Here is a 144,179-nt window from a genome sequence, read left to right as displayed (position 1 = left end):
GAGCGACTAGAAACCAGAAACCCACCGTTACATGTCATCATGGCAGATCACGAGAATTCTCCCATTGTTATAGTTGCCCTTCATGCTGTGGCAGAGAACAGGCACCTAGCTGTCTGCAGAGTTGTACAGTCTGATTCTCTTTGTGAATAAAGTACCTAAAATGCATCTCATGAATTGGAATCTAAGCTCATGGTCTGTGTTTATCTAATGCAAACAAGAAGCGAGCTTCTGGGAAAATAGCCCCATGGCCATACATTGATTGAAATCGGATCTTCTGTTTGTTATTGATTGTATCAATTTTGAAAATCCATGATATGCATTCACCACTGTTTATTTTTCTTGACAAAATCTATCACGTGGAAACTCTAATGTAAAATGTGAAGCAAGTATTGCAGACTGACGTACTGAGAAAGAACATGTTTTTCCTTATGCAGCATGAGCATAGATTTAGAAAGACATTTCACTTACATTTAGGAACATTATTCTGCTTCACCTCAGCCCGTACACACAGACTACATGTCTACGCCAATGATAAGCAGTATCACAATGATTAGAAATGTAAAGCACACCACCTTTTAAACAACCACACATCTAAAGAGAAAGACTAAGGCATTTTTAAAAAGACAATATTAATGAATATCTTCTTCAATAGAACTGTTGATGCAAAGGCATCAACATGCACAGTGTATCTGACAGCAGAATGTAAAGTAGCAACTTCAGATCAGTAGATTCTAGAGGCACTGAAAAGCCTTTACTTGTTCATATTCAGATTCATTTGTTTATTTAACACATGCACATCAAAACATACAGCAAAATGTACCATTTGCTTTAACAACCAACACAAGCTAAGTATGTGTTGGGTGCAGCCCGCAAGTGTTGCCACACATTCCTGTGCCAACGTAGCATGCCCACTAGACTCACAGAATGACACAAATAACAACAACAGAACACCAGCAACACAACAACAGCAACACAACAATGTCAAAACGTTCCTTCCTTTCACCTATCCGTACGCACCTGTGCACATGGAGTCCTCCCACCCCAGGACAGGCCATCTCGGGCCTGTCAGATTCATAGACTTGCAGACACTGGGCCTTCGATGTCTCCAGTGTTTCACAAACCCTGAGCTCCAGCCATTGGGCTTTGACTTCCAGTCTTCCCATCGACTTACGGCTTCAATCTTCAGTATCTCTCCCAAGACTTCCCAATGACAATGAATGAGGACTGTGGAAGAGGACCCTGAAATCCAGGCCTCAAACTCTGGAATCATGATGACAAGACCCTGAACTTCAGACATTGAACTCTGTACTCATGATGATGGGAGCCTGGACTCCAGGCTTCAAACTCCGTACTCATGATGATGGGACTCTGAACTCCAGGCTTCAAACTCTGGAATCATGCTGACCAGACCCTGAATGCCAGGCCGTGAACTGCAGACTCTCCAATGACTGAGATAATGAATTTGTTGTCCTTTACATTGGGCATATTTTTCAAATATTACCAATACTTCAAATATTAAGATGATATGTACACTTTGCTGCTTGATCTGCTCTGAGTTTTCCTAAGTAGCTTGCTTCTTGTTTTGTCATTGCCTATCTTGGCAATATTTCAAATATCAAATAAAACATACATTGTTTCCCAGTTACCCTTCTGAGAAGTCAAAAATGAGAAATATAGCCGAGTTTTACTGTTAACAAAAAGAATGGAATTTAACCAGCGGGACATTGATAGGATGCAAAACTGGGCTGAGAAGTGGCAGATGGAGTTCAACCCAGATAAGTGTGAGGTGGTTCATTTTGGTAGGTCAAATATGATGGCAGAATATAGTATTAATGGTAAGACACTTGGCAGTGTGGAGGATCAGAGGGATCTCGGGGTCCGAGTCCATAGGACACTCAAAGCAGCTGCACAGGTTGGCTCTGTGGTTAAGAAGGCGTATGGTGTATTGGCCTTCATCAATCGTGGAATTGAATTTAGGAGCCAAGAGGTAATGTTGCAGCTGTATAGGACCCTGGTCAGACCCCACTTGGAGTACTGTGCTCAGTTCTGGTCACCTCACTACAGGAAGGATGTGGAAGCCATAGAAAGGGTGCAGAGGTGATTTTCAAGGATGTTGCCTGGATTGGGGAGCATGCCTTATGAGAACAGGTTGAGTGAACTCGGCCTTTTCTCCTTGGAGTGGCGGAGGGTGAGGGGTGACCTGATAGAGGTGTATAAGATGATTAGAGGCATTGATCGTGTGGATAGTCAGAGGCTTTTTCCCAGGGTTGAAATGGTTGCCACAAGAGGACACAGGTTTAAGGTCCTGGGGAGTAGGTACAGAGGAGAAGTCAGGGGTAAGTTTTTTACTCAGAGAGTGGTGAGTGTGTGGAATGAGCTGCTGGCAACGGTGGTGGAGGTGGATACGATAAGGTCTCTTAAGAGGCTTTTAGATGGGTACATGGAGCTTCATAAAATAGAGGACTATAGGTAAGCCTAGTAATTTCTAAAGTAGCGGCATGTTTGGCACAACTTTGTGGGCCGAGGGGCCTGTATTGTGCTGTAGGTTTTCTATGTTTCTATGTAATTGTTTTTGTTATGTTCACTATTACTTTACAAAATTGAACTCCATTCTTATCGAAAAATACCAGCAAAGTGGATTGTAAATAAACTCATCATTTCCATTATCCTTATTCCACTATCTTGCTCTTATTAGCACCAACTCGCAAACTTCACTAACATGAAATACTAATTATCGTGTTATTTTAGTGCCGAAATTTTACAGGCGACACGGTAGCGTAGAGGTTAGGCCATGTTTTACAGTGCCAGTAACCCGAGTTTGGTTCCTGCCTCTGTCTGTAAGAAGTTTGTACATTCTCCCTGTGCCCGCATGGATTTCCTCTGGCTGTTCCAAAGATGGAAGGGTTAGGATTAGTAAGTTGCATGCATGCTTTGTTGGCAGCAGAAACATGGCGACACTTGCAGGCTTCCCCAGCACATTCTCGGACTGTGCTGGTCGTTATACAAACAATGCGTTTCACTGAATGCTGTGATGTTTCCATGTACATGTGACAAGTACAGCTAATCTTTATCTTGATCGCTGTCATTATATAAAACTGTTAATATTGCCATATCAACAGATAATGACTCAAGCTTTTTCTTTTCGTCCACCCACTCTGTGCCATTCTGGTCTTCCTACACTGTACTGAATGTTAAATTTCACAGTGTGATTCTCAGTTCCATGTCCAATATTTGGCATTTCATACAAAGTCATGAACCAGACATAATTAACAACCTCAGCCCATCAAACATGCTCAAAACCATTCAGTTAACCATTAATATTCAAGCATTCAGTTGGCTCCTCTGGCTATCAGACAATGGCAGCTGTTTTTTTCCCAATCTGAATGCGTATCTTGTTTGTAGAGAACAGAGTAAAAGCAAGATCCTTATGTCAGCCTCTGGAATTCATGAAAAATTCTTTGGACACTATACAGTGAGAGCTAATTTACCTCAGAATGCTTATGCTGAATAGGGGTCTCAGTAATTGAATTTGGTTACTTTGTGGTCAACTTCTTTTGAACTTCAGATTTATTTCATAAGAAAATTGTGCTTTGTTACAAATTGATTAAGCCTGATTTATATTTAAACAGTTGAAAAGATTTTCTATAAATTTGCATTAAGAAATATTAGTACTCCAAAAGTCATACCCAGAATTAATATAATGTCATTTTATTATACACTACCAAGGTCATTTCTGGAATAAGCAGGCTGGACATATTAATAAAATACAAAGATCTTCAAATTTAGGAATTGTAGCGACCGGCATGTTCAATTAGTAGCTGTAGAATGAATATACGGACAGCTTATAATGAACTGTCAGGTAAGATTCAAAGAAATACTTAAGAGGTTGAAGTGTACAACAGTCTACTTCACTCTTGCAGGCAAACATGAAATCTTGTTTTTAAATGTTTGTGCTCATATTTTTTTAAACAGAAGGGAACTGGTGCATATCATTCAAATTTTCAGCCCTTGGAAGCGAACTTTTAACTGTTTAATCTTACTGTTTTGCTTGACAGTTTTTGTCTGTTTGCAGTTAGATGATTAGTGGAGCCTCACAGAGTGAAATGATAGATGGCGATCACACTCCCTGCTGCATTCTGAAATAAACATAAGATAAATGGGGGTTTGTTATGCTTAGCTGATTTTCCAGCCAGCACTCTCCACTCAAGGCTGACCTCTTTCCTTTCAGGAAGGGGCCAAGAGTGCTTCTAAATACTCCAGTCTGAAGCAGATGTTTGCCTCATTTCTCTGGGGGACTGGGTCCAATATCAATCAATCAGGCAAAATAACGGATAATAGGTCAATAGAAGTTCCTTTTTTTAATTTGTTTAATATAATCACAGAGTTCTAAATCAAATATACTACCCCAAGATATGTTCTTATAACCAGCTGCTGAGGAATGTTAAATTATTAACCCTTAATGGTGTATTTTCATGATGAGAAAGCCTACATCTCTCTGGAGAAAAGCATGTCAGACAATATGCTGCACTCTTTCTGGCACATGTGCAAGGAAATGCCTGACATATCAAAGCACCCTGCCACTGAAACCCTCTTTGTACATTGGAAATAGACACATTTCTATAGTTAACAGTGGAATATACATTGTTTAAGAATGTTAGTATTATATATTGTATATTTTTTATTCATCTGCTTTTTTTGAATGCCACTGAAAATGTAGGATACTGCTGTTTGATATAAAATGATATTTCTTTTTGATCTTTTTAATCTTCCCCCAGGCAGTTAATATGATCAACCTTTCTAGTTAGCTCCTAATCCTCTCTGTCTATTACCCCCTTCACTACGCTGCATCGGAAACGCATTAAACCACTTTTTTTTATAATGCTGGTATATATATATTTAGCTTGCACAGTCCTGTATTTATCAATGTGGAGCGGAGAATGAGTTTGTAAATCTGGCAGGAGCAAACAACGTTGGGAATGGTGAGGGTGGAGTCCTGCAGGAGGAGTGAGGGGTAGGTGACAAAGAAAGAGAGCCAGGGGCAGGGGATGGTGGTGAGGGGTGACGTGGGTGCAGACACACCTAGTCATGAGACACCAGGCAAGGTCATTTGATTCCAAACAATTGGTTTATTGATCATTACAGAATGTCTCTCTGGTGCTTCCCGCTCCCTTCCCCTTTTCCCAAACATGATTTCCCTCCCCCTGCACCCGTCCCACTCTCAGTCTACAATAGAGACCCACATCAGAATCAGATTTATCATCATTCACATATGTCATGAAATTTCTTTTTCTTTGTGGTAGCAGTAGAGTGCAATGCCTAAAATTACTAAGTTCTGTGCAAATATCTTAGGCACCCTAGCTCTATATATGTGCCTAAGACATTTGCACTGTACTGTATTTATGCATATTTTATTCCATATCTGTACTTTAACCTCAAAGATTATTTTATATAATTCCTTATTCTTCAATATTGTTGAACGTTGCTGTTTTTGTTGTGTGTCACGCCACACATCACAGCAAATTCCTAATACATGTAATACATGGCAAATAGCATTGATCTTTGACCTTAACTTTTGTAATCAACAGGCCACTTTGATTCAATTTAAGAGGAGTATATTTCAACACAAACACTATGTTTTCATTGAAACCATGTTTCATATGAAGCACTGTCTCATGATTTAAGGCGTAAAATATGTGTAAGGTAATTAAATGGGCAGGGACGGTAGTATAGTGGTTAGCACAACGCTTTACAGTATAGGCGATGCAGGTTCAATTCCCATCAGTGCCTGTAGATATCTACAAAGAATCTACAATCTGTATCTACAATTTGAAAGGAAGAAGGGAAAATCGGAAGTGTCAGTATTACAGTTGAAACAAAGGGGACTATGGAGCCATGAGGGAGGAGCCAGCCAAAGTTGACTGGAAGGATACCCTCGCAGGGATGACAGTGGAACAACAATGGCAGGTATTTCTGGGAATAATTCAGAAGGTGCAGGATCAGTTCATTCCAAAGAGGAAGAAAGATCTTAAGGGGAGTAGGGGGCGACCATGGCTGACAAGGGAAGTTAAGGGCAGTATAAAAATAAAAGTTAAGAAGTATAACATAGCAAAGATGAGCGGGAAGCCAGAGGATTGGGAAACTTTTAAGGAGAAACAGAAGATTACTAAAAAGGCAATACGGGGAGAAAAGATGAGGTACAAAGGTAAGCTAGCCAAGAATATAAAGGAGGATAGTAAAAGCTTCTTTAGGTATGTGAAGAGGAAAAAATTAGTTAAGACCAAAGTTGGCCCCTTGAAGGCAGAAACGGGTGAATTTATTATGGGGAACAAGGAAATAGTAGACGAGTTGAACAGGTACTTTGGATCTGTCTTCACTAGGGAGGACACAGACAATTGCCCAGATGTAATAGTGGCCAGAGGACCTAGGGTAATGGAGGAACTGAAGGAAATTCACATTAGGCAGAAAATAGTGTTGGGTAGACTGATGGGACTGAAGGCTGTTAAATCCCCAGGGCCTGATGGTCTGCATCCCAGGGTACTTAAGGAGGTGGCTCTAGAAATCGTGGAAGCATTGTTAATCATTTTCCAATGTTCTATAGATTCAGGATCAGAATCATTAGCTGTCCTCCAATCCTCAGGAACTGATGAGTAGGGATTAACGAGTCCTTTTCAGAATGGCAGGCAATGACTAGTGGGGTACCGCAAGGCTCAGTGCTGGGACCGCAGCTATTTACAATATACATTAATGATTTAGATGAAGGGATTGAAAGTAACATTAGCAAATTTGCAGATGACACAAAGCTGGGTGGCAGTGTGAAATATGAGGAGGATGTTAGGAGAATGCAGGGTGACTTGGACAGGTTGGGTGAGTGAGCAGATGCATGGCAGATGCAGTTTAAAGTGGATAAATGTGAGGTTATCCACTTTGGTGGCAAGAACAGGAAGGCAGATTACTATCTGACTGGTGTCAAATTAGGAAGGGGAAGTACAATGAGATCTAGGTGTTCTTGTACATCAGTCACTGAAAGTAAGCATGCAGGTACAGCAGGCAGTGAAGAAAGCTAATGACATGTTGGCCTTCATAACAAGGGGAGTTGAGTATAGGAGCAAAGAGGTCCTTCTGCAGTTGTACAGGGCCCTGGTGAGACCACACCTGGAGTATTATGTTCAGTTTTGGTCTCCAAATTTGAGGAAGGACCTTCTTGCTATTGAGGGAGTGCAGCGTAGGTTCACGAGGTTAATGCCCAGGATGGTGGGACTGTCATATGTAGAAAGATTGAAGCGACTGGGCTTGTATACACTGGAATTTAGAAGGATGAGAGGGGATCTGATTGAAACATATAAGATTATTAAGGGATTGGACATGCTAGAAGCAGGAAAAATGTTCCTGATGTTGGGGGAGTCCAGAACCAAAGGCCACAGATTAAGAATAAGGGGTAGGCCATTTAGAAAAGAGTTGAGGAAAAACTTTTTCACCCAGAGAGTTGTGGGTCTATGGAATGCTCTGCCTCAGAAGGCAGTGGAGGCCAAGTCTCTGGATGCTTTCAAGAAAGAGTTAGATAGAGCTCTTAAAGATAGCGGAGTCAAGGGATATGGGGAGAAGGCAGGAACGGGGTACTGATTGTGGATGATCAGCCATGATCACATTGAATGGTGGTGCTGGCTCGAAGGGCCGAATGGCCTACTCCTGCACCTATTGTCTATTGTCTATTGTAAAGAGTTTATACGTTCTCCCGTGACTGCATAGGTTTCCTCCAGGTGCTCTGGTTTCCTCCCACAGTCCTAAACATACCGGTTGGTAGGTTCATTGGTCATTGTAAATTAGGCTACGATTGAATCAGAGGATTGCTGATGGTAAGGCTCGAAGGGCCAGAAGGGCCTAATCTGTGCTGTATCTGAATAAACAATAAATAAACCAATCATCGGTGGGAGAATCTTAGCTCCTAAGGTTGGATTGACCTGCTAAATTTTCAGTTACTGTGCTAAATTACCTACTATAACCTAATTTACTGCAAATAATATTACTGTAATTTAATGTCATTTTATTTTTGAAAATTAACTGTAACAGTAACACGGATTGTGTATGTGCATGTGTGTGAGGGGGACAGCAGTTTAACATGCTAATTGCCTGTTAATGAGATTTCAACAAACTTCCCGGCAAACTCAATTGTTCAACATTTCTGTGGTAGAATCAATCAGACTGAAGGTTAGTTTCCAGAGCAGGATTAGCAAACTGCTAGGCGGATGTTAAGATAAGGCGGGTTTTAGTATTCTGTTACAGAAACAATAGGTACTGGGCTGGGCAGTTCATTGTCTAAACCACAGTTAATAGGTTTGTCCTCATTTGCAGAAGGAAGGCATTGGGTTAGAGAGTATTCCCCTGTGGGAGCGAGGGGGAAGTGAAGAGAAAGAGTGAGAATTAGGTGTGTAAGAGCATTTCTTAAAGGGCTGCGATCATTTAAAGGGACACTACACTCCACGACGGTAAACCGGCAGAATAAGCCTGAAAGTTTTATTATTTTGTGCTGACGCTCAAGAGAACATAGGACACTGGAACAGACCCTTCAGAAAGGGCCAATGATACTTAAAGTTCAAAGTGAATTCATTATCAAAGTACATATATGTCACCATATATAACCCTGCAATTTGTTTTAGAGACATAGAAACATAGAAAACCTACAGCACAATACAGGCACTTCAGCCCACAAAGCTGTGCCGAACATGTCCTTACTTTAAAAATTACCTAGGGTTACCCATCGCCCTCTATTTTTCTAAGCTCCATGTACCTATCCGGGAGTCTCTTGAAAGACCCTATCGTATCTGCCTCCACCAGCATCGCCGGCAGCCCATTCCACGCACTCACCACTCTCTGTGTAAAAAAAACTTACCCCTGACATCACCTCTATACCTACTTCCAAGCACCTTAAAACTGTGCCCTCTCGTGCTAGCCATTTCAGCCCTGGAGAAAAGCCTCTGACTATCCACACAGTCAATGCCTGTCATCATCTTATACACCTCTATCAGGTCACTTCTCATCCTCTGTCACTCCAAGGAGAAAAGGCCGAGTTCACTAAATCTATTCTCATAAGGCATGCTCCCCAATCCAGGCAACATCTTTGTAAGTCTCTTCTGCACCCTTCCTAAGGTTTCCACATCCTTCCTGTAGTGAGGTGACCAGAACTGAGCACAGTACTTCAAGTGGGGTCTGATCAGGATCCTATATAGCTGCAACATTACCTCTCGGCTCTTAATCCCATGATTGATAAAGGTCAATGCATCGTATGCCTTCTTAACCACAGAGCCAACCTATGCAGCTGCTTTGAGCGTCTTATGGACTCGGACCCCAAGATCCCTCTGATCCTCCGCACTGACAAGAGTCTTATCATTAACACTATTTTCTGCCATCATATTTGACCTACCAAAATGAACCACTTCACACTTATCTGGGTTGAACTCCATCTGCCACTTCTCAGCCCAGTTTTGCATCCTATCAAAGTCCTGCTGTAACCTATGACAGCCCTCCACACTATCTACAATACCTCCAACCTTTGTGTCATCAGCAAATTTACTAACCCATCCCTCCACTTCCTCATTCAGGTCATTTATAAAAATCACAAAGAGAAGGAGTCTCAGAACAGATCCTGAGGCACACCACTGGTCACCAACCTCCATGTGGAATATGACCTGTCTACAACCACACTTTGCCTTCTGTGGGCAAGCCAGTTCTGGATCCACAAAACATGTCCCCTTGGATCCCATGCCTCCTTACTTTCTCAATAAGCCTTGCATGGGGTACCTTGTCAAATGCCTTGCTGAAATCCATATACACTACATCTACCATTATCTACCTTCATCAATGTGTTTAGTTTTCTTGCAGGCATACTCAGTAAATCCAAGAACTATAACAGAATCAATGAAATTCGGCACCCAACAGACAAACAAGCAATGTGCAAAAGACAACAAATGTCAAATGCAAAAGAGAAATGGAAATAATAATAATAAATAGGCATCTGTTAGTTTCGTGAGACCATGAATTTGCGCCTTGGAAGGTTTCCAGGGCACAGGCCTGGGCAGGGTTGTATGGGAGACCGGCAGTTGCCCATGCTGCAAGTCTCTCCTCTCCATGACACCGATGTTGTCCAAGGGAAGGGCACTAGGACCCAAGCAGCTTGGCACTGGTGTCGTCGCAGAGCAATGTGTTGTTAAGTGTCTTGCTCAAGGACAAAACGCACTGCCTCAGCTGAGGCTCGAACCAGTGACCTTCAGATCACTAGACCGATGCCTTATCCACTAGGCCATGCACCAACACTGTAATAATAAATAAGTAATAAATATTGAGAATATGAGTTGAAGAGTCCTTGAAACTGAGAACAATTCACTGATGGGTGAGTGAAGTTGGGGGAAGTTATCCACTTTGGTTCATGAGCCTGGTGATTGAGGGGTAATAACCTGGATAGAATGAATGTAGAAACGATGCTTCCTATGGTGAGGGAGTCTAAGACTGGAGGACACAGCCTCAAAACAAAGGGACATCCATTAAGATGGCCGTATTCTGCTCCTTTATCATGTCATCTTATAGTCTAACTGTTCCTGAACCTGGTGGTATGAGTCCTAAGGCTCCTGTACGTTCTTCCTGATGGCTGGCAGCAGTAAGAAGACAGCGTGACCTGGATGGCGGGGGCCCTCGATGATGGAAGCTGCTTTCCCATGACGGTGCTTCATGTAGATGTAGTTAATGGTGGAGAGGACTTTACCCAAGCTAGACTGGGCTGCATATGCTACTTTTGGTAGGATTTTTCATTCTAGGGCATTGATGTTTCCATACTACGCCATGATGCAACCAGACAATATGCTCTCCACCACACATCTATAGAAGTTAATGGAAGTTTGCACTGAACCAATTAAATTAGTAATCAAGAGGTTAACTAAAGTAATCTCTTCTGCCTACACAATGTCCATATCCTTCCATTTTCCCCACAAGCATGTGCCTATCTAAACATCTCTTAGAAGTCTCTAATGCTTCTCCTTTTACCAGCACGCCAGGCAGCGCATTCCAGGCACACACCACTCTCTTTGTAAAAAAATTTGCTCCTCATATCTGCTTTGAAATTAACCCCTCTCACCTTCAATGCATGCCCTCTGGTCTTTGATATTTCAACCCTTGAAACAAAGATATTATTTGTCTACTCTCTCTATACCTTTCATATCCTTACAAACCTCTATCAGGGCCAAAGCCTCGAGGTTCTTCATAAGATGGGGTGACCAGAACTGTATGCAATACTCCAAATACAGCCTACCCAGAGTTTTATGTAGCTGCAACATAACTTCCTGACTTTTGAACTCAGTGCCTCAACTAATAAAGGCAATCATGCCTTCTTAACCATCCTACCAAACCATGTAGCCATATTCAGGGAGCTATGAAGTTGGACCCCAAGTTCCCTCTGCTCATCAATACTGCTAAAGTTCGTGCCCTTAACAGTGTACATTTTCTTTGCATTTGACTTACCAAGATGCAACACTGATGGTGTAGCCTTGGGCACCCGCATGACCCCAGGTATGCCTGCCATTTCATTAGGTATGTGGAACAGTCCATGTTTCGAAGCTTCACTGGTAATGCTCCTCAACTCTTTCTGTGCTACATTGATGACTGCATTGGTGCTGTTTCATGCACCCATTTCATCACTTTTGCCTCTAACTTCCACCCTGCCCTTAAATTCACTTGGTCCATTTCTGACATTGCTCTCCTCTTTCTTGATCTTTCTGTCTCCATCACTGGAAACAAACTGTCTACCAATATCTTTTATAAATCCACTGATTCTCATCTCATCCCAACTTGTCTCCTGTAAAAATGCGATTCCATTTTCTCGGTTACTTTGTCTCCACTGCGTCTGTTCCCAGGATGAGACTTTCTTTTCCAGGATATCAGAGATGTCCTTCTTTTTCAAAGAATGAAGTCTCCCTTCCTCTTCCTCTATCAATGATGCTGCCCTCACCTGCATCTCTTCCATTTCCTGGGCATCCATGCTTCCCCAGGTTGGGCATCAGGCTCAAAACCCCATCCCATAAAAGCCTAGTGCTACGGAAATGCCAACAGAGGCCCCAAAGGCCTTATCCCTAGGAGAGGACGGGTCTTCACCTAGATAGGCTACATCTAGGGACAACCAAAAAACTCAATTTAAGATCTCCCCTACCTCTTTCAGCTCCATACATAGAGCTGAAGATATAGGAGCAGAATAAGGCCAATTGGCTTATCCAATATTCCTCTGATCTTCCAGAGAACCAAGTTTTTCCCTTATTTTTAATATATCTGTAAAAGCCTTTAGGATTCTCCTTCACCTTGTCTGCTAGAGCAACCTCATGTCTTCTTTTAGTCTTCCTAATTTCCTTCTTAACAAGTAGCTCATTTGTTCCTACCAGCCTATACCTGCAATGCACTGACTTCTTCTTCTTAACTAGGGCTTCAATATCTCTCAAAAATCAAGTGTTGCAAAACTGAGGGAGCTAGGAGTACAAGCAGTAGAGAAGCAGTGGAAGCTACCTCAATAAATATAATTAAGACAGGGTTGGATAGAATTTTGCATAGTAGGGGAATTAGGGTTATGGGGAAAAATGCAGGTAGGTGGAGATGAATCCATGGTCAAATCAGCCATGACCTTATTGAATGGTGGAGTAGGCTCAACGGGCCAGATGGCCTACTCCTGCTCATACTTCTTATGTTCTTATATTCTTAAGTAAATATTTTCCTGAAAGGTGAACTAAGGTGAGAGGCAGTAGTTTCAAAGGAGATATGAGGGGCAAGTTTTTTTTACACAGAGAGTGCTGGGCGTCTGAAATGTGCTATCTGGGGTGGTGGTAAAGGCAGCTACATTAGAGACTTTTCAGAGATGTTTAGATAGGCTCATGAATGTGAGGAAAATAGAGGGATATGAAGGCATGAGGTATTTAATTTATTGGCCATTTGATTATGAATTTATTTGGTTCAGCAAAACATTGGAACATTGCCTTTGACAAGGTTCTGCATGGAAGGTTAGTTAGGAAGGTTCAATCGTTAGGTATTAATATTCAAGTAGTAAAATGGATTCAACTGTGGCTGGATGGGAGATGCCAGAGAGTAGTGGTGGATAACTGTTTGTCAGGTTGGAGGCCGGTGACTATAGTGGTGTGCCTCAGGGATCTGTACTGGGTCCAATGTTGTTTGTCATATACATTAATGATCTGGAAGGTGGGGTGGTAAATTGGATTAGTAAGTATGCAGATGATACTAAGATAGGTGATGTTGTAGATAATGAAGTAGGTTTTCAAAGCTTGCAGAGAGATTTAGGCCAGTTCGAAGAGTGGGCTGAAAGATGGCAGATGGAGTTTAATGCTGATCAGTGTGAGGTGCTACATGTTGGTAGGACTAATCAAAATAGGACATACATGGTAAATGGTAGGGCATTGAGGAATGCAGTAGAACAGAATGATCTAGGAATAATGGTGCATAGTTCCCTGAAGGTGGAATCTCATATGGATAGGGCGGTGAAGAAAGCTTTTGGTATTGTGGTAAACTATGTATACCTGGCTGGACACATCCCTCTGCTGACTGCTCCTGTGGCTCCTCCCACAGACTCCTGTATAAAGGCAATTGGGGCACTGCTCCTCCCTCAGTCTTCGAGATCTCGTGCTCCCTTTTTGCTGCTAATAAAAGCCTATCGTTCACTTCCAGTCTCCGAGAGTTATTGATGGTGCATCAGGTATGCTGGCCTTTATAAATCAGAGCATTGAGTATAGGAGTTGGGATGTAATGTTAAAATTGTACAAGGCATCGGTGAGGCAAAATTTGGAGTATTGTGTACAGTTCTGGTCACTGAATTATAGGAGAGATGTCAACAAAATAGAGAGAGTGCAGAGGAGATTTACTAGAATATTACCTGGGTTTCAGCACCTAAGTCACAGGGAAAGATTGAACAAGTTAGGTCTTTATTCTTTGGAGCATAGGAGGTTGAGGGGGGACTTGATAGAGGTATTTAAAATTATGAGGGGGATAGATAGAGTTGACGTGGATAGGCTTTTTCCATTGAGAGTAGGGGAGATTCAAACAAGAGGACATGAGTTGAAAGTTAGGGGGCAAAAGTTTAAGGGTAACACGAGGGGGAATTTCTTTACTCAGAGAGTGGTAGCTGTGTGGAATTAGCTTCCAGTAGAAGTGGTAGAGGCAGGTTTGATATTGTCATTTAAAGTAAAATTGAATAGGTATATGGACAGGAAAGGAATGGAGGGTTATGGGCTGAGTGCAGGTCGGTGGGACTAGGTGAGGGTAAGCGTTCGGCACGGACTAGAAGGGCCGAGATGGCCTGTTTCCGTGCTGTAATTGTTATATGGTTATATTGTGGGCCAAAGGGCCTGTTCCAGAGCTGTACTGTTCTTTGTTCTATGGAAGTGTCATCACAGGTAGACTGGCTGATGAAAAAGGTGCATGGCATGCTGGCCATCAGTCAGGGCACAGCGTGTAGGAGTTGTAGTCGTACAAGACATTGGTTAGACCACACCTGGAGTATTGTGTGTAGTTTTGGTCACTCTATTATAGGAAAGACATCATTAAAATGGAAAGAGTACAGAGAAGATGTATGAGGATGCTGCCATGTATTTATTTATTTGAATTAGAGATATAGTACAGTATCAGGCTCTTCCAGCCCAACCAGCCCGCACTGTCCAATTACACCTATGTGACCGATTAACCTACTAATCTGCACGTCATTGTACTATGGAAGGAAACCAAAGCACCCGGAGGAAATGCACGTGGCCACTTGCTCATACATTTACAAATTTTCCTTGCAGAATTTCATCAAGATTTCTTCAACAGCACCTTAAGCACTTGAACTGCCAAGGCAGAGTAATTTATGGACCAAGTGTGGGATTAGTATATTTAGAAGTTTTATATTCTGGTTATTGATGGTTGCCATGGTTATGCTGGGCCGATGGCCTTGGCTCAGCACTGTGTGGTTCTATGCCTGTGTGATTATTATCAAAGTATGCATACCGTACACAACCTTGAAACACATTTTCTTGCAGGTACCCATAGGAAATCAAAGAAATGCTATGGAATCCACAAAAAGCCACACATAACAAAGGCTGACAAACATCCAATGATTGAAGGAAGACAAATCGAGCCAACAATAAAAAAGTAAATAAATAAAACTGAGAACTTGTACTGCAGCGTCCCTGAAAAGATGTCTATGGGCTGCGTTGTCAGTTCAGCTCTGAGGCAAGTGAAGCCAGACCTGGAGCCCGATGGCTGCAGGGTAAGAACTGTTCCCGAACCTGGCAACGTGGGACCAATGACTCCTTTCCCCCCAACTGCAGCAGTGAGAAGAGAGGGAGATGAGCCAAAGGCAAGCAAATGAGACTGGCTCAAATGGGGGACCTTGGCCTGGTAGTTCTCCCTCCCTAACTATGGGTGTATCATTGATGGCAGTGTTCACAAAAGCAGATTACCATCATCTATACAAGGGCAATTAGGTCTGGTATTGTCAGCCATGTGTATATCCCACAAAAGCATTAAAAAACACTATTATACTCATTAAGATAGTTAGTCGACATTTGTGGCTCAATTGAATGTATTTTGCATTGACCATGTTTCAAAGGGTAACTATACTATGAATATTTTCTTTCAACTACTGGAATTAATCAACCTAATTTCTAATTCTGCTGTGTAATTATTGTGTGGATTTGCATATTTCAGTTAAATCAACAATTACTTCTTTTGTCACAATGCTGTCACTTTCAATTAAATGAAAATAAGCATAACAGCAATTTAGTAAAAAATATGATAATTTTGTGACTGAAAAAACAAGAGCAAATTATTACTAATGTTTTGTATTTTCCTTCCTCAGCCCTTACCAGGGTGTGCACTGGCGATGACTGAACCCAGGTGTGGAGAAACAACAAACTGCCACGTAGAGACGGAAATGAAAGTTTGTACATAGGAACTCCACAGGACATTGGTGGCTCGACCAAGCCACACCGTGAGACAAATTCATTCTCAGAACAAGGACCCTACGATAATTGTGTGTCCATTTTTTAAAAATCACAGAACGTGGAAACCTGTGTCAGTCAAAATAAATTTGACAAAATTAAACAAAAAGCATGAGGGCTTAATGACTCTAGTCAAGACAGGTGCTCTAGAAACCTTAATGCCCGATGCTCCACAACTCGGGGCTCATGACAAAAATGTTTTGGTTTCATAAAGCACAGTGGTCTTCTGGTAAATGAGTTCCAACAAATTTATCGAGTAATGATTTTTTTCTATATTTCCTCAAGTTGTTATTATACATGAGTCACATGAAAGACCACAGATAGTAAAATTTATTTGACAAAATAACAGACAGACAATGAAGAGTCAACAGATGTTTGGAACAAGAGAAGATCTGCAGACACTGTTTTCAATAGTGGAGAGTCTAGGACCAGAGAACACAACTTCAGAATTGAAGGATGGCCCATTAGAAAAGTGACGAGAATGAATTTATTGAATTTATTTAGACTGTGGTGAACTACATATACCTGTCTGGACACGCCCCCTGCTGACTGCTCTTGTGGCCCCTCCCACTGACCGTGGCTCCTCCCACAGACCCCGGTATAAAGGCGATTAAGGCCTGAGCCCGGCCCTCAGTCTCCAGGATGTAGTAAAGTGGTCAACTACAGCTTGTTCTTTCTTCCAGTCAATAAAAGCCGATATCTCGCCTCATGTCTCACCAGTTATTGATGGTGCACCAATTTTATTGACTGGAAGTTTTAAAACATGGAAAGTATTTTACGTCCGGAAAAATTGGATTTGGACCCCCAAGCCCCTGAAGCAGCTCTTGCCTTTGAACTCTGGCTTGCATGCTTCCAATCATACTTGGAGGAGGTTAGTGCAACTGAACCCGCTGTTATGTACAGAATTCTCCTCTTGAGGGTCACCCCGAAAGTTTACTCACTTATCAGGGACCTGTCGACCTACCAAGGGGCACTGGATGCCCTCAAAAGACAGTACCTGCGGCCGGTAAACACCGTCTACGCAAGACATCGCTTAGCTACGCGACGGCAACGGCCTGCAGAGTCGAGCGCCGAGTTTCTCCGAGCCCTACAGACACTCTTGCAAACTTGCGACTGCAAAACTCTCACGGCGGAACAGCATGCGGAGCTCCTCGTATGAGACACCTTTGTTACAGGGATCAGGTCAGTGTATGTGCGCCAGTGGCTGCTGGAAAATGCCGATCTTACCTTACGCTCGGCGATCGAGACGGCCGACACGCTGGACCCTACACCGCCTTCGAGGCAGGCGGCAGGCTCTATCACTTCCTGTGCGTCCCATTCGGTGTCACAAATGGTGACTCGGTCTTCCAGAGGGAAATGGACCGGATGGTGGACCAGTGCCAACTGAAGGCCACATTTCCCTATCTGGATAATATCACCATCTGTGGTCATGACTGGTCGGATCACAATGCCAACCTCCAACGATTTTTCCAAGTGGTCAAAGCCCTGAATCTTACTTATAATAGGGACAAGTGTGTGTTCGGAACCACCCGACTCGCTATCCTTGGGTATGTCATCGAAAACGGGGTCATTGGCCCTGATCCCGACCGTATGCGCCCCCTGTTAGAACTCCCTCTTCCCACCACCCTCAAAGCCCTCAGACAGTGCCTGGGCTTCTTTTCCTATTACGCCCAATGGGTCCCCCATTACGCAGACAAGGCCCGCCCCCGGTCAAGTCTACCACTTTTCCCCTCTCTGCCGAGGCCTGCGCGGCCTTCAGCTGCATTAAAGGGGACATTGCCAAAGCAACGATGCATGCGGTGGACGAGACCATTCCCTTCCAAGTAGAGAGTGACGCCTCCGATTTTGCGCTTGCTGTTACCCTCAATCAGGCAGGCAGGCCAGTAGCATTCTTTTCTCGTACCCTTCAAGGCTCTGTAATTCGGCACTCCGCGGTGGAGAAAGAAGCCCAGGCCATAGTGGAAGCTATTGGGCACTGGAGGCACTATCTCGCCGGCAAAAGGTTCACCTTGCTGACCGACCAGCGCTCAGTTGCATTCATGTTCAGCAACCAACAGCGGGGCAAAATCAAAAATGATAATATTTTGTGGTGGAGAATAGAACTCTTCACCTACAACTATGATATCCTGTACCGGCCTGGAAGGCTCAATGAGCCCCCTGATGCCCTATCCCGCGGAGCGTGTGCCAGCGCACAGCTCGACCAGCTATACGCCCTCCATGCATATCTTTGCCACCCGGGGGTCACCCGATTTTACCATTTCGTGAAAGCCCAGAACCTGCCGTACTCCGTAGAGGACATCAGGACGATGACCAGGGACTGCCAAGTCTGCGCTGAGTGCAAACCGCACTTCTACCGTCCTGAAAAGGCGCAACTTATCAAGGCCACCCGCCCCTTTGAGCGACTGAGTGTTGACTTTAAGAGCCCCCTTCCCTCCACCGACCGCAATGTCTACTTTCTCAACATTATCGACGAGTATTCGCGGTTCCCCTTTGCCATCCCCTGCCCCGACACCACTACCACATCCGTCATAAAAGCCCTGCGCCAGCTCTTCACTCTGTTTGGATATCCCTGCTATATCCACAGTGATAGAGGGTCCTCCTTTATGAGTGACGAGCTGTGCCAGTACCTGCTGGCTAGGGGCATTGCTACTAGTCGGACCACGAGTTATAATCCCCGGGGAAATGGACAGGTGGAGAGGGAGAATGCCACAAGAGTGGAAGGCCACACTTTTAGCCCTTAAGTCAAAAGGGTTGCCGGTCTCTCGATGGCAGGAGGTCCTCCCTGAGGCACTCCACTCTAACCGCTCCCTGTTATGTACGTCCACCAATGCCACCCCTCACGAGCGCCTATTCTCTTTTCCCAGGAAGTCTGCCACTGGGACCACCCTACCAGTTTGGCTGACATCCCCAGGGCCAGTGCTGCTCCGGAAACATGTGAGGAGCAATAAATACTCCCCGCTGGTCGAGAGGGTTCACCTTCTACATGCGAACCCCCAGTATGCTTACGTGGTCTTACCTGATGGGCGGGAGGACACGGTCTCCGTCTGCGACCTGGCGCCCGCAGGAGCAGCAGACCACTACCCCGAACACTTCATGGTAACAATGAACCCTGTACCCGAGGTGTCACCACGCACACCGAGCCCTACACAGACTCCTCACGACACTCCTATACCGGGCGTCTCGTACGCGCATATACCAGGCGCCTCGCACACGCATGAGGGATCTCTGACGCCTAGTGGGCTGACACCTCCAGTTGGGCCGGAACCAGCACAACCACCGTCTCCGGTGCAATCACCACCGGCACCTGTGCAATCACTGCCGGTGCTACGTAGATCGCAGCGACAGATTCAACCACCTGATAGACTTAACCTGTAAATATACTTGTAAGAAACTTCGCCCCATGGGGACTCTCTCTTAAAACAAAGGGGGGGGGGTGAACGTGGTGAACTACATATACCTGTCTGGACACGCCCCCTGCTGACTGCTCCTGTGCCCCCTCCCACTGACCGTGGCTCCTCCCACAGACCCCGGTATAAAGGCGATTGAGACCTGAGCCCGGCCCTCAGTCTCCAGGATGTTGTATGGTGGTCAACTACTGCTTGTTCTTTCTTCTAGTCAATAAAAGCCAATATCTCGTCTTCATGTCTCAGAGACAGTTATTGATGGTGCATCAGACTGAAGAAATGTATCTGTAGAATTCATTGCCACAGATAGCTGTGGAAGCCAAGTCACTGGGTATATTTTAAATTGGAGGTTGATAGGTTCTTGATTAGTAAGGACATCAAAAGTTAGAGGGAAAATCCAGGAGAATGGCGTTGAGAGGGAAAATAAATCAGCCTTGATCAAATGGCAGAGCAGACTTGATGGGCAGAATGCCCTAATTTTACTCCTGTGTCCTATAGTCTACTTCCACTATTGACTTGGTACTATATTTACCCATGTGCTTGGTGAATCTAAAAGATTTTCCATACAAGGAGGATTGTTGGGATAGAATAGAATGCTCAGTCAAAAACGCATTGATTGTAAATGAGAAATAGTTAAATATTTGAAGTGGAAACATTTAAACAGACACAGAGAAAGAGTGAAAAGCATTTAATGAATGGCCTTTGTTTATGCTGAAACTATGGAAACTGAAACTATGTCAACTTATCTGCTTAGAAATTGAAGTGTTCCAGAGATATGGTTGAAGTACAATTTGACTTCAGGCTCCTCTCTTACCCCTTCTCTGGTCTTTGCCTGCTTATCACCTCTATCTGGTGCCCTTCCTCCTTCCTATTCTTCCATGGTGCAATGATATCTCCTATCAGATTCTATCTTCTTCAGCCCTTTACCTTTCCCACATATCTCCGCCCAGCTTCTCACTTCATCCCCTCTCCCTGAAGCACCTACCTACCTACTCACCTGACTTTGCTGTCACTTTCAGCTAACAAGCTACAAGCCCATGGTATTACAGGAAAGGCTCTAGCATGGATAAAGCAGTGGCTGATTGGCAGGAGGCAAAGGGTGGGAGCAAGTATGTATAAAGCACTTTATAAAGCACTGATGAGGCCTCACTTGGAATATTATGTGTGGTTTTTAGCCCCTTATCTTAGGAATGGCATGCTGAAACTGGAAAGGGTTCAAAGGGCATTCACGAAAATGATTCCAGGATTGAACAGCATGTCATATGAAGAGCTTTTAATGGCTCTGGGCCATTCAGTGAAATTTATAAGTATGAACATTAACCTCATTGAAACCTATTGAATGCTGAAAGGCCTTAATAGAGTGAATGTGGAAAGGATGTTTCCAAAGGTGTTAGAGTCTAAGACCAGAGGACCAGTTTCAAAATAGAGGGGCATCCTTTTAGAATGGAGATAAGAAGGAATTTCTTTAGCCATAGAGGGAGAATCTGTGGAATTCTTTGTCACTGGCAGCTGTAGAGCCTGGTCTTTGATGTAGAGCCTAGTTGTGGATGAGAGGGGTTTGGAGGGATATGGCCCAGGTGCAGGTCAGTGGGTCTAGGCAGAAAAATGGTTTGGCGCAGCCAAGAAGGGACAAAAGGCCTTTTTCTGTGCTGTAATGTTCTATGGTTCTATGGTTTATGTATATTTAAGGCAAAGGTTTGTAGATTTTTGATTGGTCATGGCATGAATGGATGTTGGGAGAAGGCAGGAGATTGGGGCAGAGATGGAAAATGGATCAGCCATGATGAAATGGCAGAGCAGACTCAACGGTCCAAATTGCCTGTTTCTGCTCCTATAACTTATGGTCTTATGGTCTTAGAGATAGATAGATAGATAGATAGATAGATAGATAGATAGATAGATAGATAGATAGATAGATAGATAGATAGATAGATAGATAGATAGATACTTTATTCATCCCCATGGGGAAATTCAACTTTTTTTCCAATGTCCCATACACTTGTTGTAGAAAAATTAATTACATACAATACTTAACTCAGTAAAAAATATGATATGCATCTAAATCACTATCTCAAAAAGCATTAATAATAGCTTTTAAAAAGTTCTTAAGTCCTGGCGGTTGAATTGTAAAGCCTAATGGCATTGGGGAGTATTGACCTCTTCATCCTGTCTGAGGAGCATTGCATCGATAGTAACCTGTCGCTGAAACTGCTTCTCTGTCTCTGGATGGTGCTATGTAGAGGATGTTCAGAGTTTTCCATAATTGACCGTAGCCTACTCAGCGCCCTTCGCTCAGCTACCGATGTTAAACCCTCCAGTACTTTGCCCACGACAGAGCCCGCCTTCCTTACCAGCTTATTAAGACATGAGGCGTCCCTCTTCTTAATGCTTCCTCCCCAACACGCCACCACAAAGAAGAGGGCGCTCTCCACAACTGACCTATAGAACATCTTCAACATCTCACTACAGACATTGAATGACGCCAACCTTCTAAGGAAGTACAGTCGACTCTGTGCCTTCCTGCACAAGGCATCTGTGTTGGCAGTCCAGTCTAGCTTCTCGTCTAACTGTACTCCCAGATATTTGTAGGTCTTAACCTGCTCCACACATTCTCCATTAATGATCACTGGCTCCATATGAGGCCTAGATCTCCTAAAGTCCACCACTATCTCCTTGGTCTTGGTGATATTGAGACGCAGGTAGTTTGAGTTGCACCATATCACAAAGTCCTGTATCACTTTCCTATACTCCTCCTCCTGTCCATTCCTGACACACCCCACTATGGCCGTGTCATCAGCGAACTTCTGCACATGAAGCATACCATTTTGCATTGCTCTTTAGAGGATACCTTCCACTTGGTATTATGACATTGATTCTGACCTTTCCACTGTACGTATGAAAAAATGGATCCGAAATCAAATGGTTTTCCATTTTCAGGTATTCTATTTAGTCAAAAGATAACCAAAACCTTTGCTTACTTATTATTTTTGAAATGAAGCAGACTATTTAGATGCTTAGCACCTTCCCCAAATAGTTGATTTGTATTTTGATCCCATTCACATGCTTTTGCCATGACCTTAGTTAAGTATTGTACCCACATCTGTCTTGGTCTTGATTAGTTTCATATGACCCAGCAGTTGGAAACTTTCATTTTCACATCACCCAACTCTTGGCCTAAGTTTCCTTAAAATCTTACAGGTGAAAGTTTGTTTTCTGGACCTTTTCTAAAAAAAATATATTAATCCTTTTAATTGGACAGCATGATAGTGTAGCAGTGAGCGCAATGCTTTTCAGTGTCAGGGGTCACCAATCAGGTTTTAATTCCCGCCACTGTCTGTAAGAAGTTGTCCGTTCTCCCCCGTGGCCACGTGGGCTCCCTCTGGGTGCTCCGTTTTCTCCCACAGTCCAAAAAACATATGGGTTAGGATTAAATTAAGCTGTGGGCATGCTATGTTGGCACATGAACCATGACGACACTTGTGGGCTGCCCCCAGCACACGCTTTGACTGTGGTGGTTGTTGATGCTTTAATGTGTTAATGTACACGTGGCAAATAAAACTAACGTTTAAATTTTATCTTTATCTCAACAAGATTATCCCTCAATTGTTTAGAAGCATCAATAAAACTGATCTGGCACTTATTTCATGTTGCACATGGAATTCAAGTGATATTTTTGGAAATTTAATCAAAAATGCAATTGTTTAGTATATCCAAATTCTTTGAATGCAAGTTGAATTGAATTGAATTGAATTTTGAATTGACTTTATTACTTACATCCTTCATGTACATGAAGAGTAAAAATCTTTACGTTACATCTGTCTAAGTGTGCAATGTGCAATTTATAGTAATTTATAATAAATAGAATGTACAACAGCACAGTCAATATAGCATAGAAATACAGTTGTGTACTATCAGCTACTTGAACAAGAAATGCAAAGGAAATCGCAGAAATTAACAGTACACTGTAAAGTTAGGACAGTGCTCACAACATGGCTGCCATACATGCTGCCATCTTGGTATCTCATGGACTGCCAGGTTTCTCCTGGATTTCTGACACATAGAGGGTATTAGTAATGATAACATATTATACACAATGCTTATTTACCTTGCATTATTCAGCCCTACAGAAATAATCTGTCCATCACTGTGAAGACAGGTTGGCAGAGTGGAGATATATCTCTACCAAAAGAGGTATAAGGTGCTCCTTCCCTCCACTAGCCTGCAGGTCACTCTTGGGCAAGAAGTAGCACCTGCTTAGCCTTCGACTAGGGTCACTTGAAGCCATGGGAGTCGGTGTGGACGGTTGTAAGAGCAGCTGGTACATATCACAAGTCCCGACCATTGACGCCAGGCAGACAATCTGCGATGAGTATTGATAATGGCTGTGGTTTAAAGTTCAAAGCAAAAGTTATTATCAGAGTAGATACGTGTCACCACACACAAACCTGAGATTCTTTTTCTGTGGGCATAATCAGTAAATCTATAGAACAGTAACTGTAAATGTTAAACATCAGGAACTTAACTGTAAACAAACTGTGTAAATGCAGATATAAATAAAAGCAACAAATAACAAGCATGAAATAACAATATAACAGAGTCCTTAAATGTGTGTAACTATCCCCTTTTGTTCAAGAGTCTGATGGTTGAGGGGTAGTAACTGTTCTTGAACCTGGTGGTGCAAGTTCTGAGGCTCTTGTACCTTCTACCTAATAGCAGCAGCAAGAAAAAATGCATGACCTGGGTGGTGAGAATCTTTGATGGTGGATGCTGCTTTTCTACAGCAGCATTTTATGTAGATGTGTTCAATGTTTGAGAGGGTCTTACCCATGATGTACTAGGCTGAATCCACTACCTTTTGTAGGATTTTCCACTCAAAGGCATTGGCATTCTCGTAGTAGGCTATAATGCAGTCAGGCAGCACACTTTCCACTGCACACTTATAGAAGTTTCCCAAGGTTTTCAATGGCATGCTGTACCTCTGCACACTCCTGAGGAATTAGAGGCACCGTCACGCTTTCCTCGCAATAATATTTAAATGATGGGTCCAGAACAGGTCCTCTAAGATAGTGACACCCAGAAATTTAAAGTTATTAACCTTCTCCACCTCTGATGATCACTAGTTCATGGACCTCTGGTTTCCCTCTCCTGAAGTCTACAATCAGTTCCTTGTTCTTATTGACATTGAGTGAGTTGTTGTTGATATTACACCACTCAGCCAAGTTTTTAATCTTCCTTCTCTATGCTGATTCATCACTCACCTTGATACAGCCCACAACAGTGGTGTCATCGGCAAACTTGTATATGTTGTTGGAGCTGAACTTAGCCACACAGTCACAGGTGTAAAGTGAGAAGAGCAGGGGGCTAAGTACACATCCCTGCAGTGCTCCTGTGCTGATGGAGATTGTGGAGGCCATGTTCTTGCCAATCCAAACTGAATGGGGTCTACAAGTGAGGAAATCCAGGATCCAATTGCAGAGGAAGATATTGAGGCCCAGCCTTGCAGTTTACTGATTAGTTTTGAGGGTATGATAGTGTTAAATGCCAAGCTGTAACGGGTAAAGAGTATCCTGATGTTTGCAGCTTTGTTAGCCAGATGTTCCAGGGATGTGTGAAGAGCCAACGAGGTAGCTTCTTCTGTAGACTTGTTACTTTGGTAATTGAATTGGAGCAGATCCAAGTCAGCATTCAGACAGGAGCTGATATGCTTCAACACCAGCCTCTCAAAACACTTAATCACTGTGGATGTAGGTTCCACTAGGACACCCATCTTGTAAAGACACTGCCCATAATAATGCAAAGGCAAACTATTTCTGTAGAAAAATGTGCCAATGACAATCATGGTCATAGGGCCAGAAGTACCTGTTTTCCATTGTATATCAATACATTAATAAAATAAATAAGTTTATAATCCAATGATTTTACAAATGTCAGGTAACACTTACTTCCTGAATTTTATCCCTTTTCCTCATTCCTTCCCGTTCATTGCTATTTGGAATCAGATTCAGGTTTAATATCACCGGCATATGTCATGAAATTTGTTAATTTAGCAGCAGCAGTTCAATGCAATACCTGATAATATAGAAAAAAGTAAATCACTTACATTCAGTATTTATATGCACATTAAATAGTTATATCAAATTAAAAACAGAGCAAAAACAGAAATAATAAAGATGAGGTAGTATTCATGGGTTCAATGTCCATTTAGGAATTGGATGGCGGAGGGGAAGAAGCTGTTCCTGAATCACTGAGTGTGTGCCTTCAGGTTTCTGTACCTCCTACCTGATGGTAACAGTGAAAAGAAGGCATGTCCTGGGTGGTGGAGGTGCTTAATGATGGACACTACCTTTCTGAGACACCGCTTCTTGAAGATGGCTTGGATACTAAGGAGGCCAGTACCCAGCATGGAGCTGAATAATTTTACAACTTTCTGTAGCTTCATTTGATCCTGTGCAGTAGGCCCACCCACATACCAGACAGTGATGCAGCCTGTCAGAATGCTCTCCATGCTACATCTGTAGAAGTACATGAGTGTCCTGGGTGACAAATCAAATCTCCTCAAACTCCTAATGAAATATAGCTACTGTCTTGCCTTCTTTATAGCTGCATTGATATATTGGGACTAGGTTAGATCCTCAGAGATCTTGACACCCAGGAACTTGAAATTTCTCACTCCATCCACTTCTGATCCCTCTATGAGGATTGATTCATAATCCCCCGCCCTACCCTTTCTGAAGTCCACAATCAGCTGTTTCTGTCTTACTAACATTGAGTGCAAAGTTGATCCTGCGACAGCACTCAACTAGCCAATATATCTCACTCCTGTACGCCCTCTCCTCTCCATCGGAGATTCTACCAACAACAGTTGTATCATCAACAAATTTATAGCTGGCTTTTGAGCTGTACCTAACCACACAGTCATGGGTACAGAGGGAGTAGAGCAGTGGGCTAAGCACACACCACTGAAGTGCGGCAGTGTTGATTGTCAGCGAGGAGCAGATTTATAATCTATCTTCACAGTTTGTGGTCTTCCGGTTAGGATGTTGCGGTAAACTATGTGTATACCTGTCTGGACATGCCCCTCTGCTGACTACTCCTGTGGCTCCTCCCACAGACCCCTGTATAAAGGCGATTGGAGGCACTGCTCCTCCCTCAGTCTCCAAGATGTTGTGGTCACGTTTGCAGCTAATAAAAGCCTATATTTTGCCTCCCATCTCTGAGAGTTATTGATGGTGCATCAGATGTCAAGGATCCAATTGAACAAGGAGGTACAAAGACCTAGGTCCTGTAGTTTATTGATCAGGACTGAAGTAGCGATGGTGTTAAAATCTGAGCAATGGCCAACGAACAGCATCCTGACATAGGTATTTGTATTAAACAACAACACACACAAAATGTCAAAATGATCTTATGTACCGGCTGGGTAGCCTCCAACCTGATGGCATGAACTTCTCTAACTTCCGTTAATGCCCCTCCTCCCCTTCTTACCCCATCCCTGACATATTTAGTTGTTTGCCTGTTCTCCATCTCCCTCTGGTGCTTCCCTCCCCCTCTCTTTCCCCTGAGGCCTCCCGTCCCATGATCCTTTCCCTTCTCCAGCTCTGTATCACTTTCGCCAATCACCTTTCCAGCTCTTAGCTTCATCCCACCCTCTCCGGTCTTCTCCTATCATTTTGCATTTCCCCTCCCCTCACTACTTTCAAATCTCTTACTATCTTTCCTTTCGATTAATCCTGACGAAGGGTCTCGGCCCGAAATGTCGACAGCGCTTCTCCCTATAGATGCTGCCTGGCCTTTTGTGTTCCACCAGCATTTTGTGTGTGTTGTTGTTTGAATTTCCAGCATCTGCAGATTTCTTCATGTTTGCTCTAGGTATTTGTATTGTCCAGGTGATCTACGACTGTGTGAAGAGGCATTGAGACTGCATCCACTGTAGACCTATTGTGGCAATAGGCAAATTGCAGTGGGTCCAGGTTCTTGCTGAGGCAGGAGATCATTCTAGACATGATCAACCTCTCAAAACAGTTCATCACCATAGATATGAGTGCTACTGAACAATAGTCATTAAAGCAGCTCACACTACGCTCCTTGGGCATTGGTATATTGTTTCCCTTTTGGAGCCCATGGGAATTTCCGACCATAGCAATGAGAGGTTGAAAACGTCCTTGGATACACCTGCCAGTTGGTTGGCACAAGTTTTCAGAGCCTTTCCACATACTCCATTGTGGCCTGCCACTTTACGAGGGTTCAGCCTGACTCTTTCCGGAGAGACTCAGCCTGACATCAGCCTCCGAGACAGAGATCACAGGGTCTCCAGGTGCAGAAAGGATCTTCACAGCTGTAGTTATATTCTCCCTTTCAAAGTGGGCATAAAAGGCGTTGAGCTCGTCTGGTAGAGACGCATCACTGCCATTCATTCATGCTATTGAGTTTTGCTTTGTAGGAAGTAATGTCCTGCAAGCCCTGCCAGAGCTGACATGCATCCGATCCCTCTGAAGATAGCCCTCTGCAATTCATACCTGGTATTTCTTGTACAGGCCTGGATTGCTAGATATAAATGCCACAGATCTAGCCCTGAGCAGATGGTAAACTTCTTGGTTCATCCATTGCTTTTGGTTTGGAAAGGTACAGAAAGTTTTTGTAGGCACACACCCATCCACACAGGTTCTAATGAAGTCTGTAACAACTGCAGCATACTCATCCAGATTCAAAGATGAATCCCTGAATACAGTCCTGTCCACCGATTCAAAGCAGTCCTGTAGGTGCTCCTGTGCTTCCCTTGTCCAAACCTTCTTGCTCCTCTCTACTGGTGCTGCAGTCTTCGGTGTCTGCCTACACTCAGGGAGTAGAAGTACAGGCAGGTGATCAGACTTTTCAAAACACAGGCATGGATTAGCACGGTAAGCACTCTTGATCTTAGTGTAACTGTGGTCCAGTCTGTTGTTTCCTCTGATACTGCAAGTGATTTGTTGTTGATAATTATTTAGTGACTTTTTCCGAGCCGGTCTGGTTAAAATCCCCCAAAGTAATGGTGAAGGCATCAGGGTGCGCTGTTTCACGCAGATTGATCACAACACTCAGATCATCTAGAGCCTGCTTGATATTGGCCTGACGTGGAATGTACACTGCTACCAAAATGATCGCAGAAATCTCCCAGTGCAGGTAAAATGGACAACACTTAATTGCAAGATATTCCAGGACTAGTGAGCAGAATTGGGCCATCACTGAAACATTTGTGCACCAAGAAGAGTTGATCATGGGGCATACACCACCACTTCTACTATTGAGAGACTTGACAGTCCACTTCTCTTCTTTTTCCCATACCTCACCCTTCAGTCCATTTCCTATCACATTGTTTTCATCCCCCTTTACACATTCTATCCTTTGGATCCCCTTTGCCATCTAGTTCCATTTGCCCTTCTCTCCCATCTCATTCCACCTCCCCAATTATAGCTTTCCTCAGTCTGATTATCAATTTGATAACCTTATCAAATCCTAACACTCAAGTCTCCACCTGAGACATCACCTGTTCATTTCCCTCCATGGATGCTGCATGACCTGTTGAGTTCCACTAGCATTTTGTTGGTGTTGCTCAAGATTTCCAGCATCTGAAGAACCTCTTGTGTCTATCAGATTTCTTTGATGGTAGTCGTTACATTCTCATTAATCACACATCTAGCTACGTCCACCTTCTGTCTTTCCACCTGTCATCTACCTGCGTCTGTTTGCAAACCCCACCCATAAGACCATAAGACATGGGAGCAGAACCAGTGCTATTCGGCCCATTGAGTCCACGCTGCCATTCCATCATGGCTGATTTATTATCCCTCTCAACCTCATTCTCTTGCCATCTCCATGTACTTTTGATGCACTTACCCATCAAGAACCTATCAACCTCTGTTTTAAATATACCCAATAATTTGGCCTCCACAGCCATTTGTGGCAATGAATTCCATAAACCCACAACCCTCTGGCTAAAAAAATCCTTCCTCGTCTCTGTTGTATAGGGAAGCCCTTCTATTCCGAGGCTGTGCCCTCTGCTCCTAAACTCCCCCACTATAGGAAACATCCTCTCCACCTCCAGCCTATCTAGGCTTTTCAATATTCGATAGACATCAACAAGATCCCCCTTCATTCTTCTAATTTGCAGAGAGTATAGGTCCAAAGCCATCAAATGCTTCTCATACATTAACTCTATTATTCTTGTGAACCTTCTCTGGACCCTCTTCTTTTTTAGATAAGCAGCTCAAAGCTGCTCACAATACTCTAAGTGGAGTTTGAGTAATGCCTTATAAAGCTGTAGCATTGTATCCTTGCTTTTATATTCTAGTCGTCTTGAAATGGATGCTCACATCACATTTGCCCTCCTTACCACTGACCAAACCTGTAAGAGAACATGTAGGGAATTCTCCCACTCATACATCACTCCTCCCGCCCTAGCCCATCCTTCAGACGTCCTCAGTCCATCAACCAACTAATGGTTTCTGTTTCACCATTGCTTCCCTGCTCTCTACACTAGCTAACTTCATAATGCAGGGTCTTGATCAGAAAAGTCAACAGTACATCCCCCCACTTTCCGACAGATAAAGCTCGAACCATTGAGTTCCTCCAGCTGTTTATACAGAATCTTTTTTTCCAGATTCCAGCATCTGCAGTCTCTTGTGTCTCCACTGTATAACTACAATTCACCTTTCAACCCACTTATCCTTTATTTAAGATGCACTGCTCATACTGAATGTAATATTACAGATGGAGTTAGATAAACATATCATCCAGTAGCGTTTTCGTCCACCGTGATGAAGTGCTTTGAGAGGTCGGTGATGAAACATATCATCTCTTGCCTGAGAAGCGACTTGGATCTGCTCCAATTTGCCTACTGTCACAACAGATTAACAGCAGGTGCCATATCCTTGACATTCACTCAACCCTGGAATATCTGGACAGTAAAGTTACATACATCAGGATGTTCTTCATTGACTAGTGCTCACCATTTAGTACTGTCATCCCTTCAAAACTAATCAAGAAGCTTCAAGGCCTTGTCCTCAATGTCTCCTTGTGCAACTGGATTCTCAACTTCCTCACTTATAGACCCCAGTCAGTATGAATTGGCAAAAACATCTCCCATCACACTCTCCATCAACAAGGCTGTGTGCCTAGCCCCTCGCTCTACTGGCTTTATACCTACAAATGTGAGGCTAATCACAGCTCCAATGCCATACTTAAAGTTTCCTGATGACACCACTGTTGTTGGCCATATCATCAGTAGTGACAAATCAGCTTAGAGGAAAAAGATTGAAAATCTGGCTGAGGGATGCCACAACAAAAAATCTCACTCAATGTCAACAAGACCAAGGAGCCAATTATTGATACAGGAGCCAGTCAGTCATAATCTGGGAATCAGAGGTGGAGAGGGACAGAAACTTTAAATTCCTTATTGTTGTCATTTTAGAGGATCAATCCTGGATCATACACATAAGTGCCATTATAAAGACAGCACAATAGTGGAATATATAGTGGAAGTTTGTAAAGATTCGGCATGTCATCTGAAACTTTATGCAACTTTGCACTTTCCATGGTTGCATCATGGTTTGGTATGGAAAAGCCTACAAGAAGTAATGGATATGGCTCAGTCCATCATGGGTAAAGCCCTGCCCACCGTTGAGCACATCTACTTGGAGAGCTGTCACAGGAAAGTAGTATCTATCAGCAACGAGCCCTACCACCCAGGTCATGCACTCTTCTTGCTGCTGACATCAGGGAAGAGGTACAGAGGACTCAAGACCCACACTACCAGCTTCAGGAGCAGCTATTACCCCTCAACCATCAGGCTCCCCTCAGAGGGGATAACCTCAGTCATCCCACCACCGAACTGTTCCCACAACCTATGGACTTACTTTCAAGGATGCTTCATCTCATGTTCTCGATTTTTATTGCTTATTTATTTCTTGTTGTTTTTTTCTCTCTTTTTTGTATTTGAACAGGTTGTTGACTTTTGCACATTGGTATTTGTCCGTCTTGTTGAGTGCAGTCTTTTTTTTGGTTTCTACTGTATTTCTTTGTATTTGCTGAGAGTCCAGACAAGAAAATGTGTATGTGACATAAGCATACTTTGATAATGATGTACTTTGAACTTTGAACTTTGAACCTATTCACTTCAGAAAATAAATCATCTTAAAATAAACAGTCAAATTTAATTTAACCACCTTTTTAAAATATATAAATATCAAAGAGCAACTCATGACCAACAATAGCAATAAATGCTCAGTTCTGGTCACCTCAGTACAGGAAGGAGGTGGAAACCATAGAAAGGGTGCGGAGGAGATTTACAAGGATGTTGCCTGGATTGGGGAGCATGCCTTTTGAGAATAGGTTGAGTGAACTCGGCCTTTTCTCCTTGGAGCGACGGAGGATGAGAGGTGACCTGATAGAGGTATATAAGATTGATCGTGTGGATAGTCAGAGGCTTTTTCCCTAGGGCTGAAATGGCTAGCACGAGAGGGCACAGTTTTAAAGTGCTTGGAAGTAAGTACAGAGGAGATGTCAGAGGTAAGTTTTTTATGCAGAGAGTGGTGAGTGTGTGGAATGGGCTGCTAGTGACGGTGGTGGAGGCAGATACGATAGGGTCTTTTAAGAGACTCCTGGACAGGTATATGGAGCTCAGAAAAGTAGAAGGCTATGGGTAACCCCAGGTTATTTCTCAGGTAAAGACATGTTCTGCACAGCTTTGTGGGCTGAAGGGCCTGTATTGTGCTGTAGGTTTTCTATGTTTCTAAAATTCAAGTGTAAATTCAGTTAAAGACCTAAACATGCTTTATTTCAGGAATCAAATATACTGATCATGGTACTACTGCATTGTCATACAAATGTGTACTGATAGAGTGTGGAATGTTGAAAATAAGAAAAAGGACATCTCAGGTCACAAAGCTCTAATCTAGCTATAAGCAATTGAAATGAGTTAATGATGAACTTTTCCTTGGTGAACTTGATGTGTTGAGATCAAATTTTAAATATCACTGTTTAAATATCCTATTACTCTTTCTTTATTCTTGGACTTACCTATTTTGTATTGGAGCATATATGGTTTCAAAACTCATTCTCCTCGTTCTCTATAAACCTAGAACACGTGGAGGAAAGTCCTTTGCATTTCTTCATGAAAGGGAATTCAATTTGCATGATACTTTGGGCCTATCACTGATGAATGGTTGGTATTAATTCAAAACCAAACATGTTAAGCATCTTAAACATACAAAAGAACACACTCAAAATGTTGGAGGAACTCGAAGAAGGGTCCTGAAGAACAGACTTAGCCTGAAACTTTGACTGTTTATTCATTTCCATAGATGCTGTCTCAGCTGTTGAGTTCTTCCAGCATCCTGAGTGTGTTCCTTTGGATTTCCAACATCTGCAGACTTTTTTGTGTTTAAACATACAAAAGCTATTGTTTGCAAACATCCATTGTTACTTTGTCCAGTTGAGTCTGAAATTTTTTTCTGGTTTCTTTCATAGAATTCCCAAGTACTGTATATCTTGGAAATAGATGTACAGTACTTGGGAATTATATGAATTAAAATATAATAATATAATCTACAATCTGTGGCCACTTTTTTAGTACCTCCTGTACCTAATGAAGTGGGTACTGAGTGTATATTTGTTGTCCTAGGCTGCTGTAGCCCATCCACTTCAAGGTTCAACGTGTTGTCCATTGAGAGGTGCTCTTCTGCACACCACTGCTGTTACACGTGGTCATTTGAGTTACTGTCAGCTTGAACCAGTCTGGCCATTCTCTTCTGACCTCTCACATTAACAAGGCCTTTTTGCCTGCAAACTGCTACTCATTCAAAGCTTTTTTTGTTTCTCGCACCATTCTCTGTAAATCTGAGGGACTGTTGTGTGTGAAAATCCCAGCAGATCAGTAATTTCCGACTCACTCAAGCCATCCCATCTGACACCAACAACCATTCCATGGTGAAAGTCACATAGATCACATTTTTCCCCGCTCTAATGCTTAAACTGAACATAACAGAACCTTTTGACCATGCCTGCATGCTTTTATGTATTGAGTTGCTGTGACACAATACAAGATCAACAAGTAGGTGTATCGGTATATTTCTCCTATTTCAACAGAAGTCTCTTTTAAGAGGTGCATAAAACTATTATGAACTTTGAAAAATAAGATTACTAAAGAGTAATGTAATTTAACTCATTGCACAGGTCAAAAAAAGATTAGTATTAACCTTAAAGGTTCCTCTTGCTAGGTCAATGTTTTAAATTTATAATTGCTATCACATGCTCTCAAAGTAGTTAAGAGTAACTGAAAGTAATGTCAAGAACTTCTTTCTTTCCAACAGCAAACATTAATTTAATCTGTTCAAGTAGCACCAGGAAACCATTCACCAATTATACTTTTATTTTCTTCAATATCTGTTGCTTTGACCTCCCCTCCCTGAATGAAATCACCACGTCAGTTTCAATTACTGGTGAAAGATGCACAATTTTCTGTTGTGGGTACAGTATGCACTTAACAAGGTTAAGTAGGAAAGCAATAAGTCAGTCTTCCTTTAACAATTTTCTGATTCGTAGTAACCTATTCATCTCCTTGGTTTTAATCTCTTTGTGAATCCTTAAAGTGCAAAGCAGATACATTGGCTATTTTGTTATTATGGTCGCAATATTTTATTGATTAGAAGCCGCTTAGTCCATCTTAAATTATCCTGCGACCTCAGTAAATTATTTCTGGAGTTCTGCATTTAGAAGTATGGGTCGATTTATATGCTCTTTTTAATTTTAGCATTAAAAGTGTTCTTTGCTTTCACTCCTTACCCAATTTTGCAGTTAAAATGTAGACAATTACACCATAAGACATAGGAGCAGACTTAGGTCATTCGGCCCATTGTGTCGGCTCACCATTCATCATGGCTGATTTATTATCCCTCTCAACCCCTTTATTCTGCCTTCTCCCCATAACCTATGACCTTCTTATTAATCAAGAACTTATCAACCTCCAATTTGAATATAATAAAGCCATAAGATCTGGGAGCTGGATTTAGCTCAACAATGATCAGCCATTTATCTCATTAAGGTTAAAATAAATTTAAGATAAAATCTTGAATTGTCAATTTTTATTTAACTTTCCAATATCTCTCAATCAAAATCAACTCTTTCTGAGGCCTCCATTGGTCAGGATCGCGATGGATGTTGTATCCTAACTGTCCAGATACATAAGCCTAGGTGGTATGATGTGGAGAACAAGCTGTACCAATGTAGCAAGTTCTCCTTCTCCAAGCATCTGATGAACCCAAAGGAAGGCCAATCATCGAAACAGTTTGGCACCAGCAGTGTCGCAGGATTGCCGGTCAGTTTTGAACTCAGCATAGGATTGCCTCAGTGACTCCAATTCTGCATTTTTCCCTCAGGGTTTACTCCAAAAGCCTTCCCCTTGCATAGATATAGCTGCAAGCTAGCGGAGGTTTGAGATAAGAGTTTCCTTTCTCCTAGAGCAACTGCCAACCATGGCTGTTGAGCCCCATTTGCCCAAAGTGACAGGTTTTAAGGCACCAGTAACCCATCTTTTCTCTTTCTCCTGTCAGTAGAAATGGTCAAACTGGGCTTAGTAGCTAAGCCACAAGTGAAGGCCGGGAGCTGGATTTGGTTGTCAGAGGCTATTTGAGGTGCACGCCATTGGGAGCATTTAATAGGTAGCAGGAGCTTATCCTCATTACCACCTCCAGCTAAAACAACATTTGGAATGAAAACCAACTTTTTAATGAGATTAATTCCAGTCTAATGAAGTTAAGTTTCCTGACTTGTCTTCATCATCTATTATATTTTTACATGGACGGTCAGGTTTTTGGATCGTCATGCTTCCAGTGCATGAAGATCTCTTTGTTTTTCCCTGGCTATTGATGCACCATCAATAACTCACGCCGAGACTTAGGAAGTGAGATATCGGCTTTTATTGACTGAAGAACAACACTACATCCTGGGGAAAATGAGGGAGAGCAGCAGGCCACAGTCGCCTTTATACAGGGGTCTGTGGGAGGAGCCACAGGGGTAGTCAGCAGGGTCTTGGGAGGAGCCACAGGAGCAGTCAGACAGGTATATCTAGTTCACCACAGCTATTGAATTGGATAGAGTCAAGATTTGATCTGCTAGGAACACAGCAAAACTGATCACCACTTCCGCTGACTTGCTTTCAAATATTGTCTTCACGACAGTATTCTGGTGGCTTTGCTAATTGCTGCTTTGCATTGATTGAGCATATTGAGTATTAAATGTAATAATATTTAGAGGTCATTTTTGACATATTATTTTAATATAAATCCGAGGAATACTGTATACTATGTTTTTTTCCCTATAAATGCAACCCTTCGTATTCTTTAGCATTAAATTTTATCTGAATTTGTTTGACCTCTGCATATGATTTTAAAATCATTCTGTAATTAATGGAGCTACCTACAACGTTGGCATTATCCGTAACCTTGACTAATTAGCACAAGTTTCTGATTCCTAAGCATTGATCCAAATTAGATGCAGCTTAGCACTGAACCTCGAGGGCAGTTCATACAGAACTCCCCCCACCCTTCTCAACAGAACTCCTCTAACAAGTGCTCATTATTTTCTACTCCTCAGCCACTTGACAAAGTGTTTGATTCTTCCTCCTTCCACTTAAGCTGTTATGGCATGGTATTCCAGAATTTTCTTTGAAAGCTTCTCCACTTACTTTCTCTGTAATGTCATGAACAAAAGTTCTTTAATTCCATCTTTCAAAAATCTTCTCAGAATTCATACTTACTGTCTGAATTGAGCCTAATTGGAAAATATCTTGACAATTTCTAAATAAAAATAATGTTTATTCTGTTAAAGGACATCTATTTTTATATCAGTTTCCTCTCAATGTACAGTATAAGCCAAGCTGATGATAATGAATGAAGAACTATCTTCAGATCTATAATCTTGTTCAATTATATTAACATGTAGGGAAGTGTATGACCATGAATTATGGTGCTAAAAGGGGAGTGAATTCGTAAATTGGAGGTGCAAAGGGACTTGGGAGTCCTAGAGCAGGGCAACCTAAAGGACAACTTGCAAATTGAGTTGGTAGTAAGGAAGGCAATTGTAATGTTAGCATTCATTTTGAGATGACTGGAATATAAAAGCAAGAATGTATTGTCAAGGCTCTATAAGGCGTTAGTCAGACCAAACTCAAAGTATTGTGAGTGGTTTTGTGCCCCATACCTGAGGAAGGATCTACTGGCATTGGTGAGGATCCTGAGGAGTTTTACAGGATAATACCGGGAATCAGTGTACATGAGGAGCATTTGTTGAATCTGAGCTTCTACTTGCTGGAGTTTAGAAGAAAGAGGAGGGGTTCTCATTGAAACCTACCGAATATTGAAAGACCTATATAACATAGATATGGAGAGGATGATTTCAATAGTGGGAGAGTCTAGGACCAGAGGGCAGAGCCTCAGAATAGGATGTCCCTCTAGAACAGAGGTAGGGAAGGATTTCTTTTCAGGTAGAGTGTGATGAATCCATGGAATTCATCAGCACAGTTAGCTGTGGAGACCAAGTCATTCAGGATAGTTAAAGCAGAGCTTGATGGGTTCTTTATTACTAAGGACATCAAAAGTCACAGGGGGAGGGGTAAGGTAAGACAGGAGAATAGGGCAGAGAAGAAAAGTATATCAGCCATGATGAAAAGGTGGAGCAGACTCGATGGGATGAATGGCCTAATTCTGCTCCTTTCTTCTATAGACTTCTGAACTTATTTACATCCCTAGTTCTCCCTAACCTACTTAATTCACCAAACATATGTATGAAAAAATGAATCTAATAACTTTTAATGTATTCAAATGCTTAATAAAAAATAAATCTATATTTTGCTAATATCAAAATAACCAGCTCTCTTTAAGCTATCAAATCAGATTTAGGTTTAATATCACTGATATATGTCATGAATTTTGTGTTTTGTGGCAGCAAAACAGTGCAATGCTTTAAAAAACTCTAAATTTCAATAAGATATATATACAGTGTACAGTATATATGCATATATATATAAAATTGAATAAGTTGTGCAAAAAGGGAGCAAACATGGTGAGGTAGTGTTCATCAGTTCATGAATACTGATGGTGCAGGGCATGAAGCAGTCCTGAAGAAAATATGAAGAGTGTGTCATCAGGTTTCTGTACCTCCTCCCTGATGGTAGCAATGAGAAGAGGACACATCCTGGGTGATGGGAATCCTTAATGATGAATACCGCCTTTATGAGGCATTGCCTTTTGAAGATCGTAAGACCACAAGATATAGGAGCAGAATTAGGCCATTTGGCCCATCAAGTCTGCTCTGCCATTTCATCATGGCTGGTCCAATTCTTCTCTCAGCCCCAATCTCCTGCCTACTCCCTGTATCTCTTCATGCCCTGACCAATCAAGAATCTATCAACCTCTACATTAAATATACATAACAACTTGGCCACCACAGATACCTGTGGCAAAGAATCCCACAGATTCAACACAACCTGGCTCAAGAAACCCCTCCTCATCTGAGATTGTATAAGGATGCCCCTCTATTTTCAGGCTGTGCCTTCTGGTCTCCGACTCTCCCACCATAAGAACCATTCTCTCCACGTCCACTTTATCAAGGCCTTTCACCATTTGATAGGTTTCAATGAGGTCACCGCTCATTCTTCTGAATTCCAGTGAATACTGGCCCAGAGCCATCAAACTCTCTTCATATGACAAGCCATTCAATCCTGGAATCTTTTTTGTAAACTCTCTCCAACGTCAGCACATCCTTTCTTAGATAATGGGCCCAAAACTGCTCATAATACTCGAAGTGAGGCCTCACCAGAGCTTTATAGAGTCTCAACATTACATCCTTGCTTTTATATTCTAGTCCTCTTGAAATGAATGCTAACATTACATTTGCTTTCCACACCACAGACTTAATCTCCAAATTAAACTTTAGGGAATCCTGCACAAGGACTCCCAGGTCCAATTGAACCTCAGTTTTTTTTTGTATATTCTCTCTATTTGGAAAATAGACAAACCGTGAATTTCTTCAACCAAAGTGCATGACCATACACTTCCTGACACCATATTCCAACTGCCATTCCATTACCCATTCTCCTCATTTGTCCAAGTCCTTCTGTAACCTCTCTACTTCTTCAAAACTACTTGCCCCTCCACCTATCTTCATATAACCTGCAAATCATTGACATATAATGCAAAAAGAATCAGTCCCAACACAGACCCCTGGGGAAAACCACTAGTCACTGGCAACCAGTCAGAAAAATTTCTATTTATTCCCACTCTTTGTCTACTGCCAGTCAATCATTGCTTTATCCATGCTAAAATCTTTCCTGTAATACCATGGGTTCATAGCTTGTTAAGCAGCCTACTGTGCAGCACCTTGTCAAAGGTCTTCTGAAAATCCAAGTGCACAACATCAACTGATTCTCCTTTGTCTATCCTGTTTGTTACTTCTTCCAATTATTCCTTCCAACAGATTTGCCAAGCAAGATTTTCCCTTGAAGAAACCATGCTGACTATAGCCTGCATTATCAGGTGCCTCCAAATACCCTGAGACCTCATCCTTAATAATCGACTCCAGCATCTTTCCAACCACTTAGATCAGACTAACTGGCCTATAGTTTCCTTTCTTCTGCCTCTCTCCCTTCTTGAATAGTGGAGTGACATTTGCAATTTTCCAGTCTTCTGGAACCATTCCGGAATATAGTAATTCTTGAAATTATAGTGATTATAGTGATCATTACTAATTCTCCATGATCTCTCCAGCCACCTCTTTCAGAACTCTGGGGTGTACACCATCTGGTCCAGGTGACTTATCTACCTTCAGACCTTTCAGTTTCCAAAGAACCTTCTCTCTGGTTATGGTAACTTCACACACTTCATGCCCCCTGACAGCCGGACCTTCCACCATACTGCTCGTGTCTTCCACAGTAAAGACTGATGCAAAATATTTGTTCAGTTTCTCTGCTATTTCATTGACCCACATTACTACCTCTCCAGCATCATTTTCAAGCAGTCCAATATCCACTCTTACCTCTTTTTTACACTTTATGTTTCTGAAGAAACTTTTGGTATCCTCTTTAATACTATTCGCTAGTTTACTTTCGTATTCTATCATTACCTTCTGAATGACTTTTTAATTGCCTTCTGTGTTTTTTAAATGCTTCCCAATCATCTTAACTTCCCACTAATCTTTAGTCTATTATATGCCCTTTCTTTGGCTTTTATGTCGGCTTTGACTTCCCTTGTTAGCCATGGTTGTGTAATCTTTCCTTTAGAACCCTTCTTCCTCTTTGGGATGTATTCCAGCCATTGCTGCTCTGCCGTCATCCCTGCCAGTGTTTTTTTCCAATCAATTCTGGAGAACTCCTGTCTCATGCTCCTGTAACTCCCTTTACTCCACTGTAATACTGATACATCTGACTTTAGCCTCTCTTTCTCGAATTCAGGATGAATTCAATCCTATTATGATCTCTTGCACCTAAGTAATCTTTTACCTTAAGATGCCCTCAATGTTAGGGAGGCTAGTGCCCATGATGTAGCTGACTGAGTTTTCAACCCTCTGAGGTTTTTCTGATATTGTCCCATGGCCCCTCTCCCTCCATTCCAGACGGTGATACAAACGGTTAGAATGCTCTCCATGTTAAGCCTGTAGAAATTTTGCTCGAGTCTTTGGTGACATACCAAATCTCCTCAAACACCTAATGAAAAATAGTTGTTGATGTTCCATCTTTGTAATTGTATCAATATGTTGCACCTGGGATTATTGCACCAGAGATTTGACACCAAGGAACTTGAAACTACTCATGGTAACTTAGAACCTGTAAAATATGTATTTTTTACCATATATAATTGAAAGTGTCTCTGAAAATTTATTATAAAGATTTTATTGCTATCTTCAAAAGTAATAAGAAAGATTGAAAGAATTAATAAAACAAGAGAAAATTTCCAAATGCTGGAAATCCAAGCAACACACACCAAATACTGAAGGAACTTAGCAGGCCAGGCAGCATCTATGGAAATGAATAAACAGTTGATGTTTTGGGCTGAAACACTTCTTCGGAACTCAAAGAACTAAATTTTTTTGGCGGAAGTAGGCATGGAATGAGAAGAGACATGGTAGAAGCGTTCAAGGTCATTACGGGTATAAGTAAGGTTGATGCCAGCTGCTACCTCAAAATTAGTCCATCAATGAAGACACGGAGCTAGAGGTGGATATTGGTTATTGGGACATTTCAGACAAACATCAGGAAGTATTTCTTTACACAGCAAGTTTTGGACACATGGAACAAACTACCTGGCTGTGTCATTGAGAGTAGTACCTTCAAGATTTCCAAATCTAAACTGAACAGTTACTTCAACACACTATGTAAATAGAAATTTGGCAACCTTTGTTGGGCCGAATGACCTGTTCTTGCCAAAAACTTTCTGATGTTCTAATGTTCTAATATTGTTTATTGTTTCATCAGGAGTGCCATTATTGATTATAAATGTGTCTTTTCCTCTCAATCAATTGCATGACTAAACTTTATTTGATATCTCTGGCAGAACTTATTCAGATTATCTGGAAGAGCCGGTTCAATCAATTAGATTCACCCTGATACATTCAGTCAACAGAGGTCTCATTGTATTAATGCTCATCTGCTGTTTATGGTTGCCTAATAGTATCAAACAGAGGAATGTGGCCTTGCAGTCCTCACTCTCAGTTGTCATGCAGCATCCTGACCCAAAAAGTCAATTACACTGGACAACAAAGGTTTTGCTTCCTGAATAGTTTTGAACATATCACATGGACTTTGGGTTGCTGATCATGAATTTTGCCATAAAATCTCCCTATCACACACCATTAAAAAAAAATTGCCTATATTTGTTATTTCAATTTCAATTGAAATGTTCCCCACAATGTAAGCTGGAAAGTTTTCTATCTTGACCAGGCATACCTGGACGTGCTTAGGAAGGGTAGATGCTGCATGGCAGGACAAGTTTTAGAAAGGCTATAAATTTCCATGAAGGATTTCAATTTTTGACAGAGATATCTCCTAGAATAACTGATGCCAAGATTAAGGAAGGCATTTTTGTTGGTCTACAAATCAGGGCAATTCAAAGAACTTCCAAAGAAACCGGAGAAAATTAGCTGGATGATAATGTGGTAAATTGGATCAGCAAATTTGCTGATGATACAAAGATTCGAGGTGTAGTGGACAGTAAGGAAGGTTTTCAAAGCTTGCAGAGGGATTTGGACCAGCTGGAAAAATGGGCTGAAAATGGCAGATGGAGTTTAATACAGACAAAGTGTGCACTTTGGAAGGAAAAACCAAGGTAGAACATACAAGGTAAATGGTAGGGCACTGAGGAGTGCAGTAGAACAGAGGGATCTGGGAATACAGATACAAAATTCCCTAAAAGTGGCATCACAGGTAGATAGGGTAGTAAAGAGAGCTTTTGGTACATTGGCCTTTATAAATCAAAGTATTGAGTATAAGAGTTGGAATGTAATGGTGAGGTTGTATAAGGCATTGGTGAATCCAAAATTGGAGTATTCTGTGCAGTTTTGGTCACCAAATTATAGGAAGGATATTAATAAGGTTGAAAGAGTGCAGAGAAGGTTTACAAGCATGTTGCCAGGACTTGAGAAACTGAGTGACAGAGAAAGGTTGAATAGGTTAGGACTTTATTCCCTGGAGTGTAGAAGAATGAAGGGAGATTTGATAGAGGTATATAAAATTATGATGAGTATAGATAAAGTGAATGCAAGCAGGCTTTTTCCACTGAGGTTAGGGGAGAAAAAAACCAGGGGACATGGGTTAAGGGTGAAGGGGGAGAAGTTTAAAGGGAACATTAGGGGGAGCTTCTTCACTCAGAGAGTGGTAGGAGTGTGGAATGAGCTGCCAGATGAAGTGGTAAATGTGGGCTCACTTTTAACATTTAAGAAAAACTTGGACAGGTACATGGATGAGAGATGTATGGAGGGATATGGTCCAGGTGCAGGTCAGTGGGACTAGGCAGAAAAATGGTTCCGCACAGCCAAGAAGGGCCAAAAGGCCTGTTTCTGTGCTGTAATGTTCTATGGTTCTATGGTTCTAAAATCGCATGAAAGGTGTTCAAGGATATTGCTGAAAATTTTCTTGGCAACTACAGAGCACCAAACTACGTGCAGTTAGTTGAAACATGCTTCAAGCATACAAAACCATGAAGTGCAACATGTTGCATTCCCATTTAGAATTCTTCCCTGCAAATCTCAGCGCTGACAGAGATGAGCATGGTGAAATTTTCCCCAAGAAAATACGGTCATGGAGAAATGGTGTCAGGGCAACTGGAATCCCTCAATGCTGGCTGATTATTGTTGGACACTTAAGGGAGAAGCTCCAGGCATTCAAGACAAATGAAAATCATCATCGTTGAACCATTACAAAGTGCCAGCACCATCAATTAAACACATTATATTCAATAAAAGTCAATTTCTTGTTTCTCCAAATTCCTACGTGATACAAGTAGGTTGAAATTATATTTGTGTTCAGCTTCAAGTGGTCTATCATAAAGAAAAGCAAAGGAAGCAACATACTTATTCTAATTCACATTTTTTATTATATATTGCAATACAGGTGCCCCCCACTTTATGAAAGTTCGCTTTACACCACTTCGCTTTCACAAAAGACTTACATTAGTACCTGTTTTCACTAGCCGAAAGAAATCTGAAGAGGATTTTCGCTTTTACGATAAAAGGCGCCCACTTTAGACTTGGCATACCCTGAGAAAGACTACCATGACCGTGAAGCCTTGTGCGGGCTGGTATGAGCACATGCCGATCTTTTTCTACAAATCGGTTTTGGCTAAATCTTCCCGATTCTGGTAAGTGAAACTACACTGTACATACATTATTTGTACTTTATATAGGATGTATATTTATCATATCATTCCTGCTTTTACTATATGTTAGTGTTATTTTAGGTTTTATGTGCAATTTGGTATGATTTGGTCGGTTAGTTTTTTGGTCTGGGAACGCTCAAAAATTGTTCCCATATAAATCAATGGTAATTGCTTCTTCACTTTACGACATTTCTGCTTACAAAAGTTTTCATAGGAACGCTCTACTTTCGGATAGTGGGGGAAACCTGTATTACAAAAACCAAAAATATTACCATATATGCTGGTGATTCTGATTCTGAAATTATGTTTGATTGATGTTATCAACTAATTATGGATAAAGAAGCTGAAATTAAGGGAAATAACTTTTCTGTATAATATGGATGCACAGCACAAGCATATATTGTGAGGTTTAACGCCCTAAATAATAGGGATATTATGATGAACATTTGACTTTGACGGCTTTTTGCTCTTCAGATTTGGAACATATGCAGTCAACAACAACGTCCTGGCACTCTTCTTCAGTGCACATGTCCTCCTATTTGTTCATAACTAGGGATGCCTGTTTTGGGGACAAATCGTGAAATATCATTCTATAATTCTCCATGGAAACTCCTTACAAAACTATTTCATGAAAATGCAATTTTACTGGTACAGGGTCCTGGAGGGATTACTTTAATATTGTCATTTGATGGAAATGGCTGATAGCAAATTGGCAGCTGTTTTACGCTTGGCCAATCTTCAGAACAGGAAAGGCAATTAAGTTTGTTCCAAAATCAACTTGCCATAATACAAAATTGGTGATATTATAAACTGTCTGGGCAGAAACATCAAATCACAAAGGAACTGCAGTGAAAGGACAAAAGGAACAAAACTATACTTGAGTTGTTAATAGAAGTGAATATAAGGACATCCGCTTCAAATGTAAACTCAGTAGAATAACTTTATAAATTGAAGACTAATACCCAAACGGCTTGAGAGTGAAACTCTGTGAATTAAACATACACTCAGTGGCTACCTTTTCAGATGCACCTATATACCTGCTTGTTAATGCAAATATCTAATCAGCCAATCATGAGACAATAAATTTGATTTGATCGAGGTATTTAAAATTTTGAGAGGGATAGATAGAGTTGACGTGAATAGGCTGTTTCCATTGACAGTAGGGGAGATTCAAACGAGAGGACATGACTTGAGAGTTAGGGGGCAAAAGTTTAAGGGAAACACGAGGGGGTATTTCTTTACTCAGAGAGTGATAGCTGTGTGGAATGAGCTTCCTGTAGAAGTAGTAGAGGCCAGTTCAGTTGTGTCATTTAAGGTAAAATTGGATAGGTATATGGACAGGAAAGGAGTGGAGGGTTATGGGCTGAGTGCGGGTAGGTGGGACTAGGTGAGATTAAGAGTTCGGCACGGACTAGGAGGGCCGAGATGGCCTGTTTCCGTGCTGTGATTGTTATATGTTATATGTTATAAAAGCTTGCAAACGTGGTCAAAGGGTTCAGTGAAGTTCAGATCAAACTGCAGAAATGTGATCAAAGTGACTGATTGTTGGTGCCAGACTGGGTGGTTTGAGTATCTCAGAAACAGCTGATTTCTTGGATCTCTAGAGATGACAGAAAATAGTGCAAAAGCAAACATCATCCAGTGAGTGGCATTTCTTTTTGAACGCTGAAGTGGATAGGTTATAGTAGCAAAAGACCACATTAGGTCCCACTCCTGTCAAAAGTCGTAAACTCAGTCAGCTCCATCATGGGCACTAGCCTTCCCAACATCCAGGTCATCTTCCAGGAGCAATGCCTCAAAAAGGCAGTATCTATCATTTAAGACCCCCTTCACCCAGACCATGCCCTTTACTTATTGCTACCATCAGGAAGGAGGTACAGAGCCTGAAGGCACACACTCAACAATTCAGGAACAGCTTCTTCCCCTCTGCCATCTGATTTCTGAATAGGTATTGAACCTATGAACACCACCTTATTACTATTTTTCCCATTTTGCACTGCACTACTTGTCTAATTCAACCTTTATATATATAGTAATATATATTTATTACTGTAATTTAGTTTTATTTATTATTATGTATTGCAATATACTGCTGCTGCATAACAATAAATTTCATGACATATGCCAATAATATTAAATCTGATTCTGATAAAGTGGCCCCTGATTGTATGCATTAATGATAATCTAACTGGTTAACTTTAAATCTGAGATTAATAGATTTTTATTAACCAATTATGTTAAGGAATCTAAGAAATAATACTTGGGATGGACATACAAATCAACCCTGATCTCGGAAACTGTCAGAACGAATTGAAGAGGCTAATTCTTACAATTCTGTTCCTGTTCACTTCTTAACAATGCACAATCACAATCTCGTACTTCTGACTTTAAACCAAGGGTTAAAATTACCCTCCATGTAAATCGGAGCTCGTAATCATTGGCAGTTATATTTCACATTTCAAAGCCATGTTTTTGTTATGTAACTTTATGGAATGCAGAAAGAAATCTCAGATACATGTAACATAATTCAATCTTGCTTTTCCAACCACAATAAACAAGTGGTGCTCAAAATATCTTAACTGTCACTTCACATTTTTCTTTATTTTTCTCATTTTACATATTAATTAACATCTTAGACCTTTTTTGTAGAAACCACTGTGGGTTTACATGAATCTTATATAAACTGGCCTCTCAGCAGCACCAGACATGATGTTTTCCAGAGAGCCAGCAAGAACGTTGAAGTTTGATACATTTTTTATCATTAGGATGATCAGATTAGGTTCATAACACTGCAACAGGCACTCTGGTGCTCAGATCATTTTCGTCTGATGGCTTACTATGTAGCTTCGAAATTATGTCTCCCTTTGGACCTGCTGTAGGTCTTCCTGGTAATGCAACATTACAATTCTCATGAATATATGCACCATCATGCACAGAGGTACGTAAATTCTGAAGTCTTGTTCCCATTAGAATAATCGAGGAATTACTCCAAATGTCCAGGTTAGGTGGCATGCTAGATTTCATACATAGCCTTATGTTTGAATATATAAGAGTTTGAGCTTTTGCATATTATTAAAATGACTTGATTGCCTGTGGTTCATTAATAATACATGTAAGCAGCCTTCAGTTGTTTCAAATTTGCACTGATGTGAGGCCACACAGAGTTCAGCAAGCATTCTAAAAGAAGTTTCAAAAATTGCCAGAATTCATTAAACATTTCCACACATTAATCCAATTCATTTGCAATCACGTCAAAATTAGTTGACCTGTCAGCTGCATTACAGCAGTTATTAATAGTTTCCTATTGGAAATACTGTAATTAATTTGCAACTAAATTCTCTGCTTTCATGATAGTTAGTATATGTTTTCAATTGTCCCATTCAGATTCCTCCCATAATAAGGCCTGGGAGTCCTTTCCATCGATGTACATTGTGCCCGATGATTGCTCAATGACCATACTAAAGAATTTACAGGAATACAACAGGTATGAGCAGGGAGACACACACAAATCTCTGGAGAAACTCAGCAGGCCAGGTAGCATCTATGGAAAAGAGTAAACAGTTGACATTTCAGACTAAGACCCTTATTCAGGACATGAGCAGAACTTGTTGGACAAATGAAGGAGAGTATGCACAATTCAAAGTTCAGAGTTCAAAGTTGGAAGTAAATTTATTAATACATTCATTTTCTTGCAGACATACTGAATAAATCCATTATATAATAATAATAATCATCATAACACCATCTTGGGTGTTCAACCAGTGTCTAAAAGGCAACAAACTGTGCAAGCACAGAAATTTAATATTAATAAATAAATAAGAAATAAATATTGAGAACCTGAGATGAAGAATCTTTGAAAGTGAGTCCATAGGTTGTGGGAACATTTCAGTGATGGGCAAGTGAAGTTGAGTGAAGTTATTCTCTTTGGTTCAATGCCCTGATGGTTGAGGGGTAACAACTGTTCCTGAACCTGACAGTGTGAGTCCTGAGGCTCCCGTACCTTCTTCCTCCAATTCCATCATTGCTGAGATGTGATACTGAAAATAGAGGAGCTCAGTCCTAATAGATAAATTCAAAAGCACACATTTGCCAGTTTCTGTCACTGAGTATGCAGTTGACTGCTTGTCTGTTTCCTAGAGTTCAAGTCTGGAATTGAGGATTCCATGATTGACTAGCCGGGGGTCACTGTTGAGGATTGAGGCCCAAGGGTCATTTGGAGGTCTGGAGGTTGAGATCTGATGGCCAAAGCCTGGAGACTGCAGGCCTATCCCAGATTTTGAGGACTGTCTGCGTGTGTGGGTGGATAGAAGGGGGAGGGGCAGAGGAAAGGGCTTGCTTTGCTGTTGTTGTCTCTTTCCCTGTTGTGTTCTGTGTCATTCTACCGAGTATTGTGTGCATCCTCTTTTTGTACTGGAAGTTGTGGCAACAGTTGCAGGCTGCCCCCAGCAAACACCTAGTTTTTAACACAAACAGTGATAAATAAATGTAATTTGATTCTGAATTTAAATTTCTTGATATGACTTGTAATGGAATCTCTTTGGTTTTACTAAGAGAGTGGATCATGTGGTGAGCATTTATATCAATGATAATTGGACAAGTTCATGGTCACTACAATTAGGAACACTGTATATTGGCTTTTACTTAAGAACATCTGATTTATAGAATTTTAATATCATGAAAAACAATGTATAAAACAAACAGCATGTGCAGTACTATGCAAAAGTCTCTGGTACTTACTGTATATATAGGTAGAATGTCTAAGAGTTTTGCATGGTACTGTAGTAATTTTATATATTGCACTATACTGCTGCTGCTGCAAAAGAAACAAATTTCATGACATATGAGTGATGATAAACCTGATTCTGATACGGATCTCTATTGTGGACTGAGAGTGGGGAGGGGGGAGTGGAGAGGGGAATCATAGTTGAGGAAAGGGGAAGGAAGAGGGGACCGAGTGGGAACCACCAGTGAGACATTCTGTAGTGGTCAATAAACCAGTTGTTTGTAATCAGTTAACCTTGCCTGGTGTCTCAGGGTTGGGTGTGCCTACACAATCGCCACTCCCAACTCCTTCTCTGCCACCTCTTCCCATCTCCTCCATAGGGCTCAACTCTCACTATTCCAACAACCTTCGCTCCCGCTGGATTTACGAACTCATTCTCATGTTCCACATTGACAAACACAGTTCTGTGCAAACATATTAGCCATCTTAGCTATGTATGTGCCCAAGACTTTTGCACAGTACTGTAAGCTCTGTCCATCCGTCGGAACCTGAGACCCAATGCTCACCTTAAATTGCTAAAGCGGAATGCAAACCTCGTTTGAATAAATGTCACTGTCTTTGGCACCTCTCGTGACACCTAATCCATATTCAGATGATATGTTTCAAGTCATCTGCCTCAGTGGCAGTAAAATTCAATAATTTGTAATTTGCTGATGAATTGATCAGCATATTCTAGTTTTTCATTACAATTAAAAGATTATGCTCAATATCTTCTTACTTCAACTCCCCTCATCCACCCACCTGGCTTTACCTATCACCTTCTTGCTTGTACTCTTTCCCCTCCCTCCCCCCACCTACCTATTCTGGCATGTTCCCCCTTCCTTGCCAGTCCTGAAGAAAGGTCTTGGTCTGAAACGTCGACTGTTTATTCGTGCCTGTAGATGCTGCCTGACCTGCAGAGTTGCTCCAGCATTTTGTGTGTGGTGCTCAAAGTTACTTTGTTTGTAAAGCAAATCCAGCCACTTCAACATAAAAAGTGTATCCTTTTGCTGAGTATCTTTGAGTGAGACCCCTTTCTTCAATCAGACAATATCGTGCCAGGTTACTAATAGAGAGCTTGAGCAAGATTTTTAACTGTAGTGCTCTCTTGGAGGGCTTCTTTGAAAAATTGCGACTGACTTGTGCCAATTCATGAGATGGTCATTTTCTGCTGTTTAAGGAAGGAAAAGAATTTTAATTGTTACCTCATTCTTTAAGACCATAAGACCATTTTTGCTTTCTTTACCACAGACTCAACCCGTAAGGGAACCTTCTGGGAGTATTGTCTGAAGACTTCTAAGTCCCTCTCCACCTCTGAAGTTTGAACTTTCTCCCCATTTAGATAATAGTCTGCACTATTGTTCCTTTTACCAAAATGCATTATCATACATTTCCCAACACTGTATTCCATCTGCCACTTCTTTTGCCCATTCTTCCATTTTGTCTAAGTTCTGAGTTTGTCTAAGTTTGTCACATTGTTTCCTCAGCACCACCTTACCCCTCCACCTATCTTTGTATCATCTGTAAACTTTCCCACAAATACATCAATTCCATTATCCAAATCATTGACAGTCCCAGTACTGACTCCTGAGGAGTACCAGTAATCACTGGCAGCCAGCTAGAAAAGGGCACCTTTTATTCCCACCTGCTGCCCCTGCCCGTCAGCCATTCCTCTATCCATACCATCATCTTTCCTGTGAAAATCCAAGTAAATATCATCCACTACCTCTCCTTTGTCCATCATACCTTTTACTTCCTTGAAGAACTCTAATAGATATGTTAGGCAAGATTTCCCTTTACAGAAATCATGCTGACTTTGACATTTTATCAATAGTCTCCAAGTACCCTGAAACCTCAGCCTTAATAATAGACTCCAAAATTTTCCCAACCACTGAGGTCAGACTAACTGGCCTATAATTTCCTTTCTTTTGCCTTCCTCCCTTCTTAAAGAGTGGAGTGGAGTGGCTTTGTTGCAAACTTTGCAGATGATATGAAGATAGGTGGAGGGGCAAGTAGTTTTGAGGAAGATTAGGAGAATGGACAAAGAAATGGTGAATGGAATACAATGTTGGGAAGTGTATGGTCATGCACTTTGGTAGAAGAAATGAAAAGTGTTGACTATTTTTGAAATGGAGGGAAAATACAATAAAAATGAGGTGCAAAGGGACTTGAGAGTCCTTGAGCAGGATTCCCTCAAGGTTAATTTGTAGGTTGAGTCTATGATGAGGAAGGAAAATGCAATGTTAGCATTCATTTCAAGAGGACTAGAATATAAAAGAAGGATGTAATGTTGAGAATTTATAAAACACAGGTGAGTCTTCACTTGAGTATTGTGGGCAGGTTTAGGACCCTTACCTTAGAAAGAACGTGCTGAACTGGAGAGGGTTCAAAGGAGGTTAATGAAAATGATTCTAGAATTGAGTGGCTTGTCATATGAATGAGTGTTTTGGGTGTTTGATGGCTCTGGGCTTGTATTCACTAGAATTCAAAAGAATGAGAGGTGACCTCTTTGAATTGTATCAAATGGTGAAAGGCCTTGATAGAGTTGATGTGGAGAGGATGTTTCCTATGATGGGAGAGGCTAAGACCAGAGGGCACAGCCTCAGAATAGAGGGGTATCCTTTTAGAATGGAGACTAGAAGGAAGTTCTTTAGCCAGAGAGTGGTGAATCTGTGGAATCCTTTGCCATAGGCAGCTGTGAAGGTCAAGTTTTTATGTATACTTAAGGAAAAGTTTGATAGATTCTTGATTAGTCAGTGCATGAAGGAATATGGGGAGATGGCAGGAGATTTGGACTGAGTGAAAAATTGGATCAACTATGATGAACTGGCGGAGCAGACTCGATGGGCTAATTCGCCTAATCCTGCTCACATGTCTTATGGTCAACAGCACAGTAGTGTACAAAATGCACATCACATAATAACTTCTGAAGGTAAGAATGAAACCTACCGATTGATTACACATAAATAGACAAATCAAAGTGCATAATTTAAATATTATAAGATACAGTTTAATAGGTGATGCTTTGAATGCGATGCAGCAGGGAGTTCAGGGTCCGAATGGCCTGAGGGAAGAAATTGCTTCCCATCCAGACTGTTCTTGTTGTTATGCATCAAAGTCTCCTGCCTGATGGTAGGAAGTCAAAGAGGATGCCAGATGGATGGGTGGGATCTTTAATAATACCAAAGTCCCTGTGTCCACAGCACTCCTGACAAATGTCCCCGATGGATGGTAGGGAGACTCCTTTAATCCTCACAGTCATTCTCACAATCCTTTGTAGGGAGTTTCGGTCCAATGCACAGCTGGTTCCATACCAGATGGAAATGCAACTTATCCGGGTGCTCTCAATTGTTGCAAAATGTATACAGGATATGGACAAACTATTACGCCGAAAGATGGAGTAGTCACTGCGTCTGAACATGTCACCATCTTAATAATAATTTGTCAGAAAGTTTCAGTCATGGTATGGTTGGGTAGATAAGGGGTATGGTTGGTAGATGGGGGTATGGTTGGGTAGATGGAGGGTATGGTTGGATAGATGGGAGTATGGTTGGGTAGATGGAGGTGTAGTAGGGTAGTCTGGGGCATGTTTGGGTAGATGGGTGTATGATTGGGTAGATGGGGGTATTGTTGGGTAAATGGGGGTATGGTTGGGTAGATGTGGAGTTTATTTGGGGAGATGGATGGTATAGTTGGGTAGACGGGTGGCATGGTTGTGTAGTGGTAAGAACAATCACTTTACAGCAACAACAATCACTGATAAGAATTCAATTCTCACCACTGTCTATAAGGAGTTTCTACATTCTCCCCATGACCCATGTGGGTTTCCTCTGGGTGGTCCTGTTTCTGCCCACATTCCAAAGACATACAGGTTAGGGTGAGTAAATTTTGGGCATGCTATGTTGGTACACAGTAAGAGCAGTTTTGTATGTACAGGACCATGACAGTGACTTTTTTAGGCTCCTGTATCTCCTTCCTGAGCAGGATCTGGATGGTGACGGTCTTTAATGATTGATGCTCCCTTTTTCAGGTGCCACCTTTTGAAGATGTCATTGATTGTGAGGAAGCTAGTGCTGATGATGGAGCTGGCTGAGATTACAACCCTCTGCAGCTCCTGTGAATCAAAGCCTCCATCCTTCTCTGTGATGGAATCAGCCAGAATGCTTTCCCATCTATATCGGTATAAATTTGCATGTCTTTGGTAACATCCCAAATCTCTTATGAAGTAGAGCTGCTGGCATGACTTATTCATGATTGCATCAATGTGTTGGGCTCAAGGTAGATCCTCCAACAGACAGGCAGGTAAATAAGTAGTAGTAACATCTGTTTCTCAAGTATTTATCCAGTCATTCCCACTGAGCTCAATGGTTTTGTGTATTTAATATTTCAGTAGTATTGTAAATATATTGTTTGTTTAGGCATTCTTTGTTTGTTTAAATAATTCATTATGAGTTATATGTAGAAGTATGTCATGCGCACACATCTCACTTAAAAGTAAAAATGAAGTGTACATGTTCTCCCGGTCTCTCCGTGTTTTTCTTTTGATTAGTCTTGTGTTTTGGAATTACAAAACAGAACAAATGGGGCCTAGATTGCTCTGCCAACTATGGGTTCCAAGTGACAAATTCCTGCTTTATTCCGGCATGACAGGGCTCCACTCAGAGTAGAGAGGTAAAGCTAATGTTGCATTTAAGCCTCTAAAACAATCAGTACGTGTCAAACTTCTTTGCTTCACATTGTGTGCCCAGAAATCCCTCTTACTACTGCTCCAATAGCCAAACACCAGCTGCGCCAGCTAAAGTTAACTCAGTCTGGGTTGATATTCTAAAGCCGACACTATCTTCTCTCGGGAAAAATGAACATTTATGCTCCTTTTAAACAGCAAGTAGCATAGTGATTAGCACAACTCTTTTACACCAACTGGGGTTCATTTCCTGCCATAGTCTGTAAGACATTTGTACAGGCTCCCCATGACCATGTGGGTTTCCTCCAGGTGCTCCAGTTTCCTCCCAGATTCCAAAGACAGACAGTTGGTGTTAGGGTTAGTGAGCTGCGGCCATGCTACCTTGGCGCTGGGAACATGGCAGTCCTTGCAGGCTGCCCTCAGCATTTCCTTGCACTGGGTTGATCATCAAAACAAGAGAAAACATTTCACTATATGTTTTGAGGTACATATGAAAAATAAAGAGTATCTTTTTTTTTCTTTCTGTACCTGCTTATTCGATCTATCTGAAGAAACAAATCGTCTCTGGGAAGGAAGATCCTCAGGGTGTAACTGTCAGTGAAAATCAAAAGGAAACAAATGCTGAAAACTTAAAATAAAAACAGAAAATGTCACAAATAATCAGCAGGCCAGGCTGCATCTGTAGAAATAGACATATAGTTAACATTTCAGGTTGAGGATGCTGGTAAGAGATAGCTTTGACGATATATTGAAAGAGCAGAGATAATTGAGTCTTATTTTTGGTGCAGAAATTGTTCTAGTGGATGTAATAAGTCATAGATAGTACTAGTAATCAGAATGTGTTCTACTTACAATCAGTGGCCACTTTATTAGGTATCCCTTGTATCTAATAAAGTGGCCACTGAGTGTACATTTGTGGTCTTCTGTTGCTGTAGCTCATCCACCTCAAGGTTCAATGTGTTGTGCATTCAGAGATGCTCTTCTGCACACCACTGTTGTAAAACATGGTTATTTGAGTTACTGTTGCCTTCCTGTCAGCTTGAGCCAGTCTGGCCATTCTCATAAGAAATAGAAGCAGGAGTAGGCCATCTGGCCGCCCATCAAACCTGCCCCATTGCCATTCAATAAGATCATAGCTGATCTGTCCATAAACTCAGCTACATCTATCTGCCTTTTCCCCATAACCTTTAATTCCCTTACTATGTAAAAACCTATCTAACTGTATCTTAAATATATTTAGTGAGGAAGCCTCAACTGCTTCCCTGGGCAGAGAATTCCACAGATTCACCACTCTCTGGGAGAAACAGTTTCTCCTCACCTGCGTCCTAAATCTTCTCCCCTGAATCTTGAGGCAATGTCCTCTAGTTCTAGACTCACCTACTAATGGAAATAACTTTCCTACTTCTATCTTATCTATCCCTTTCAAAATTTTGTGTTTCTATAAGATCCCTTTCATTCTTCTGAACTCCAGAGAGTATCAAGTCAAGTCACTTTTATTGTAATTTCGACCATAATTGCTGGTACAGTGCATAGTAAAAATGAGACGTTTTTCAGGACCATGGTGTTACATGACACAGTACAAAAACTAAATGGAACTACGTAAAAAACAACACAGAGAAAAAAAACAACTACACTAGACTACAGACCTACCCAGGACTGCATAAAGTGCACAAAACTGTGCAGGCATTACAATAAATAATAAACAGGACAATAGGGCAGTAAGGTATCAGTGCAGGCTCTGGATATTGAGGAGTCTGACGGCTTGGGGGAAGAAACTGTTACTTAGTCTAGTCGTGAGAGCTCAAATGCTTCAGTGCCTTTTCTCAGACGGCAGGAGGGAGAAGAATTTGTATGAGGGGTGCGTGGAGTCGTTCATAATGCTGTTTGCTTTGCGGATGCAGCGTGTAGTATAGTCCCAGGCAACTCAATCGCTCCTCACAGGTTAACCTCTTCATCCCTGGAATCAACCTGGTGAACCTCCTCTGCACTGCCTCCAAAGCCAGTATATCCTTCCTCAAGTATGAAGACCAGAACTGCACGCAGTACTCCAGGTGCGGCCTTGCTAGTACCCTGTACAGTTGCAGCATGACCTCCCTGCTCTTGAATTCAATCCCTCCAGCAATGAAGACCAACATTCCGTTCGCCTTCTGAATAACCTGTTGTACCTGCAAGCCAACTTTTTGCGATTCACGAACAAGCACTCCCAAGTCCCTCTGCACAACAGCATGCTGCAATCTTTCACAATTTAAATAATAATCTGCTCTTCTATTACTCTTTCCAAAGTGGATGATCTTGCATTTACCAACGTTGTAAGACCTCTCTCATTGAGTAAGTGTTTTCATCCACAGAACTGCTGCTCACTGGATGGTTCTAGTTCTTTGCACCATTCTCTGTTAACTATTGAGACTGTTGTGCGTGCAAATCCCCGGAGATCAGCAGTTTCTGAGATACTCAAACCACTCCATCTGGTGCCAAAAATCATTCCACTGTCTAGGATCACATTTATTTCCCATTCTGATGTTTGATCTGAACAACAATTGAAACCCTTAACCATGTCTGCATGCTTTTTAAGCATTGAATTGCTGCAACATGATTGGCCAATTAGATATTTACATTGCTCAGCAGGTGTACAGTTGTACCTAATAAAGTTGCCTCTGGATGTATGTTGCAGGACCAAATGCAACAATGTAGAACAACACCATTGGCTGGAAATCCTTGCTAGTGACAATGAGAACTTGTACCCATACTTCCTGCTGACACTCCCCGTATCCACTGTCGTTGACCTCCGATCCAAAATATGGTGATTTTCTTGGTGGCAGGATCTCGTATTATGCATATTGCAGATTCTCCAAATTCTAGATGAAAGCCAAATGAGGCTCCAGACTTAGCCAACTGTCAAGCATTTCAAGGATGTTGAATGCTCCTTAATGTCTCTTACATTCAGACAATTCAGACTTTCAAAATCAGTCAACATATTATTGAAGAAAATAAAATAACAGTAGCAATGGAAAACACAGTTTATTTAGCTCATTCAGCCTGATGTTTCCATCGGGTTTGCTACTTTGGTGCCGGGTCAGACACTACGTGGATTCTCCAGATGGATCTCAGTGCAATGGCAGCAAGGTCACACGACACCACTGGGTTACATGCAATTCTAAAACTGGAGAGCAATCAGTGAGTTACTGGTGAATGGTAGTCTACCTGAGGACTCAACGTTCTTCCCCTCCACCATCAGATTTCTGAACAGTCCATGAACACCATCTCATTCTTTCCTCTATTTATTTATTTTTGTAGCTCATGTTTTATGGCTTGCACTGTGTTCCTGTCACAAACATCAGATTTCATGACGTATGTCAGTGATAATAATCCTGACTCTGATTTTTGTGTTCAACGATTAATTGCCAGCGTTTCTTAGGGCAGCACATTAGTGTGGAGCACTTAATATTAAAATAATATTTGAGTAATCTTGAGTAATATTTGATTAAGTATTCTTATTTATTTAAATAATATATTACGGGTTATATGTAAAAATATATTAATTGTATATGTCATCACGCTACCACATGATACCATGTGTGCGTTTTGTGTGTGTGTGTGTATTTATCTGTGTCTGTGTCAGTATGTGGGCATGTGTGTGATTGTATGTGTCTGTGTGTGAGTGTGTGTATGGTTGTATTTGTGAGTACATGTGTGTGCGTGTGTGTGCGCATGTGTATGTCTTTCTGTGTTTGTGTGTGTGTCTGTGCGTATTTGTGCATGTATGTTTGTGTGTGTGTGTGTGTGCGTGCCTGTGTTTGTGTGTGTTTTGTGTTTGTCTATATATCTGTGTGTGTATATATTTGTGTATTGCCTCTGTGTGAGTGTGTGTGTGTGTGTGTGTGTGTGCGCGCGCGCGCGCTTAGGTATATGGCTGTGTACGTGCGTGTGTTTGTGTGTCTGTGTGTCTCAGTGTGTGTGTGTATTTGTGCATGTGTGCTTTGTGTGTGTCTGTGTCAGTGTGCAAGTCTGTGTGTATTTGTCTATGTAGTTGTGTGTTTTGTGTGTGTGTATATATCTTTGTGTATTGCCTCTGTGTGTGTGTGTGTGTGTGTGCGTGTATATTTGTGTATTGCCTCTGTGTGTGTGTGTATATATTTGTGTATTGCCTGTGTGTGTGTGTGTGTGTGTGTTGTGTGTTAATGATTGCATAAAAGTAGATGCTGGAAATCCAGAACAACACACACAGAATAATGGAGGAACTAGCAGGTCAGGCAGCATCTATGGAGAGGAATAAGCAGTCGACAGTTTTCGTTGTGACCCTTCATCAGAACTGGAAAGGAAGGGGGAATAAACCAGAATGAGAAGGTCGGGGGAGGGGAAGAATTATAAACTGGCAGTTGGTAGGTGAAACTAAATGAGGGAGAAGAGGGTCACAGAGAGGGGATGAATTGAGAAGCTGGGAGGTGATTGGTGGAAAAGGTAAAGAGCTAAAGAAGGAGGGCTATGCACTAGGGAAATTCTAGACAGCTTCTAGAGTAGGTGGTCAGCGTAACATTGTGGGCCAAAGGGCCTGTAATGTGCTGTAGATTTCTCTATGTTCTATGTTCTGAAGAATTTGAGAGGAGAGTGAACCATAGGAATAAGGGAAGGAGTAGGGGCACGAGAGAGAGGTGCTGAACAGGTGAGAAGAGAAGGGGTAAGAGGGTAACCAGAATGGAGAATTGGAAAAGAGAAAATAGGGTGGAGAGAGAAATTACCAGAGCTTAGAAAAAACATTGTCCATGAAATCAGGTTAGATTCTTTGTATGAGCAGGATAATGTGCCCAAACAATTCTTTATTTCTACTACTTTCCTGTTCAGGAAAAAAACGTTATTGTGCACCAAGTTAACATTGTGGTTGGCACAATGTTACTATAGCTCAAGGCCTTCCAGAGTTCTGAGATCAGTTCCAGTGCCGCATGTAAGAAGTCAGTACGTCCTCAGCATGGCGTGTGAGTGTTTTTCTGGGTGTTCTGGTTTCCCTCTACACTCCAAAGATGTACCGGGTAGGTCTTTGGTCATTGTAAGTCCTCCCATGTTTAGATTAGGGTGAGTGGAGTTTGTCAGGGGTTGGGGGGGCATGGCTTGAGGGGCTGGAAGGGCTAACTGTGTGCTGTATCACTAAATAAACTTAATGACAAACATCATCATCGCCATTATGATGTTGGCGATCATGGTCTCGAACATAATTGTTCTTGGGCAAATTTTTCCACAAAAAAAAAGAAGTGGTTTGCCATTACCTTCTTCTGGGCAGTGTCTTTACAAGACGGGTGACCCCAGCCATTATCCATACTCTTCAGAGATTGTCTGCCTGGCGTCAGTGGTTGCATTAGCAGCACTTGTGATATGCATCAGCTGCTTGTATGACCATCCACCAGCTGATCCCATGGCTTCACGTGACGCTGAATGGGGGGCATGGGGAGGGCCTAAGCAGGTCTCAAGGGTGACCTGCAGGCTAACAGAGGGAAGGAGCACCTTACACCTCCTTTAGTTGAGACGTATCTCCACTCAGCCACCTATTCTGATAAACATTGTTTTCAAGTACTCATGTATTATTTATTCAGTGAGTTATTTATTTAAGTATCTATTTGTACATTATTGACTTTCCCAAAAAGCCATTTCTTAAAACTGTCTGAGAAGCAATAGATAATGTCTCCAGCAGTTACTTTTGTGTGAATTTACATTCTCTAAACTTACAACAGGACACTTAACTTCTGCAAAATAGCATGTTCAGGTGCTAACAGTAGCAGAATTAGGTTTCTAAGAGAAAGGTTAAGATTGTGAAACAACTTTTCTTGTGCTCCAGATTTAGATGTAATTGAAAATACCTCAGGAATTTGTGATCTGTGCTTCATACAATGCACTGAATATCTTGTCACTACTTTTTCTATTCTTGAGGTAACATTCATTTGAAAACCAATAGCAATCAGCAAATGTTCTAAGACCTGATTTTAGAAAGAATGACATATTAACTTAGAAAATAATTGAATTTGGTTTATGAAGTATGTACCTGTATTCTTCACAAAAATATACATGTCATTTGCTTGGTGTCTTTCTGACTAAAGGCTGCAAAGACCAGAAATTATTATTTTGCATTTAATAATGCTGAATCTTTACTTAAGATAAAGAGTATTAATGAAATTAAGTAGAGGATTTATCAATATTTCATACTGCTAGAAGTATTGCCATTTTGCTGGCTTGTAATTTGACTTGCGTTATGTTTGTCAAAAAGGTTGCTGCTAGCATGATCATCACTGGATGATTATTTTACATTGGGAGCATCATAAAAACAGAGTTATATCTTCCCCTGTTGTTAACACATGGACATTATTGGTATAGATTGCCGAATGTCAATCAAGAACCATAAGAGGCCAAAAGAATTGGAACAGAATTATGCTATTTAGCCCATTGAGTCTGCTCTGCCAGTCCATCATGGTGCTTTATTAACCCTCTCATTCCCCTTCTCCTTCCTTCTCCCCATTACCCTTGATGCCCTTACTAATCAAAACTCTATTAACCTCCGCTTTAAGTATACCCAGTGGCTTGCCTTCACAGCCATCTGGGGTGATGAATTCAATAGATTCACCACCCTCTGGCTAATGAAATACGTCCTCATTTCTTTTCTAAGGTGACGTCGTATTCTGAGGCAGTGGCCTCTGATGCTAGACTGTTAATTAGCAGAGTAACATTTGCTATTTTCCAATCATCCGGTACAATGCCAGAATCTATCAATTTTTTTTTAGTCCCAAATGTTCTCTTTATTTTGCTCTCTTAATTATCTAAAGATTTTTCAAAACTTTAGTAACTGCAATAACAAATATCATTAGGTGTACACACCAAACCTGATGAGCAATACAATTCAAGGTAACAGTGCACTACATTTTGATTTGATTCTAAGATCTTGAAACACAACCAGGGTCACGAGGAGAACATACAAGCACCTTACAGACAGTGAAAGAAACTGTACCCCGATCTCTCAGCTGGCACTGTAAAGTGTCGTACTATCTGTTATGTTCTGTAACTTCAAAACATTAAATTAACTGAATGAAAACATGAAATGTGGCTGCAACTTCATCTTTACTTTAACACACACACACACACACACACACACACACACACACACACACACACACACACACACACACACACACACACACACACACACACACACACACACACACTCACTCACTCAGTAACAGGAGACTGATGTAAAATTGACAAAACTGAACCCACCACATGTTCATTACTGGTGATAGTGACGAGCCCCTGGGACCCATAGGCCTCCTGCCTGGAAAATAAAATAAAGATACCAAAACCTATCATAATTAATTAATGGACTGTAAGACCATAGGAATATAACGTAACCACTAACTGGGAGGGTGTCTGTGAGCTAAATTAAATATTTAGTATGTGTCAGCATTTTCTATTTCCCAAGAGAAAAAATGCAGGACACAAACATGAGCATATAACGGGCAAAGCATGATTTATGTAAGGATTGTGTCTTAAAGATTCCATGAATTGTCTTGAGATTTATGGAGATGTTTCAGTCTTGGATTATGGCACCCTAGTGCTAGGCTTCATGATGTGTGTTAATTAAATGTTGATGGATTTTGCAAAAGAGTGCACGTTTGAGAAATGGACACATGATTCTTATGTCCTCTGACATAAGGATAACTAATTATGTATAACTTTGCCGTTACATGCATGGGTAAAATTCACCATATTCATTGACTGGGAATTTCCTCAGAATTGCTGCTGTTCCATTTCTGCAATTTCCTGATAGTGAGTCAGAAAACCAGTTCCAATTATTTGTTTGTTTATTAATTTTAATTCAAAGATACAGCACAGAATGGACCCTGGCGGCACAATGAGCGGCACTGCCCAGCGACCTGCCCACTTAACGCCAGTCTAATTGCAGGACAATTTACAATGACCAATTACCCTTCCAACTGGTGGTCCTTTGGATTGTGAGAGGAAACTGGAGCCACCTGGAGGAAACCCGTGGAGACACAGCAGCGGCAGGAATTGAACATGGGTCGCCTGTGCTGTAAAGTGTTGGCTAACCACTATGGGTGCCATCGTGCATGAGGAGCGGTAAGGAGTTTGTACGTGAGAGCATATAAACATTGGAATTGAACTTTGAATTCTGACACCCTGACCTGTAATACTGTTGTGGTAAATACTATGCCATGGTGGTGCTCCCATTATCACAATGTCATTAAAATTGAAGGGATTTTAAACGTCTCAAGTTCCGAACTGGATTCTGGCACGTATGAGAGCTCAGAACGTGAAGAAAACCAGAAAAACTGCTTTTCTCCCCCAAGGGTTGCAACTTTTTAACCTGGAGAGAAAGATGACGAGATGATTCGACCTAACAATCACCTCATTAAAATGTCAAAGCAAGACTCGTTATGGGAAAACCCCAGAGAATACTGGAGTTATATACTGCTAGTACGCCAGGTGGTAGGAGGTGGGAAGTGATACCACATTGCAAAAAATTCCCCCCTTATTCAACTTCCTAACCGTCACCTCAACAGGAACCCATGCACCAGCCAATTTTAGTCATCCACGGATTTTCTAAAAGGAAAACTATCAACTTAAAAAACAAACCAATGCTTAGTAATTCAAAGTCAAGCAATTTGCTAAGAATTTATGAGACCTTTAAGAGGTCTTTTAACAGACTTTTGGATAGGTACATGGAGCTTAGAGAAATAGAGGGCTACGGGTAAGCCCAGTAATATCTAAGGTTTAGCGCAACTTTGTGGGCTGAAGGGCCTGTATTGTGCTGTAGGTTTTCTATGCTTCTATGTTTTTAATTAAAAATTCATTTGGCTGTAATCAAAAGCAATAATGTCAGTAAAATTGATCGGTTTATGCTCTATCCTGGGAAACATCCAGGTGAATCGCTTCCACATCCCCTTCAGTGTGAGCACATCCAGACCTGCATGCAGTATGCATACGGGTTAGGCAGCATGGTAGCGTAGCAGTTGGTGTAAAACTTTTACAGCATTATCTGTAAGATCAGGGTTCCGTTCCCATTGCTGTTTGTAAGGAGTTTATATGTTCCCTCTGTGATGCAAGGGTTTCCTCCAGATGCTTCAGTTTCCTCCCACGTTCCAAGTATGTGTGGGTTAGTGCGCATGCTATGTTGGCACCAGAGGAGCGATGGCTCTTATGGGCTGCACATTCAGACTGTGTTGGTCTTTGACACGAACAGTGCATTTCACTGCATGCCCGGATGTTTTGATGTGCAGAGGACAAATAAAGCTAATCTTTAAATCTTTAATTTTTACTCCATCCGTGATGAGATTCATGGGTCGGGAACTGTGCACCTAAAATGTCAAATTTATGTTTCCAAGCAGGAAACCATGTATGAACTTGGAGATCCAACTTTTTGTGAAGTTTAAGAAGGCAGCATTCGTACCATGTGTCTGACCCATGGAAGAAGTCGAGGTACATTATCCACAAAGTTATCAGAGATGCCAAGAGACAATACCAATGTCTGTGGCAGGGTTTACACGCTATAACAGACCATAAACAAATTCAGTCAGCATCACTGACAATAGCCAAATCCGTTCTAATGAGCTTAATGCGTTTTATGCTTATCTTAAACAGAAGGGGTTTGAAATGTCACCACCCAGCCCAGCAGCCTCTAGTGCACCTGAACCCATAGCCACCATTGTAGATGTAAGATCAGTTTCTGAAAAGACATCATTATCATTATGTGCTGGGTCATATGATGTGGGCAAACATGACCATGTTTGTCCTTGGCACATATTTCCACAGAAACAGTTTGCCTTCGCCTTCTTCTGGGCAGTGTCTTTACAAGATGAGTGACCCCAGCCTTTTTCAATACTCTTCAGAGATCGTCTGCTGGGCCTTAGTGGTGGCATAGCCAGGACCTGTGATATGCACCAGCTACTCATATGACCATCTACCACCTTCTCCAATGGCTTCATATGACCCTGATCGGGGGGCTAAGCAGAAGATACACCTTGCCCAAGGGTAACCTGCAGGCTAGTGAAGGAAAGGAGTGCCCTACACCTTCTTTGCTAGAGCCGTATCTCCACCCCGCCACTCAAGCTTTCTGTTAGTATGTTTTCCTAATTTGATTATATTTTGCTAAAATTCATCAGTTCAAAATAGCTGATCTCAATTATCAACACTAGTGGCCCTCTCGTAAATTCACAGAAGAAATAATATGCTAACAATAAAACAGCAGTGCTCTTAATATCAGGATGTGTGGTTCATTATATTATCCTCTTAAACCTAATTTTATAAGGAAATTCTTTTTTTAACAAGGTTTTTAAAAAATGATTTAGTAACTATAATAAGGTACACTGCTGATTGTTGTTACAAAACAAATTGAAGCTGTTCAACCTGGCAAAGCAGTACTTTGCATTTATATAACAAATAGCTCTTCACCCTCTGTACATTTACAAAAAAACACGCCTGTTCTTTCTGACATGAGAAAGGACTTCACTAAAATAATTGACATCTTTTAAATAAGATACTGCGGTGTTAAAGGACCATAAAATATTAAAAGGCAGAGAAGCAGAGCATTTCCTCATGGTTTGGTCAGTATGGTATTCTTAACCAATGATAATAAAACAAAAACCAAGTCCTGAAGAAGGGTCTCAGCCCAGAACATTGACTGTTTACTCTTTTCCAGTTCTGATGAAGGGTCTTGACCAGAAACATCAATTGTTTATTTTTTTCCAGTCCTGAAGAAGGGTCTCAGCCCAAAACATTGACTGTTTAATCTTTTCCAGTCCTGATTGGCCTGAAACATAGACTGTTTATTCTTTTCCATGGATGCTGCCTAACCTGCTGAGTTCCTCCAGCATTTTCCGTGTGTTGCTTTGGATTTCCAGCATCTGCAGATTCCCGTGTTTGAGAGTACCGAATTTTTCTTTTCAATGCCATTATGAGACTTTGATAAAACTGGTTATGACATGTTTTAGATTATCCTGAGTTCAAAAGTGTGCTGCATGAAGGCAATTATAAAATATTAACACCATCTCTTATAAGAAGGCATTTATATATTACATAATTTATTATTTATTATTTATATATTATTTATATTATTTATACATATATATTATTTATATACGAGGGGAGATTGATAAGTTCGTGGCTTAAGGTAGAAGGAGATGAGTTATTAACTTCAAACTTTCCGCATAATCACTCAGAGTTGAACTGCATGTGCATGTAACGAGAGCTGTATAACTCATCTCCTTCTACCTTAGGCCACGAACTTATCAATCACCCCTGCTGTGGATACTTTCTGAAGGTCAAAAATCCGTATGCTCCACGACCGCTGGACTAAGTGTGTAAAGGTAGGAGAGGACTATGTTGAAAAATAAATGTGCTAGGTTTTTAAAAAATTGACTCCTTCTACCTTAGGACACGAACTTATCGATCACCACTTTTATTATGTATGTATTAGGCAACATCTAAGACACCGCAATAACACAGTGGTTAGTGTGACTCCTTGACGACTTGAGGCACTGGAGATTGGAATTTCATTCCAATGCTGTCTGTAGGGTGTTTGTACATTCTTCCTGAGCATGCAAGAGTTTCCTTTGGGTGCCCTGGTTTCCTCACGCAGTCTAAAGATAATCCAGTTAGTAGGTTAATTGGACATTATAAATTGCCCTGTGAGTAGGCTAGGGTTAAATAGGTGGGTTGCTGGATGATGCAGATCCAGGGCAGGAAGAGCCTATTCCGTGCTATACCTCTAAATAAGTAAGTAAATAAATCAATCCACACAAGGTTCAAGCAAATAGGACACTGATATCTAAAAACCCAGTGCCTATGATGAATCAAAGTGAGTGGGCAATGCACAAGAGGCCAGAGTGAAGATATGAAAATTTATTGGCGTGCTGAGAGGTTGAAAGACATTTCAGAGATTGGAAAAGATTTCTAATCAAAACCCCGGTGGACAACGTAGGTTAATGAGGGGAAGGATGACTCACGACTGGGGTCCAACAGAAAGTAGGACATGGCAGATGACTTTAAACTGATCTCTGGTATGTGAAGGTGTGTACAATTTTAAGGGAGTCCAGTTTACTTCAAAAATAAATCATGGATGAATGTTCTCAGCAGTTACCCTGGGTCAGCGAAGGAAATTATGATATTATTAAGCCTATGTAGTGGACATGACATGCAGAAGGAAACCTATCATTGGTCCAAATAAAAGATTTAGTTGCAAAGCAATATAGTTCCGTTCAAGGCACTAACTGAGATCGGTTTAGGTAATGGCTGTTCTTCAGCATTTTTCAGACTTCAGTAAGAAGCTGAACCAGATTTCTGTCTTGATGGATCCTGGTCACTATACTGAAAGAGGATGATAAATGTATTCTTTACACAAGTGTTACGCCCTTTTTGATGCAAGTTGGAGAACGAAGTGAAGTTTGAGATCCTTTGACCAAGTGTGGTTTCCCTCACAGAAACCAGCTGTGGCAATATTTATGTTCATTCTGTGACACAGGCCTATGTTATACCAATACTTCTAAATATATAATGCACAGAGTGTATAATTTTTTGTACAACTGCAGAAACTCCACCCTTTTGATGGCTCAGTTCTGTGGGAAACATGTCTTAATAATCCATTCAGTTTGCTGAAGCTTGCTATTATTATCACCTACCCATATTGCTTGTATCCCTGGCAACCCAATGGCAGGTTTCAGCATTGCCATGGACACACAACAGTGCTTGAAAGTCCATTGGCTTAATTTTCTGTGAATCAACACAAACAGCTATCATTACCAGTTTCACTTTCCAAAATAATCTCTTCTGAGCTCTAAATAAAACATGGAAGAAACGAGGACCGTGGGAAGTGAAAACAATAGTGATTTTTAATTCAGCCAAGGTTTCTTCAACAGGGTTTCCAGGTACAATCAGGATAAGTGCAGATATGTGACAAGACATTTTGTCAAACCATGCTCTGATCACTAAGATGGGAAAGATTAATTTAAAAATAAACATATAAATGAAGAGGTGATTATAACTGAAGAAAACTGTAGTTTCTTTTTAATACATTTCCTGAACTCATTGCAGTCATCATTCTTCCCTCCCTGCTGTGGCCCTTCCACTCAAATAGAGCTAATGCTGGTAAGTTAGCTTTGTGCGTCATCTTCAATTCCTTGAGTCCTATTGGCCAGCTATGAAGCAGTGGTGATGCGATTGGTGATGAAAATTCACCTTGTCATCTACATTGCAATTTTAATTCTTTGCTCTTCTGCCAGAGGTGACATCGACAGGTGGCCACTTCAGCAGCTTGAGAGGCATTTTAGATCCATAAAAAATTTATAGTCAAATTGAAAATATCAATTCATGTCACATAAGTTAAATCAGCAAATGCATGTTTGAAAAATGGGAAAATAGTATTAATAGGATCATAACTAATCTGCTTCTTTGATCTTCGCCTCTTTGCCAAGGTTAATAAAGCTATATATTCAATGCAGACAGAGAGAGAGAGAGAGGTGGGGAGACACAGGGATAGAAACAGGAAGAGAGAGAGAGAGAGAGAGAGAGAGCGAGAGAGAGGTGGGGAGACACAGGGATAGAAACAGGAAGAGAGAGAGAGAGAGAGAGAGAGACTGTGATTTTCCATACAGATCTACAGATGAAGCAGTAATTTCACTAACAGTATTAAAGCTCTCTCTGTTATGCAAAATTGTAGATTATCCAAATATATTTTACCTCCGCTGTTGCTAGAAAAATTGAAACAACCATTCTCACTGGAAGAGTTCAACTAATTACAAGTAGCCTAGAGGTGAAGTTGGAGTATTAGGATTTAGTGTCGTTCAAAAGGATTTTAAGCTAAGGTGTCATCTGTCATTGTGCAAGCCGACAACCAGACCATTTCTAAAACCATATCATTCACCAGCTGACAAACAGTTCTCCAAAGCATCTGCCCAACATAAATACCTCTAAAAATGTAAATCAGCTCATTTTTCAATCATTTCCTATTATATAGATCCTATGTTTGGTCATGTTAAAATATAGCTTTGTATAAGTGCTGGGTGTGACTGCACCCACACTATCCCTGGGCCCTGGCATTACTTCTCGGTCACCAGTCCCACACTCCTCCTGCATCACTCCATCCTCATCGTTTCCAACATCCTTTGCTCCTGTCAGATTTACAAAATCACTCTCCGCTCCACGTTGTCAAGTACAGTACTGTGCAAAAGTCTTAGGCACCTGAGTTATATGTATATATGCCAAAGGCACAGTACTGTTTGATTGTTAGTATACTTTTGTTCTTTCAAATCTGCTTGATCAAAATCCTGTCCAGTGGCACTGATGGAGCTTCTGAAACACATGACATCGGTTTGAAAAAGTCACTCACCGTCACAGCTCCAAAAGAGTAACCAGCAATAGGCTGTAACTATTGGCATCACCGAAATGCCATGCATGAAGATCTAACAAATTTGAAAGCAGTATTACCCTATCATATTCTTCTATATCCAAGCTGTGACAAGGAAAGACCGGTTATTTGATTTGTGACAACCACAGCTTAATATATAAATATTTATGTTTGTATTTATTTATAATTAAGTGCATCACATCTCTGACTACCAGAGACATCTGCTTTCCACCAGAGTTTGCCAGACACCAGTCAGAAGCAGGAACCCTTGCTGCTTTTTTCATTCTTAATATATGAGCACTGTCGATGTTGGCAGGCTCGCCATAAATCAAACAGTCCAAACCCAGAGGATCAAACTTGAGCTGAGTGTGAATTAGAGACAGAAGTGTTCCCAGCTCTCCAACCAACAGTCCCTGTGAGCACAGCTTTCGAATTATGAGCTATTCCATTGGTGTTAGTACTTTCCTCTACTTTAATATAGCATCAAATCATAATCATATTCATAAGGACACTTCCGTTTAAAATTTGACAAGGATACAGGTTAGATTATCATTGGGCATCATAGTAGATATTAGATAAAGGAGCACTCTTCCAAATGAAGAGAGAATTGTCTCTGAAGTAAAAACTTTCATACTTATCCTTTTTGTGGATTACTTTCCAGCTGACTGCAATTTTGCCCGATCATCTGCCTGACCTTCCTCATAGTCCCTCTACACAATGCATTGACTTAGAAACTTAGAAAACCTGTAGCACAATACAGGCCCTTTAGCCCACAAAGTTGTGCTGAACTTGCCCTTACCTGAGAAATTACCTAGGGTTACCCATAGCCCTATGTTCTACTATGCTCCATGTACTTATCCAGGAGTCTTTTAAAAGATCCTATCGTATCCACCTCCACCAGCGTCACCGGCAACCCATTCCACAGACTCACCACTCTCTGTGTAAAAAATTTACCCCTGACATCTCCTCTGTACCTACTTCCAAGCACCCTAAAAATCTGCCCTCTCGTGCTAGCCATTTCAGCCCTGGGAAAAAGCTTCTGACTATCCACACAATCAATGCCTCTCATCATCTCTATCAGGTCACCTCTCATCCTCCGTTGCTCCAAGGAGAAAAGGCCTAGTTCACTCAACCTATTCTCATAAGGCATGCTCCCCAATCTAGGCAACATCCTTGTAAATCTCCTCTGCACGCTTTCTATGGTTTCCACATCCTTCCTATAGTGAGGTGACCAGAACTGAGCACAGTACTCCAAGTGGGGTCTGACCAAGGTCCTATATAGCTGCAACATTACCTCTTGGCTCTTAAACTCAATCCCATGATTGATGAAGGCCAATACAGCATATGCCTTCTTAACCACAGAGTCAACATGCGCAGTAGATTTGAGTGTCCTATGGACTCGGACCCCAAGATCCCTCTGATCCTCCACACTGCCAAGAGTCTTACCATTAGTACTATATTCTGCCATCATATTTGACCTACCAAAATGACCCACCTCACACTTATCTGGGTTGAACTCCATCTGTCACTGCTCAGCCCAGTTTTGCATCCTATCAATGTCCTGCTGTAACCTCTGACAATCCTCCACACTAACCACAACACCTCCAACCTTTGTGCCATCAGCAAACTTGCTAACCCTCCTTCCACTTCCTCATCCAGGTCATTTATGAAAATTATGAAGAGTAGGGGTCCCAGAACAGATCCCTGAGGCACACCACTGGTCACCAACTTCCATGTAGAATATGACCCCTCTACAACCATTCTTTGCCTTCTGTGGGCAAGCCATTTCTGGATCCACAAAACATGTCCCCTTGGATCCCATGCCTCCTTACTTTCTCAATAAACCTTGCACGGAGTACCTTTAAGATGCTGTGGATCTCATCAGGACATGCCTGACCCTGGCACCTGTGAGGCAACATATCCCTGGTGTCTCTTTTGCATCTACAGAATTTGTGGTCTACTCCTCTAATTATTATGTTTGAGGTTTGATGTTTCTCCTTTGAACGGGCTGATTCCATAGTTCTTTGTTTGGTGACTGTGTGGGGAAGACAAATTTCAGGGTTGTACTCTGCATGCAAACTTTGATGATAAATGTACTTTGAATCTTTGATTTATGGAACCTACCTTAGGGGCTAAGTTGTTGTTCTGACACCACGATACAAGGTTCATAATTTCCTTCCTGTCTTCCATCTTGTCACTGTTGTTGATCCAGCCTATAACGAGGTTTCATCTGCGAAGGCTGTATTCGTCCTCACAGTCCTGACTATGCAGGGATCAAAGCAGGGAACTGGGCATCGTCCCTTATTAACCCCAGTGCCGAGGGTCATGTTGGATGACGTATTATAACCAATTGTCAGTTTAATTTTTCAGACCAAGAATGATCCTCTCGTCACATTTTACCATTCCTGTTTCCATGACCAGGTACCATACAATTAATTTCTCATTGGCTATTCAGCTGCTTGTAACAAGGCATAATTGATTTGCTGGTAGTGCCAAGGGTGTAATCCACTTCTGACAAGCATAGAGGCAACAGCTGGTGCCTTTTTCCCCAGAGGACATTCGTTTCAGGTGATTGGAGAAAGGTTGTGGGGAAACATCAGAGGCAGACTTTTTTTAAATAGAGAGTAGAGGGTGCTTGGAATGCTCTGTGGGGGTGATAAAATAGAGACACTTATGAAACTTCTAGATAGGTACGTGGATGAAGAAAATAAATGGATGTTTATTGGCTGTGTAGGAGGGAATGGTTTGATTGATTATGGAGTAGATTATATAGGTTGGCACAGCATTGTGGGTCGAATGGCCTGTCAGGTTTTATTCTCTGATCTATGTTAGAGGTCAGGGTGCTCAAATCAGGTTATGTAGTTAGATGAGCATTTATCATCCTTCCTCCACAAGCAGATGTTTTGTTTCCTAAAAGAGTGGTTTCGCCAAGTTCTGCAATCGGGCCTGCGGCCTACCTCTCAGGGATCATGACGTCAGTAGCTGTAAACATCACTGCTTTCCTGAATTTTCATGCTGCGGGGTGATAGCAACCTGCTGCTGGGGCTTCGCGGCGCACAGATGGAAGAAGAAAAATACAGCTGAATTGTATTTCAAAACATGTAATCTTATCCATTTCTGAACAGACAATGCCTTGGTGTTCTGCAATAGTCCAGATGGCTAAGCCTCTAAAAGATCCAACAAATTATGGGTTCAATTTCCAAAACTTTGCTCCCATCTTCAATCTGAATAAGGAATTATTCCGGTCTCTTAATGCAAACATTTCCAAAACAGGTTTCCAGTTTTATCAGTTTCAATCCCATAAGACTGTAAGATATAGGAGCAGAAGTAGGTTATTCTGCCTATCAAGTCTGCTTCGCCATTCAAGCATGGACTGATCCAATTCTTCCAGTCATCCTCACTCCCCTGCCTTCACCCCATACCTTTTGATGTCCTGGCTAATCAAGAACCTATCTATCTCTGCCTTAAATACACCCAATGACTTGGCTTCCACAGCCACTCATGGCAACAAATTCCACAGATTTATCACCCTCTGACTAAAGTAATTTCTCTGCATCTCAGTTCTAAATGAACATCCTTCAATCACAAAGTTGTGCCCTCTTGTCCTAGACTCCCCTACCATAGGAAATAATTTTGCCATATCTAATCTGTTCAGGCCTTTTAACATTCGGAATGTTTCTATGAGATCCCACCCCCCCCCCCTCCCATTCTCCTGAATACCAGGGAATACAGCCCAAGAGCTGCTGATGTTCCTTATACGGTAACCCTTTCATTCCTGGAATCATACTCGTGAATCTTCTCTGAACCCTCTCCAATGTCAGTATATTCTTTCTAAAATAAAGAGCCCAAAATTGCACACAATACTCCAAGTGTGGTCTCACAAGTTCCTTATAGAGCCTCAACATCACATACCTGCTCTTATATTCTATACCTTGAGAAATGAATGCCAACATTGCATTTGCCTTCTTCACCACAGACTCAAGCTGGAGGTTAACCTTTAGGGTATCCAGCACAAGGAACCTAGTCCCTTTCCATCTCTGCATTTTGAATTTTCTCCCCATCTAAATAATAGTCTGCCCATTTACTTCTTCCACCAAAGTGCATGACCATACACTTTCCAACATTGTATTTCATTTGCCACTTCTTTGCCCATTTCCCTAAACTGTCTAAGTCTCTTTGTTTCCTCATTTTCATTTTTAGAATCTTTTTATTGGTACATAATCTTCAACATCTATAAAATGATACAAAACTTCAACAAATTAATATGTATACAGTTAATAAAGCTGAAGAAAAAAGCTGATCATAATATATGAAAATTTAAAAAAGATATATAAAGAAAAGAAGGAAAAAAGAACCCCAACTAACTAAGAAAAAAACCCCACTAACTACAAAAAAAGGAAAAAAAAAACCATTAGGAAACAACCACTGGAGCAATACGTCTTACCATCATCTATATATATAAAGAAAAAAAGTCATCAACCACCAATTCATGTTAATATAGAATAAAGCTGAAAGGAAACCATATAAAATAATTCAAATTAAATGATAATATTTGACAAAAGAACCCCATCTTCTCTCAGAATCGAATCGGGGGTCAAAAGTTCTACTTCTAATTTTTTCCAAACTGAGACATAACATTACTTGAGAAAACCTTTCAATTAATGTAGGGACAGAAGTATCTTTCCATTTTAATAAAATAGCCCTTCTTGCCATAATGTAGCAAATGCAATTACATGTTGATCTGAAGATGAAATACCCTGAATATGATGCGGAACTATTCCAAATAGAATGGTCAATCTGTTAGGTTGTAAATGAATTTTCAGAGCTTTAGAAATTGTAGAAAATAAAGATTTCCAAAACGGTTTTAATAAAGAACATGACCAGAACATATGTGACAAAGTAGCTACTTCAGTTTTACACCTATCGCAGTAGTTATCTATATTAGGGAATATTTTAGATAGTCTCTCCTTTGTTAAATAATAACAAACAATTTTAAACTGAATTAAACAGTGATTGGCACATATAGAAGATGAATTTACTTTTTTCAACACTCGCAACCAATCTTCATTAACAAAGGTCATATTAAGTTCTCTCTCCCAATTTTGTTTAATCTTTAGTGACAGGTTCTCTTTTTGTAACAAAAGTAAATTATAAATTCTGCTAATAGAACCTCTCACTAAAGGATTCAACTTCAAAATGGTATCCAACAAATCAGATTCTTGCAAATATGGAAACTTAGATAAATATTGTTGTAAAAAATGTCTAACCTGAAGATATTGCAGAAAATGTGTATGAGCAAGAGAATATTTGTTAATTAACTCTTCAAAAGTCATCAATCGACCATCACAAAATAAATCTGTAAAAGAGTGGATCCCTTTATTTCTCCGTAGGAGAAAATTGGGATCGGTTATTGAAGGTTTAAATAAAAAGTTTTGATATAAAAAACTAGACAACTTAAATTGTTTAAAATTAAAAATATTGTGAAACTGAAACCAAATCCATAAGGACTGTTTAATAACAGGGTAAAGATTTAAATTTGGAATTTCAGAGAGTTGTAGAGGTAATGGAGCTCCTAATATTGAAGTTAAATGGAATTGTTTAACAGTTTTTAGTTCCAAATCAACCCATAGTGGTGTTTGGATCTTGTCAAGCCAATATAGCCAAAAACATAATTGTCTAATATTAATAACAACCCAATAATACAGTCTTAAATTAGGAAGTGCAAGTCTGCCATCTTTTTTAGATTTTTGTAAATGATACTTATTAATTCTTGGTCTTTTATTGTTCCAAATAAAGGAAGAAATAAGAGAGTCAGTTTGATCAAAAAAAATTTTTAGTTAAAAAGATAGGTATATTTAGGAAAATATATAAAAATCTAGGTAAAATCATCATTTTGAAAGCATGGATACGACCTATTAAAGAGAGAGTAAGTGGATTCCATCTAGAAAATAATAGTCCATTAAATGAACTATATTAGCTTTATAAAGATCTTTTTTTAGTAATTATAATACCCAAGTATTTAAAAGTATTAACAATTCTAAAAGGAATATCATTATATATAAAAACAAGGGCATTTAATGGGAACAATTCACTTTTATTCAAGTTAAGTTTATATTCTGAAAATTTACCAAAGTTTTTTAGTGTTTCCAAAAGATTAGGAATTGATTTCTCAGGATTCGAAATAAACACCAAAAGATCATCTGCATAAAGAGAAATCTTACGTATGGTTCCATTCATAGAGATACCAGGAATATTTTTAGCTTTACGTAGTGTTATAGCCAAAGGCTCCAATACAAAATTAAATAATAAAGGGCTTAATGGACATCCCTGTCTAGTACCACGAGAAAGTGAAAAAAAAGAGGACCTAAAATTATTAGTAATAACCATGGCAATAGGATTCTTATAAATCATTTGAATCCACCTATTAAAATTATTACCAAAACCAAATTTTTCTAATACTTTAAATAAATATGGCCACTCAACTCTATCAAATGTCTTTTCTGCGTCGAGAGAGATAACACATTGAGGTTGCTTCGATATTGGTGAATATATAATATTCATCAATCTCCGAACATTAGAAAAAGAATGACAGCTTTTAATAAAGCCTGTTTGATCCATAGAGATAATTTTAGTTAAATTATTTTCCAAGCGGTTAGCCATTATCTTAGAGAGAATTTTTGCATCCACATTTAATAGTGAAATAGGTCTATATGATTAACATTCAGTAGGATCTTTATCTTTCTTCAGGATTAAGGAAATAGATGCTTCATAAAAGGAAGAAGGTAAACTATCCTTCTCAAAGGATTCAAGAAATATTTCCAAAAGATACAGAGAAAGTAAGCTTTCAAATTTTTTGTAAAATCCTACCGAATAACCATCAAGTCTAGGAGCTTTACCTGATAGCATTAATAAAATAGCTTTCTGAATTTCATGCTCGGTAATTGGAGCATCAAGCATCTGTTGATCTTCAGCAGAAATCTGAGGAAATTTAATCTTATGTAAAAAAGCCTTCATTTTGCAGGAATCTGCAGGAAATTGAGATCTATAAAGATCAGAATAAAAATCTTGAAAAGTATTGTTAATGTCTTCATGATTACTTGCTATATCTCCATTATTTTTACAAATCTTTAAAATTTACCTTTTAGTTCTAGCTGCTCTTAATTGGGAAGCTAAGAGCTTATTATGTTTATCCCCAAAAATATAAAATTGACTTTTCAATTTAAGCAAATATCCTTCGATAGGACATGTTAATAATAAATTATATTGTGATTGTAATTCTACTCTTCTTTTAAATGAAACAACATTTGGAGAGATTGCATTAAGGTTATCTAATTCTTTAATTTTTTTAGAGATTTTATCTAGTTCTATTCTTGTTTGTTTCTTCAGCTTAGCTATATACAAAATAATCTGACCACATAAACAGGCTTTTAATGTATCCCAAATTACTAACTTTGAGACATTTCCTGTATTATTAAAGAGAAAAAACTCTTTTATCTGAGTTTCAATAAGCTCAACAAATTCTGAACTATGTAAGAAGTGTTCTGAAAAATGCCAAAATGGTCTGGTTGAAGCAACATCTTTCAGTTCAAATATTAGATTTAAAGGAGCATGATCAGAGATAGCAATTACATCATACTCATATTTCTGAACATTAAACAGAAGTCAAGGGTCAGCTATAAAATAGTCGATTCTTGAATATATATTATGAACATGTGAGAAAAAAGTGTACTCTCTATCACTAGGATGCATATGCTTCCATATTTCAATTAGACCATAATCAATTAAAAAGGAATTCATAAGTGATGCAGAACGATTAGGGAGTTGATGTTTGGGTGATGACTTATCCATTAAAGGATTTAAACAAGTATTAAAATCACCACCCATTAATAACATATTTATTTAAATCAGGTAACAGATCAAAGACAGCTTTAAAAAAAGAGGGATCATCTACATTTGGTCCATAAATATTAACCAAAATTGTTTTCCTATTATAAATTAATCCTTTAACAATAAAAAAATCTACCATTAATATCAGTTATAACATCCTCCTGATTAAAAGGGATATTGGAATCAATAAAAATAGAATCACCTCTAATTTTACTCTGAGAGTTTGCATGAAACTGAGTATCCTTCCAAGATTTAAAAAATCAATTCTTATCACATAACCTGATATGCGTCTCTTGAGCAAAGATTATATCAGGTTGGAATTGGTTGATTAATAATTTTAAATGTTTTCTTATGCTTAATAGGATGATTCCAAACACGGACATTCCAACTTAAAACATTTAACTGCTTAGATATCATCATGAGACTTTGTATCTAAAAAGAGTAGTTAGACGCATGTCAGGATAAGATAGTCAAAAATGGCGGAGATGAACAACAATAATAATAATATGCGTATGCTCTGGGATTCCATAATGGGGATAAAAAAAGAAGAAAAAACTCCACCCAAACTAAAAAGCCCAGAAATAAGTCGATATCAATCGACGCAAGCCCCAAGAAAAGCAAAGAAGCGATTATAAACTCCACCTACCTACATAATAATTAAAAAATGAAAAAAGTAATTTCTGTCTCCCTCTACCAAACATAAAACTCATTACAGTTGACATGAATCTCAATATAATTAAATTAGAAGGAACAGTATTTTTTGTGGAACAAAACAACCTTCAATTTTGTAAGTTACCTTCATAATATTAGATAAGGGAAGAAAAACACATCCAAATCAATTCTTGAAATATTTGCACAAAAGAAAAGCAATCACCATCTTTAAATTATCCAATCTATCTTTAAAATGTGAAAAAATCCAAGTAAATACTTAAAAAATCTTTACAAAAGCACACGCAACAAAAAAAAAACCCAGCTCATTTAAATGCTGCAGAGAAAAAATTCTAGATGGTTCAAAATTATCTGTTGTCTTTCAACAGTTCTCCCGCAATGTCTTCTGAGGTTAAAACCATCCAAACCAGTCTTTTTCAGAGGTAAAAATACATTTTAAGGTAAAGACTTTCTATAACCATCAAATCTTCCAATTTCATCACTCTTTATGCTATGAGACAATCAAACTGTTGTAGATCATTCAAATTTCAGGCTCCAGACTCGTCATAGACTCATCAGACAAAGAGTTAATAAAACGCACTGCTTCGGCTGGATCATCAAAAATACGAGCTCCAGAATTTTTGACAAAAAGCCTTAATTTGGCTGGGTATTGTGATGATGGGAAGAGCTTTTTCTGATATACTAATCTCATAGTTGAGGCAAATCCAGCACGCTTCTTAACAATTTCACGTAGAATATCTTCAAAAAAGCGAATCTCTGAACCTTGAAATTGGAACAACCTTTTTTTTCTTTCAAGCTTAATAATGCGGTCTTTGTCTCTAAAACAGAAAAAACGCACAACTATATGCCATTTTACCCTCATCCAAAAGTTTTAAAGCACCGGTTCTGTGAGCCGCTTCAATCTCTGGGAGTTACGAACAAACCTCTGGAAATAAAGACTGAAACATTTTAGAAAAATAATCCAGTGTGTCGGCAGATTCTGATTTCTCTTTTAATTCAACAATTCAAATATTATTCCAGCGTGACCGAGCTTCCAGGTCCACGATTCGTTGTTGAGCTTTTTCCAAATGAGAAGAAAGGTCAGCCGCATTTCGACTAACTTCTTTAAGATCAAGGCTCAGAGAGTCAATTTTTTCTTCAAATTTCTCTTTTCATTTAGTTATTTGTGCTGATACTGCTGATTTGAGACTCTAATCTCTTCACCCAAGAGGGTTCTTCCGAGAACTCGTCAGCATTTTTGGACTTTCCGTTGACTGGGTCCAGGTTTCGCCTGGCGCCTCTTAAAGTAGCCATAATTATAACTGTTACTCTACAGATCCGACTGAATAAAGTTGAAATTTCAGAGTTTAAATCGGAAAAGGGGGAGATTAAAGGCGGACAGAAAGCGACTGAATCTTACATGTCCGTGAGCAGGAGGCGGAGTCCCTGTTTCCTCAACACTACATGCTCTTCCACCTATCTTTGTATCCTCAACAAATTTATCCACAAATCCATTAATCCCATAGTCCAAATCATTGACATACATCGTAAAAAGCAGCGGTCCCAAAACCATAACAGAAACTCTTTAATCCCACTCTCTGTTTACTGACGATTAACCAATGCTCCACCCATGCTAATAAATCCTCTGTAATTCCATGGGTTTTTATCTTGCTAAGCAGCCTCAAGTGCAGCAGCTTGACAAAGGCCTTCTGAAAATCCAAGTACACCACATCTACTGCATCTCCTTTGTCTACCCTGCTTGTGATTTCCTCAAAAAATTGCTGTAGGTTAGTCAGGCAGGATTTTCCTTTCAGGAAACCATGCTGGCTTTGGCCTATCTTGTCATGTGTCTCCAGGTACTCCGTAATCTCACCCCTAACAGTTGTTTTCAACAACTTCCCAACCACTAACGTCAGGTTTACAAATCTACAGTTTCCTTTCTGATGCCTCCCACCCTTCTTAAATAGCGGAGTAACATTTGCAATTTTCCAGTCATCCAGCCATCTGTCAATTCCTGAAAGATCATTTCAATCAGTGAAGTATTGCATGAAGAAAGTGTTGGGACTTTTTCGTTCAGTGACAATAAAGCCATTGGAACATACATTTGACCTGTTTTGTTGAGTACCGTTGTGTCATCTGTCAACATATGGCACCGTCTGGTTGGTGTAGAAGTCCATAGGGTCCTTGTGGCAAGATTTCTTCTGCACAGATACTGCTGCTGCCCAGGTTGGGACCAGGCCTGATTTGAACTCAGGACTATCCACCTCGGAGTCCATTGCTGATGCCACTACACCACAGTCCAGCTTTGACTTAGAGATGGACAATTAGTGGAGATGGGAAATGAACGTGGATTATGTAATTTTGACAACCACTGTAGAAACATCTAAGTAGGTGTGTGGTAGAGACTGTATTGTGGTCACAGTCACACAGAAAGTTCTTGATTATCCTTGTTCAGTCTTTCAATGCTATTATGTGTTAAAACTAAAAATGTTTAAAGGGAAATTGCTAAGAGGGATAGGTCTGGAAGTGAGTGGAAAATTTTGAAAGGAAATAGATGCTGGAGATTCAACTGAGTATGGAAAGTTGAAAAATGCCACCAGGAAGCCAAGTAAATAAATATTCTTGTGGAGTTCAGCCTACACTTTAATGTTAAATATTCATTGTCCATTGTTAACTGTTTTCAACCATCTACATGGAGCATTGTTGTAGGAAAGCTGCATCCATTATCAGGAACCAGAAGTTAATTCACCCGCCTCAGTCCCAAAGCACAAGTCAATGGACAACCTCGCTTCCCGCCCGAACATCAGATAATAAGGCGAGTACCTTGTAGCATCATTGCAAGTACAATTGTAATAGTGAACCAAATGCCCAATGTGTCCACTCCACTTACTTTTCTGACCAATCTCCAGCATCCCGAGCATATCCAACAGTATCCAGTTAAACCTCTCGGGCTGAGGATCACCTTGCGGGTGATAAGAGGTGGTCCTGGATTTCTCAACCCCAAGCGTAGTCAGTAATTCATGGATAAACCAGCTCTCAAAGTCCCGTCCCTGATCACTATAGATCCGCCTGGGAAGGCCATAATGAACAAAGTACTTCTCCCATAACACCTTCGCCACTGTAGTTGCTTTCTGGCCCTTAATGGGAAACTCCTGAGCATATCGAGTGTAATGATCCATGATGATTAAGACATTCGTGGTGTTGCTGGTCTCTGGCTCAATAGACAGGAAATCCATACACACCAGGTCCATGGGTCCCGCACTCTGCAGGTGTGACAAAGGAGCCGCCTGTGCAGGCAGGGTCTTCCTCCTGATGCAACGACTGCACTTTCTACAATATTCTTCAACCTCCCCCCTCATCCGGGGCCAGTAAAACCGGTCCTTGAGTAATCCATAGGTCTTTTCCACCCCAAAGTGCCCGGAATCATCATGCAGTGCCTGGAGCACAGTCTTCCGACATTTCTCAGGCATGACCAGCTGCCAACGCCGGGGGTGGTCTGGGGGCGACGTGACCCGGTATAAGACTTGGTTCTTCAACTTTAATCTAGGCCACTCCTTCAGTGGTAAGGGCACGGAGGAGTGCTTCGCCTTCTCCGCCTGGGCCATATCCCCTTTTCTAACTGCGTACCAGATAGTGCCAATGCTCGGGTTGTCACACTGAGCCGCCCCCACTTCCTGGGGTCTCACCTCCGGCAGCTGCCTGTTCCTCAGAGCAGTCAAATTACAGTACACAGTGGGCAGTGTGTCTTTATCAGCCCCCAGTTGATCCACTGCCCGATCCAGCCCCATCGGGACTCCTGCTTCAGCGTCGCTCGCAAAGTGACACATGGCCTTCACTCCCGGGGCAGGGACATTCTCCCACTCCTCATCTGTGCCCGACCCCTCATGTGCCCGATGAGATAAACCATCTGCATCGATGTTCCGACTTCCCGGCCGGTACTTCAGGATGAACTCATAGACAGACAAGGTCGCCAACCACCGATGCCCAGTAGTGCCCAGTTTTGCCGAGGTCAGAATATAAGTGAGAGGATTGTTATCTGTTCTCACCTGAAACTTGGCCCCGTATAGATAGTCGCTCAACTTGTCCACCACTGCCCATTTCAGCGCCAGGAACTCCAACTTGTGAGTGGGATAGTTTCTCTCAGATGGTGGCAAACTTCAGCTGACAAATGCCACCAGCCTCAATTCGTTGCCCTGTTCCTGGTACAGGACAGCCCCTAGACCCTCTTGGCTGGCATCAGTGTGCAGCACAAACGGCTTCTGGGGATCGGCAAAAGCCAACACCGGGGCCTGGGTTAGCGCTATTTTCAGAGATTGGAACGCCTCCTCACATTGAGCATCACATCTCGATCCAAAAGGCTCCGCCAGGTTTCAGTATCCTCCTGCTTCCTGCCCTTAGTCCCCCTTCCTTTTCTTCCCCACAGGTGGATAGCCACACAATAGCTGGTTCAACGGATGACTCATTTTAGCATATCCTTTCACGAATCACCGGTAATACCCACAGAACCCCAAAAACGAGCGTAGGGCGCTCACCTTCTGGGGTCTCGGCCAGGTGGTCACTGCGTCTAGCTTAGCTGGATCAGTAGCCACTCCTTCTTGTGAAATCATGTGGCCAACATAGCCAACCGACGGCTTACAGAACTGGCATTTGTCCAGGGAAGGTTTCAACCCTTCCTCTTTAAGCCGGCTTAACACCTTCAGCAGCCGCTCTCATGTTCCTCCAAAGTAGATCCAAACACTATCAGATCATCCAGATACACCAGCACCTCGAGCAGGTTCATATCCCCCACAGTCCTCTCCGTGAGCCTCTGGAAGGTGGCTGGGGCTCCCGATATGCCTTGGGGCATTCGTTCAAACTGAAAGAATCCCAGTGGGCAGATAAAGGCTGTTTTCTCTTTATTGGCCTCACTCATCGGAATCATAGACTGATCGGGGACAGTGTGCCGGTTCAGAGTCCTATAGTCCGCGCACATGCGTACCTTCCCATTTTTCTTCCTAGCCACGACTATGGGGGACGCATAGGGGCTCTGGGACTCCTCGATAATCCCTGCATCCTTCAACTGCCGCAAGTGCTGCCACACATCTTCCACATCTGCTGGGGCCAGCCGCCGCGCCCTTTCTCTAAACGGGGTGTCATTTGTCACCCGGATAGTGTGACGAGTGCTCTGGGAACAGCCCACATCAAACTCGCCCTGAGAAAAGACATCCCCCAGCTTCAGCATCTTCTCCCCCAGCCTGCTCTTATACTCCGCCAGTACAGGGGAGTCCTCAAAATTAAAGGCCTCCTCGGTCAGCCGCCCCCAGTTCTCCAATAGGCCTCACGGGAGCGCTAGACATCACCGTCACCGGGAACAAGTGCACGAGAGGCTTAAAGGTAATCTCTCTCCGTTGTCTTCCTTACAATCACCCCCATCCGGCGTGCCTGTAGAACTGAGGGCCTCTGCAATTCAGGTCTCACCAGCACCCCAGCCAGGAACTGGGACTCTCCCTCAAGATCTTCCGGGGCATCTACTAACAAGGCTTCACCCGCTGGCGCTCTGGGGCATCTGGGGGCCCCCATCACTAGTGCCACCTCCCCAAGCCGTATCACTGTAGACCTCACCTGTTTATCAGGATGATGCCTGGATTATTAATATTTTTTAAAAATTTATTCATTTACAGCACGTGGGCGTTGCTAGCATTTATTGCCCATCCCTAGTTGCCCTTGAGAAGGTGGAGATGAGCTGCCTTCTTGAACCGATGCAGTCCCTGAGGTGTAGGTACACCCACAGTGCTGTTAGGGAGGGAATTCAATGATTTTGACCCAGCTACAATGAAGGAACGGCGATATGATTTCAAGTCAGGATGGTGAGTGACTTGGAGGGGGATTTCCAAGTGGTTGTGTTCCCAGGTATCTACTATTCTCATCCTTCTAGAAGGTAGTGGGTCTGGAAAGTGCTGCCTTAGGAACTTTGGTGTGTTGTTGCAGTGCATCTTGTAGATAGTACACACTGCTGTAACTGTTCGTCGATGGTGGAGGGACTGGATGCTTGTGTAAGGAGTACCAATCAAGTGTGCTGCCTTGTACTGGATGGTATCAAGCTTCTTGAGTGTTGATGGAGCTGCTCTCATCCAGGTAAGAGGGGAGTATTCCATTACACTTCTGACCTGAGCCTTGTAGATGGTGAACAAGCTTTGGGGAGTCAGGAGGTGAGTTAAACACCACAGGTTTCCTAGCCTTTGACTTGCTCTGGTAGCCTGGTGTTTATATGGCTAGACTGGTTCAGTTTTCTATCGGTGGTAACCCTCAGGATGCGGATAGTAGGGGATTCAGTGATGGTAATGCCACTGAATGTCAAGGGACGATGGTTAGAGCCTCTCTTGTTGGAGAAGGTCATTGCCTGGCACTTGCATGGCTTGAATGTTACTTGTCAGCCCAAGCCTGGATATTGTCCAGGTCCTGCTGCGTTTGGGTAAGAACTGCTTCACTATCTATGTAGTCACGAATGGTGCAGAACATTCTGCAGTTATCTGTGAACATCCTCACTTCAGACCTTATGATGGAAGAAAGCTCATTGATGAGGCAGCTGAAGATGCCAGGATTAGGGTGCAAAAGAGTTAATCAGGATGACGCCTGGATTAGAAAGCATGTTTTATGAGGATCGGTTGAGCATGCAAAGGCTTTTTTCTTTGAAGTGAAGGAGCATGAGAGGTGACTTGATAGAGGTTACAAGATAATAAAAGACATCGAGTGGGTAGCTAGGGACCTTTTCCCAGGGTAGAAATTGTTAATACAAGGGAGCATAATTTTAATGTGTTGGGCAGATGTCAGAGGTAAGTTTTTATTACAGAATGGTAGGTGCATGGAACGTACTGCTACATATGGTGGCAAAGGTAGCGACAGTTAAGACTCTATGGGAAAGGCCCAAAGATGAAAGAAAAATGGAGGGCTATGTGAGAGTGAAGGGTTAGATTGCTCTTAGGGTAAGCTTAAAGGGTTGGCATTACATTGTGGGCTAAACAATATATAGTGTTCCACATTCTATGAAGATAGCTTTAAGGTGTCACTTCTTTTTAAAACTGCCTCCACTAGACCGCATTAAAAGCTGAAAGTAAATTTATTATCAAAGTGCATATATGTCACCATATACAACCCTGAGATTCATCATCTTTTGGGCATACCCCATAAATCAGTAGAAAGATAACTGTAACAGAATCAATGATAGACCACCCAACTTCAGTGCTCAACCAGAGTGCAGAAAGCAATAAACTGTGCAAATACAAAAAAGTAATAATAATAATAATGAATAAATATGCAATAAGTATCAATAACATCAGATGACAAGTCCTTGAAAGTGAGTCCATTATTTGCACGAACATTTCAATGATGGGGCAAATGAAGTTTCTCCCTTTGGTTCAAGAAACTGATGGTTGAGGGGTAGTAACTGTGGTGGCCTGAGTCCTGAGATTACTGCACTGATAGGACAATTCTGCTAGAAGTCTAGTCAATGTTGATCATGGGGTGATGCCATTGTGGGTAACTTGGGTCGTTAAACTTGGTGGTAATATTGCAGACTGTATTTATGTGCAATCTATGTTGTAATATTATCAACCTAAATTATTTAAGCTAAAACTTATCCCAATTCTTCCAGAAGCCACATTGATATTGTAGCAATGACAATGTTGAAGATAGAATATTGGAGTGCCGGTCATCCAGAGAATGCAGTGGAAGAAAATACTGTGAGCCTTTGTGGTATCCAGGACATTTTCAAGGTGTGATGTCTCAAACAGGTGGTCACCATCATTAAGGACCCCTATCACCCAGGACATGTCCTGTTCTCAGAGGAAGGAGGTACAGAAGCCTGAAGGCACACACTCAGGGATTCAGGAACAGTTCTTCCCTTCTGCCATCCAATTTCCAAATTGACATTGAACCCATGAACACTACCTCACTACTTATTAATTTCTATTTTTGCACTACTTATTTAATATGTTATATTAATATAATATATATGTATAAAATATATAACACTACTATGTTATATATTTACTGTAATTCAGTTTTTTATTATCATCTATTGTATTGTACTGTTGCCACAAAGTTAACAAATTTTATAATATATGCAAGTACTGTTAAACCTGATTCTGATTCTAAATGTATTCTTGACTATATGTACAATTTGTTGAAAAGCAGACAACTCTAGATCTTAACTGTAATTGAGGAAATGAATGAAAATAAAAAAATCAGGAATCATGTCCTCTCAAGATGTCAAGTGAAGAGTTCATAAGAAAATTTAACTGGATGATTTAAATGGTTCAGCGTGGACTAGATGGGCTGAAGGGCCTGTTACTGCGCTGTACTTTTCTTTGATTCTAATAATGTTAAGGGAAAACTGTAATGCAACAAATCTGGAGGCAAAAAACAGTAAGGGAGTTTAGGTTGCTTAAGTTCATTGAGGGCTGGGGGATTTCCACAGGAAAAGAAAAGGTGAACATGATTGCTACTGATTTTCATTTCAAAAATATTATTATTACATGCATCTGCTAGTTGAACAGTTCCTTAAGGTTGTTATAACCAGGAGTGGTAGTCAAGATAACCTCCCACTACCCAATAGCCCCCAATAGCATGTGTCTCAAATAGCCTCTGACAATCAAGTCCAGCTCTTGGCCTTCACATGTTGCTTGGCTACTAAGCCTGGGGGAACCATTACTACTGACAGGAGAAGGACAAAGGTGGGATACTGGTGTCTTAAAACCAGTCGCTTTGGGCAGATGGAGTTCATTAGCCATGGTTGTTAGCTCATCTAGGAGAAGGAAAACTCTGAATTCAAACCTCCGTTGCCTTGTGGCTCTACTCATTTATGGGGAAGCCTCGGTGAGCAAACTCTGAGGAAAAATCTGGAGTTGAAGTCCCTAAGGCAGTCCTACGTTGATTTCAAGGGTGACCGGCAACTCCAGTGCCAAACTGCATTGGTCCCTGCTGTTCCTTTGGATTCATCAGCTGCGATGAGCGGGGAAGAACAACTTGCTCTCCACATTGTGCTACACTGGCCTGCATATCACACAGACAACTTGGACGCAACGTCCATGGTTGACCCTGACCAAAGGAAGGTCTTCTCACATCAGTAGAACACTATGAAATTTAAAAATAAGCAGAAATGAACTAACAGCTATGAAGTCAGTGTACTTGGCTTTCCAATGCTTCTGCCGTGTCGCTAATACCAAGTGGCATTTTGTGACTAATCATATCAATCAAACATCCTTGGATGATTCTGATTTCTTTTGGCCCATCCAAGTTCTATTAAGGTAAGAACAGATTAAGGTATCTGGACATATTTACAACATCATATTGGCATTTCGTTTTATTGTCCTGTAGGTAAGATATATCAGGCTAAAGGAATCCAGTAACGATGCATTTGCTTTCTAACATAACCATGTAACCATGGAAACTGTATAAGAATTAGTCTCATGCTAACAGACCATTCCTGTCTTCTAGTTTTAAGTTATGGATCTTTATTTCTTAGAAATAATATAAAGCCTTTTAATCTACCTTTCAAGGTCCTTTCCTCATTGCCGAGATGTTTCAGCACCATAGCATAAAAGTCGGCACAGCAATTTACAGCGCCAGTGATCACCGATTACAGCCACTGACTAAGGAATTTGTATGTTCTCCACATGATCACGTTGGTTTCCTCTGGGTGTTTCAGTTTCAGCCCACATGCGAAAGATGTACAATTAAGGTTAGTAAGTATGGGCATCCTATGTCAGTGCAGGAAGCATGACAATACTTGTAGGCTGCCCCCAGGGCAATCCTCGGACTGTGTTGGACAAGTGACGCATTTCACTGTATGTTTCACATGTGACACATAAAGCTAATATTTACAAAGCTAATCGTTGTCATCCAAAGAGGAATATGGTGTGAAATACAAATTGGTAGCACCATTACTGGGTGCTATGAAAGATTCACAAAGCAGCTCTATTTAGAAGTGCTATGTCTCTAGCAACGGCTGCGTAAGGTGCTCCTTCATTAGCCCGCAGGTCGCCCTTGGGCAAGGAGTAGCACCTCGATCAGGGTCACAATATCAAAGCAAACTGAGGGAAGACTCAAAGCAGCAGAAATATGGATTTTGAGAAAATGATGACAATACTGTGGAAGGACAGAGTAACAAGGAGGAAGTGTCGTGAAAAACTAGAATAAGAAGAGGGATGACAGCTGGAATATTTGGGACGTACTGAGGAAAGAGAAGCTCAAAAATCTTTCAGTATCGGGAAATTTTAATGGAAGGAAAAGTCGCGGTCAATAGCACATGATGTGCATAAGTTACCGGAACCTTCTGGTCAAGATGGCACCTGCATACAGTGCTCCTTCAACCAACATCTTCAGGACAGATCATGGAACAAAACAGATTTGGGTTCGATGTGCCTGTTCTGTTTTTGCTCATTTTTTTGTGTGGAGACGGGATATTTTGGGAGATTGATGATCGTGCTGCCTTCCTTTTCTTGCAACACACACAAAATGCTGGTGGAACACAGCAGGATAGGCAGCATCTATAGGGAGAAGGATTGTTGGCATTTCAGGCTGAGACCCTTCGTCAGGACTAACTGAAAGAAGAGATAGAAAGAGATTTGAAGTGGGAGGGAGAGGAGAAGATCAGAATTGATAGGAGAAGATAGGAGGGGGAGGGATGAAGCTAAGAGCTGGAAAGTTGATCGGCAAAAGGGATACACAGCTGGAGAAGGGAAAGGATCATGGGACGGGAGGCCTAGGGAGAAAGAAAGGGGGAGGGGAGCACCAGGGGAAGATGGAGAGCAGGCAAGGAGTGATTGTGAGAGGGACAGAGAGAGAAAAAACAGGAGAGAAACTAAAGGGAAAAATAATAAATAAATAAATAAGGGATGGGGTAAGAGGGAGAGGAGGGGAATTAACCGAAGTTAGAGAAATCAATGTTCATGCCATCAGGTTGGAGGCTACCCAGACGGAATATGAGGTGTTGTTCCTCCAACTTGAGTGTGGCTTCATCTTGACAGTAGAGGAGGCCATGGATTGACATATCAGAATGGGAATGGGACGTGGAATTAAAATGTGTGGCCACTGGGAGATCCTGCTTTCTCTGATGGACAGAGCGTAGGTGTTCATCGAAACGGGCTCCCAGTCTGCGTCAGGTCTCACCAATATATAAAAGGCCACACCGGGAGCACCGGATGCAGTATATCACACCAGCCGACTCACAGGTGAAGTGTCGCCTCACCTGGAAGGACTGTCTGGGGCCCTGAATGGTGGTGAGGGAGGAAATGTAAGGGCAGGTGTAGCACTTGTTCTGCTTACAAGGATAAGTGCCAGGAGGAAGATCGGTAGGAAATATGGGGGGGACGGGTGGACAAGGCAGTCACGTAGGGAGCGATCCCTGTGGAAAGCAGAAAGAGGGGGGAGGGAAAGATGTGTTTGGTGGTGGGATCCTTTTGGAGGTGACGGAATTTCGGAGAATTATATGTTGTCCTCCCCCTTACCACATCCCTTATTTATTTATTTATCTATCTATCTATCTATCTATCTATCTATCTATCTATCTATCTATCTATCTATCTATCTATTTTTCTAGTTATCTATGTATGTATGTATGTATGTATGTACGTATTTATTTATTATTTTTTCCCTTTTTTCCCCGCTGTCTTTTTTCTCTCTCTGCCCCTCTCATAATCACTCCTTGCCTGTTCTCCATCTCCCTCTGGTGTTCCCCTCCCCTTTTCTTTCTCCCTAGGCCTCGCGCCCCATGATTCTCTCCCTTCTCCAGCTGTGTATCCCTTTTGCCGATCAACTTTCCAGCTCTTAGCTTCATCTTTCCCACTACTGTCTTCTCCTATCATTTCGGATCTCCCCTCCCCCTCCCACTTTCAAATCTCTTTCTATCTCTTCTTTCAGTTAGTCCTGACAAAGGGACTCGGCCCGAAACATCAACTCTACTTCTCCCTATAGATGCTGCCTGGCCTGCTGTGTTCCACCAGCATTTTGTGTGTGTTGCTCGAATCTCCAGCATCTGCAGATTTCCTCGTGTTTGCCTTTCTTCTGTTTCTTGGTTTTCATGGCTACCCGGAGAAGAAGAATTTCTAGTTGCTTCTTTGATAATGAATGAAACTTTGAACCTTTGAAACCATATATTTCACTTCTTTAATGTCTCTTACATTTGTTTTTCATCTTGAATGTGTTTCTGAAACTGTTATTTGCTGTTTGGAGATCACTTGGGGTTTCTAGCGCTCTGCAGCCTCCAAGAAGGTGGCAGAGGCAGTGTGCATGAACCTCATGGTAGGCAGGCAGCGGGATGGGGCACGAGCCAATGTTTGACTCCTTTTTGCTGATTAAAACTTCCATTGTTCACCGATTAAAGTGGCAAGGGAGACTGAAACATCGAGGTGAATGCAGACAGTAAGCAACGGCTAAATGCCTTTTGATCACTGAGGACTCCTCTGCTACGCTACCAAAGAGGGGAGAGCCTGCCGTTGCACCTGGAGGATGTTGCCCAGGTTTTCTGCATTTTGGATGTGGACTTGGACTGTAGACTTTTTACAGTTTTTTTGTATTGTGTTTTTCGCCTGGTCTTTCTTGTTTTTTTTGTGCAGTGGTGAGTATTTGGGTGTTGAGGTGCCTGTTTTGTTTTGTTCATTTTTTGTGTGGGAGGAGGGATTTTAGAATTGTGTACTTTGATAATAAATGAACCTTTTAAACTTTTGACCATCAATGGTTGGACAGGCAGAGCTTATGAAGAGCTTATTCGGAGTTCTTAGATTAAAAGCAGACAAAAGAGCATGATGCCTGACGTCATACAGCATGGAACATGATGCATTAGTGATTCAATCAGTCAACTACTTACAATTTGGTGCTGGTTTACCTCTGGCTATTTTTACAAGCTCTTTTGTTTTCTGCATCTGTTTGAAATAAAAGACATTTAATGTGTGGCAAACATTAAGGTAGTATATGCAAGCTGCATCTTGGTGTGGGTGTGTTAATAGATATTCCTGCAATCTGGTGTCATTGGAAGATTAGGACAAGTTTCTGGAAGGAATAATAGAAGGAGGGTTCTCAGCAGGAGGACACACCAGTTCTGCGAGTTCGAATCAGAATTTCTACATGAAGCTTGGTTAAGTACAGTTTGTGAAATATCTGTTGTTAAGTAAAACTACATTTCCTGAACCTCACAAATTCCACAGCCAGAATCGCACCCTGGAGTGCTCCACGCAGCTGCTGTTTGGAGGCTTGAAGGGTGCTGCACAACACTGCCACCTGGAGGCAATAATCTGCTACAATCAGCGACAACTCAATGAGACGTGGACCAGCAGCAGGAGAGGTGAATGAGGAAAAGAAGAAGAAGAAGAAGAAGAAGAAGGGAAACTTCGATGAAGAAGGACCAACAGAAATACTTGAATGTGATGACAGTAACCATAACTATAAAGCACCAAGCATCCCCATGTCTGGCTGAATGCTTCCCCTGTAGTATTCTTGCAATGACTAGCTCGATTGCTAAAGTTGCTATTTATTTGGACAACTATCTTAGTATGTCCAGCAGTAGATCCAATCTTATAGCACAAAAGAAAGTGCAGGAGAGACTCATAAGACTTCATGACGCCTGTCTATTTCCTCTGATTCCTCTAGGTCCCCAACTCTTTCTCTTTCCCTTGATAACATGGTCTACTGTAACGTCTCTACCAAAGGCAATGGAAGGCGTTCCTTCCCTCTGCCAGCCAGCAGGTCATCCTTGAGCAAGGTGTAGCACCTGCTTAGCCCCCCGATTGGAGTCACATGAAGCCATGGGAGCAGGTGGTGGATGGTTGTATCACAAGCCCTGGTTTTCAGACCACTGACAACAGGCAGACAATCTCTGAAAGGTATCGATAATGGTCAGGGTCATCTGTCTTGTCAAGACACTGTCCAGAATAAGGCAATGGCAATGAACTTCTGTAGAAAATTTTGACGCGAACAGTCATGGTCATGGATAGGACCCACCTCGTGAAAGGAAGTATGTGGAGGCTTTGCAGAATGTGGAAAAGATGTTCACCAGGATGTTGCCTGAAGGGAGTGTATTAACTATAAGGTGAGGTTGAACACACCTGGTTTGTTTTCCTTGAAACATTAGTGGCTAGGGGTGGCGTGACCTGATAGAAGAGCAAAAAATGAGGAAAACTACAAAATGGTAAACAGTCAGTCATTTTATCACGATGGGAATGTCAAATACGAGACAGCATTTTCTGAAGGTGAAAACCGGGAGTTTAAAGGAGATGTGGAAGTAATGGGGAGGGGTAGGGTTGAAGGAATGGAATAGTTGAAGAAAGTAGGGAGTAGACTTGTAGGGTAATATAAAAACAAAGAGGGAGGGGTTTGCTGAAAATTCAACATTCACATCATAGGGTTGCGGGCTACCCAGGAAGAATATGAAATGCTCTTCTATGAATACAATACTGTGCAAAAGTCTTAGGCACGTATACACTATAGAGCTAGGATGCCTAAGATTTCTGCTCAGTATTGCGGTAAGTTTATGTATTGCACAGTACTGCTGCTGCAAAAAGAAACCAATTTCGTAACATACGTGAGTGATGATAAACCTGATTTTGATATGGTTATCTATTGTGGATTGAGAGTGGGAGGAGGGCATTATGCCTAGGAAAAGGTGAAGGGAGTGGGAAGAACCAGAGAGACATTCTGTAATGATCAACAAACTAATTGTCTGGAATCAAATGAACTTGCCTGGTATCTCAGGGCTGGGTGGATGCCAAATGCAGCCTTGGCACTCCTTCTCTCCCATCTGCCCCACGCTCCTCCTGAGGTGCTCTGTCCTCTCCATTCCCAACATGCTTTGCTCCTACCAGATTTACAAACTCACTTTCAGCTTCACGTTGTCAAATACAGTACTGGGCAAAGGTCTTAGGCACTCTACGACCTTTGCACAGTACTGTATATGCATAAAATGTTTTTTAGCTTTCATTTAACCTCAGTATGCCAGTTAAAAGGCTGTGGATAGGTCAGTGTGGGAATAAGAAGAGGCACTAAAATATCATGCAGCCAGAAGCTCAAGATGGTTGTTGATGACCAAGTGTAGTGCTCTGCAAAATAGCCACCTGGTCTCGCCAATATACAGGAGGCCATATCGTCTGCACTTCCTGCAATGGACGGGGTTGGAGGCAGTGCATGTGAATCTCGACTTCACCTGGAAGGGCTTTTTAGGTCCTTTGATGGTGGCGAGGGAGGATGCGTAAGAAGATTTGTTGAACTTCCCTAGTTTCAGGGGACATTATCAGTGAACAGGGAGGGTTAAGTGGACCAGGGAGCCACGGAGACAGTGGTCCCTGTGGCACACAGAAAAGTGGTGACAGGAGGAGAAGATGTAACTGGTGCTGTGATCCCATTGGAATTTGTGAAAATGACAGAGGATAATACGGTGGATGCAGAGGGTAGGAGGTAAGGACAACAGACCCCTATCTCTGTTTTTGCTGGGGAGGGGAGGACAGAAGAGAGCAGATAGGAGGGAAATAGAGGAAATGTGTGCAAGTGTTCCATTCACTACCACATGTTTCAGGGATAGGGAAGAATTTCAGAATTTGATGAGCCTTACCTTGCAGACAGTTGCAGTGGACATGGAGTAATTGAGAAAAGGGTGCAGTGTTCTTGCAGGATACAGGGAGGGAGCAGGTGTAGCTGAGGAAAATGAGATTAGAATAGATAATAATAATTAGCAGAGACACAATGAGCCAAATGTTCTGTTCAATATGACTCCGGCATCTAGAATATTTAATATTTTTTTAAAATATTAAGCAAATGTTAGGATCTATTCCAAATATGTGAATTATGCAGGAAATTTGGGGAGGTAATTACAAATCAATGCTAGCCGATGTGATGTGAAGTGTGACAGAGAATGCAGTGATATGGAATTTGATTCAATTGATGTTGAAAGGATGATCAATATAATGACAATGCTAACAGGATTTCTGCTTTCTGAATAGTGAACATGCATCTTAATTAAGTATACTGTTCTGTTTTGGGACTGATTTTGCATGGTGGGGTGGAGAAATGTCTCTACCAAAGGAGGTGTAAGGCACTTCTTCCCTCTGCTTCCCTGCTGGTCACCCTTGGGCAAGGTGTAGCTCCTGCTTAGCCCCTTCCCCACCCCCACAATTAGGGTCAAGTGAAGCCATGGTGGATGGTCGTATGAGCAGCCGGTGCAGACCATAAGTCCTGGTTACATGACCACTGACACCAGGCACACAATCTCTGAAGAGTACTGATAATGGCTGGGGTCACCCGTCTTGTAAAGACACTGCCCAGAAGAAGGCAATGGCAAGTCTCTTCTGTAGAAAAATTTGCCAAGAAAAATCATGGTTATGAAATTGTAATCGTCTTTGTCATACGACACAGCACATGATGTTGATGATGATGATGATGATGTTGATCTGCAAAACATAATTTGGCATTCTTCATTTACTACAGTCTGCATTATTGGCGCAAGCTGAGAACTATGAAGGCTTCATTTGGAGTATGATATATTTTTAGTGCTGTGCAAATAAATGTATAATTCTACTTACAGTGCTCTGAGATGTTAACTTCCTTCTGATTCTATGATACATCTGGTTCATTATAAAAATAAATTTAATAAAACACCAGCGAACAGGGAAAAATGCATTTTAGTGCTTCTGGTGTTTCTGGTGCGGCAGATATAAAATAACAACCAAAATGGTCCGCCTTTGGTTGAATTTTCCAGTATGTCGAGATTGCTGTAAAACTCTGATTCCCTGGAATGAAAGAGGAGATTTGTAGCTTGGCTTGGCTGCTTGTTTGTCGGGTTCTTCAGTGAGCCTGGAGGTTAGATGGCAAGCATGTTGTCACCAGTCGAGGTGACCTCATCAGCACACAATTGAGTGTTTTCCAGCCGAATGCTCGCCAGAATATTGGTCCGACTAATTCTGATTCGTTGGGTGTCACGTTGGCTGCTAGACTTCACTGGGTCTCGGCCAAATGGGTGGCCAAGTGATCTCGAGGAGCCAACGGTCACAATGACCGATAAGCAGGGATACGGGCCACGGGAGTTCACTCAGCTATCCGGTTGGCCTGGACCCAGCAGAGACTTGTGTCCGATGCAACAGCCAACCAATCAAAACAACGAGCTGGACAATGTAAGATGTGAGCACTCAGCAGAAACAACACTCAGTGGCACACTGATGATATCACTTCAACTGGTGTACAAAAGATTTGCAGCCTAACTTCCAGGCTTGGCGAACAACCCTATAAACAATCTGGTTCTCTTCCCAGGACCAAAGTAACGAAGATATGAACAAGAGTTCCACTCTGTTTTTTTTTTGATGTTTTCATGTTTTAGCATTTTCTAACCAAAGCACAGCTCTTTGATTACTTAAACCCGTCACTTCTGAAGGGGCATAGGTTGCTGGCACTGCTCAGGACTTCTTCTGCCCTGGGCCAGTCTCGGCAAAGATTCTCCTAGGCATGAGGTGTTTGGAGCTTCTGTTGGCGCTTCTGTGGTCCTGGGTTTTTATGGGATGGGGCTGTTGGCCCTATACCCAGCCCTTCTCCTTTTGCGGCCAGGCTTGGGACCATCTCTGGTAAAGTCATTGAAATATTGAAAATGGCTTAAAATGATAACTGTATAAAAATCATACCTGAAAACTCAGAACTACTGTATATTTATAGGAGCGTTCCAGGGGAATTTACAGATTTTAAACATACTGCAATGAAAACCAATTATGACTGTCAGTTTCACTTACGTTCTCTTGTTTGAACTTGGAGATGCTTAAGCCTTTCTCTTCCATATGGTATTTGCTGTTTAGCCATAGAGGATATAGGATTATGCATCACCAGCATTTGTCTGGTCTTTTACTGTAGTTGACTCGTGTGATAATTTTTTTCTTACTTATTATTGTATATCACAATAATAAGAATAGTTCTATACTGTATCAGAAAATAAAGCTTGTAATCTCAATAAAACCAGTGAAAGCAATGGGTCTTTCTCTGATCCAGTTGCCACTGGCAGTAAGCTGTTGTCTATGAGTCAGCCATTAAAGATCAGATCAGAATCAGAAACAGAGAAAATGACCAGAGGCAAATAATTTTGCAATCGCTGTTCCCTGTAATCATCTTGTTTCTCAAGGACATCATCAAAAGTGTGAAGAACCTCAGAACTCACATAACCAGTTCCTGGAACAGTTATTACCCCTCAACCATCAGGCTCTTGAGCCAAAGTAGATAACTTCACATGACAACATTTGCCCCACTTTTGATATGTTTCCACAACCTATGGACTCTCTTTCAAGGACTCGTCATCTTTATGTTCTTGATATTTAGTGCTTACTTATTTATTAATATTATTTCTTTCTTTTATATTTGCACTGTTTGTTGTCCTTTGCACACTAGGTGAACACCCACGCATTAGTCTTTCATTGAGTCTGTTATGGTAATTATTCTATTATGGGTTTATTGAGTATGTCCTCAAGAAAATGATTCTCAGGGTTGTATATGGTGACATATATGTACTTTGATAATAAATTCACTTTGATTTTTGAAAAGGCTCTAAGTATTATGGAGATCATGGAGGGTTTGTGCAGATACAGCAAAATGAATGTGTTTCCCAAAGAATCATGAAAGAATTATGACAGGAACAAAGGTCTACTTTTGATACATACCTATTAACATACCTTCTTTGGCATACTTGTCAGTTTTTGCTAATATTTGGTGGTTAAATGAATAAAAGCCCAGGTTCTTAGATTCAGAAATACAATACATTTCTTCCTGTTTGAATCCTGACTACTCCTCTGGGATTTTTGTTCTTCATTTGCAGATAACTTGATTGTAGGTGCCATGCAAATTTGAGGATATGTCATTAACCAAGGATTTTCTATCATTGACTTTGCTAATAAGACTTGAACTTACTAATTATCAAGTCATGCCCTCTTCTCATTAAGGAGGAGATGCAGAAGCCTGAAGACACAATGGTTTAGGAACAGCTTGTTCCCCTCTGCCAACAGATTTCTGAATGGACAATGAATCCATGAACATTGCCCATTGCCTCCTTGTTTTTGCTCTCTCCTTGCACTACATATTCTATATATATTATATAATTTTAAATTCTTGTTTTTTACCATTATGTATTGCAGTATACTGCTGCTGCAAAACAACAGATTTCATAACCAATGCAGGGATATTAAAACTGTTTAATATTCAGATTCAATTGATTCTGAGAAGTGATGATGATTGCCAGCATGAACTAGTGTGAAGCTTTCTGAAACAGGTGAGGTTGCAATGGTGTGCACTCCCGTGTGCTATTAGGTGTGGAATTCAGAATACATGTCCGACAATGACAATGTGTGTCTAAGTCAGGATACTGTGTATTTCGAGGAGAACTTCCTGGTAGCAATATTCTGATCTGTCTTTGTATTCAGATTACTTAACCACTATTAGGTGTCACTTGAAGTGAACTATATTGTAGTTTAGTTGACTGGTGATAGATACTTCGAAAAACTTTACCAATATCTTTAGTTATCATCTGTTGAAGATGTGTTCCTAAACCTTCACATGACTGCAACAAACTGCAGAGTGTTGTGGACACAGCTGAGCTGATAACAAGAACCAGCTTCCCCTCCATGGATTCTGTGAGTCCTGAAGAAGGGTCTCTGCCCAGAAGTTTGTTCACTCCATAGCTGCTGCCTGAGTCCCTCCAGCATATTGAGTGTGTTAGTTTGGATCTCCAGCACCTGCAGAATTTCTTGAGTCTATATTTCGCATGGGCACTTTCTCTTCTCCAACAGGCAGAAGAAACAAAAGCTTAAAAACACAAAGAGACTGGGCTGAGAGATACTGGATCAGCCATGATGGAATAGTGGAGGAGGCGTGATGGGCTAAATGGCCTAATTCAGAATCAGAATCAGAATCAGGTTTATTATCACCGGCATGTGACGTGAAATTTGTTAACTTAGCAGCAGCAGTTCAATGCAATACATAATCTAGCCAAGAGAGAAAAAAATAGTAAATAAAATAAAACATAATAATAAATAAACAAGTAAATTAATTACATATATGGAATAGATTATTAAAAAATGCACAAAAACAGAAATATTGTATATTTAAAAAAAGTGAGGCAGTGTCTAAAGCTTCAAAGTCCATTCAGGAATCGAATGGCAGAGGGGAAGAAACTGTTCCTGAATCGCTGAGTGTGTGCCTTCAGGCTTCTGTACCTCCTCTCTTGACCTCATAATATTACCTCATTATGATATTGCACTTTGTTGTTTTCCTGCACTGTGCTTTCTCCAAAGCTTTTGCAATTTATTCTGCATTGTTATTGTTTACTTTATTCTCAGCTCAGGGGTTCCCAACTTCTTCTATGTCAAGGACCCCTACCATCAACTGAGGGAACCGTGGATACACAGACTGGGAACCCCTGTTCTCGCTCGATGCACTGTGTAAGGATTTGATCTGTATGAACAGTGTGCACGATAAGTTATTCACACTATCGTGGGGCATGTGACAATAATAAACCAATACCAATGCATTCTATTCTCAGTTAATGACAGTATGTGGCCAATTTGGAAAACTCGAGAAGAGTTCTCGAGAGTGGCCATGAACCAGAGATATTGGGCTAAGGCACAGCTGTGCATTCCGGAGCCATGGTCTACATCATGGATGCTTGTGGTCCGATGTGTGGATATCGAGTTTCATCCTGAGCATCTGATTCAATCCAAGTGTATTTCATGAGCTACTGACCCGAGGGCCCAGATACAATGTTCACCCGGCCCCTCACCTTACACCAGCTGTGGCGGGCACATCAAGCACACAAAGTTCTGCTTTTGATTAATTAGATGTATCTTCACATATTTTTATTTTTTAAACAATTTTTGAAATTTAAAAAAAATATTTTAACTCTCAGATCATCCAAAAACTTTGGAAATGCTGAGAAGATTTCTTACACATCAGACTGCCCAGAAGCATTTATGGTGATTTGTAGGGGAGGCCTCAGGCTGATGTGTCTGGGGTTTAGTTGTTGCTCATACTCCATTGTGCATTGTTAGTGAAACTCCGAATTCTGTGCCTGTAAGAATTTAGTTCCGCCACAGGCTATGCTGCAGTGGGGAGAGTGGGGTGGGGAGCTGTGACTGACTGAGAGCAATGCAAACTGACCTATCAACTCTCACTTCTCGCTCCCCACACAATGCGTGACACGTTGTGAACTTATGGCCTCTTCCAGCAATCTGATCCATTAGTTGTGGGGTTGTTTGATCCCAATTCAGTTTGCAGCATGGAACTCCACACATTTTGTTTGGAGGATTTTGTTTTATTCCTGGCACGCTAGGCATGGACTGCTGGTATTGCTCAGTGATAATGATAATTTAAGAATACACTGGAAGGTGAGATTAAGGATCAACAGAATATAGTTTTCTTCATGCTGATGACCCATGCCTCCTTAGGAATGGCCAGTTCTGTCTGTTCTCAATGCATTAGTGGTATTCTCTGGATGAAGTGTCTGTGTGTTTTGTGTGAGGCTGCATCTTCACAGGGATTGTGCAGCAGATGCTCCTATCACTATGTGATTTTGCAGTTGCTAGAATCTGGAACAAAAGAAAACAGCTATTGGGGGAAGACGTGGAGACAAAGGGATGGTCGATACTCTGTGGTTCTGCATCAGAAATGAGTGTAGAGCAGGGGTTACGCCATGGAGTTTTATCATTAACCAGGGGTTCTGTGGATCCCAGGCTGGGAACCCCTGGTGTACATGGAAGATAGCCAAGTCTTTTAATTGTATGCAGTGTACTGTCTGTTATTTTGTGGCACCTATTGGCAACAGGATAATGAATCACACAGCATCCACACAAACAGGGGGTTTTGGGGGCGTAGTCTCGTACCTCAATCTCCCATGTTTGGTGGGGCCAAAGATTGTCTTCCCTAGACTTACGCAGCCAATGGAACCAGAGTGTTTCATGTACTTTATCTCAATAAATAAATAGACAGATGGATAGATAGATAGACAGATACAGTAGATAGATAGATAGATAATTAGATAGATAAATAGTTAAATAGATTGATTGTCAGATAGATAGATGAAGTAAAATTTTGTGGGAAATTAGAGGATTAGGAAGCTTTTAAAAATCAACAGAAGGCAACTAAAAAAGTGATTAAGAAGGTAAAGATGGAGTATGAAAATAAACCAGCCAATAATATTAAAAAGGATACCAACAGCTTTCTCAGGTACATACAAAGAAAAAGAGAGGCGACAGTGGATATTGGACCGCTGGAAAACATGCTGGAGATGAGGAATGGGAGACAAGGTAATGGCAGACAAACTGAATAAGTATTTTGCATCAGTCTTCACTGCGTAAGACACTGGCAGTATAGTGGAAGGTCCAGGTGTAAGGGGTCATAAGGTGTGTGAAGTTACCATAAATAGAGAAAAGGTTCTTGGGAAACTGAAAGGTCTCAAGGTAGATAGGTCACTTGGACCAGATGTTGAACACCCCAGGGTTCTGAAAGCAGTGGCTGAAGAGATTGTGGAGGCATTTGTAATGATCTTTCAAGAATCACTAGATTCTGGAATGGTTCCAGAAGATTGGAAAATTGCAAATGTCACTCCACTCTTCAAGAAGGCAGAGAGGCAGAAGAAAAGAAACTATAGGCCAGTTAGTCTGACTTCAGTGGTTGGGAAGATGTTGAAGTCGATTATTAAGGATGAAGTCTCAGAGTACTTGGAGGTGCATGATAAAATAGGCCATAGTCAGCATGGTTTCCTCAAGTGAAATTCTTGCCTGACAAACCTGTTGGAATTCTTTGAAGGAAGATAGACAATGGTAAAATTAGTTGATTTTGTGTACTTAGATATTCAGAAGGCCTTTGCTAAGGTGCCCTACATGAAGCTGCTGAACAGGCTACAAGCCCATGGTATTACAGGGAAGATTCTAACATGGATAAATTAGTGGCTGATCGGCAAGAAGCAAAGAGTGGAAGTAAAGGGAACATTTTCTGGTAGGCTCCTGGTTACTAATGGTGTTCCACAGAGGTCTGTGTTGGAACTATTTCTTTTTACGTTATACATCAATGATTTGGATGATGATATTGATGGCTTTGTTTCAAAGCTTGCAGATGATATGAAGATAGGTGGAAGGGCAGGTAGTTTTGAGGATGTAGAGAAGCTACAGGATGACAGACAGATTTGGAGAATAGACAAAGAAATGGCAGATGGAATGCAGTGTCGGGAAGTGTATGCTCGTGCACTTTATTAGAAGAAATGAAAGGGTTGACTATTTTCTAAATGGAGAGAAAATACAAAAAACTGAGGTGCAAAGGGACTTAAAAGTCTACGTGCAGGATTTCCTAGAGGTTAACTTGCAATTTGATTCTGTGGTGAGGAAGGCAAATGCAATGTTAGCATTCATTTCAAGAGGACTAGAATATGAAAGCAAGGATGTAATGTTGAGACTTTATAAAGCACTGGCGAAGCCTTACTTGGAATATTGTGAGCAGGTTTGGGCTCCTTATCTTAGAACGTAAATGCTGAAACTGAAGAAGTTTCAAAGGAGATTCAAGAAAATGATTCCAGGATTGAATGGCTTGTCATAAGCAAAGCATTTGTTAACTCTGGGCTGTATTCACTATTCAGAAGAACGAGGGGTGACCTAATTGAATCCTATCAAATGGTGAAAGGCCTTGGTAGAGTGGACGTGGAAAGGACATTTCCTGTGGGGTGGGGGAGTCTGAGAACAGAGGAGGACGCAGCCTCAGAATAGAGGGGCTTCCTTTTAGAACAAAGATGAGGAGGAATTTCTTTACCGGATGGTGGTGAATCTGTGGAATTCTTTGCCACAGGCAGCTGTGGAGGCCAAATATTTATGTACAATATATTTAAAGCAGGGGTTGATATATTCTTGAATGGTCACAGCATTAAAGGATATGGGGAGAAGGCAGGAGATTGGGGCTGAGAAGAAAATTGTATCAGCTATGATGATACAGAACAGACTCAATGGGCTAAATGGCCTACTCCTGCCCCTATATCTTATGGTTTGATAGATAGATAATAAATACATTTTTAAAATATATTTCTAGTACAAGGAGAAGAGAGGAAGAAGTCTGACGGGCTGGTAGGGGATGGGTGAATTGTGGTGAGGATAATGGTTGGATGTATTCAGGAAGGGAAGCGGGAAGGGGCAGATTAGTGATGGGGACTGGTGGATGATGGATGATAGGTCTTTTCATAATGGTGCTAACATTCTAACATACGCCATCTTTAAAGAACAGTTGTGAACTCGGTGTGCTTCTGCTAACATCACTTCCTTTGTTTGTGACACCAGAAATCCATTCCACATGTGTTTAGTTTGTTAGTCAAATCACAGTGAGATTGAGTTTATAATGACAGATTGTCAGTCCTGGCCTCTGGCATTCTATCCTGTCGCATGATCACTGTGTTAGTGCATCCATTTGAGTTTCAGGTTGCATTGTTTCCTGTCTATTTTATATCTAAAATAATATTTGTTATGCTTTGCCTATTCGAACAATGCTGTTCCAACACAATATGAAAGTAAGAGTTTTTACAAGTCTATACAGTCATTTGGAATTCATAAATCCTTCATTTTAACTAAAAGTGCTGGCAAATTTTGTTTGTTGCTTTGCGTCACATCTTTAAAAGTGTTGGTGTTCACAGGAAAGAGAAAAACCTGAAAAACTAAACATCACACACGATGACTCAGAATCAGGTTTAATATCACTGGCACACGTCGTGAAATGTGTTAACTTTGCGGCAGCAGTACTATGCAATGCACAGTGCTAAAAACTGTGAATTACAGCTGAGTGTATACAGTACACATATAAAATAGTTAAATTAAATAAGTAGTTCAAAACAGCAGTGAGGTAGTGCTCATGGGTTCAATGTCCATTCAGAAAAATGATGACAGAGTGGAAGAAGCTGTTCCTGAATCACTGAGTTTCTGTACATTCTCCCTGATGGAAGGAATGAGAAGAGGGCATGTCCTGGATGATGAGGGCCCTTAATGATAGATGCCACCTTTTGAGGATGTCCTAGATACTAGGGAGGCTGGTGCCTATGATGGAGCTGACAGTGGTCCTGTGCAGTAGATCCCCCCACATCCCATACCAGATGGTGGAATGCTCTCCAAGGTACATCTATAGAAATTTGCAAGCATCTTTGGCGACATACCAAATCTCCTCAAACTCCGAATGAAATATAGCTGCTGTCGTTCCTTCTTTGTAGCTGTATCACTATGTATCACAAGATGGATCCTCACAGATATTGACACACGGGATCTTGAAATTACTCACTATTTCCACTCCTGAGGACTGGTGTGTGTTCCCTCATCTGAAGTCCACAATCAGTTCTTTGGATATTGGGTTTTCTATCAGGGTGTTGCTAAACTGGCTCCATGACAGAAAGAATTCACCTTTTCAGTGACCATTTCCCTCAGCTTTCAAACACTACCAATATTGTGCGAAATAATGTCTGGTGTAATGGTGTTTTAAGGGAAACTCAGAATTTGAGTGAAAAGGTGAAATAAGAAAATCAAGATTAAGTTAAAATTTATTGTTATTTATCCATATATACAGCCAAAGGAAATAACCTTCCTGCAGACCAACGTGCACGACACAGTACATATAACTCACACACATAATATTATCACAAATAGATTAACAATTTGTGTTGCTGCGTGGCCTAGTGGGCAAGGCATCAGACTAATAACCTGAAGGTCACTGGTTCGAGCCTCAGCTGAGGCAGCATGTTTGTGTCCTTGAGCAAGGCAATTAACAACACATTGCTCTGCGATGACACCGGTGCCAAGCTGCATGGGTCCTAGTGCCCTTCCCTTGGACAACATCGGTGGTGTGGAGGGGGGAAGGCCTGCAGCTTGGGCAACTGCCGGTCTCCCATACAACCCTGCCCAGGCCTGCGCCCTGGAAACTCCAGGTGCAGATCCACGGTCTCTCGAGACCGACGGATGCCACCAAAACCAAAGATTAACAAATAATAAAGTGAACTGATGACACAGGTTGAAATGTAAACAATATCACTCTACTAGTGCCTCATACACGATGAGACCTGGGTGGTGTCAGTGATCTTACAACCTGGGAGAAGAAGCTGTTTCTCATCCTAACAGTCCTTGTTCTATTTCTATGGTACCTCCTGCCTGATGTTAGGGAATCAAAGAGATTGTTGAGTGGATGGGAGGGATCACTGTTAATGCTAAGGGACTTGTGTATGCTGTGGTCCTGATAAATACAGACAGTCCCCGGGTTACGTACAAGTTCCATTCCTGAGTCTGTCTTTAAGTTGGATTTGTACGTAAGTTGGAACAAGTACAACCGGTATTATTTAGTGTCAGTTAGTCAAACATTTGTCTTAGTATATAGTATATATTTTTTACCTTTCTATGCATATAAAACACTTAAGAAACGTATGTATTCCAATAATTAAACCACTGCTTTGCTTAGTAATATTTGTAGCTTTCATCGGGGCAGGGCCTTTCACATGCTCCATTATTGTCACTTTATCCTTTAAAATTGTTGCAAGTGTTGACTGACTGTAGCCTAACACTTTTCCAATGATCGATGGCGTTTCAATTTTTTCCAATCGCTTTATTATTTCCACTTTATTTTCAATCGCGATCGCTTCCCATCAATGGAACAGAAAACACTGTGGGCGGTAGGTCCCGACCTCTGCCCACTCCCGAGCTCCGCTGGGTCCTAAGGACCACTGCACTGAATTCCCTGAGTCCGAAAGTCCACCGCACTGAAACAGGTTAAATGGGACAAGCGGAGGCTGTGCTGGGTTTGGGTACTATATTTGATCTTCCACAATATTCCGTGTGGGAATTTAAACTGGAGATGGCAGTGTTTTTTTTACGAGGTTGAGTTGTGCGCTTGACATCAACCCGGCACGGATGGTACGGGAGTCACTGGATCGACATCATCCCGGCACGGGAGCAGTCTGTCACTGGATCGAACTTGGGAACCTCCATTCTCCAGCCCAGCGCTGATCTCACTGCGCCACCAGCCGACCGGAACGGTGGTGGGGGGGGGGGGGGGGTCAGTGTGAATCTTGCTAAGAAAAATTTAAGCCAAATACAAAGTTACACACTCAACACAGTGTCAATGGCAACAACTTAAAATGGCAGACGGTATTCATTTCTTCGGTTCATAAGTACGAGTTGTTGTCTGTAAGTCAGACGTTCGTAACTCGGGGACTACCTGTATCTCGAATGGGGGGCAGAGAGGCCCAATGATCACTTCAGCAGTCCATACAATCCTTTGCAGGCTCTGCCATCAGGTGGCTTGAAATTCCTGTAGCAGATGATGATGCAGCTGGTCAGGACACTCTCAACGGTGAGTGGTGAGATAATCGACAATGTGAGTTCTGTTTGAGCTTTATATTTTTAATAGCTGTCCAATTTATTACTAACTTTTCAATTATCACTCAGAGAGTATTATGTTGGCCTATTAAAAAATCTGTTTTAACATGATGTGAATGGAATATATTTGCATGTATAAAACAGGAAGAAAACCACTGGAAATATCAGGGTTCAATTACCACATGCATGGTTGGTCAAATGCAGAGACAATACCACACTACAATAAAGGTCACATCATACTTCAAATTGCACTTTATATCAGGTATCATTTCAAAGCATTACATTTTTAAGTTCAAATTATGTTTCACGTATTTTATATCACATTTTATGAATAGAACATTTTACTTTATGATTTCTTTTATGCCACATCACATTCCATATTTTGTCTCATACCATTTAAGTCACATTATTTTATATTAGATTGCACTTCACCTTAAGGTCATGTATTTCTGCATGCTTCATGAATAGGTTAGCACTTTATTCCTGGGAATGTAGAAGATTGCAGCAAATACCCACCTGCTTCAAGCAGGCCTCAATCATACTGGTGCCCAAGAAGAATGTGGTAACCTGCCTAAAGGACTATTGCCCAGTGACACTTACATCCACAGTGATGAGTGTTTTGAGGGGCTTATCAACTCCTGTTTGAATGGTGATTTGTATCTGCAAAGGTGCATATGTCAGGGTGCTCTTTGTCGATTACAACTCGGCATTTAACAGCATCGACCCCTCAAAACTAATCAGTAAATTGCAAGACCTGGGTCTCAAAACCCCTTGTGCAATTGGATCCTGGATTTCCTCACTTGTAGACCCCAGTCAGTTCAGATTGGCAACAACATCTCCACAATCTTTATCAGCACAGGATCACCACAGGGATGTGTACTTAGCCCCCTGTTCTACTTGTTTTACATCTGTGACTATGTGGCTAAGTTCAGCTCCAACAACATATACAGGTTTGCTGACAACACCACTGTTGTGGGCCGTATCAAAAGTGGTGGTGAATCAGCATACAGGAGAGAGACTGAAAAATTGGCCAAGTGGTGTAATAACAACAACCTCTCACTCAATGTCAATAAGACCAAGGAACAGATTGTAAACTTCAGGACAGGGAAACCAGAGGTCTGTGAGCCAGTAATCATAAGAGGATCAGACATGGAGAAGGTCAGTAACTTTAAATTCCTGGGTGTCACTATCTCAGAGGACCTGTCCTAAACCCATCGTACAAATACTACTGCAAAGAAAGCACAACATTGCCTCTACTTCCTCAGAAGCTGGCAAAGGTTAGGCATGTCATTGAAAGCCTTAGCAAACTTCTACAGAAGTGTGTGGAAAGTGTGCTGACTGGCTGCATTATTGCCTGACATGGGAACACACAAAACGTAGTGGATTAGGCCCAGCACATCGCAGGTAAAACCCTCCCCATCATTGAGCACATCTGCATGAAACATTGCCGTAGAAAAACAGCATCCATCATCAAAGATTCTCACCACCCAGGCCATGTTCTTTGTTCACTGCTGCCATCAGGTAGAAGGTACGAAAGGCTCAGGACTTGCACCACCAGATTCAAGAACAGGTACTACCCCTTAACCATCAGGCTTTTGAACAAAAGTGTGTAAAGGCTCTGTTATATTATTATTTCATGCTCATTATTTCTTGTTATTTATTTATTTATATCTGCATTTACACAGTTCATTTACAGTTAACAGTTCCTGATGTTTACAGTTTACAGTTACTGTTCAATAGGTTTGCTAAGTACGTCCACAGGAAAAGAATCTCAGGGTTATATGTGGTGACATGTATGTACTCTGATAATAAATTTTACTTTGAACTTTGAGCTTTGATTGAGAGGAGATTTGATGGAGGTATACAAAATTATGAGGGGTATAGATAGGGTAAATGCAAGCTGGCTTTTTCCACTGAGGTTGGATAGGACAGCGACTATAGGTCATGGGTTATGGGAAAAAGGTAAAAAATTTAAAGGGAACATGAGGGGAGAGTGTGGAATAAGCAGCCAGCACAAGTGGTGGATGCAAGCTCAAGCTCAACGTGTAAGGAAAGGTTGAATAGACACACGGATGGTAGAATAGAGACCAGAGGCCTCTATGGTCTGAGAGCAAGTTGATGGTTCAGCATGGACTAGAAGGGCTGAAGCGCCTGTTTCTGTACTCTAATTTTCTAAGACTCTATGTTGTTTTGCGTCTTGTCACAGCTTGTTGGAATTCAGATTTTGATTAGTTTCAGATCATAATATTATAATTCCTCTTTTGTCACATGATGTTAATGCCAAAGATTTAAGTATTACCACATATAAGGTCACAGCAATTTATTGTGATAAAATAATATTACTGTAGTGTTCTCGCACAAGTGTAAAAGAACTCTGAACTAAACACCAAGCATAAACCAGTCAATGAGGCGGTCCCAGTAACATTAACCATTTACTGTTCACTCTTCCACATTAACATATGGTGAAAACTGTTGATAAAACAATACAAAATATATACAGTATTTGTTTCCTTCTTGACATCACATTTACATCATAAATACTTGCAAAAGTAAAACTACAACAACTATATTACATTAAAGTGCAACATACAGTCAGAATCTACCTACGCCATCGACTGGCTTTAAAAACACTTCAACACAAACTATCCGCAACTCTTTAAATAACAAAAAACATAAACTTTATCAACCGTCATTACTTTTAACAGAATCAGCGCTAACATTTTAAATTCAACATATCGATTATCTCATGAACTTACGGCGTTGCTTCTCTAATGTTTCTAGTGCGTAGAAAGAAAACTTTTCTCGCGCTGATCCTGCACACACATAAGCCCCCTCCTTCCCGTTTCTCCAAACCGGTATTTTCCCACAAGACGCGGCGAAACCGGATGTGACATCATCGCATGCCGCGATATATCACAGACAACGAATTTACTTTAAACAACCTTAACTTTAACTAGAAAACGATAACAAATGAATTACTAAAGCAAAAATATAATAAACTAAACAAATGCCTTAAAGGCAACACAATTACATCACATGACAACACACACAAACTGCTGGAGGAACTCAGCAGGCCAGACAGAATCTATAGTAAAGAATAAGCAGCCGACATTTCAGGCCAAGACCCTTCATTGGGTCTCTTTCTCTCTTTTCCTCTTTCTCCTGGCCATGTGGGGATTCACACTTTATTATGGAAATATTGTATCTCATTTTGCATTTTATATAATGCCATTGAACGGAATAATACATTGTGCACTGTATTCAATTTTACATATGCAATACAAGAAGCACAACGAACAAGTTAGGAACATAGAAAACCTACAGCACAATACAGGAACTTCGGCCCACAAAGTTGTGCGGAACATGTCCCTACCTTAGAAATTACTAGGTTTACCCATGGCCCTCTATTTTTCTAAGCTCCGTGTATGTACCTATCCAAAAATCTCTTAAAAGACCCTATCGTATCTGCCTCCACCACCACTGCCGGCAGCCCATTCCACGCACTCACCACTCTCTGAGAAAAAAACTTATCCCTCACATCTCCTTTGTACCTACTCCCCAGCACCTTAAACCTGTGTCCTCTTGTGGCAGCCATTTCAGCCCTGGGAAAAAGCCTCTGACTATCCACATGATCAATGCCTGTCATCACCTTATACACCTCTATCAGGTCACCTCTCATCCTCCGTCGCTCTAAGGAGAAAAAGCCAAATTCACTCAACCTATTCTCATAAGGCTTGCTCCCCAATCCAGGCAACATCATTGTAAATCTCCTCTGCACCCTTTCTGTGGCTGTCTGAAAGCGCAATGGCATCAGCACCGGACTCCGGAGCGAAGGATCCTGAGTTTGAATCCAAGTCGGGCCACCCCCGAGCGCACTTTCCATCCGTGCCGGGTTGAGCATTGAGCTAGCCACTCGGCCTCGTAAAAAATACAAGGGTGGAGTGAGGAATGTTCAGATCATAACCCGGTTAATCCTGACACCAGGCGCCAACAAGAATGACTGACTGTCTGGTGTGACGCACTTAAAAAAAAACCCCTTTTTATGGCTTCCAGATCCTTCCTGTAGTGAGGTGACCAGAACTGAGCACAGTACTCCAAGTGGGATCTGACCAGAGTCCTATATAGCTGCAACATTACCTCTCGGCTCCTAAATTCCATTCCATGATTGATGAAGTCCAATACACCATATACCTTCTTAACCACAGAGTCAACTTACGCAGCAGCTTTGAGCGTCCTATGGACTCGGACCCCAAGGTCCCTCCGATACTCCACACTGCCTTACCATTAATACTATATTCTGCCATCATATTATGAAAAGGAATAAACAGTCAATGTTTCAGGCCAAAACCCTTCATCAGGATTGGAAAAGTAGGGGCCAAGAAACCGGACTACTCTTCCTTTCCAGTCCTGATTCATAGCTGGTTGAGTGAAAGTTTTAAAATGCATCTGAGGTGTTGGGCTTCATTTATATAGACAGAACATAAAAGCAGAAGAAATAGTACCTCATATGCCAGGATGCTGTTTATTGATTTCAGCTTGGTGTTTAATATGACCATCCCGCCAAAGATGGGGGTTAGATGTCTTTTTTTTGGTTCTCAGCACCTCTCTCTGGATCCTGGACTTCTTGACAGGATGACCCCATTCACAAAAACAACATGACGATATACAACGAGGAGGTAGAGTGGCTGGTAGTATGGTGCGAGCACAACTTGAGTCTCAATGTTAAGAGCACAAAGTTTCTGAGTGTGCACATAATAGATGATCGCACCTGATCCCTCAACACCACTTCTTAGGTAAAGAAATCACAGCAGTAACTTCACTTCCTGAGGAGATGAGCAAGTGAGGCTACCCCTTCCACCACACCCCCACCACCTCCCCCCCCCCTCTAATTTTTACATAAGCACCATGAAGAGTATCCTGAACAGCTGCATCAACACCTGGTATGGGAAAGGCAAGGCCTCACAAGTGAGGACTGGTGAGAGGAAGATCAGGGTCTCTGTCCACCCATTAGGGATACTTATCAGGAGCACTGCACCCGCAGGACCCTTAGCATTGTCTATGATCCCTCCCATCTGCCCAACAATCTCTTTGACCTTACCCACCTACTATCAGGCAGGAGGTACTGTAGCATTAGGACAAGAACTGTTAGAATGGGAAACAGCTTCTACCCCCAGGCTGTAAGGATAGTGAATTCCCTGCCACCACCAGGTCTCATCTCATATGTAGCACCAGTAGCATTATACTGTCTAGTTTTTAACTTGTATTGTAAATGCAACTTACGATTTGTTTATATACTAATGGGAAGAAAACTTTGTGTGTTATATATACCGTGTTGTGCACCTTAGTCCACATTTGGTGGTATACATGCGTGCAGTTGAATGACAATAAACTGACCATGAACTCGAACTTGAGGGTCCCTTGTACAGCTCTATTCTGGCTAAATTATGCTGCTTGGGTTATTACATTTTTAAGAAAAAAGTATGTAAAGGTTTGAAAGGACACAGAGAGATTTACTAAAATTATTCCTACTGAAGTTGAAGGATTGTTGTCATGTGGAAAGATTGTTTTCCTTTAAAAAACTTAAAGCTCCTGAAGAGAAGACTATCCTGTCAAGGTAGCATCAGGTAACAACACTCAACTTCACTTGCCCCATCATTGAAATGTTTCCACAACCAATGGACTCACTTTCAAGGACTCTTCATCTCATGGGCTCAATATGTATTGCTTATTTATTTATTATTATGATTTCATTCTTTTTTTATTTATGCAGTTTGTTCTCCTTTGCACACTAGGTGAACACCCAGGTAGTCTTTCATTGAGTCTGTTATGGTTATTATTCCACTCTAATGAGGCCTTTCAACATTTGATAGGTTTAAGATCATACCATATTTCAATTCACAAACACCTTTCACTTCAGGTCTTACTTTCTATCAAAAATGTGATTGATATATGTCCCACTGGCTGTTTGAATGCAAGGTTGAAATCCTTAGCTCCATTCTTCCCCTTTTCCCTGTCCCCTCATATCTACAAAATGCTTCAAAGCTTACATTTTTATCTTATGTTAACCTTAAACAACGGAAATGAAATTATCTATTGCAAATGGAATAAAACCAGCAAAATAGTATTTTCCAAGTAGCAGGTCTATACTGATGGAGCCTATACTGGCAGATGTTGGTAAAAGCAAAGTCATCCACATTGGATGAAGGTTATTATTTAAATGGTAAAAAATTACAGCATGCTGCTGTGCAGAGGGACTTGGGAGTGCTTGTGCATGAATCACAGAAGGTTCATTCGCAGGTGCAGCAGGTTATCAAGAAGACAAATGGAATGTTGGCCTTCATTGCCAGAGGGACTGAATTTAATCAAGGGTTTGATCAAGGCACGACTGTGCTAGTGCATGGATGTCACTGAGTTAGGCCAGCAGGAAGGATTTAAAAGGAAGACAGCTTTATAGAGCGGGTTTAAGGGTAGAGGGAGACAGAGTGGGAGGGCTTTGGCTTAACGGGGCTTATGCGATAATGGGTCGAGGCGAGGTAAGTTACTTGTGAAGAATGTCAGGAAGTATGTGTGTTCTGTACTGGGTGTCAGATGCAGGAAGTCTGGGTGACTCCCAGCCTCTCGGACGGCCACATTTGCACCAGGTGTGTTGAGCTGCAGCTCTTTAGGAACCGCCTTAGGGAACTGGAGTTGTAGCTCGATGATTTTCATCTGGTCAGGGAAAGTGAGGAGGTGATGAGCAAGTGGCCACACCAGGGCCTGGGGATACAGATAAGTGGGTAACAGTGAGTATAGGAATAGAGTGAGGTAGAGGGTAAATGCATGGCTGAGGGATTAGAGCAGAGGGCTGGGATTCATATTTCTGGATCATTGGGACCTCTTTAGGGACAGGCATAACCTGTACAAAAAGGACGGATTGCACTTGAATCTGAGGGGGACCAATATCCTGGCAGGGAGGTTTGCTAAGGCTATTGGGGAGAGTTTAAACTAGAATTTCCGGGGGGTGGGAACCGAACTGAAGAGACGGAGGAAGGGGCAGTTGGCTCACAAATAGAGAAAACTTGTAGATGGTGCGAGAGGGAGGATAGGCAGGCGATAGAGAAGGGATGCACTCAGACTGATGGTTTGAGATGTGTCTATTTTAATGCAAGGAGTATTGTGAACAAAGCAGATGAGCGTAGAGCATGGATCAGTGCTTGGAGTTATGATGTTGTGTCCATTACAGAGACTTGAATGGCTTAGGGGCAGGAATGGTTACTAAGAGTGCCAGGCTTTAGATGTTTCAGGAAGGACAGGGAGGGAGGCTAAAGAGGTGGGGGTGTGACACTGCAGATCAGAGACAGTGTCACGTCTGCAGTAAAGGAGGAAGTCATGGAGGGATTGTCTACTGAGTCTCTATGGGTGGAAGTTAGGAACAGGAATGGGTCAATAACTCTCCTGGGTGTTTTTATAGACCATCTGATAGTAACATGGATATTGGAGAACAGATAGGGAGACAGATTCTGCAAAGTTGTAATAATAACAGGGTTATTGTGGTAGAAGATTTTAATTTCCCAAATGCAGATTGGCATCTCCTAAGAGCAAGGGTTTAGATGGGGTGGGGTTTGTTAGGTGTGTTCAGGAAGGTTTCCTGCCACAATATGTAAATAAGCCTACAAGAGGAGAAGCTGTACTTGATCTGGTATTGGGAAATGAACCTGGTCAGGTGTCAGATCTCTCAGTGGGAGAGCATTTTGGAGATAGTGATCACAATTCTATCTCCTTTACCATAGTATTGGAGAGGGATAGGAACAGACAAGTTAGGAAAGTGATTAATTGGAGTAAGGGGAAATTTGAAGCTATCAAGCAGGAACTTGGAAGCATAAATTGGGAACAGATGTTCTCAGGGAAATGTATGGCAGAAATGTGGCAAATGTTCAGGGAATATTTGCGTGGTGTTCTGCATAGGTATGTTCCAATCAGACAGGGAAAGGATTGTAGGGTAAAGGAACTGTGGTGAACAAAGGCTGCTGAAAATCTAGTCAAGAAGAAGATCTTACGAAAGGTTCAAAAAATTAGGTAATTATAGAGATCTAGAGGATTATAAGGCTAGCAGGAAGGTGCTTAAGAATGAAATTAGGAGAGCCAGAAGGGACCATGAGAAGGCCTTTGCAGACAGGATTAAGGAAAACCCCAAGGCATTTTACAAGTATATGAAGAGCAAGAGGATAAGACGTGAGTGAATAAGACCAATCAAGTGTGACAGTGGAAAACTGTGTATGGAACCAGAGGAGATAGCAGAGGTACTTAATGAATACTTTGCTTCACTATTCACACGGAAAAGGATCTTGTGCATCAAGTTGGATAAGTCACTGGGACCGGATGAGATGTATCCCAGCATAATGTGGGAGGTGAGGGAGGAGATTGCTGAGCCTCTGGCAATTATCTTTACATCATCAATGGGGACGGGAGAGGTTCCAGAGGATTGGAAAGTTGCAGATGTTGTTCCCTTATTCAAGAAAGGGAGAAGAGTTAGCCCAGAAAATTATAGACCTGTGAGTCTTACTTTAATGGTTGGTAGGTTGATGGAAAAGATCCTGAGAGACAGGATTTATGAACATTTGGAGAGGCATAATATGATTAGGAATAGTCAGCATGGCTTTGTCAAAGGCAGATCATGCCTTACGAGCCTGATTGAATTTTTTTAGGATGTGACTAAACGTATTGATGAAGGTAGAGTAGTGTATATGTATGTGTATATGGATTCCAGAAAGGCATTTGATAAGGTACCCCATGCAAAGCTTATTGAGAAAGTAAGGAGGGATGGGATCCAAGTGGACCTTGTTTTGTGGATCCAGAATTGGCTTGCCTACAGAAGGCAAAGAGTGGTTGTAGACAGGTCATATCCTGCATGGAGGTCAGTGACCAGTGGTGTGCCTCAGGGATCTGTTCTGGGACCCCTTATTTTCATGATTTTCATAAATGACCTGGATGAGGAAGTGGAGGGATGGGTTAGTAAACTTGCTGATGACACAATGGTTGGGGGTGTTGTGGATAGTGTAGAGGGCTGTCAGAGATTGATAGGGTGCAAAACTGGGCTGAGAAGTGGCAGATGGAGTTCAACCCAGGTAAGTGTGAGGTGGTTCATTTTGGTAGGTCAAATATGATAGCAGAATATAGTATTAATGGTAAGACTCTTAGCAGTGTGGGGGGTCAGAGGGATCTGGGGGTCCGTGTCTATAGGACACTCAAAGCTGCTGTGCAGGTTGACTCTGTGGTTAAAGAAACACGCACAACAGGACTAACGAAGGGTCTCGGCCCAAAACGTTGACTGTTCGTTTCCACTGATGCTGCTCGACCTGCTGAGTTCCTCCAGCGTGTTGTGCGCGTTGCTTTGACCCCAGCATCTGCAGAGTATTTTGTGTTTATGACTCTATGGTTAAGAAGGCATACGGTGTATTGGCCTTCATCAACCGTGTTATTGGCTTTAAGAGCCGAGAGGTAATGTTGCAGCTATATAGGACCCTGGTCAGACCCCACTTGGAGTACTGTCTTCCAGAGTTATCACAGGACTCTTGGGGGCCTCCTTCACTAGCCCACTTCTTGCACGGTCACTCAGTTTTTGAGGGCAGCCTGCTCTAGGCAGATTTACAGCTATGCCATGTTCTTTCCATACATGGTGATTGACTTAACTGTACTCCAAGGGTTATTCAGTGACTTGGAGATTTTCCTGTATCCATTTCCTGACTTGTGCTTTTCAATAACCTTTTCGCGGAGTTGCTTGGAGTATTCTTTATGGTGTAGTTTTTGCCAGAATACTGATTCACCAGGAGATGAACCTTCCAGATACAGGTGTTTTTTGCAACAATCATTTGAAACACCTTGACTGCACACAGGTCTCCAAAAATAGTTCACCATTTAACTAATTACGTGACTTCTAAAACCAATGATGGATGTCACCTTTTTGAAGCATGCTTCTTGAAAATATCGTTGATGTTGGGGAAGCTGGTACCCATGATGTAACTTTGTGCAGATTTTTCTGTTCCTTCAAGCATACTTGTTTATTAAGCCATATGCTTATCGATGGAAGAAAGGAAACTCAGGACGCTATAGCAACACAGTGACATGATTACATCATCATTTGCTGCCTACCTGAAGATGCATATTGTACTTGCTTAATGTCTGCTGGTCTCACACTGAGGCTTAATAAAGTGTCTTGCAAATTTGCAAAAACATTCTGTGCTGCTGCAAGAGCTCTCTCTGTAACCTGACAGACTCAGGCACAATGTATCTTACAGATAGGAGTTGTTAATTATTGTAATTTTCTTCAACCAAAACAAAGATGTTCCAACCAACGCTCTGCAATCCTTTGACGTCATGAGTGGGTGATAGAATCCAATTATAGGCAAGTGTGTTGACTGGGGGTGGTTTATATCAATCATGGAAACCAGCTAATATATTAGCTGCAATTAAAGTAACCTTTCAGGGCTGGAAAGGAATTGTAACAACAGATAATATAAAGGAAATTCCAATTCATGCAAAAGTGTTCGCAGATTTTTGTGCTTCTATTTAATCTGTTTATCAGGCAGTCCCTTGGGATTAAGAGTGACTCACTTCCACTAATTGTGTGGGTGCTGAGATGGTTACTATGGCGATTGTGGGGTCTTCAGACTTTTCTGAAAGTGGAGCAGGAAGTGGCTGATTGACAGAAGTGTGGGTAATTTGTGAAACTGCTTCTACTGCTTAGGCAAGCCTTCCTGATGGTTTGGAAGTTCTCAAAACCATTCCAAATATTCCTTCTCCATTTTGAGCAGTCAGAAGCCAGATATTCCCAGTGGGAACATTGCACTCTACAAAGAGGCTTTAAAAATACTCAGTGGCCACTTTATTAGGTACCTACTATACCTTAATAAAGTAACCAAGTGTATGTTTATGGTCTTCTGCGGTTCTAGCCCATCCACATCTAGGTTCAATGTACTGAGCATTCAGAGATGCTCTTCTGTGCACTATTGTTGTAAGGTGTGGTAGGTTGAGTTACCATCACCTTCCTGTCCGTTTGAACCCATTTGACCATCCTCTTCTGAACTCTCTCATTAACTAGGTGTTTTTGCCTAAAGATCTGTCACTCACTAGATGTCTTTTTTTGTTCCTCACACCATTCTCTGTAAACTCGAGAGACTGTTGTGTATGTAAATTCCAGGAAATCAGCAGTTTCTGAGATACTCAAACCACCCCGTCTGGCACCAACAATCATTCCCTGGTCAAAGTCACTTAGATCACATTTGTTGCCCATTGTGATGTTTGGTCTGAACAACTGAATCTTTTGACCATGGCTGCGTGATTTTATGCATCAAGTTGTTGCCACATGATTGGCTGATTAGATATTTGCATTAATGAGTAGATATATTTTCCTTCTGTCCCTCTAGGAATCTCTTCCTATTACAAGGTGTGGAATAAACCAATTCCTGGGGACTCTGGTTTCTGACTTGGAAGAGGCACAATCCACATAACAAAGATAATATTTTGTAACCACAGCTTCAGCACTGGGGATGCTTGCCTAACATAGGAAGACACTGATATTGGTTCCAGTGAGTTCGGGGAATTTTGCAGAGGCACAATGGATATTTATTTATTTATTGAGATATGGCGTTGAACAGGCTCATCCGGCCTCTTGAGCCTCTTGCCCAGCAATCCCCAGATTTAAACCTAACCTAATCACCAGACAATTTGCAATGACAAACTTGCCATCCAACAGGTATGACTTTGGACTGTGGGAGGATACCAGAGCACCTGCAGGAAACCCGCACGGCCATGGGGAGAACGTACAAGTTCCTTACAGGCAGTGGCGGGAATTGAACCCAGATGGCTGGTGCTGTAAAACATTGTGCTAAACACTGCGCTTTTAGCTACTTTCAGAGCCTTGAGACCCCTACTGCACATTGGAGCCAGCCAACACTGCTGCAAGGTTGAACACAAGTTTTGTGCTAGGACTGAGGTCTTAATCCTTGGCTACTCTTTTCCTCAAATTATCATTGACAACTAGGGTGTACTAAAGATGATGGTGAATTTTATTGACTTTAGGGCTCACGTGGGAAGTGGCTCTTACTTTCCCGTGTCATGCCATGAACTTTCGTCATCAAATGTCAATGAGGAGCAGCAGGGGCAGGTCAGAGTCAAAGAATCAAAGAGCATAGAAACAGGCCCTTCAGCCCATCTAGTCTGTACAAACTGTTATGCTGTCTAGTCCCATCGATGTGCACCTGAACCATGGGCCCTTTCACACTTCTCATCATGTTTCTCTTAAATGTTGTAACTGAACCAGTATCCACCATTTCTGCTGGCAGCTCATTTCACTCTTGCACCACACTCTGACAGATGAAGTCCTCCTTAAATATTTCACCTTTCACCTTTAACCTATGACCTCTAGTTCCAGTCTAGCTCAACCTCAATCGAAAAAGTCTGCTTGCATTTACTTTATCTCATCGTCATCATCTTCATCATTATGTACCATGTTGTATGATGTAGGTGATAATAGCCTTATCCATGACCACGATTGCTCTTGGCAAATTTTCTACAGAAGTGGTTTGTCACTGCCTTCTTCTGGACAGTGCCTTTACTAGATGGGTGACCCCAGCCACTACCAATACTCTTCAGGGATTGTCTACCTGGTGTGTGTTGTTGCAAACCAGGACTTGATTATGCACCAACTGCTCATAGAACCATCCACCACTTGCTCCCGTGGTTTCACGTGACCCTGATTGGGGCAAGACCAAGCAGATACTGTGTCTTGCCCGAGGGTGACCTTCAGGCTAGCAGAGGGAAGGAGTGCCGTTCACCTTCCTGGATAGAGATGTAAACCCACCCTGTCACCCATTTACCTTCTCCAACATTCATTGTTTAGTATATCTCTATCAAATTTCCCCTCATTGTTGATAGAGGATCTCTGAAATGTGGTCTGAAATATATGCCTACAATCTCATATATTTCATCAGCTTAGCTTCTTAAGCATGTGTAAATGCATTCACTGTTTTCATACTACAACTTGAATACTGAGGTTTCGGTGACCTTGTAGTATAGTCTTTGTAAAAACAAGTTGGTAAACACTTTAAGTAAGAATAAATTCTTCAAGTATTTCCACTCTACCACTGCTGCTAGTGTCACAGACAGAAGGCTTGATTTAGGTCCATATGTGTTACACATATAACTCGACAGAATATGTTGTGGGTGCAAACAGCAATTCCATTCCAAGTTATAGCAGCATACCTGAACCAGCAAATTTTATCCTAGGAGGAAAGTGGAGAGGATTTCACAAATCACCTACTTGATAAGACCTTAACACCACAGCACATAGGAGCAGAATTAAGCCATTTGGCCTATCGAGTCTCCTCCGCCATTCGATCACATTTGGTTTAATTTTCCCCCTCAACTCATTCTCCTGCTTTCTCCCCATAACCTTAGGCACTCTTACTAATAAAGAACCTATGAATCTCTGCTTTATATGCAGCCAGTGACCTGGTCTCCACAGCCATCTGTAACAACGAACTCCACAGATTCACCACAGTCTGGCTAAAGTAATGGTTCAATCATTCAATGGTTCCTTTTAATACTAGAGAATCTATACAGGATAAAACCTCCCTCATTTCTGTTCTAAAGGGATGTCCTTCTATTCTGAGGCTAGACTCTGCCTCTGTTGAAAACATCCTCTCCATGTTCACGCTGTCCAGGCTTTTCAATATTCTGTAGGTTACGAGTGGAGGTGAAATGGATTTTCATGGGTTTTTTTAGGGAAAGACTGATATTGATTTGGGTGTTGAACTGATAAAATGGGAGGTGGAAGTGGCACACCAAGCAATGTGGGCAGCATGGATGAGTTGTGCCGAAGGGACCACGCTGTACGACTCTATGACTCTGAGTGAAAGCCTAGGCCAGGCCATGCTCTTTCCTTGCTGCCATGACGGGGAAGTTACAGGAGCCGCCAGACTCACGCCAGCAGGGTCAGAACCAGTTATTACCCCGCAACCATCAGGCTCTTGAACCCGTGGGGATAACTTCATTTAAGTTTGCTTGCCCCATCACTGAACTGTTCCCTCAACCAAAGGGCTCACTTTCAAGGATCTTTGTCTCATATTCTTGATATTTATTGCATTGTTATTGATTATTACCATTTTTTTTTCTGTCATACTTGTTGTCTTTCACTCATTGGTTGTTCATCCATCCTGTTGGGGGCAGTCTTACATTGTTTTAATTATGCTTTTTGGATTTACCGAGAATGCCCTCAAGAAAACAAACCTCAGGGTTAAATATGGTTATATATATTTGAGAATCAGTTTACTTTGAACATTGAACTTTGGTTTAGATGGACCTATAATCTAGAAGCTAGAAACTTTGCACTTTGGGAAGGATATGGAGACTTCAGAGTTGTCATAACCCAGTTTATTAAATATTGCTTGGTATGATAACATTATAAGTAAATCAAGTTCAAGTTCAAATTTGTTGTCATCCAATTGTACCTATATATAAACAAATGAAACCACGTTCCTCCAGACCACAGTGCACCCATTATGTATGTATATCTCACACATATAATAGAATATTAAACCAAATATTACCACAAAAACATTAACAGGGCTCATATGTCTAAAACAAAGGGTTCACATGTCATGTCTAAAACTAAATTGTCGCAGTTTTATCCTGACATAAGTCCTGTTTGTGACAAGTGCAAAGGTGGCGAGGCTTCTCTTATCAATATGTACTGGGCTTGTCCTAGTTTAAAGAAATTTTGGAGAGAAGTGCTTTTATATTTATCCCATATTCTTAATTACCACTTAGAACCTAATCCTCTGATTGTCCTTTTTGGTACCTTGGGTGAGGCAGACATGCATTTGAGTCCGACTAAACGTCGAACACTATCTTTTGCCTTTCTTTTGGCTAGACGCTTAGTTCTCCTTAGGTGGAGAGATGTTGCCCCATTTACTCTTGCTCAATGGTTTAATTAATGATATTATGTCCTGCTTAGACCTTGAAAAAATTCATTACTCACTTCTCAGTTCAGACATAAAATTTCAAAAAGGGTGGGTATCTTTTCTTGAATATTTTCATAACTCCTTTTTAGATGAAGCTTATTCTTTTTAATCCCTTACTTTCAGCTTTTTTTTTCTCTCTGTAAGTCTTATGGTTTCTTTTTGATGGAAATTACATTATAGTTTTGGTAGTAGGCATTATTATTCTTTTTTAAATTTATATTTACAGTTTTGGGGGGCTGAATGCTCTGATTATTTTTTTTACATATTGTAATGGTTGGCCTGGAGATTTTCAGTGGGAGCGGGGCAGGATACTAAACACAAAGTACACTACAGATGCTGTGGTCAAATCAACACATACAAACAACTTGGATGAACTCAGCAGGTCGGGCAGCATCCGTGGAAACGAGCAGTCAACGTTTCGGGTCGAGACCCTTCATCAGGACTGAAGAAGGAGGGGGCAGGGGCCCTATAAAGAAGGTGGGGGGAGGGAGGAAGGTGCCAGGTGAAAAGCCAATCAGAGGAAAGATTAAGGGGTGGGGGAGGGGAAGCAGGGAGGGTATAAGGGGTAGAGGTGAAGAAGGATTGTAAGGGGAAAGCACTATGGGTAGTAGAAGAAGGCAGAATCATGAGAGAGGTGATAGGCAGCTGGAAGAGGAGGCAGAGTGAAAGTGGGATGGGGGAAGGGAGAGGGAGGGAATTACCTGAAGTTGGAGAATTCGATGTTCATACCAAGGGGCTGGAGACTACCCAGACAGTATATGAGGTGTTGGCCTCCAACCTGAGTTTGGCCTCATCATGGCAGTAGAGGAGGCCATGTATGGACATATCCGAATGGGAATGTGAAGCAGAGTCGAAGTGGGTGGCAACCAGGAGATCCTGTCTGTATTGGCGGACGGAGCGGAGGTGCTCGACGAAGCGGTCCCCCAATCTGCGTTGGGTCTCCCCGATGTAGAGGAGGCAGCACTGGGAGCACCAGATGCAATAGATGACCCCAACAGACTCACAAGTGAAGTGTTGCCTCACCTGGAAGGACTGTTTGGGGCCCTGAATGGTGGTAAGGGGGGAGGTGTGGGGACAGGTGTAGCACTTCTGCTTGCAGGGATAAGTACCAGGTGGGAGATCTGTGGGGAGGGATGTGTGGACCAGGCAGTTGCAGAGGGAATGATCCCTGTAAAAAGCAGAGAGGGGTAGAGAGGGAAAGATGTGCTTAGTGGTGGGGTCCTGTTGAAGGTGGCGTAAGTTGCGGAGGATAATATGTTGGATCCGGAGGATGGTGGGGTGGTAGGTGAGGACAAGGGGAACACGGTACCTGTTGTGGTGACTGGAAGATGGGGTGAGGGCTGAAGTGCAGGAAATGGAGGAGATGCGGGTGAGGGCATCATTGATGACGGCAGAAAGGAAACCACGGTTCTTAAAGAAAGAGGACATTTGGGATGTCCTGGAATGGAAAGTCTCATCCTGGGAGCAGATGTGGCAGAGATGGAGGAACTAGGAATAGGGAATAGCATTTTTACATTTGGCAGGTCATCAATGATGTCCTCACCCGCATCTCCTCCAATTCCCGCACTTTGGCCCTCACCCCATCCTCCCGTCACCACAACAGGGACCGTGTTCCCCTTGTCCTCACCTACCACCCCACCATCCTCTGGATCCAGCATATTATCTTCTGCAACTTCCACCACCTTCAACAGGACCCCACCACTAAGGACATCTTTCCCTCTCTACCCCTCTCTGCTTTTCGCAGGGATCGTTCCCCCCACGACTGCCTGGTCCACATGTCCCTCCCCACAGATCTGCCACCTGGTACTTATCCCTGCAAGCGGAAGTGCTACATTTCTCCCTACACCGCCCCTCTTACCACCATTCAGGGCCACAAATAGTCCTTACAGGTGAGGCAAGACTTCACTTGGGAGTCTGTTGGGGTAATCTATTGCATCTGGTGCTCCCAGTGCTGCCTCCTCTACATCGGCGAGACCCAACGCAGATTGGGGAACTGCTTCGTCGAGCACCTCCGCTCCGTCCGCCAATACAGACAGGATCTCCCGGTTGCCACCCACTTCAACTCTGCTTCACATTCCCATTCGGATATGTCCATGCATGGCCTCCTCTACTAAACTCAGGTTGAAGGGGCAACACCTCATATACTGTCTGGGTGGTCTCCAGCCCCTTGGTATGAACATCGAATTCTCCAACTTCCGGTAATTCCCTCCCTCTCCCTTCCCCCATCCCACTTTCACTCTGCCTCCTCTTCCAGCTGCCTATCACCTCTCTCATGATTCTGTCTTCTTCTACTACCCATAGTGCTTTCCCCTTACATTCCTTCTTCACCTTTCCTGCCTATCCCCTCCCTGTCCCTCCCCCACCCCTTGATCTTTCCTCTGATTGGTTTTCCACCCTCTCCCCACCTTCTTTATAGGGCCCCTGTCCCCAACTTCTTCAGTCCTGACGAAGGGTCTGAGCCCGAAACGTTGACTGCTCATTTCAACGGATGCTGCCCGACCTGCTGAGTTCATCCAGCTTGTTTGTAAGGGGAAGATACTAACTGGATATGATTTTATTCTGGGTGCCGTTTCCTTATTGTCATGAATTTTACAATTGATACATTTATTTTGCACTGTATTAATCTTCACTTTGCTGTTGGTTTTTTTGTTTGTAGTTGGTTTGTAGAAATGCATAAAAAATTAATTAAAAAACATTAACAAAAGATTATTATTGAATGGAGTGTACAGCACAGTTAAACAGTAAATAGTAAACAGCTGGCTGTCCTAGTGATGAGACATCAGTGGTGAAGGGTATTCATTAGTCTCAGCCTTAAGCTGTTACCCACCCAGGCGGTCCTAGTATCCTATTCCTATTCCTCCTTTTACATGGTAGTGGGTCGAAGAGATCATGGGATGGTAGTAGGAATCCCCAGCAATGCTTTGGGCCCTTTGTCTACGTTTCCAGCAAATGTCACGAATAGGGAGGATGGAGACCCCGGTGATTTTAATGAAAGCATTAAAGTGACAGGATTAGGATTGTATTGATTTTGACAGAACTGCTAGATAGGAAGGCCCTGGGCAGATGGAAGCAAACACTAATGAGGGTTCTAAAATGAAATGGCAGGAACATACATGAATAATTCAGAGCAAAACCCGTGAGAAAGCATTTTAAACCATAAACTCCAGTTACCAGTTTATCTATTGAGGGTAAAACTGATTTAAGTTTAATGTGAATGTTAAATGTGAAGTTGGTTTGAGGAAACTTGGGATGTCACCAAAGACACCAGCAAATTCCTACGGATGTGCCACGGAAAGCATGCTAACTGGTTGTGTTGCCTAGTATGGAGCGACCAGCGCACAGGATCAGAAAAAATGCTGCAGAGGGGTATAAACTCAGCTCTCATGGGCATAACCATCCCCACCGTCAAGGACACCATCAAATGGCGATGCTTCACAAAGCTGGTTTCATTTATTCGGGACACTCACCATCCAGGACTTCTCATTGCTGCTATCAGGGGGGAGGTACAGGAGCCTGAAAGCACACACTCAGTGTTTTCAGAACAGTGTCCTCTCCTCTGGCGTCAGATTTCTGAATGAGCAATGAACCCATGAACGCCACCTCAATACTTCTGCTCTCTTTTTGTGCTACTTAATTTTTTATGGATATTTACTTATTGACTTTTATAGTCTGTTGTTTGTACTGAACTGTACTGGTGCCACAAGGCAACAGCTTCCACAACATACACTCAGTGGCCAATTTATTAGGTACCAGAGTATAACTAACATAGTGCCACAGGAGTGGAACCCCGAGTGGAATTCTGCTGCTGTGGCCCATCTGCTTCAACTGATGCTCTTCTGCAAATCACTGCTGTAAATGGTGGTCATTTGAGTTACTGTCGCCTTCCTGTCCATTCTCTGTAAACTCGAGACAGTTGTGTATGAAAATCCCCAGAGATCAGAAGTTTCTGAGATAATCAAGTCACCCCGTCTAGCACCAACAATTATTCCCTGGTCAAAATCACTTAGATCACATTTCTTTTCCATTCCAATGTTTGGTCTGAACACCAACGGAACCTCTTGACCATATCTGCATGCTTTTATGCATTGAGTTACTGCCACATGATTGGCTGATTAGATATTTGCATTAACAAGCAAGTGTACAGGTGTACCTAATACAGTGACCACTGTGTGTATGGAAGTGATAATAAACCCATTTCTGATTCAGAAGCCCGGTGACTTTAGAGCTCACTCAGGTCAAAACAACCCATCTGTCATGTACCTTGTCCACCATTTTAGATTTGCATTCCCTCCACAACCAATTAACCGTAGCTGCAGAATAACCCATATTCACAATAAAATTGCAGCAACTGGCTTGACTTATTGGCAGAAACTCTTAAACACTCCACCAGGTTCAGGAGCAAGTATTACCCTTCAACCATCAGGCTTCTGAACCAGTGTGAATAACTTTACTCAACACAACACTGAACTAGTTGCACAATTAAGAGAAATTTAGATAGGTACATGGATAGGAGGAGTATGATGTGCTATGGTCTGGGTGCAAATTGATGGGACTAAGCAAATTAATAGTTCAACATAGACCAGATGGGCCAACATTCCTGTTTCTCTGCTGTAGTATTCTATGACTTTATGTCTCTAACAGATGGACTCACTCTCAAGGGCTCTAACTCATGTTCTCCATAGTATTTATTTACATACATATTAGGTATTTACTAATTTTTATTATTATTATTATTATTATTATTATTATTATTATTATTATTATTATATATTCTTTTGTATTTGCACAGTTTGTCATCTTTTGCACATTTGTTGCTTGTCAGTCTTTCTGTGTAGTCTTTCATTGATTCTACTGTATTTCTTTGTTCTACAGTGAATGCCTGCAAGGAAATGAATCTCAGGGTAGTATTTGGTGACACATATGTACTTTGATAATAAATTTCTAAATCCCAAGTTGTAAGTTCAAAGTAAACTCATTATCAAAGTACATATATGTCATATATACAACCATGAGATCCCTTTTCTTGCAGCCATACTCAATAAAACTATAATAGAATAATAACCATAAGAGAATCAATGGAAGACTGCATCAACTTAGTCAATTTACTTTGTTCTTTGAAACCTCTGATAATGATGAGGACAAATGGGAACATGGGAATACTGCAAGTTCCTCTTCAGTCATGCTAACTTCAAAACTAATCTTCCTGAGGCCCTCCATTGGTCAGGGTTGACCAGGGATGCTGCATCCTCACTGTCTATGTGATACACAAGCTAGTTCGCAAGCCAGGGCAACACAATATAAGAGCAAGTTTTTGCCCGTGCAGCAGGTTCGCCCCTCCACGCAGCAGAGACTGATGCAGTTTGATACCAGCAGTATCACAGGAGTTGCCAGTCAGCATTGAAATCTACGTAGGACTGCCTTAGAGACACCAGCTCCGGATTTTCCACAAGGTTAACTCCTGAAGCCCTCCCCATGACTGGGTATAGCCACAAGACAGCAAAGGTTTGAGATCAGAGTTTTCCTTCTCCTCGGTGAACTGCCGAAGAGGGCTGGCGAAGTTCCTCTGCCCGAAGCGACTGTTTTTAAGGTTTTTAACCTGACTTTGCCCTTTCTCTTGTCAGTAGAAACAGTGCCACTGCACTTGAAGGCTAGGTGCTGGGCTTGGTTATCAGTCCAGTAAATCTCCACTCTTTCACTTTCAGTGATACAAGTCCTAGAAATCCCTACCTAACAGCATTGTGGGAAAAGAACCGCTACCACACAGTCTACTTAGCAGTTATGGCAGCACATCAAAGCTCGTCCAAACACCATGTGGCTTATTTAATTCGACTTGGATTATGTCTCTTATGAAATACAGTAATTCACACTCTGCACATTTTCTCATCTACCGAATTCCCCACCTGATGTCTATGTGTGCGGCTGCTTCCTCCCGGCATATGTTCCACATCAAGCAGCTTAGTGCATCTCCGTAAACCATTCACAAGGTGCTAAACCATTCCTGATCTTGAAAGATGAGCTTTTTCACAGCAGAAGGAAGATAGAAAGGAGCAAAGAGAACCACAGCTACGTGGCCAACTCTCACTCGAGTGAAAAATCATTTCATGTCTATAGCCACCTTAGGCAAGGTGCCTTCTAAAAAGACAAGGCCACTTTGGCTCAATTCAATGCAAATGTTCACTGAAAACATCTTATTTATTTTCAGCTTTTTTTCAGGATTTCTCCCTGGTCGTAAAGCCTTTTTTTTGATTTGTGAAATCCAGCAGTGTATTAGAGCATCTTTAATTTTTTAATGTTAAAGCTGCAGCAGAAATGTTCCTTGCTATTCATATGCAGTGATATGGTGAGGTCTGATTAGCCTACTGCAGCTACAAAGCATTGAACACATTATATCAAATTAATTTGAACGTATTAACACAATTCCTGATACTTTTGGGTAGGACCACACTCAGCCAAAAATTTTGCATAGGAATTCCTTTCTTCTTCTTTGGCCCTTAGCTCCCATGGAACATAAGCCTTTGAAGGTCTCTCCATCATCCAAAGTTGATAATATGGATGGAGTTCACCAATGTTCCTGTAATTGATTATATCCACTGTACAGGGAGTTGGCCTATACAACTTCACCAGAGCCTTGTTGACCAGCCTTGCCTGTTTCCACCTCTCATGACTGAGACGTAGGGCTGGATTTTGAGGAGCAAGGAATTCCTTTAACAATGTTATTAATGTTCTGATTACCAATGTCTAATACGTGAACATTAATGCCACAGACGTATAACTGAAGCTTGGGAACTGACATATCCCAAAATCAGGCACCACCACAGATTAGTGTCTAAACTATTTTGCAGACTTTATATGTCTAATCTATGTGTAGAGTACTGTGCAAAAGTTTTAGGCACATATATATATATATATATAGCTAAGGTGCTTAAAACCTTTTCACAGTACTGTAGTAATTTTATGTATTGCTAGTACTGCTGCCACAAAAGTAAACAAATTTTTATGACATATGTGAGTAAAAATAAACCTGATTCTGATATGGGTATGTTTTATGGACTGAGAGCAGGAAGGGGACAAGGAGAAGGGAATCACGGTTGGGAAAAGCGAAGGGAGCAGGAAGCACCAGAGAGACATTCTATAATGACTAATAAACCAATTGTTTGGAATCAAATGACCTTGGCTCGTGTCTCAGGGCTGGGTGTGTCTGCATTTGCACCACCCTCTGCCCCCTCTCTGCCCTTGGTACTCCTTCTCTGCCACCTGTCCCACAACTCTCCACCATCGCCATTCACAACATCCTTTGCTCCCACCAGATTTACAAAGTCACTCTCTTCTTCACATTTGCAAATCCAATACTGTGCAAAAGTCTTTGGCGCCCTATATATGTGTCTAAGACTTTTGCAGAGTCCTGGATCATTAAGAAAAAATATGGACGGGGGAAAGCATAAGCCCAATAGATTCCACAGAGAAGCATCTGTTGAAAATATTTAACTTATATTTTTTAAGATATATTTGAAGAGCATGCAAAATTTGAAAGGGTACTAGGAAATACAATGCAGCTATGATGCAGTTTATGACCTCATAATAATTGCTCTTTCTGCAATATTAGTGAACAAATAATGTACAATTATAAACCTCTTCTGCATTTCTAGGAGAGTCTTGAATACATGACTTTAAAGAAGTTAATGCTTCCATTCACACTGCAGATAGGGCAATGTTATAGAAATATATTCTTTGTTTCGTAATAGTATTGCACAGTCATTTCACTTATTTTATGAAATTCTTACTTTTTGGAATTGTTGGCTAAATTTTCCAGTTAGTGACATGTTAGCAGCAGATCAGGCAAACCAAACACCCACAGAATTTAATCCCCTGCTATTTTGTCCTGACATCCTAATTTGCAATGCAGTGTAGGTTTGGAGCTGTGATCTTGCTTCTGGCAGTACTAGTGACACTGGAAGAGAGAAGAATTCTATACGACTGCAACCTTTAAAGGACTGCTGTCGATTTCAAGGTGCTGTATCTTTTGCCAGAAGCAGAGATTGCCAAAAGTATCGAAGGAAAACAGTGGCGAGTGCATATGGTTCAGTGATAGGAAGGGCTAGCAGGTGGAGTTCAGGATTAAAAGGGCATGATTTCAGGATTGAAGGACGTCCATTTAGAACTGAGATGCATAGAGATTATCTTATTCAGAGGGTGATAAATCTGTGGAATTTGTTGCCATGAGCAGCTGTGGAGGCCAAGTCACTGGGTGCATTTAAGGCAGAGATAGATAGGTTCTTGATTAGCCAGGGCATCAAAGGGTATGGGGAGAAGGCAGGGGAGTGAGGATGACTGGAAGAATTGGATCAGCTCATGATTGAATGGCCGAGTAGACTCGATGGGCTGAATGGCCTGCTTCTGCTACTATAAATTATGGTCTTATGGTCTTATGGGAAGGGGCAAGCAGGAAATGTAACATTGGATATGATGGAAGAGGAGGGAGAGTTTGAGGCAAGCCAGCATATGCCACATCCTCCATGGAGGATGAGTGAGAGTTTGAAAACATGCCAGAATAATGATTACCCCTTGTGGTTATGAAAGCTTTTGGAAAGGGTACAGAAGAGATTTATAAGGATGCTGCCTGGATTGGAGGGTATGAGAGACTGGACAAATTTGGGTTACTTCCTCTGAGCAATGGATGCTGAGAGGAAACCACGTATTGTAGAAGGTTACAAAACTCTGAGAAGCAGAGATAGAGTAAACAACCAAAATCTAAACAAGGGTCTTGTCCAGAAACATTGATTGTTTATTCATTTCCATAGATGCTGCCTGACCTGAGATCCTGATATAGAAACACCAAGACCCATGAGTTGAAGATCCTACATAAAGTTGTGGATACAGTCCAATCCATCACTGATAAAGCCCTCCCACATTGGCCATAAGACCATAAGATATAGGAGCAGAATTGGGCCATTTGGTCCATTGAGTCTGCATCATAATTTCATCATGGCTGATTCAATTTTCCTCTCAGCCTCAGTCTCCTGCGTTTTCCCTGGATCCCTTCATGCCCTGAACAATCAGGAATCTATATAGCTGTAACATTACCTCTCAGCTCTTAAACTCAATCCCACGGTTGATGAAGGCCAATGCACCGTATGCCTTCTTAACCACAGAGTTAACCTGCATAGCAGCCTTCAGTGTCCTATGGATTCAGACCTGATTTTCCACACTGCCAAGAGTCTTGCCATTAATTCTATATTCTGCAATCATATTTGACCTACCAAAATGAACCACCTCACACTTATCTGTGTTGAACTCCATCTGACACTTCTCAGCCCAGTTTTGCATCCTATTGATGCCCCGCTATAACTTCTGACAGCCCTCCACACTATCCACAACACCTCCAACCTTTGTGTCATCAGCAAATTTACTAACCCATCCCTCCATTTCCTCATCCAGGTCATTTATAAAAATCATGAAGAGTAGGGGTCCCAGAGCAGATCCCTGAGGCACATCACTGGTTACCGACCTCCATGTAGAATATGACCCCTCTACAAACACTCTTTGCCTACTGTGGGCAAGCCAGTTCTGGATCCACAAAACAATGTCCCCTTGGATCCCATGCCTCCTTACTTTCTCAATAAGCTTTGCATGGGGAACCTTGTCAAATGCCTTGCTGAAATCCATATACACTACATCTACTACTCTACCTTCATCAATGTGTTTAGTCACATCCTCAAAAAATTCAATCAGGAGCGTAAGGCATGACCCACCTTTGACAAAGCCATGCTGACTATTCTTAATCATATAATGCCTCTCCAAATGTTCATAAATGCTGCCTCTCAGGATCTTCTCCATCAACTTACCAACCACTGAAGTAAGATTCACTGGCCTATAATTTCCTGGGCTATCTGCACTCCCTTTTGTGAATAAGGGAACAACATCCGCAACCCTCCAATCCTCCGGAACCTCTCCCATCCTCAGCAACCTCTCCCTCACTTCCCACAGTAGCTTGGGGTACATCGCGTCTGATCATGGTGACTTATCCAACTTGATGCTTCCCAACAGCTCCAGCACATTCTTTTCCTTAATATCTACATGCTCAAGTTTTTTACTCCGTTGCAAGTCATCCCTACAATTGCCAAGATCTTTTTTCCGAAGTGAATACTGAACCAGAGTATTCATTAAGTACCTTTGCTATCTCTGGTTCCATACACACTTTTAAACAGTTACTCTTGATTGGTCATATTCTCTTACGTCTTATCCTCTTGCTCTACACATACTTGTAGAATGCCTTTGGGGTTTTCCTAAATCCTGTCTGCCAAGGCCTTCTCATGGCCTCTTTTGGCACTCCTAATTTCATTATTAAGCTCCTTCTGCTAGTCTTATAATCTTCGAGGTCTCTATCATCACCTAGTTTTTTGATCCTTCCATAAGCTTTTCTTTTCTTCTTGACTAGATTTTCAACAGCCTTTGTACACCATGATTCCTGTATCCTACCATCCTTTCCCTGTCTCATTGGAATGTACCTATGCAGAACCCCATGCAAATATCCACTGAATTTTTGCCACATTTCTTCCATATATTTCCCTGAGAACATCTGTTTCCAATTTAAGCTTACAAGTTCCTGCCTGATAGCCTCATAGTTCCCCTTACTCCAATTAAATGTTTCCCTAACTTGTCTATTCCTATCCCTCTCCAATGCTATGGTAAAGGAGATAGAATTGTGATCATTATCTCCAAAATGCTCTCCCACTGAGAGACCTGACACCTGACCAGGTTCATTTCCCAATACCAGATCAAGTATAGCCTCTCCTCTTGTAGGCTCATCTACATATTGTGTAAAGAAACCTTCCTGAACACACCTAACAAACTCCACCCTATCTAAACCCCTTGCTCTAGGGAGATGCCAATCAATATTGGGGAAATTAAAATCCCCCACCACAACAACCCTGTTACTGTTACACCTTTCCAGAATCTGTCTCCCTATCTACTCCTCGATGTCCCTGTTACTATTGGGTGGTCTATAAAAAACAGCAGTAGAATAATTGACCCCTTCCTGTTCCTGCCCCTGCACCATCCAGGTCTCTGTAACGGCCACAACATCATAGCTCCGAGTGCTGATCCACACTCTGAGCTCATCCACTTTCTTCATAATACTCCTTGCAAAAAAATAGACACATCTCAAACCATCGGTCTGAGTGTGTCACTTCTCTATCACCTGCCTATCCTCCCTTTCGCAGTGTATCTGTTGCAAGGACGTGACTGAGGATGAACCCAAGTGCAGAACACAGGCACGGAGACAGGGTAGAGAGGCGCTAGCACAGTCGCGAACGTGGAGCAGATACCCAGGAGAGTCTTTACTCGGAGACAAGGTTCACATAGAATTTCCAGGGGATGGTGTGGAGCTAGGAACTAACAGTCCTAAGGGATCAGGAAACGAGGTTTACACACACTAGAATTGACCAACGAACTGGCAGCTCATTGCTGTGACGCCAGGGTTCTTATCCTGCATTCAGTGATGGAAACCAGGTGTGCTGTAATTAATGGAACTGGGAACAATTGGAAATCAACCGAGAGGATTAAGGCCCAATCAAGGAGTTAATGGCAAGATGGGGGATTGCCAGACAGGACCATGGTATTACCATCCCCTCCCCCCAACGGAGCCTCCAGGCGAACCTCCAGTCTTGTCCGGATGGTTCTGATGGAAGTCCTGGATGAGGGAAGAGTCCAAGATGAAGGAGCGGAGAACCCAGGAATGCTCCTCTGGGCCGTATCCTTCCCAGTCTTGGAGGCCCCTGCCCCAAAGGCACATATCCAGTAGCCGCCGGACGGTGTATGCCGGGTGGTTGTCGATGATTCGGGCGGGTGGAAGGGTTTCGGTCAGAGGACACAAGGGTCTGATGGAATCTGGTTTTAATTGGGAAATGTGAAAAGTAGGGTGGATGTACATAGACTTAAGTAGTTTAAGTCATACTGCTGTGGGGTCGATTATACTTCTGACTTCGAAAGGTCCCAGGAAGTGAGAGGGCGAGTTTCTTAGGCTCATTTTTGAGAGGACTGTCTTTGGACGAGAGCCACACCTTCTGCCCAGGTCAATATTCAGGTGCAGGAGTCTGATGATGATTGGCAATCCTCCTGTTATGATCAGCAGATTGGAGCAGGGCCGTGTGCCCTCCCAAACCTTGTGGCACCAATCTATATGGGCCTGAACCGACGACACTGCAATCTCCTCTTCTTGAGTGGGAAACAGCCAGGATTGCTACCCAAGGGAGCATTGAAAATGAGATCTTCTGGTGGTAGTACTAACCAGAGAGTTGTGGGCGTACTCTATCCATGCAAGGTGGTCACTCCTGGTAGACAGGTGGTTGGTTGTTATGCAGTGTAGCGCCGCCTCCAAATCCTGGTTGGCCCGTTCCATTTGCCCGTTTGTCTGTGGATGGAAGCTGGATGACAAGCTAACAGAGGCACACAGGGCTTGACAGAAGGACTTCCATACCTGCGAGATGAATTGGGGATCCCGATTGGAGATGATGTCCGCAGGAATTCCGTGGAAGTGGACAATGTGGCGGAGGAGAAGGTTTGCAGTCTCCTGAGCAGAAGGAAGTTTAGGGAGGGCTACAAAGTGCACCGTCTTGGAGAACCAGTCTACCATGGTGAATATGTTACTGTTTCCGTGTGAAGGGGGTAGACCGGTAACGAAATCTAGGGCTATGTGCGACCAAGGACAGGTAGGGCACAAAGTCTGGTGGGAGGCAGACGGAACATGCAGAGACATAGGAATGGCTATCCCCGCCTCCATGGAAGGCCACCAAAAGTGTCTTTTCAGGACAGACAGTGTCCGATCACTCCCGGGGTGGCAGGCAAACCGAGATGTGTGCCCCCACTGGAGAACCTGAGACCTGACGGAATCGGGCACAAAAAGGCAATCAGCGGGTTCATTGCCGGGGTCAGGGACATCCCATCTCTTTTACTATGGACTCAATTTTCCAAGTGAGGGTTGCCACCGCACAGGATGGTGGGAGGATAGTCTCTGGGCTGGAAGTGTCCTCCTTGGAATTGTATTGGCAGGAGAGCACGTCAGGTTTCCCGTTCTTGAACCCCCAGACGGTAAGTGAGAGAAAACTTGAATCGGCCAAAATATAATGCCCGACAGGCCTGGCGGGAGTTCAAAAGTTTGGCGGTCTGAATATATCCAAGGTTCTTATGATCAGGCCAAACAATAAAGGGTTGTTCCGTCCCCTCCAGCCAGTGCATCCACTCCTCCAATGCTAGCCAACGCTTCTCCAACTAAGAAGGCCCGGCACTTCCCTAGGTTCCCAGCGTAGGGTGCCGGTTCGGGTACGTACTGCTCTCAAGGTGATTGTGTTGCCAACCCAAAGGCATAGCCATCCCAGGCTGTGCAGTTTGGTCAGACTGGATTCTTGGAACGGATGGAGTAATGGGAGCGGAAACCCCGTCAACCTGCTCACTGATCTTCTTTACGTCCTCGGACAGGGTACGAAGATTTTCCATGACTTCTCTGAGTAGTTGATCAAGTAACCCTGACTGATGTGGGCCTGTTGCACGGGGTCTGTGTCCACTGGGCTCATTCTCGGCCAGCTCGTTCTGTTCCAAGTACGTGACTGAGGACGAAACCAAGTGCAGGACACGGGCACAGAGACAGGTCAAGCAGCACTAGCATAGTCACGAACGTGGAGCAGAAACCCAGGAGAGTCTTTACTCAGACAGAAGGTTCATGTTGAATATCCAGGGAATAGTGCAGAGCTAGGAACTAACAGCCCTAAGAGATTAGGAAACGAGGTTTACACACACTAGAATTGACGCACAAACTGGCAGCTCATTATTGTGACGCCAGGGTTCTTATCCTGCATTCCCTGATGGAAGCCAAGTGTGCTGTAATTAATGGAACTGGGATCAATTGGAAATCAGACGAGGGCATTAAGGCCCAATCAAGGAGATAATAGTAAGATGGGGGATCGCCATACGGGACCATGACAGTCTCCATGCTTTCTCCATTTGTGAGCCAACCTCCCTTTCCTCCATCACATCAGTTCGGTTCCCATACCCCAGCAATTCTAAATTAAACTCTCCCCAATAGCCTTTGCAAACCTCCCTGCCAGGATATTGGTCCTGCTGGGATTCAAGTGTAACCCGTCCTTTTTGTACAGGTCACATCTGCCCCCTGATCCAGTCCCTCAGCCACACATTTATCCTCCACCTCATTCTATTCCTATACACACTGTCCCAATATTACTACCTTTGAGGTCCTGCTTCTCAACTTCCTTCCTAACTCCCTATAGACTGTTTTCAGGACCTCTTCCCTTTTCCTACGTATGTCGTTGGTACCAATATGTACCACAACCTCCGGCTGTTCTCCTTTCCACTTCAAGATATCGTGGACGTGAACAGAAACATCCCCGGACCCTGACACGTAGGAGGTAAACTACCATCCGCATTTCTTTCCTGCATCCACAGAATCACCAGTCTGACTCCCTAACTATAGAGTCCTCTATCACTGCCGCCATCCTCTTCCTTTCCCTACCCTTCTGAGCCACAGGGTCAGACTCTGTTGCTTCCCCCAGATAGGCTGTTCACCCCCCAAACAGTACTCAAACAGGAGTACTTATTGTTAAGGGGGACAGCCACTGGGGTTCCTGAACCAGTGTGGATAACTTCACTCACCCCAACACTAAAGGTGGGTTAGTAAGCTTGCTGAGAACATAAAGGTTGGGGGTGTTGTGGATAATGTGGAGGGTTGTCATAGGTTACAGCAGGAAATCGATAGGATGCAGAGCTGGGCTGAGAAGTGGCAGATGGAGTTCAACCCAGACAAGTGTGAAGTGGTTCATTTTGGTAGGTCAAATTTGAGGGCAAAATATAATATTAATGGTATATATTAGTACACAGAATATATTAATAAACCCTTGGCAGTGTGAAGGATCTGAGAGACCTTAGGGTCCGTGTCCATAGGACACTCAAAGCTGCTGCGCAGGTTGACAGTGTTGTTAAGAAGGCATGTGGTGCGTTGGCCTTCATCAACCGAGGGATTGAGTTCATGAGCCATGAGGTAATGTTACAGCTACATAAGACCTTGGTCAGACCCACTTGGAGTACTGTGTTCAGTTCTGGTCACCTCACTACAGGAAGGAGGTGGATACGATAGAGAGAGTGCAGAGGAGATTTACAAGGATGTTGCCTGGATTGGAGGGTGTACCTAATGAGAATAGGTTGAGTGAACTTGGCCTTTTCCCCTTGGAGTGAAGGAGGAGGAGAGGTGACCTGATAGTGGTGTATAAGATGATAAGGGGTATTGATCATGTGGATAGCCAGAGGCTTTTTCTCAGGGTTGAAATAGGGGGCATCATTTTAAGGTGCTTGGAAACAGGTACCGATGGGATGTCAGTGGTAACTTTTTCACGCAGTGTGTGGTGGGTGCGTGGAATGCACTGCCGGCGGCAGTGGTGGAGGTGGATACAATAGGGTATTTTAAGAGCCTCTTAGATAGGTACATGGAACTTAGAAACATAGACGGCTATGCACTAAGGAAACTCTAGGCAATCTCTAGAGTAGGTTACATGTTTGGCATAACATTGTGGGCCAAAGGGCTTGTAATGTGCTGTAGATTTCTATGTTTTATGTTCTATGTTCTAACCTGATTGTACAACTTATGGACTCACTTTCAAGGTCTTGACAACTCATGTTCTCAATAATTATTGCTTATTTATTTACTATTATCATTATTATTATTATGTTTACTTCATGTCTTCACTTGCATGATTTGTTGTGTTTTACATTTGTTTTTTTTGACTATCTTTGTTGTGTGCAGATTTTTCATTGATTCTATTGGGTTTCTTTGTACTTACTGTGAATGCCTGCAATAAAATGAATCTTGGGGTAGTGTATGGTGATATATATGTAATTTGATAATAAATTTACTTTGTACTTTGATCTGTACTGGTACCTCTGCTGTTTGTGATGTACAGTATATAAACAACCTGGATGAAAATGCAGATGGGTGAGTTAGTAAGCTTACAGGTCATATGAAGATTGGTGGTTTTGTGGATAGTGTAGAAGGTATCCTCTTTCATATTATTGGCAAGCTTACTTTTATATTCCATCTTTACCTTCTTAATGACTTTTTCATTGCCTTCTGTTGGTTTTTAAAAGTTTCCCAATCTTCTAACTTCTACTAATCTTTGCTGTATACATGCCCTCTCTTTGGCTCTTATGTTCATTTTGACTTCTCTTGTTAGCCACGCTTGTATCATCTTTCCTTTAGAATGCTTATTCTTCTTCGGGATGTATATATGTATATATCCTGTGCCTTCCGAATTGCTTCCAGAAATCACAGCCACTACTGCTGTGCTGTCATCCCTGCCAGTGTTCTTTTCCAATCAGTTCTGGTCAACTCCTCTCTCATGCCTCTATAATTCCTTTTATTCCACTGTAATACTGATACATCTGACTCTAGCTTCTCCTGAAATTTCAGGATGAATTTGATCATATGATCACTTTCCCTAAGGGTTCTTTTACCTTAAGCTCTCTAATCAATTCTGGTTCATTGCAAAACACCCGATCCCGAACAGCTGATCCCCAAGTGGGCTGAACCACGATCTGTTCTAAAAAGCCATCTCATATACACTAGAAATGCCCCCTCCTGTAATCCAGCACCAACCTGATTTTCCCAATCTACCTGCATATTGAAGTCCCCCATGACTATTGTAACATTTCCCTTTTACCACAGAGTACGTTAGGTGCCTGGTATGGGCCTGTTGTGGCTCACAGGAACCAGGGTCATGATGGAAGTTGATACCACAGCGGCATTTTAGCGGATGTTAGATACAATCTTATGTGAAGAGTGGAGGAATGTGGATTATGTACAGGCAGAAGAAATTTAGTTTAATTTGCCATTGTGTGCCAAACTTCCAGTAAGATGGCAGAGCATTTGATTACAGTGGCTTTTACAGGGTCAACCAAATACTGTTGGTACAGTATTTTGCACCTTGGCCCCAGAGTAATGCTGTTTCGTTTGGCCGTATTCATGGGTATTCATGGATATTCATGGATGGTTGAATGACAGACTTGAGCTATGAAAGGGCCTATTCCTGTGCTGTACTGTTCTATATTCTATGTTATATATCCTATGTCCTATGGGTTCTATGTCCGATATTCTATGCCCTACATTCTATATTCTATGTTATATACTCTATGCTCTATGTTCTATGTTTACCTAGGCCCAGAATATTTGGATGAAGATCAATCACTACCCAGCTCTTGCAGAAATCACACCAGCATTGGCAAAGAACAACGTTTTCAGCAAACTTGATGCTAGAAGCAAGTCTGGAAAGTAAAACTGAATGCAGTCTTTACTTTCAACAACATTTAACACATCATATGGGCAATACAAGCTCCACTGCCTCTGTTTTGGCCTGAAAACAATCTTTTCTCTATGGAAGAATGTGGCAAAGCAGATGAAACTCTGACGTATAAAGTGGATGGCCAGGGTTATTACCCTCACAAAGTGATGAAAAGAATCAGAAACACTTGAATTAAATGGTGACAATTGTATGCTTAAGGAGAAAGGATGGTGGTTCTTTAGCATACTAGCTGGAGTTAAGCCCGGTCCTGGAAATTGAATGCACCAGAGTACTCAAGTCAAGTCACTTTTTATTGTCATTTTGACCATAACTGCTGGTACAATACACAGTAAAAATGAGACAATGTTTTTCAGGACCATGGTGCTACATGAAACAATACAAAAACTACACTGAACTACATAAAACGACACAAAAAACTACACTAGACTACAGACCTATCCAGGACTGCATAAACTGCACAAAAGAGTGCAGGCAGTACAATAAATAATAAGCAGTACAATAAAAACAATCGGCACAGTAGAGGGCAGTAGGTTGGTGTCAGTCCAGACTCTGTGTGTTGAGGAGTCTGATGGCTTGGGGGAGAAACTGTTACATAGTCTGGTCGTGAGAGCCCGAATGCTTCGGTGCCTTTTCCCAGATGGCAGGAGGGAGAAGAGTTTGTATGAGGGGTGCGTGGGGTCCTTCATAATGCTGTTTGCATTGCGGATGCAGCATGTGGTGTAAATGCCTATAATGATGGGAAGAGAGACCCCGATGATCTTCTCAGCTGACCTCACTATCCGCTGCAGGGTCTTGCGATCCGAGATGGTGCAATTTCCGAACCAGGCAGTGATGCAGCTGCTCAGGATGCTCTCAATACAACCCCTGTAGAATGTGATGAGGATGGGGGGCAGGAGATGGGCTTTCCTCAGCCTTCTCAGAAAGTAGAGAAGCTGTTGGGCTTTCTTTGCTATGGAACTGGTGTTGTGGGACCAGGTGAGATTCTCCGCCAGGTGAACACCAAGAAATTTGGTGCTCTTAATGATCTCTACCAAGGAGCTGTTGATGCTCAGCAGAGAGTGGTTGCTCTGTGCCCTCCTGAAGCCAAAAACCATCTCTTTTGTTTTGCTCACATTCAGAGACAGGTTGTTGGCTCTGCACCAGTCCATTAGCCGCTGCACCTCCTCTCTGTAAGCTGACTCGTTGGTCTTGCTGATGAGACCCACCACGGTCATGTCATCGGCGAACTTGATGATGTGGCTTGAGCTGTGTGTTACAGCACAGTCGTGGGTCAGCAGAGTGAACAGTAGTGGACTGAGTACACAACCCTGGGGGGCCCCCGTGCTCAGTGTGATGGTGTTGGAGATGCTGCTCCCGATCCGGACTGACTGAGGTCTCCCAGTCAGGAAGTCTAGGATCCAGTTGCAGAGGGAGGTGTTCAAGCCCAGTAGTCTCAGCTTTCCAATCAGTTTCTGAGGAATGATTGTGTTGAATGCTGAACTGAAGTCTACGAACAGCATTCAAATTTACGTATATTTTTTGTCCAGGTGGGTTAGGGCCAGGTGGAGAGTGATGGCAATGGCGTCATCTGTTGAGCGGTTGGGATGGTACGCAAACTGTAGGGGGTCCAGTGAGGGGGGCAGCAGGGTCTTGATGTGCCTCATGACGAGCCTCTCGAAACACTTCATGATGATGGATGTGAGTGCAATGGGATGGTAGTCATTGAGGCAGGACACTGAAGACTTCTTCGGGACGATGCTCATACAAAACTGAGCAGCTTTCCATGGCTGATGCCATTCATGGATTCCTTAATTACCCACATGTTGGAACATATGAAATTGAAAATTGAAATATCTTTATTGTCATTGCATAGTACAATTTGTCATGCACCAATACAGCGAAAATGAGTTTGCAACTCTCGTACTCAATGCTATAAAACACCAAAAAATAAATAAGCAATAGATAAAATCAAGTAACCAGCCAGTACAAGCAATGTCCAGCAGTGCAAAAGCACAACTCAGATGCATGACAGCCATAAAACCAGTATTAAAAGAAGCAATATAACAAATTTATGGATGATGCTTGATGGATTGGTTCAGAGCAATTATAGCTCTGGGGAAAAAGCCATTTTTCAGTCTGGAAGTGCGGGATAGAAAATCTTATAATGTCTGCCAGATGGAAGAAGTTCAAACAGATGATTGCATGGGTGTGTATTGTCCTTACAGATTCTTGTAGCTTTGCTTAGGCAGCCTGAGCTGTAGGTGTCCTTCAGAGCTGGGAGCTGTGTCCCGATGATCTTCTGTGTACTAGAGACGACCCACTGAAGTGTTTTCCTATCAGCTGCTGTACAGCTGAGATACCACACAGAGATGCAGTATGTTAAAATGCTCTCTATGGTGCAGCGGTAAAAGGTCACCAGCATCTGTTCAGGTAGACCAGCTTTCTTCAGCGTCCTGAGGAAAAACAAGCGTTGCTGTGCTTTCTTAACTATTGTTGTGGTGTTAGTGGACCATGTAAGGTGGGAAATGTGAGAGACAACTAACAAAAGCTGAACATCAGAGGACACAATCCGACGCGAAGAGATTGAACAAGTGGCAGAATGGGGTGTGTGCATCAAAAAATCCAGTAGTCCAGCGGAAAGTATTTAGATATTTTCCAGGATGGTTCCATGGAGCATCCCCATCTCTAAGATGCCAGGTATATTGCATTTACATCTATATCAGTTGCATAGGCAGAACTTGATAAGTCAATGAGAAAAGAGAGTAATTGGTAGTCATATATGAGCATTAGAAGCCCCATACTGATTCCTACTGAGTGAACTTGTTAGTCAAAAGCAAATGCATAAGGAAATTCCATGATGTGACGGGAAGATGTGGAAATTACTTGTCCACACAAGTAATAGGAAGCCCCTCCTGTCCTTAACTATCATGTCATCAGCCACTATATCCAACACATTATCCTCTGCAACTTCTGTCATCTCCAAAGGGATCCTGCTACTAATCCTCCCCTCTCTGCTTTCTGCTCGGATTGCTCCTTCCGTGATTCCCTCGTTCACTCATCCATCCCACTAATCTCCCTCCAGGCCCTTACCCTTGCAAGCAGCCTAAGTAGCATCTGCCCCTACACTTCCTTCCTCACCTCCATTCAGGGCCCAAAACAGTCCTTCCAGGTGAAGCAACACTTCACCTGTAAGACTGCTGGGGGTCACCTATTGTGTCCAGTGCTCCTCATCTGGCCTCTTCTACATTGGTGAAAGCCATTGTAAATTGGGGGGTAGTTCACTTCATTGAGCCTTCCACACCATCCGCCACAAGTGGGACTTCCCAATGGCCAAATGTTTTAATTCCGATTCTCATTCCCATTCCAGTATGTTGGTGTATGGCCTCCTCCTGTGCCAAGATGAGGCTACCCTCAGGTTAGAGAAGCAACAACTTATATTCCATCTGGGGAGTCTCCAACCTGATGGCAAGAATATCAATTTCTTCTTCTGGTGAAAAATTTCCACTGCCACCCCCCCCCCCCCCCCCTCCTCTATTCTCCACTCTGATCTTTCTCTTCTTCTCACTTGCCTATTACTTACCCCAGGTACCCTCTTCCTTCCCTTTCTCCTATTTTCCACTCTGCCCTCCTATCAGTTCAACTTGGCTTCACCTATTAACATCCAGCTGGCGCTTATTCCCTGCCCCCCCCCACCTCACTTTTTTATTCAGGCATTTCCCCTCTTCTTTCTCAGTCCTGCAGAAGGTTTTTGGCCCAAAATGTCAACCGTTTACTCTTTTCCATAGATGCTACCTGACCTGCTGTATTCCTCCAGCATTTTGTGTATTTTGCTTTGGATTTCCAGCATCTGCAGACTTTCTTGTATTTCAGGGTTATGAAAACCAGGAAAAGGAATAGATTCAACAGAGACATTTTAGAGGAAGGCAAATCCAAGCCATATAAGGAAGGCAAATGCAATGATAGCATTCATTTTGAGAGGACTAGAATATTAAAGCAAGGATGTAATGCTGAGGCTTTATAAGGCTTTGGTCAGATCACACTTGGAGTATTGTGAGTGGTTTAGGGCCCCGTATCTAAGTCAGGATGGGCTGGCTTAGGAGAGAATTGAGAGGAATTTTCCACAAATCATCCCCAGAATGAAAGAGGCATATGGGTGGTGAGGTGGAGATATAGTATGTCTCTACCGAAGGAGATGTAAGGCACTCCATCCCTCTGCTAGCCTGCAGGTCACCCTTGGGTAATGTGAATCACTTACTTAGCCCCTGATCAGGGCTACGTGAAGCCATGGGAGCAGGTGGTGGGTGGTCGTACGAGCAGCCGGTACATATTACAAGTTCTGGTTATACAACCACTGATGCCAGGCAGACAATCTCTGGAGTATTGATAATGGCTGGGGTCACCTGTCTTGTAAAGACACTGCCCAGAGGAAGGCAATGGCAAATGTCTTCTATTGAAAAAATTGCCAAGAGCAATTATGGTCATGGAAGACCATGATCGCCCATGTCATTCAGCATGGCACGTAATGATGATGCTGATGATATAAATGTACAACATGAGTGGGACATTTGAAAAACGATATGATTACGAGAGGAAACAGCAAGCTCACATTATACAAAACAGCACATAATGAATGAATGAAGAAGAATATAAAAGCAAGGATGTAATTGCTGAGGCTTTATAAGGCTTTGGTCAGAGCCCACTTGGCGTATTGTGAGTGGTTTAGGGCCCCATATCTAAGGAATGATGAGCTGGCTTTGAAGAGGATTGAGAGGAGTTTAACACAAGTGATCCCTAGAATATAATGGTTAATATATGAAGAGTGTTAGATGGCTCTGACTCTGCCTGCTGGAGTTGAGAAGAATAAGTGGGTGGGGCCAGTTGGAATTTCATTGAAACCTACCAAAGTTGAAAAGCCTGTATAGAGTTGATGTGGAGAGGGTGTTTCAAATAGTGGGAGAATCTGGAACCAGACAGCACATATAAGGATGACCCTTTAGAATAGAGATGAGAGGGAATTTCTATAGCCAGGAGGGGAGCTGAATGTGTGGAATTCATTGCCACAAATAGCTGTGGCAACTAAAGGCTGATTTATAGTTGTGCGTGCAGGCTACACCGTAGCCCTGATGTTCACTTTTGCATCGCTCCATGCCGTAGCAAGCATGCGTCGGTGTGCGCGAAAACGCTAGTTGGCGGTGGGGTTTCTATGCCACTGTGTTGAGTTTCTTCGTGGGAGACATGGACAAGGAAATGCATTTCTAACATTTTCGCATGTCGGCAGGTAGATTTGAAGATTTGGTTCATCTATTTCACATCGGTGTACAGACATGGCGGAGACGAATCAACCGGAAATGCGTAGGAGGAAATGAGATGTTACCATGCGGACCAATCACAGTTGTTGCAGTCTGAGTCGCCGCGACTTGTGAGCTATTTTTTTGTGGAGGTGTGCGTCACCCTATGGCATAGGGTACGCAGTACCTATGGTGTCGATGCGACGCGCAAGTATAAATCAGCTTAAGTCATTAGTTCTATTTAAAGCAGATGTTGATAGGTTTTGATTGGTATGGGTGTTAAATGTTACAAGGAACAGAAAAGAGAATGGGGTCAAGAGGGAAAATAAATCAGCCGGGATAGAATGGTGAAACAGACTTGATAGGCCAAATGGCCCAATTCTGTTCCTATGTCTTATGGTCTTTTTCTTATATCATCATAGGAGGAGCATGAGGTGAGAGATGTGTGTGTGTGTGAAGATACACAACCTAGTAAATGCGATGACAGTAAGGTAGAGTAAGATCAAAGAAGAGATGAGTAAGGTCAAAGAGGTATGGAGTGGTCCAAAGAGCAGGTGGGCAGTCTCAGCCTGAAACATCGACAGTTCAATTTCCTCCATAGATGCTGCCCGACAGGTTTGGTTCCTCCAGAATTTTGTGTCTATTGATCCAGTATTAAAACATTATTCATTCAGAGGTAGGCTTGGTGTCACTCCATCCAGGAAGAGATATTGGGAATTATTCCAAAGAATGCATTATGGCCTCAGAGTTATGGAGAAATTTAGGCTGAGAGGTGGATGATGATAATGGTGTCATCTTGAAGTTTGTGCTTGAAGTATAAAAGTCAAAAATAGAAAATAATGCTACTTTGGAAGTAGATAGAGCTAAATTGTTCACTCATAATCAAGTATAGTGCCTCATAGTTGTGGATGACTGCTTAAAACTCCTATTCCTTCAGAAGGATCCAAAACACTTGCAGACTAAGGGATTTCTATAATACAGATATGTGTTTCAATTCACACCCAGAGAGTTTAATGTTTGTAGATTAATGTGACTCAACACCATGACTTCATTGGCATGCTATTTGAGTTGACATTGTTTCATAAGGGAGATGTCGAGGAAGATAAAATAGCCTTTATCAAAAATCAGACAGACAAGGGAGGGCATAAATCTTGCCAGGAGACTCAAGAGACTGCCGATACCGGAATATAGAGCAGCACACAAAAGGGAAAGTGAAGCAGCACAAACTGAGCTTTATTGACATTCCTAATGAATGACATAATAAAATCTCCAGCACTGACAGAAAACACAAGACAAATTTTCAAGCAAAATGCAGTATATCCTCCATAAAACAATGAGAAGTGACTGACTGATACACAGGTGAAAGAGAATCAGCACGAAAACAACCAGGCCTACTCATCACCTGAGCTGTTGAGAAGGAAAGCGCCTGATATATGGGATCCAACTGAGGATACCCGGAACTCAGCTGAAGTCATTAATATACAAAGTTCAAAGTTTATTTTATTATCAAAGTACATATATGTCACCATATCCAAAGCTGAGCTTAATTTTCCTGTGGGCATACTCAACAAACTATGCAAATGTAAAAAAGAAGAAACAAATAAATAAATAAAAACAACTATAAATAAATAAACTATAAATATCGGGAACATGAGATGAAGAATCCTTGAAAATGTGTCAATTGGTTGTGGGAACATTTCAATGATGCAGCAAGTGAGGCCGAGTGAATTTATCTCCTTTGTTCAGAAGCCTGATGGATGAGGGGTACTAACTGTTCCTAGACCCGGTGGTGCCAGTCCTAAGGCTCTTGTACCTTCTTCCAGGTGCAGCAGCAAGAAAGGAGCATGTCCTGGGTGGTGAAGGTCCCTGATGATGAATGCTGCTTTCCTGCAACACTGTTTCATGTAGATGTGCTCAGTGGTTGGGAGGAGAGGGCTTTGCCCATGATTTTCTAGGCCACGTCCACCACATTTTGTAGAATTTTCTGTTCAAGGGCACTGGCGTTCCCATACCAGTCTGTGATGTAGCAAGTCAATATACGAGGGGTGATTGATAAGTTCATGGCCTAAGGTAGAAGGAGTCCGTTTTAGAAAACCTAGCAAATTTTATTTTTCCTACACTTACACACTTAGTCCGGCGGTAGAGCATACAGATCCCTTTTTTGTAGAAGTCGGTGTCTTGGACCTTCAGAAGTGGTCCACAGCATGGGGTGATTGATAAATTTGTGGCCTAAGGTAGAAGGGGATGTTATTAATTTCAAACTTTCTGCATTTTCACTCAAAGAGCTGAACTGTATGTGCATGTAACGAGAGCTGTATAACTCATCTCTTTCTACCTTAAGCCACGAACTTATCAATCACCCCTCATACTCTCCACTACACATCTATAGAATTTTTTCAACATTTTAGAAGTCATGCTGAATGTCCACAAAATCCTCAGTAAGTATAGGCACTGCAATGCTTTTAGTTGAAACTCTAAGAGATTGGACAGCAGAAGAGATGGAGAAGAATGCAACTTTGGTCTATAGAAGAACTGATAAAACAGAAAACATCAGCAACAACACCAGCTATATTCAATTTAACTTCTACAACAGTAACAATGGGGTACCATGTTGTCAACACAATGCCCTCACTCATAGATGAGAGGGTGACTTTTTCGAATTCCGCATATTGTCATATACAACAATTACTGGCTGGTTCTGTGAGTTAATCTTTTGTTGTTAAAATATGTCATCAAGTTAAATGGTTTAGGAATATGAAAAGAAAATAATAATTTAAAGAAAAGGGAATTTATATTATTACAATAATGAATAACACCTATATCATTCACATAAATATATTATTAGTAATTATTTTTCAAATCACTCGTTGGCACACTATATTCTGTCATTTCATATCCCTTGAGACTACATGGCCTGTAACTTTAAAATAATTTTTTTAAACAATGCAAGAGGGTGCCATCAACATGACTTGCGTTTTACATTTCTTTTAATAAATTGGCATATACAGGTAATCACCTTTGAGTATTTTGATATAACTTACACCATGTATATCAATACAGAAATTATTAGTGTTCACTTCATGTCAAACCCAGTTAATTTATACTGTATTTTGTATTTGAGCATTACATAAGCACTTCACCTTGACCTTGAAGTGGGAATGCGGCCTTTAATCAGAAAGGCTACATTGTACAAAATTTGCCCCTCAATTATTTTACATACATTTTTTTCACAAATGTCCTTTTTTTTAAAGATGAATTAGCTGCACTAATAAAAGGAAGCTGTGTTATGACATGGAAGTATGTGAAACGTGAAAAATATCAAACTGTTGGAAAAATGTTAACAATTGAACAACAGTCAAAAGTTTAGAAGCGCATTACCCTTACCGGAACAGATAACAAGAGGCTCTCACAACAGCTCAGAAGGATGAGGTAATTCCCACATGGCAAAGCCATGACGTTTTCTAATATGTTGTTTCGTGAAAGCAGAAGCTCTTCATTGTTTCA

The sequence above is a fragment of the Hemitrygon akajei genome, chromosome 9, assembly GCF_048418815.1.
Source record: "Hemitrygon akajei chromosome 9, sHemAka1.3, whole genome shotgun sequence".
In the NCBI taxonomy this organism is placed as follows: domain Eukaryota; kingdom Metazoa; phylum Chordata; class Chondrichthyes; order Myliobatiformes; family Dasyatidae; genus Hemitrygon; species Hemitrygon akajei.
The sequence above is the reverse complement of the archived record's forward strand: the minus strand, read 5'-3'. Positions refer to the sequence as shown.